We start from the raw sequence: 121,896 nt of genomic DNA, 5'->3' as shown, positions 1-121,896 counted from the left end.
GGGAGCCTACTTGCCCTGCCTCAGACGCTCCCGGCACGTTCCCCGGCCTGGAATTCTTTTCCCTCAGACATCTGCAATGCCTGGCTCCTTCTCTTCAAGTCTTTGCTCAAACACAACCGTCTCAGGGAGACCTACTTACCCAGATCGTCCCATCTGAAATTCTACCATCACCACCAAACTCCCCACACCTAGAGTTGCAAGATGAAACACAGGATGGCTAATTAAATCTGAATTTCAGATAAACCAATGATCCTGTGTCCCATGCAATACTTGAGACGCACTCATGCTAAAAAAAAAAATTATCCACTGTTTATCTGAAATTCAAATTCAATTTTGTGTTGTCTATTTTAATTTGCTAAATCTGGCAACCTTATCCACGCCCTTTACCCTACTTTATTTTCTTTCCATAACCATTATTACCTCTTAACTACTATATACTCCTTTTCCCTGATAGGATGAAAGCTCTCTAAGAGCAGAAATATTTGTCTGTTGTGGTCAGAGTGCTGTTGGTTCCTAGAACAATGCCTGACATATAACAGGCATTCAATAAATACAGGCAGACCTCACAGATGCTGCTTTTTCTACAGACTGAAGGTCTGCGGCATCCCTGCATCGAGGAAGGTCTAAAGGCACCGTTTTTCCAACAGCAACTGCTCACCCACTTCAGGGCTCTGCGTCACGTTTTGGTAATTCTCTTAGTATTTCAAACTTTTTCATTATTACTATATTTGTTACAGTGATCAGGAACCTCTGATGTTACTTACTATTGCAAGACTACAACTTGCTGAAGGCTCACATGATGGCAGTACTTTTAAATTAAGGTATATACATTTTTTTTAGACATAATGCTGTTGCACACCTAACAGACTGCAGTACAGTGTAAACATAACTTTTGTACGCACCGGGAAACCAAAAACTTCATGTGACTCACTTTATTGCAGTGGTCTGGAACTGAACCCACAATGTCTGAGGTAGGCCTGTATTTAATGAATGAGTACCTAGTTTCAACAAATATTACCATTTTGTCATATTTTCCTTCTCTACCCTTCTATTCGGAATGATGTTTCTGGGGGGATGGGGGGAGAGGAACCTTCACCTATATGGTAAATTAACCGCATCTGAATCAAAGACTAGCAGATGTCATTCCTTTCATGTAAGTAGGTCCTCTCTCCTAAACTACACGGTATGCCATGTACTATTTAGAAATGTTTGGGTGTAACTACACATTTTGTAAAGAACAAGTACTTAAAATACTTATCTGCATTTTTGGTGCCTAGAACAGATCCAAGTTAGGCATTTAACAGATATTTGGTAAATTAACAAATAAATCTGCCACCATTTTATCCAAAGACCAAAAATTCCTCCAAAACACATATGAAACGTTTGGCCTTTTAAGTACCAATCATAAAACAAACATCATCTTGTTAAATGAACTGGTAGCAAAAAAAAAAAAAAAAAAAAAAAAAGGACCATCTTCTCTCTGTAATTCTTTATTAAAAATACTGCTGTACACGTAGAGACTGAAAACAGGATTAAAGATGAATAACCCATATTGGGATCATGACATTAGAACTTAACATACTGGTGCTTTTCAGGGAAGTTGTTGACATCCAAATTACAGAACCAAGGCCAAAAGCAAAATACAAAGGTACCCTCAAAAATATTTACAATGAAGTAAATACATTAACAGATTTTAAAATAGGTAACAAAAAACTGAAATGACCAACGTTACATGATTTCAAGGGTTGTCCGTTCTGTGCTTGTATCTGTCATAACAGGAAGGTGTGCAAGTTTATATCCTTAATTTGAGTACTTTCAGATATTAAAATCTTCCTATGAATTAAAAAGACTAACTTTCAGACAACCTGTTAAATGGAATTACACTATGGAAAAGAGGGCTCCCCCAAAAAACACCTAAGCAGAACTAAGAGTTCTATTGAAAACCATTCCCAATAAAAACTAAATGAAAAATAAATATAAAACAAAGCTTAAAAAAAATAACGTATTACCTGACACCAACTGTTTTCTGGCTGACAATATTTACTCATGAAAACATATCAGCTGTCTACCTTTTTATTCAAACCAAGTCCTGAGGTTACTAGGGGCTGAAGCAAGCTAGCATTTATGATGCAAACACTCTTGGGGTTGTGATTTGAACCGGCCTCGCAGAGGGAAGTTTGCTGGTCTACGCAGAATGAGAAAATCAAGCCCTATTTTACCCCTGCCCTTCCTTAGCTTTTGCAAAACACTGGTCCACAAATTAAATTTTCAAAAAGTTCCCAGACCCTGAAACTAAAATAGATGATCCCCTTTCATTTTCAAAGAAAACAATATTGGAAAAAATCTCCAGCCCGCTTATAAATTAAGCATTTCATATTTCTTCTAGAATACAAGTAGTTCTTTTTTGTACAAAAGAATTACAATATGATTTGTCAAAAAACATATAAAAAGACAGCTGCTCTTTGTCAAATACATGAGCTAATAATGATAAAAGACTTTTGCATGTTAATGTCTCCAAGTTCCTGTTCCTTTTACATAAAAAAAGAACATTATGGTGGCAAATGTTAATTATCCTTTGAATATTGAGCATTATGTTCTTTTAAAATCCATCCTGATCAAATGCAATAACTGATTTTCTTTTTAACTCAACAACTGATGCTACCAGACGTGGACTCAAACACACTTGTTAAAACATGTAAAGCGTGTCTCTAGTCTTCAAAGATTTTGGGTGAAGAGGTGCTTTTTCTTGATGCAAATCTCAAGGCAGAGAAAATCATTTTAAAGCTTATAAAAAGTGGACAGAGAAATATTAAAAACTTCTCTGAAAACTACAAATATGTATAGTTATTAAAATTGAAGACTGTAACATCAGTTGCAAGTGCTTGGAAGTCTTTCCTGACCTTTTGAGTTTCCACATTTTCTTCATAGTTGCATGATGAGCACCCAGTGCTAGCAAAACATTCAGTGCTGGGAAAGGAGATAGAGTCTTCATTACTGTTTTTTATGAAAGAAAATTCCTATGTATTTGGCAGTCTTCAGTATCAAAGTATAGGTATTTCATTAACTAGAAATTCCATGAATACCCAAGTTTGGCGACAACTGCACGTCCAAATGTTAAGAAAGTTAAGAGGAGGAAAATTCCAGACTTTTGAGACTGACTTATTCAGGAATATCCCACATAGTTATTATCAAAAGCACTATTACTTTGGGCTAAGCAGTGACTGCAAAGGCACAGCAGATTGTTTTCCCTCCAGATTCAGGCTGTAAAACTTCAGAAAGCTCCTGATGCCAGACCACCGCTGTGTTTAGTTCGTCTTCTGAACAGTGTCTCTGTATCTGTATCCAGTGTAAAGTACCATAATAAAGCTGTGGTTCAAAGAACAGAACTTTATACAAAAAAGCAAACTGGAAAAAACCTAAAGCAATATACTCCTGAACTTCAGGCCTTTAACACAATTTCTTAATTTTTTTCTGTTAAAAAAATGGCATAAATGTAAATGTATCTGATTAGCAGGGAAACGCCTTTTAAAAAAAAGGCTCTGGTTGAATTTGGAGCAAAGAGCTCTGTGTGCTCCTTCAGTTCCTGTTTGTCTAACCCTCATTCAGAAAGGACTTAAATCAACTAATAGGGGAATTCACACCCAACAAGTCACTGAAATTTTTGTGTGTTCTTAAAAACAAAACAAAAAACACACAAAAAAAATCTCAAGCTGAACTAACAGTGGGTGGCATACAGAGCTTGCATACAATACTCTTACAAGAATTATGCACTATACGGTACTTCCATGAAATCATTTACCTGGTCCCCTATGTTATTCAGGGCAACCCATCCCCAAAAGAGCAAATTCTGCAACCCTCAGTGACAAAAATGCTGCCCAGCATTGTTTCCCAAAAACCTCCTTGCAAATCGTTTCCCTTAATAAGTATACAATGTGGCAAAAGTTCAAAGATCAGAAAAAAGTCTTTAAAAAATTAAAATTAGTGCATATACAAGTGGAAAAAACAAAAGCTGGAACATCATTCCCCTAACGGTGCTCCTTAATCTAAAATAAACTCTTCACAGGTGTGGCCCACCGGCAGCCACAGCTCAAGGATAAGTGAAACATTCTTCCTTTCAAGTAACAGTGCACCTGACCCAAGTGCAAGCAGCTCTGCTCATCTTCTGCTTGTTTCCCAAACGCGAAATGAGATGATGAGAACAGTTCAGCTGTAGTGCAATTTGCTATTGGTTAATAAGCTCCTCGGCCATATCCTGCCTGTTGTTTTTTTAAGCAAATACTACAACTGACCATTGGCAGCTGCAATCAGTTCTTGAAAAGTATTTTCAAAGCACCGCTTTAAGTCGCCGTAAGTCACCACAAGCACGCTCTTCTCATCCCTGGAAGTGAGGCTTATCTTTTCTGGCACACCAGCATCTAACTGAAACAGAAACACAGCATATGAAGTTCAAGCCTATTTTAGGGCAACACTTGCAACAGTGATATATGAAATATTTTTTAAAACGTTGTCACATTCCCCTCTAGATATTCATAAATATTTTACATCACTAATCACTATGCACACACTTTTCAACTCAGATGCGTTTTTAAAAAACATTGTCCCAGGGGCTTCCCTGGTGGCACAGTGGATGAGAATCCGCCTGCCAGTGCAGGGGACACGGGTTCGAGCCCTGGTCCGGGACGATCCCACGTGCCGCAGAGCAACTAAGTCCGTGCACCACAACTACTGAGCCTGCGTGCCTAGGGCCCGCGAGCCACAGCTACCGAAGCCCGTGCGCCTGGAGCCTGTGCTCCGCAACAAGAGAAGCCACCGCAATGAGAAGCCCCCGCTCAACACAGAACATTGCCCTAGGGGCTTCCCCGGTGGTCCAGTGGTTAAGACTCTGCACTCCCACTGCAGGGGGCGTGGGTTCGACCCCTGGGTGGGGTATTAAGATCCCACATGCAGCGTGGCGTGGCCAAAAAATAAAACACATGCAAAAGTCATTTTTTAAAAAATTAAAGAAACATTGCCCTATGTTGCTGCCTATCTTATTTTAAAACTTTATTATTTTTATTGGAGTATAGTTGCTTTACAATGTTGTGTTAGTTTCTGCTGTACAACAAAGTGAATCAGCTTTATGTATACATATATCCCCACATCCCCTCCCTCTTGGACCTCCCTCCCACCCCCAATCCCACCCCTCTAGGTCGTCTCAGCACCGAGCTGAGCTCCCTGTGCTATGCAGCAGGCTCTCATTAGCTATCTAGTTTACGCATGGTAGTGTGAATATGTCAATCCTAATCTCCCAATTCATCTATCTGTCACGTTTAACATTTGTGTATATTATATTCCATCCAGTTGATACTCCATAATTCAATTACTCCCCCAATATCTTCCAACTCCTTGGTATCGTGAACTACAGTGCAATGAACATATTTGGCTAATTTTTTTCTTCTGTAGAATTACTTCTCTAGGAGAAACACTTAAAAGTATAAATACTGAATCAACAAGTATGGGTAATTTTATAGCTTAATACATACAGCCAAATTGCTTCCCAATGGACACAGACCACCACGGATTTATGAGTTGTACCAGTTTACCAGTAACTCCATATCAAGTGAGTGCCTTGCTATTTTAATTTACATTTTTCATTAATGTTACCAAATGTTTTCATACATTTACTTTTGTTATTTCCACCTGTGTGAATGCCGGTATATAATCTTTATCAAATCCTTATCTATCAGGATTTGGCAATAATATTTTAATGAGGTCTTTATAAAACATAAGTATGAATCCTGAGTCCATCTAATAACTTTTCGTTAGGATTTTCACTTTACTTTTGTTAGTTTTCAATGTACATATTTCCTTCTTTTTTCAATAATTCATTAAAATACGTTTAAAACTAATTCTGAAGGCACAACCTTTCAAATCATTTTACCATCTAATTTCTGTCATCATTTCCACCAAAATAATCTATGTAAAAATTTAATTTTTTTTTTTTTTTCTTTTTGCAGTACGCGGGCCTCTCACCGCTGCGGCCTCTCCCGTTGCGGAGCACAGGCTCCGGACGTGCAGGCCCAGCGGCCATGGCTCACGGGCCCAGCCGCTCCGCAGCACGTGGGATCTTCCCGGACCAGGGCACGAACCCGCGTCCCCTGCATCGGCAGGCGGACTCCAAACCATTGCGCCACCAGGGAAGCCCAAAAATTTAATTTTTATATCATCAACATGGCCATCCATCTCTCTTAATTTATTATACGCTTTCCAAGCTTAAAAAATTGTCACATATTCAGATTTGGGATAAATTTTATTTACTCCTATTTTATGAAATGAAACAGAATTTTCAGTTATCCTAATATTCATTAAATAATCTTCATTTAAGGTGTCCGTCCATGGCTTATTTCCACAGGATCCACCTGTCAGTGTTTATTCTAGTTCTACATATTTTTAATTACTGGTGCTTTGATACTATGGATACTGTTTTCTAAAATCTGGTAGAATTATTCTCCGCTCGTTGCTCTTACGAAAAATGTTTTCCCCTTAAGGGAAAAGGGCAAATGAATATACAAATTGTACCAGGTTAGCTCAATGATAACATAGTCTTGTTCTGTCTTATTGACAATACTCTCTAAATTAGAGAGTTTTAAGGAGATTCAAACACGGCGAAGTAGTGCTTAAAAATAAAACACCACCGTGTTTTACCTGTACGCCAACAGCTCTAAATCATGTGCCACCGTAGGTATTTTCTCCTCTAGTCCTTGTAATTTAGGGACAGTTTAGACCAGGGGTCAGCAAATGTTTTCTATAAAGGGCCAGATAGTAAGTGTTCTAAATTTCAGGGCCATATATCAACACAAGCCTCTGTCTCATACTCTTCTTAGCTGGTTTTGTTTTTACGATCCTTTAAAAATGTAAAAACTATTCTTAGCTTGTAGGCTGTACAAAAAGAGGCACAAGGATTTGGCTCACAGGCCAGTCTGCCAACCCCGGATTTAGATATAACCCTACACACAAAGGCTAGGCTATGCTTCTGGGGACCCATTCTCTCTGTAATTCCAAGTAATTCGTAAGGAAAAGGCACTCCTCCCTCCCTCCATAAATCGCACCTCTCCTGGCCCTTTCAAAAACACAGAGCTCACCTCTCAAAATTACGATACATCTCTACCTGCTTACTTCATCTAATCACTGCTAATTCTCCATTTATCACAGCTGGGTCTAGCGATATGCCCAGTACTGCGTTTTCACTATTATTAACACTTGATTAACACCCACAGCTGAGAGCACATGAACTAAGGACACGCGGGACTCACAATGACTGAGAAGAAAGGAATTCAACTTTTAAAAAATATTCAAACACAAACTACTGCTTTGTTTGTTATAACAAACTACACTTGGTAAATAAAAGAGAGTGGGGCGGGGCGCGGGGGGCAGCCCTCCTGTGACATTATCACACCAGGAGCCACAACGAAGAAGTCCTAAATTATTCATGTAGGCGTTAAAAAAATCCTCCCTGGGCTGCCCTGGTGGCGCAGTGGCTGAGAATCTGTCTGCCAATGCAGGGGACACGGGTTCGAGCCCTGGTCTGGGAGGATCCCACATGCCGCGGAGCGGCTGGGCCCGTGAGCCATGGCCGCTGAGCCTGCGCGTCTGGAGCCCGTGCTCCGCAACAAGAGGCCGTGATAGTGAGAGGCCCGCGCACCGCGATGAAGAGTGGCCCCCGCTTGCCGCAACTGGAGAAGGCCCGCGCACAGAAACGAAGACCCAACACAGCCAAAATAAATAAATTAATAAACTCCTACCCCCAACATCTAAAAAAAAAACCCTCCCATTCTACAAATTGTTATTAAGTAGGTACACCTAATAATTATTAATAAAATGTCTTGTATACCATAGCAGACTACATCTTAATTTCTTAAGTCTCTTAGTATTTGTAGGAGATGCAGCTCTATAAATTGTAGATAACAGCACTGTGATCTTAGAAGCCCAGATACAAATTACCTTGTTAAGACAAGAAATGATATGACTGAGGTCAATCCAAGGAGCGCCCGCTTCTGTCACCTGATGAAAAAGATGATCCCTAAAGAGTTTCAACAGATAACGGTCTCCAGTCTCCGACCAGGTAGGATCCTTCTGAAACCTGGGGGAAGGTAATATTTCACCTCAGTAACTCATGCTGTATACCACAGGGCTATATGTTTATACTTCAGACTCAGAACTAGTTGAATTTTATTGTTTTCTACAATAAATCAGAAAGTAGGGTTTGTGGGTAGTTTTTTTTAATCAAATTTTATGTCCAGATTGCCCATCGATTTTTAAAAACTAATCTCACTGAACATGAAAGTATATGAATACCACTTGCCACTTCTCAAGGCAATCACCCCCCTTACACACTCCTATTTTATAATCACTTCCTTCTTTAGGGCCCTACCATTAGATAAAATGGGGAAGAAAGCAAATGTCTTCAGATATCTTTAGAAATAGGTTGAAAGAGATTATCCTTTTCCTCCTCCACCCTTAGGTCATACGGTAGAGAGAGGTGGTCAGACAGGTGTTCTGCTTTACTGGGAGCATAAAACAGGGAAATGCTTATGGAGCAAAAAGGGGGTAGATTCTGGTTTCCTACCATCATGTGATGATGTGAAAGTGAGCTGCTAAGAACTGGAAAACTGACCAGATGATCACTGCTAAGTTTTCAGTGACCCATGGAACTTACAGGCTAGTGGGGAAAACAGACATTCAAATAGTAATTGCTTATTTAGAGAATGCTATTAAGAAGAAGGGATATGGTATAGAACAGAAACATGAATTCACCTGGGAAAGCAAGGAAGGCTTTCTAGGGAAGGAGTGGATGCTCTTCCCAAAGGAAGAGTGCCCCTTAGTCAGAGGTATGAGGTTTTGCAAAGGACAGAGCAAGGAGCACTTAAGAAACTTAGGAAAGGTCAGTGTAGCTGGATGGGGTTGGGGGAGAAAAGAGAAGAGAAGAGAGGGAGCAGAACTGGAGGGGTACAGAGTAAGGACAAGGAGGGGTGAAAAGCCAGGCAAAGACAGCACTAGAGGCGAGGAGGACAGTAAAAGGAAAGAAACACATTTGAAGCAAGGATAAAAAGGGAGAGGTCAGACCATGCAGCCTTAGATCACATTTAAAAATTAGATCTGCATTCTGAGAACAAGGAGGGGTAAGCCCACCACAGTCATGTATCTGGGTTCATACAACAAACGGAAGGTGGAAGATTCTTTTCTGCAGAAGCTGACCTACCCAAGGGAAATACTGACATTTGGAAGTCTACCAACAACAAACAAAAACCATACGTAACAACATCACGCTGCTTTATCACACAGTCTATTATATAATCCCTGCCTCCACAAGGAACTTCCCCCAGCTTTTAAGGATGTCATTTTCAATATGAATGAACAGCCAAGGATCAGAAATCCTTTGCAGAATAAAACAAAACAAAGCAAACTGTTCTTTTTTCTATGAGATATTGCAGGGAACAGAATAAAAGTTAAATAAATTTAAAAAACCCACTCACTAAAAATCTATAATTGACAGTCTCAGAGAAAAGGAATTAAATGCTATAAGACAGAAACATTTAGAAAGCAGAAAGCAGAAAGTTGTTGAAAATTTAAAAAATGATAGCAGAAATTCAAAAATTCAAAGGATTAGGAAAAAACCCTTTAATTTTAGGCAAAATTAAGTTGAGATTATTGCCTAGAAAGTAAAACAAAAAGATACAATATAGAAAATAGAAGAGAATATTAGAAAATCAATTGCAAAGGCCTAAGAGCTAAGCAATGGGAGTTCCAGAAAGAGAGAAGCAAAGTTTTCAAAGAAACAATAAGACAACTTCCGAGAACTCAAAGACATAAATTCCCAAGATTAAAATGCCCACCTGTTGATTCACCAGAATGAATCAAAAACCCACACACACCACAGCACATCGTTGTGAATTTCTGCACATCAGTGATTTAAAAAAAAAAAAAAATCCTAAAAGCATGGAGAGTGGAGAAGGATTTGGAAAGAAAATGGCTTTGAGTCTGTCTGGAAAAGACAATGGAGCGACGCTTCAAATTCTGAAAGAAAACTATCATTACTATTACTTAACTACGTACTAGAGGTACTAGCTAACACAATCACTCAAGAGAAATCAAAAGTATAGAAATTAGAAGGGAGGAAATATACTGTCATTATGTGAAGACACAATTATATGCCTGGGAAACCCAAAAGAATTTACTGAAAAACTACCCAAACACTAATGTACCAAGGTTCAAAATTTATAGGAATCAATCATTTTCACATACAACGATAACAAGGAGTCTACGAAGACAGAATGGGGGGAAATTCCCATTTATAATAGCAACAAGAAAAAATACCTAAGAACAAACTTAGTGTGCTATAACTATATGAAGAACAATGTAAACACTGAAGAACACTAAAGCAGACATCGGCAATACAACGACATGTCATTATCTTGGTTAAGATAACTCCACATCTAAAAACACAAATGCTCCTTAGGTTTACTAATAAACTTAATAAATATACCATCAGGTTTAAAAAAATTTTTTTAACTAAACAAGCTGATTCTAGAATTTATACAGATAATTTAAGTTTTAGGAAAACAACAAAAAACAATAAAATGGAGATAAGAAAGAGCTAACACTACTAGATTTTAAAATGTCAATCATGATGGTGTGAAAGAGGTGCTGCCTTAATAAACCAGTGGAAAAAGCTAGACTAGTCCATAAACAGCTTCTGGACCACTGGGTAGTCGTCTGGGGGTGGGGGGAGTTGGATTCGTACCTTACATCCTATATAAATTCTGAATATATAAAAAACTTTAACAGGAAAAAATTGAAACCTTAAGTGTTCTAGAAGGAACTACAAGATTATCCCTTCACAATCTTAGAGTAGAAATGCCTTCTAACTTTCTTACTATGACTCAAAATCCAAAAGTACAAAAGAAGTTTGATCAGTTAGACTACCATAAAAATGCCTACATGTGAAAAGATTAAGCAGTCAAAAGAAAAATGACAAACTTCAAAGAAAATGATCACAAAGGGTAAATCTCTCTGGCTCCTGTACATCAAGATGACAGACAATCCAACTGAAAACAAAAATGCGCAAAGGATCTGGAGAGACAGAAAAGGAAATATAAATGAATCAAAAAGATAGGCAACATGCTCATTATGAGTAAATACCAAAAACACCTGCACTGAGATTTAATTTCTCATCTATCAGGTTGTCAAAAATTGAAATTTTTTTTTTTTTTTCGCGGTACGCGCGCCTCTCACTGTTGTGGCCTCTCCCGTTGCGGAGCACAGGCTCTGGATGCGCAGGCCCAGCGGCCATAGATCACGGGCCCAGCCACTCCGTGGCATGTGGGATCTTCCCGGATCGGGGCACGAACCCATGTCCCCTGCATCAGCAGGCGGACTCTCAACCACTGCGCCACCAGGGAAGCCCCAAAAATCGAAATTTTGAAAGAAGTGTTGTTGGTGAAAGACTCTCATGCACTGTGCCTGGTAAACCCGTCTAAGGGCCATCATTACAGTCACAAATTACAACGGGTGCTGACCTAACGATCACAGTCGAACTCGTATTTGTGCACACACTAAATTAAGTATGTGTAGGTCAGTTCCTGCAGAATTGCTTATACTAGCAAGAGGCTGAAAACAACTCAAATGCCCATCAATAAGGAACTGGAGAAATAAATTACAGTGTACCTACAGGACGGACTATTACATGGCCATAAATTATGAGGAAGCACAGCACAGTGGTTAACAGCATGGACTCTGGGACCACCATTCTGTCTGGATTCGAATCCTGACTCATATGTGACCTTGAACAAGGTTTTTAACCTCTCCATGCCTCAGCTTCTGGGTTAAAAGGGAATACTAACAGTACCCAGCACCACAAGGCTGTTAGGAGGATTAAGTTAGGTCATATTTGTTAACTATTGACAATAGTGTTGAGCATACACTAAACACATCTAAAGAGAAAGATTTCCAAAATATATTGTTATGAGAGAAGAGCAACAAACAGAACACTAAACATGGTTTACAATTTGTAGATATTTAGAAGTGGGGGGACAGGGGTGATAAGAATATACAGTTGTAACTCGGGAAATATGTGCAAGAGACTAATAAAAGACTGGTGGGAGGAACTGGGGAGACTGGGGGTGTCAGGTATGAAAGAGAGATTTTTTATTTTTCACTGCAAACCCTTTTCTACTTTTTAATAAATTGGTTCATATAAAATCTATTCAAAAGATTTAATTAATAAAAAGAATTTTCTGAGGACAATCTGGAATTATATGCCCAATCATACTATCAATAAAGTATAAAAGTAGAATAAAGATATTTTCAGACTTTCAAAGACTCAAAAAACTCACCTTTCTCAGGAAGCTACTGAAGGCTGTGCTTCATTAAATCAAAAGAATAAACCAAGGAAAAAAGCAAGAAACAGGGCAAGCAACACAAAGGGAGAGACAATGAGAACAGCACAGGGAAGCTCAGGTTCTAAAGTGAGAGTGTGAGCAGGCCTGAAGCCAAGGAGCCCAGAGAGTAAAGGGCAGAGGCTCCAGGTGCAATTTCTCTAAGGGGAGGGAAAAAAGGGAACTGACAGGTTACCTATTTTTGACCATATGGAAAGGTATTTTAGAACTCTGGCAGAGAGTCTGGAATGAACTAGTGGTAAATATTTTTTCACTTGTTTAGTTTTCTATATAAGACAATAATTAACATCAGGAAAACAAAAATCTAAAAACAAAATACAAAAGAAAGGAAATACGGTCATGATTTACTATGCAAGGCAGCTACGAACAATATTTACCTTGTTCTAACAATGCCAACACTGAATAAAGATTTATCTCAAAATTCATGGGTTAAGCGGTACAATGTGTGTGTACTTAGTTAAGGGAAGGGGGTGTGAGAGAGAAAGCCTCATCTTCCACAGGACAAAGTCATTAGCTGAGTTACAAATTGAAGAAAAATTTAAACACTGAAGGAAAAATCAAGGAACAGCACTCTAAGCATTATACTTCTTTAAATAAAAGAGATAAATGCCAGAAAGCAGCAGCTAAAAGTCTTTTTTAAATGGTTCAACATATAGTCATGTTCTCTTCATTCAGAAAAATCATCAGGGAAAATGCTAATTGAATCTTTTAACTTTGAAGAAAGCTAAGGGAACTTAAATTTTGTGGTCAAAACATTCTCCCAAGCAATGATATTTACCTGTCACCTATCTCTATTAACAGAGGTAACAATCCTGAAATGCAACTTATACTACAGTCTCAACAGCTGCACTACTGTTCTACCTGTCTTGGACAGGTGTAACGCACAAACACCAAACTTGCTTCTTTCTTGAACGTATGGTTAACTTACAAACAAGGCAGAACTAAACAGCAAATAATGTAAGATGGTGATGCTATTCCAATGTCACTGATACGACAGCTATAAATAATGCACTTTAGCAGAAGAACGGCTAGAAACATCTGAAGTATCTAATCTGACCAAGGTAACCTGAACTGAACAGGCTTCAGAAAGGAGACAGGGAAGAGGCAGTACTGACAGGCAGAAAATGCACCCTCGTACGCAAACCACAACAGAGATTTCTAACACAGTGTATTTTCTGTTCGCATGTGTGTGTGTGTGAAATCCCTAAGGACAACCACAACGTACGCTGTGGTTAAAAAACCACACCCTAATGGCTAACAATAGGCTTACGGTCACTTTACATGAGAATTTTTCTTTTTCCAGATAAAACCAGTAAGAATAAGGTATACTCATTCTTGTTACGCCAAATAGTGCCCTTGATTGAAAACACATTGTAAAATACTGTAAATCCTTACTCCGGCCTCTCATTGATTGTTCCCAATTTTGCTAGAAGCCTAAACAGTCTTCCATTTTGAACCTCCTATAAAACATTTTAAAAAGAGAGAGAATATTAATGTTCCAGCTAACTGAATATAAAAGCAAAAGTTTACAAAACTGGTATCCTGTACCAATATTACCTTTAAACAATAAATCTTAATATCCCCACCTTCTGGTTATACTTTTGAATACAACATGTCCATTTCATTCAATAGTAATACTCAAGAAGATTATGCAGCTGTCCATTTTTTTCTTTCTTTTTTAAAAATTTTATTGGATTGTAATTGATTTACAATGTTGTGATAGTTTCAGGTGCACAGCAAAGTGATTCAGTTATACATACACATATATTCACTCTTTTTCAGATTCTTTTCTCATACAGGTTATCACAGAATATGGAGCAGAGTTCCCTGGCTATACAGTAGGTCCCTGTTGGTTATCTATCTTATATATATATATAGTAGTGTGTGTATGGTAATCACAAGCTTGTGATTTATTCCTTGCCCCCTACAGCTGTCCATTTTTAAGAATTATTAAAGTAATTCACATTGAAAAAAAAAATCAAGATTGTGTCTCATGACTGTAGCAAAGCCGCAAACAAAAGAGAACAAAGCAAATGCCCAGAGGACCTAAGAAATCAAAATACGGAACACTAAGTTTGGACAAAAATATCTGCAAACAATCTTAGCCAGCTGTGTACTATATTCAGCACAGTAATTACTCTGTTTTATATCTATTGATACACACAGATGCAGGTGTGTACACACTCCTTTAACTACACACTTTACCTTTGCAAGGTCTTCCTCTATGACATCATTTCTCATTTGAGCAGCATCCAATTGAGTATAAAATCGAGCACCAATCATGGGCATGATGTCATTTACACTTCGCATCCTGTTTTGGTCAGTCAACAAATATCTAACCAAAATAGAGAAGGATCACTTGAATGCCAACCACGCAATTCACAAAACAACACAACCCCCAAGCACACGGGCACTGCTGCCGCCAGCATGTTAGTGTGCACAACTTCGGAAAAAATTTTTTCATGCAAGTCGAGTTCATTTTTAAAGCTTAGTAGTTATATTTCTTTTCTCTGGAAAACTTTAAGAGCCAATGGAAAAAACTGTAAAAATGTCTCTTTCTCTAAATGTTTTACTATTATGAAAATGAGAAAGGAAAGCTGGGTAGAGTTAGACTTACCATATTTCCATTCTCAAACCCTCTTTACAATAGTGGGAGATGAAAAGATTGTTACAAATATTTTTGGAGGGGTGAAATGGGGGTGATTGTAGATGGGGAAATTTTTCCATTGCTCTTCAAAAATAGGTTTTGAAACTAAAACTAGGTCTTCCATTTTGATACGTTAAATAAGCCTCAGCTTTTTAGGAAGCTGTCTCCTGCTCTGTGACCTCATTTACCACCTGTCATGGTATATTTATTTCTGAGAAATCTTCATGCACTAACACACATCAGAAAAGACTGAATCAATTTCTTCTATCATTGTAACTAAGGCAGAAAAATATTACACGTTTCAAAAGGCCACCTGTCAGAATACAATGATTATCAATCATCTCTTACTATTTATTCTGATAGGTAAGCCATGTCCTCCTAACCATTCTCATCAAAGCAGCCTCCTAATCTTTCACTCTCTGCTTATAATTCGACCTCATTTTCTCCATAGGACTTATCACTATCTGCAAACATCTTACTTGTTTATATGTTTATTAAGTCTTCCCCATTATAATGGGTGGAAGCTCCAGAAGACGGGGAATTTTGTTCATCTTATTCAGAAGCGTCTTCAGCATCTGACATATAGTAGGCATTCTTTTGTTGAATAAAGGAACAGTTATAAACTCATGTGGATAATCTATGTCTTGGCTATTCATCTGTAATTACTGACATATTTGTATCTAACTATGTATAGTATATGTATACTAACTATGTATAAGCTATGTGACTTTTGGCAAGTTACTTTACATCTTCAAGCCTCAGTTTTGACATCTCTAAAACGGAGCTAATAATGGTACCTAATTTATAGGGTTATTGGGAGAATTAGGTGAATTAATTCATATCAATCAGTTCAAAAGTGCATGATACACAGTTTACTACTCTGTATATTTTAGTTATTGGTTAGTATGGAAGTATGACCTTTTTGTTTATTCATTTTTTATTAAGGAACATTTCGTAACATTTGTAGAAGGAAAGAGAATTATATGATGAATCCTCATGAACCCATTACCCAGTTTCAATAATTATTAACTTATGGCCAATTTAGTATATTTATATCCTTTACTCTCACTTTTTTAAAAAAGGAAAATTATAACTTGAGATTATTTAAGACATCCTAGGTATTGTAAGCTACAGCTAGAAATCACTGCTGTGAAAATATATGAAACAAATATTTTTATTTAAAAGAGAAATCAACTTATTTGATTATTAAAAGGAACCAGGTAACCACTGGCTTCCAGTGCTCTGTCACCAGCAGGACACTTATGCCAGCGTAACAAAGCACAGGTGGGCAGCCCCATCCTCCATCCCTCAATTCCATACCACAGGGCTAGTCCAAAAAGAAACTGGATCATCCAGGGTTACACAGAAAGATCAGAAGGAACAGCTGGAAGCTAAAAGAGACTGAAAAGGATCAATAAGCTCTAATTGCTTCTAGAACATCATAGAAAAAAATTTCAAAAGAGACTTCCTAGCATCTGTTCTCTTGAATAACTTATAATAAGGGTTATGGTTGTCCATCCCCTGGAATCCCCGATGTTAGACCCATCTTAGACTGTTGTGACTGCAGTCCACAGTGGGCTTCTCTTAAGCCAAGATCATTTCAGACCTATGCTCAAGGATTCCCTGGAGTATGAAGACACAGGAGGAGAAAGAAGCATAGGGACCCTCACACATGTGCCTTCTGGAACAGGTGTCTGGGCCACACAGCACAGGACCGGGCTGCAGGTGAGGTTACTTATGACAGCTTTTACAAAGACACTGATCTCTCTGGAGAGCAGCACTAATAGGACTTTCTGAGATGATGCGTATGTTCTACGTCCACGCTGTCCAGTATATTAGCCAGAAGCTACATACGGCTTCTGAGCTCTTGAAATGTGGCCGGTGCAACTGAGGACCTGAATTTTAAATTTTATTTAATTTTAATTCATTTAAACTTAAAAGATCATATGTAGCTCATAGATACCAATGCAGCTTTACAGGGTCTAGCCTTTCGCCAAATGTTTACAACATCAATAACTAATTTAAACACACTGGTTTATGAATTTACACTTGATCTTAGCCAAAAGGCCGAGAAGTGATGGTTTATGAATTTACTCCAAGAAATACATACTTAGCAATAAAAACAAAGAAATTAAAAGTTGTTTAATTATGTTTTGCCTGATTTTAAATAGTGGAAACTAAAATAAAATCACTGTTAAAAGGCCCTCATGAAAAATCTGTCTTATCTCATATGATTATTATATTAAAACTTACAAAATCAGATTCTTCAGATCAGAGGAGTAGTTGATTGTCACCAGTTCCATGGCTTTCTGTAAATTCTCTCGCTGAATTCCTGCCAAAGAGTTGCAAGCCAAAGCCAACACAACTTTTCCTAATGATATCAGATCTGCTTGCTGACATGAAAGAATAAATATAACTTTTAATTTTTCTTTTATAGGTACAAATTTAATACACTGACACTACTGCCTGCATGGAAAAAGCATCTTTACAAAGAAGCTGAAGAACTCAGCACAAGGTTCCCAGGTATTGGAGCTTATCAGTCACCTGGGAGCTTATTAACAAGACCATTTCTGAGCTGCTCCACCCCAGATTCTCATTCAGGAGGTATGGGAACAGGCCCAACATTTTTAAAGCGCCCAGGTAATTCTAATGAAGGTAGTTCTGGGGGATACTTTAAGAAACATTACCTGAAGCAATTCACATGCCAACTGCAGAACTGCTGCTTTAAATTTTTTTTCTAAATTTTTATATTTAAATAGAGCTGATATCCTTACTATTACAAGAAATCTGAGGTTGGTTACCATATAGTTAGTTGCTTTACAGTGATCATTCACGATAGGCACTTTTCTCATTTTCCATGATGCACAAAATATAGTGAGAGTTCATTTGAAGAAAAGTAATTCCCTTATTCCAAACACAGCAGCAGCATTACCTGATTTCAGAGTAGGTTCCCTAGACACTGACAATGTTGCAAACCCCCATGACATTCCATCTGCCGTTGTTTCCAAACAGACCGTTTTATACTATAAAAGATCTCTGAGCTCTGTAACCACCTGATTTCCTACCCTTTTTTTTTTTTTTTTAAAGATTTCCCACTCTGAGGCTTTCCTTCAAAAAGAATTTTTAAAAGACAGCTGGCTGAATTGAGGTAAGCTCTCTACCGCCTATTAAAACTCCAGGAAACAGAACGGTCAACCCCAGGTGGCCCTGCTTGGCAGGTGAACTATTAATGATCACATGCCTAGGAGACAATGGAGTAGTTCAGAGTTCAATGAAATCATCTGAAGTCATTTTTACAGAAAACTTACATAAATCTTCACAATCTGAGATCTCATCTGAATTATTGGATACATGTTTATTTATGAATATTGATTTAGTATAGGAGTTTTCAAACCTAGTTTTACATTAAAATTCACCTGAGAAGCTCAAAAAACAAACAAAAAATCACCCAGTGGCTATTCCTTCATCCTCTTCTGGTGTTATTAGTCTGGGGCAAGATATACGTATTGGTATTTTTCAAACCTTCATAAGAGATTCAGATATGCAGCCAGGGTTGAGAATCACTGGTTTCGTGGAAGTTTATAAATGGTGTATTTGCAAAATCAGGTGAGTATTTCAAGGCAATCACTAATGAAACTTTAGGACTATACAGCTATCCTTAACAACATTCTACCCAAATAGTAAAGAATAAAAGGAAAACAAACTCCATTATTAAGATAACATTAAACAGTTCAAATTTAAAACTTCATCCAAATCTAGCACATATGAATCTGACGCTGAGCCTGAGATCCTATAATCAGCGGAACAACTGATTAGACAAACAACTTTGAATCTATCAGGAAAAGAGATGCCAAGGATTCACGCCAGAGAAACTCTGAAACTTCATTAGTGGCAGAGTTAGGGGCCCAGGCTGGCAGGGGGGAGGGTGACAAGGAGAGGGGCGCAAATACTGTGGCGTTTCTGTTCTCCGGATGGCTCTGCCGTGACTGAATTCAGGAAGGGTTCCTCACGGTCATTCTCAAGATCAAGGAAAACATTCACAGTTATATTAATGAAATCCTAAAAATGCTGATCGAGAGAAATCAGTACACGTAAAAGCTAACTGTAAATTTCTACAAGTGTTTCAGTCCAATGTCATCAGCAAAGTTAAGCTTGTTATTGTTTAAGTATTTCAGCAGCATGTAGCAACACACAGCTTCCCAACCCTCAAACAGTAAAATCTTCAGTTTAGCTCCACCCTGAATTGATGCTATAACTAAACCTCCCACCTAGAACATTCCGTTATTCCCTGTTATGAGATAGGAAAACCAAAGTGCAGGACAGCTGAAGGACTGTTATGGGTATAAAAAATAAGGCCATCTGATTCTGAGTGTAAACGCCACCTTTCTGAAGCTGACTCACGGTGGGAATACCCACTTTTAGAAATAGAGTATACATGTCTCATAATCCAGACTAAATTAGAACTGATCTTTTTAAATAAGAGAGGTTAATGAAGTCCTGCTTAATTAAGAGAGTTTAACATCGTAAAAACTCAGTAACTCTCCTTTCCTTATTTCCCAGCTAAATAATTTTCCATTTGTTATTTTGCTTCTTACCTCCATCTGGCTTTGCCCCCCATTTGTTGAATTCTGGAGGTTTTCCCCCCAACTCATTTTCAGTTTCTTCCTGATTCTTGACTTCTTGATTTTTCTCTGATTCTATCTATGGCTCTATTTATGTCCATTTTACTGAAAGTCAGTCTCTATTCACGTGTCTGAAACAGACTATGAAAAATAGACTACAAGAAACAATGCACTCCTTTCTCATGTACCCTCTTCTCTGTGAAATCACAATCCCCCGTTTGGGACTACCTTTAATTCTCTCCTTTACCTTACTATATAAGCTACATGGAAAATCTACACATATATACCCACTCCAAAAAAAAAAAAAAAGGAAAGAAAAGAAAACCTGATACAACTTTTACCGCTGAAAAATAAAGGGAGGGTGACAACTGGTTGAAAGTAGCCCAAGTTTATGAATGAAGGCAGTTCCTAACTTACCAAGTTGCCCCAAATCCTTACTTTAAAGTTATTTGTTTTGAAACTCTGGGATTATTTTTTCTTATGAAGAGTTGTTTTTCAAGGTAACTAACTACACAACCCATAATATAACTCCAATAACGGACATTTGCAAATAAAAAATGGAAAACAACACTGACGTGATACTCACAGAAAAACAAAATCAAACTAGTCTTATCTTATACAAGTAATTAAAAAGAAAAAGGAACTATTCAGAATAGAAAAGACTGAAGAGATACCGTGAGACTGCACGTAAAAAACAAAACTGGAAACATGGGGTTTCCAAATACTTGCAATAGAGGTTGATGGCACTGGTTCTAAATAATGTCTGATTTCTCTTTAAAAGTTTAATATTATTTTCCTGGATATATAAAGATCACTAGTATTTTAACAGTCAATAACCAGTCACTTTCAGGAGCACAAAGATTATGAAGAAAAATTTTCAGAGCCAATTAGTTAGGCACTAAGTATAAGACAGAAGATAAGCAGGAAACCAGCTAAGAAACAACCAACCTGGATAAGAAAGAGGGAGCAAATTCCCTTCTGCAGAAGAAAGCTGCTAGGGCTGGGGGCTGGGGGCTGGGGGCTGGGAGGGTGGGTAGCCAGTTTCTTCCATGGAGATCCCACTAGATGGCGCTACCAACCAGAACAGCTTGGCTGCTGCTGGGGGTAGGTGGGCACCAGCAGAGGGGAAGAAGCTGGGTAAAGGCTGCATACAACTGAATGTGATGAGTGGCTCTAAGTCTGGGGACTGCACTGTCCACGGTCCAGTAGCAAAGGAAGAGGTTTATGCATGAATCAACTGTAATACTAAAAACTACCTGGACTCTACTTCTCCTTCTGGCCTTTCCTTTTGTTCTGAAATTCTGTCTCATAAAGTGAACTTAAATCTTTCAAAGATTTCAAGAAAAGAGAATGAAATGAGAAGGACAGTGGGAAGGGAAGGTATTCTCCTCCTTGCTTCTCCATGTAAACAAGAGATTCTGCCTTACATCAAACCTCTGTAAGTTAATACATGTTCAGAAACAACAAAGATTTCTTACATGAAAGAAACTAACATTGTCTTAAAATGACAACTGCATACCCTCCAAAAAATATGAATACAAACTGAATGATACGAAGTATTTACTTTAAATAGCTACATTACTTGCACAGGGTAATTGAAGCAAAAGCAACTACACTTAATGCTCCTTGCAGAGGTAGGTTCTTACTCTGCTACACATTGTGTTAATCAAGAAATAAAAACTAAATAGCTAAGAACAAAATGGGACCTAAGTCCACAATATTATGATGAAGTCAGACTATAACCAAATTCTAATAATGTACAAGAAGTGAGTGATAGGCTTTGGTTAAGCAAAAGAAAAAAAATCATTTAGAAAACAGCAATACAAAAATTTTCCTTTGAAAATAAAAATTTTGGATTGATAGTGGGACAACTATTCTAAAAGTAAAAATAACAGGTGTGATTTTAACACACTAAAAAGTGAAAAAAGGTAAAATGTCATTTAATATATTTCATTCAGCTCACTAATTAATGTTTTAGTCTATGCTGAGGACAAATTTCCTTGTCAAATAAATGCATTTTCATTCAAACAGCTGGAGTCTCTGACACTGTCATTAATTCTGTACATGCCAACGTATAAGGGCTCTATACTAAACACAGCACAGGGATTAAGAAAATACACATTCAAAGTTTGCATAGAGACCACCCCCAGCATAAACTGAAATCTAGACTTAAAACCCTGAAAAACTTTAAAATAAACAAAATTTATCTTAAAAAAAAAATCAAGCCTTAAGTTATTAAGTATCCATGTTAATTCTCACTCACCTGGTATTGAGCCATTAATGCCAATGGATTATTATTCTGACTGTTATCAAATGTTAAAACATCAAAAACTCCAACACAATTTACTCGCAACCTTTAAAGACCAGAAAATTTAAAGAAAATAATTAAAATGAGATTTAAAAAAAATTATATACTACTGGAAATTGAACATTTCTTATGATATTAGGAGGGATCTCAGAATCCTATCCAGTCTTACCTCCTGTCCTACCCCCCATAACCTCTATCAATCACCATTTTAGAGATGACATCACAGACATCAAGTGATAGGCCTATGGTTATAAAAGTCAGAAATGGATAAAGCCAGGACTATAACACATCTTTTGACTACCAGGCCAGTGGTCTTTTCACCAAACCGAGCTGCTTCTTTATTAGTTATTCATGAAAAGAGAACTAGTTAGCTTCTTAACATGTACTAGGCACATTCAAAGCATTTCATATGTAGTAATTCATTTGATCCTCCCAATAATCTTATGAGGCAGGTACCTTACAAATATGGAAAATGGAGATAATAATAGTACCTGTCTCACAGACTGTTGAACACATAGATGTTAATTAAGTAACTAACAGAGCCAGGATATGAACCCAGGTAACCTGGTACTAGACCTTAAGCTCTTTATGCTATGCTACCCAAGACAACTCTCAAAATTTCAGCAACTCAAATAAAACTCTAGTGAAGTCAAGGTCTGTGTTACTTAACCCTTTATCACTGGTTCTCAAAGCATGAAACCCAATCAGCAGCAACAGCATCAGTCACCCAGGCACTTGTTAGAAATGCAAATTCTAAGGCCCCGCCCCAGACTTCCTGAATGAGAACACTGGGGGTGGAGCCCAACAGCCTGTGCTAAGCCCTCCAGAATATTGGGACTCGTGACAAAATGTGAGAACCACAGTTGTACACAGAAAAGTTGTACTGACACTGTTTGCTATCCCCCCAACCTTAACCATACATACCTCCCAAACCCTCACACGATCTTGGTTAATACCCAGGCATCTTATTAAGAATTCAACATTTTAAGAAAACTTACAAATGAACTCAAAGTCACGGCAGTTCTTCTGGATGGAATATATGAAAAGGTAGAATTAAAACAAATCATCATGCTATGCTTACTAAGCTGTCATAGGTTAGATGCTCAATAAAGAAGCCAAAACTCAAAATGCTAGTACCTTGTTTTGCCAGTTATCAGAATCTTTGTTGGGTCCATAACTCGACATGCCAAACCTGCTGTATGAATGGTACGCAATGCAGAGCTCAGCTGGACAATATATGCCCAAATAAGAGATTCTGGCAGTAATCCAGCATGCTGTCTGGGCAATGGTCCATCGTGTTGACCTATAAAAGCAAATAAAAAATGGCATCTTCATTTAAATAATTAACTAAAAGACTAAAACATGCAAAGCAAGAAGAATTTAAGAAACAAACCCAAATTTTCTTATTTATGATATTATACCTTTATATTGTTAGCAGCAGCAGAGCTCTCTCACTGAGCTTCTCTTTTCTGTGACCATTATAATTATTGCACAAAAATTATTTAAAGTAAGAATTTATACTTAATTGTGAGCCAAATAAATGAGCTCAGATTAAAAACAGGAACTGCAGAGATTATTTTTCTTAAAGTGTGGCTAACCCTTGCCTATACTACCATTCAGGTGTGTGGCAACTACACACCTGTGGCTTGAGGGAAACAAAAGTCTCTACCATCATTTATGTTGAGTGTTTTCTTATTCTCCTCATACTGCTCAGCCTCCCCTATTATAGCCAAGTCAGTTAGATGAAATGACATCCAATTCACAGAAAACATAAATGTAAAACACTGAAGGTCATTTATGTGTAATGAAGAAACACAAAAATGATCTGGTCTACCACGAAAAGTAATCCTTTTGATTCTATCAACTCTTGTTAAGTGCTTCTTGATACTACTTTCTGGGTCACTGTTAATCAGCAGAAAAGAAGCCGTATAAATTTAATCTTGATTTTGTAATTATTTCAGGGAATATGACTTTATAAATCCAAGTGTTCATATGGTTGTAAACAAACCTTTTCTGAATCAGTTATAAAAGCAACACAGTTAAATAGTTAATTGTGGAGATAATAAATAGCAAATAAGGAAGAGCAAACACAAAATTCAGAAACTGCTATCCCTCAATTTAGACAGAACTAAAGATAATACCATCTGGAAAACAGTGACAGATGACTCAAAAAGTAGCTCTAGTGATAAATGTCAAGACAACATCAAAGACAACCACGAAGAGTTTAAATAAAACTATTTAATAAGTGTGGTAATAAGGAAAAGAAGTATTTATAGCAAATGTTTATAGCTACGTATTCACAGCAAATATTTAGTGCATACTGTGTGCCAGAGGCTGTCTAGTTACTTTACCCACATTATGGCATTTTAACCCTCTTATCACAGGCCCTACACGGTGCGCTATTATTACTGCCACTTTCTTGTTAGAATATTTATTACAATATGCGATTTTTTAGTTTGTTTTAAATTAACAAATTAAATAGTATAAGAAAGCATTATACTTCCATTTATGTCTCTATAAGTTTACACAAACACTGGCTCTTTTTTCCTTCTTTTTTTAATATTCATATTGGGAAAACAGAGGATTGCCTTGTATTATATAAATTGTTGTAAATTAAAGTATATATGGTACATTTAGGTAAGTTACTACCATTCAAACAATACTAGAAAAAGAACTGATTCCTAGGAAAATGTAAACATAATATATCAAACAGTCAGCCAACACCAAAAAACAGAATTAAGATTTAAAAAAAAAAAAAAAACTGGAAAGGAGTGCTATAAATCAGTGGTTCTCAACAGGGGTCCGTGTTGCCCCCTCAGGGACATTTGGAGGTACCTAGAGATATTTTTGGTGTCACAACTGGAGGAGGGGCTGCTCCTGGCATCTAGTGGGTAGATGGCGGGGATGCAGCTGAACACCCAGCGATGCCCAGAACGGCCCCGCACAAATAATTATCCAGCCCCAAATGTCAGCAGTGCTGAGGCTGAGAAACCCAGCTGTAAATTAAAGCCAACAGTCACTTCACAGGTGTTATTACTAAAATAAACTTGAACAACTACAGCTATATTCATCTGTAGGAAAAGTTACACCACATCCCCTTCAACAAAATTATGTATGTGCTACAGATGACATGGCAAAAGGAAACAAATGACCACACTATGTGACCAGATTTTTAATGTGAAACAGCCATGTAACCACAGCTTTCTTCTTTCAACTGTCAGAAAGCACAGTTACAAGTAAACAGAATACATTTTTTATCCATAATGCCAGTTCTTAAAGGAGTCATGATCCTAAAGATACTGGAATGTGGACTCCTTACTTCCTCTCAGGACATATTCAGGAAAATCTTTAACAAATTAAAAACCACTGCCAAGAATGTAATGTTTCTTTCCTGCCCCCATACAAGAAAATGATACATACATTTTTCTTGACCCCAAAACATAAACTAATTAATAGACACAACAAAATGGATTTATTTTTACTCTGAAACAACTTACCCTTTAATAATCATTTGTTAGGATGTAATTAAAATATTTTGGTTCTTTGCAATATTTGAACTAAAAAACAATTCTTTAAGTAAATATTAGAAAGGGGCAAAAAAAGAAAATATTCCCCATTTAAGTAAAAGTTACCTGAAAATTTATTTTGAAGACTAGCTCCTTAAGGAACACAGAATCCCACCTTCAAGCAAAAGCATTTGTTTAGGGAAATAATTACATATTGATAAATGACACACCGGCACACTGGAGTATGCAAAACAAAACAAAACACAACAAAAAACCAAGACTAGAAAGAAATATACCAAGAGACGTGCTTTGGGTGGTGAAGTTACAGGGATTACTTTTCAATTTACTGAATTTTCCAAACCATCTTTATTCAGAAAGCATTATATTATAATTTTTTTTTTTTTTTTTTTTTTTTGTGGTACGCGGGCCTCTCACTGTTGTGGCCTCTCCCGTTGCGGAGCACAGGCTCCGGACGCGCAGGCTCAGTGGCCATGGCTCACGGGCCCAGCCGCTCCATGGCATGTGGGATCTTCCCGGACCGGGGCACGAACCCGCGTCCCCTGCCTCGGCAGGCGGACTCTGAACCACTGTGCCACCAGGGAAGCCCCAGAAAGCATTATATTTTTTAAAGAAAAAAAATTTTAAGAGGAAAAAAAGCCTTTTATCGTATTCTCAGCTACTTAAATTTCAGGTATTTACACGAGTCTTTCATAACCCACCTTCATCTCAGTCTATACATGTACGTAACATGTTATTTCCTATTGTTACATATTGACTCCATTTCTTTAAGGTATTTCTTTTTTAAATGCAATAGGGTCTTTACGCTGAATGATTACAGGGCTAAATTTACATGTGTTTTAAAATACAAAACTACTCTTCCACAGAGCAAAGGCATCTGTCAAACACAGCTTGCTTGAATCTTTTTCTTACCCCACTTTCTCTTTGTGAAATAGGCATCCGCATTAGGGTCATTGAAGTGTCTGCTCATCATAGTCTCTCCTCCAGCGTGGAAATCATATGCAAACACAAGAGCTTAAAATAAAACACAAACACTCATTACTGCAATCTGGCTTCAAATAATGAAGCCCACTAGCAAAAAGACCATTACAAGTCACTCACAAGGCTCTGCAAAAGCTTTAGTGGTAAACACTTCACGCAAGGTCACGATATTTGAGTGCTGGATTTTCTTCCACATGTCCACCAATACCATGCACTTTGTGTTAACAAGACGAAAACCTGAAAAAAGAAAAAAGTTTCTTTCTGCTAACCTGTAAATGACATCTCCCCCTTATTTCATCAGAAATGTGCAGAGGGCTTCCCTGGTGGCACAGTGGTTAAGAATCCGCCTGCCAGTGCAGGGGACATGGGTTCGAGCCCTGGTCCGGGAAGATCCCACGTGCCACGGAGCAACCAAGCCCGTGCGCCACAACTACTGAGCCTGAGCTCTAGAGCCCGCAAGCCACAACTACTGAAGCCCGCGCCTAGAGCCCGTGCTCCGCAACAAGAGAAGCCACCGCAATGAGAAGACCACACACCGCAACAAAGAGTAGCCCCCGCTCGCCACAACCAGAGAAAGCCTGCACGCGGCAACAAAGACCCAACGCAGCCAAAAATAAATAAATTTTTTAAAAAAGAAATGTGCAGAAAAAGCCATGTTATACATCACTTATGAAATACTAATTTCCAAATGAAATAATATATGTATTATCCTTTAAATTCATGTTAAATAAACTCACTTAGGAATCTATGAATAATCTTAGCCTCACTAATATGCTCCTAAAAGAGGATAATTTATCTTCCTTACCATGTATCCTCCGAAGGCAATAAGGCAGATCATCTTTGCTATTTACAGCTTTGTAGCAGGACGTAATGTATCCAAAATTACTTGATTTCTGTATCCGGTTGGGTGGTGGCAGTGGTTCTAGAGGGAACAGGCTATGGTAGCTGTCAACTTCTGTAGGGACTGCTAGAGTAATTCATAAGAAGATGACTTTAACTTGCAGACATTCACAAATCTCTCAGATCTCAAAGTAATGAAGAAGAAACCAACTCTATAAACCAGATATCAAACACACTGTATTCTAGAACAGTGTCAACATTTATAACAATTCTATAGGACACACTCATCTCACTATCAATAAAAACAGGCATTATAAAACAACAAAAGAACAACTAGATTTCATGCACTCAAAAATATTTGTCTTTTATAATAGCACACCACTCTTGTTTCTCAGCTGTTAGAAACAATTCGCATTATCACTTATGAGATATTAACCATTTCTGATTCTGATGTAAAATAAAAATCAAGACAGTTTTTGTCTTTAAGCATCTTATTTTGTAAAAACATATTTAGACAATGGTGTTAAGTATATGAAATTCTTTTTTAAAGAAACTGAAAACAAATAACAATAAACTGGAGTGTATATGTAATATGTCTGTGTATGTATATCAATTTATATGTACAAATATAGCAATCTGTATCAAACTCTCAAACCATTCATTGGAATAGCACAGTTTGAATACCTAGCAAAACACAAAAGAAAAAAACTGAAACAGCTTTACCACTATGCCTGCCATGTTCCCTTGTATTTCCTATTAAGAAATACAAGTGAAACGTCATTAAGAAATGTCCAGAAGACAGGTCCAAAATGACCCCTCTGCCTTTACCAAATATTTACGCTCATTATCTCTTAGTTCTTGAAACAATTCTATGAGATAGGATTCCCTATTTCATAAACAAGGAAAGTGAAAATCACACATCTAGAGAGATAGTTGAGATGCAAACCCAGGATTCTGATTCCGTAGTCTTGTGCTCTTAACCCCTAGATCGAATTTTGGCCGTAGTGAAAAACAAACATCAATTCATTGTTAACTTTCAAACCAAGGTCAAGGCATGTTCTATGGAAGAAAGGCGGTATAAGGGAAATATACACACAAGTGAATATAGCTGTAACTTTTGCCCACTTACTATTTTTTATTTGAACAATCAGTTCAATTTCCACAAAGAAACAAATGATGAATAAATGTTGTTTCCTAGTTTTTTGATAAGGAGCACTTAATAAGGGAATTAATTTCAAATTAGTAAAAATATATTGAGTATCCACTATGTATTAGTGAACACATATTAATGAAATACGGGTTCTTATCAAGAGGCTTAGAGAAAAAGGATTGAGATTTACATAAAACAATACAGTACCAAGCAAAATAGCTTTTAAAAAAGTACAATTCACCATGGCACTGGTTCTTAAACTCTAGCACCCTTCAGAATTACCTAGAGGCTTGTTAAAACACAGTTTGCTGGGTCCCATGCCCAGAGTTTTGAGTCAGCAAGTAGGTCTAAACCAGGGCCCAAGGATTTGCAATTCTAACAAGTTCCCAGGTGATAATGAAAAGTTGCTGTTGGGTCACGTGCTTTGAGAACCACTACACATGGAAATACAAAGCCATGGAAAGGAAAGCCAGTTCCAAGGATATTAGGAAAGATCTTACAGAAGATCTGGCATGTTTACTACAAAATGATGGATGAGACTGCTTCCAGTGAGCTAAAACAAATGGAAAGAGCGGTGAGACAGCTAACAGACCAACAACAAGGACTTGAAATTTACTACACCAAACACCGGTACTCAGAGCATCAGTGTGACAAAGAGACTGTGTGAGGGCCACAATAAGCTAAAAATGTTATGCTCTGAACTCCCTTCTCCCTCTGTCTACTTTTAAGCAAGTCATGAATTCTACACACTGAAGGAAAACAATTGTGCTTCAGTGGAAAACGGTGCACTGTCTAAAGGATAACCCTCTGGCGTCTGATTCTGTGGGAGATATTTTACACCTCTGTTAAGCTGTAAATAACTGATAAATACCGCACTGCAAAATAATTCTCGTCTATAGGCAATGCTGTCTGGTGAAGGCTCGACGGACTTCCCTCCTCCCCTGTGGAAAAGACAGTTTACACATTTGTTTCAATATTCCTCATCTATGATGTGTTTTGTAATACAGGATTGGCTCCCTCACAACTTAAATAAAATCTTTAGTACTTTCTCCTTTTTATATCTGTACATCCTGATTTTAACCTTTTTTCGGAAAATCATCTTTTAACCCTACATTTCCCAGTCTACTCTGAAATAATCATATGTGGCCTAATATTAACCTTGAAAACCAAATGTTTCCCTTAATAGACAGGAAAATTCATTTGTTGTTCTGCTGTTCTTCGTTTCTAGTTCAGTTTAACAAATGCACAAAATTAAGTACCAATAAAGGGAACAGGGGTGTCTCAATCACTGTTTGGCATCAAAAATCAAAGTAAAGAAAACCAACTCGGAAGATCCCAGACAAATGCACTCCTTAATTCAGCCCAATATTTAGTCTGGGGCTCAGTTCAACCAAATAACATTAAAAATAATGATAAAGAAAATTTTAGTGTCTTTCCTCTATTCAACCCAACGTCCCCTCAAAGAACATAGAGAATGACAGACTGGATCTAAGATACTGAATGTCTGAGGCTCACCACGGTAAACCTATGGCAGAGTTGCTCAAGCTCAGCACTAGTGACATACTGGACCAGACAATCCTTTGCTGTCGGGGACTGTCCTGTGCACTGGAGGGTATTTAGCAGCATCCGTGGCCTCAACCCACTAGTAGCCAGTAGCACCCCGCTGCCAACTGTGACAATCTAAAATGTTCCAGACGTTGCCAAATGACCCAATGACCCATGAGGGGTAAAATCATTCCTGGCTGAGAACCACTGATCTACAGGAAATAAATTATGATTTGAGTTGAGAAGTCCTAATTTGATGGAAATATGAAGAATAGAAAGGAAAAGGGAAAGGAAAAAGTCAGTAAGACCAACATTAATAAATGAGTCAAAATGAGTCCAAGGTTAATAGTAAACACGAGACATAAAAAAGATCAGAGTGAGACAAGCGACAGAAAAAACCACTTATTAAACCTTGTTTGAACACGGGTGCACAGAATTGGATTAACCACAATCTTTAGTTTGTGACACTCAAATCACGAGCTCATGTCCATGCATGGCCTGCTTTTATTCAGTTAATTATTCTTAATAATACGGTAAGCATGTGCAAACCTGGCACACAAAACGAAGCCTCAGACCTTGACTTGAACGGTCATCTAAGTACATGGTTCTCTACCAACCTCTGCCTTCCTTCTCTCTCTTCCTTCCGTTTTTATATAGTTTCATTATACCTATATGTATTCCTCAAAATTTTATTATGTATATATGCATATACACATGCATTTATTGATAAAGTAAATACATATATAAATTTCAACTTTATAAAAAGGTATCATGCTCTATGTAGTCTCTCGCAGCTCACTTTTAAACTTAATATTACATTACTGAGATTCTTCCACATTACTGCTTTCTTTATGAAGTGTACTTTCTTCATTTAAACTGCCATGTAATATTCCATTGTCTGACAGTATCAGTTAATTCACCCACTGTCCTTCAAGATGAGCGTTTGGACTGATCAAAGTTTCTGCTATTGTAAGCAGTGATATTATGGATACTTTATACATTTTCTAGTTAAAAATATATAGTTGACCTATATCTAGGAGCAGAACTGCTAGATCACAGGGTACACAGATATTCAGCTTCAGGAATTTTCTGAAGTGATAACACATTCACCAATTTATACAACCAACAGCAATGTACTGGAGAACCTGTGGATCCACATCCTACTACTGCACATGGTCAGACTTTCCAATGATATCTTATCTGTCTTTCCCTGATCATCAGTGATGTTCAACATTTCTTCATAGATTTTTCGTTGTATGAATTTCCACTTTCTTGAAATGCCTATTCCTACCTTTTGGCCATTTTTCTGTTTTGTTGTTTTTTTTTTTTCAGGCTCTTACTAATTTGTGGTTTTTATTTTCTTCGTCAATTGTGTAAATACCTTCTTCAAGTTTTTTCTTTACTATAGATATCTTTGGAGTGTTTTTAATTTTTTTAATTAATTAATTAATTAATTAAATTTTTGGCTGCCTTGGGTCTTTGTTGCTGCGTGCGGGCTTTCTCTAGTTGCGGCGAGCAGGGGCTCCTCTTTGTGTGGTGCGTGGGCTTCTCGTTGCAGTGGCTTCTCTTGTTGTGGAGCACCAGCTCTAGGTGTGCGGGCTTCAGTAGTCGTGGTGCACAGGCCCAGCCGCTCTGCGGCATGTGGGATCTTCCCGGACCAGGGCTCGAACCCGTGTCCCCTGTATTGGCAGGCAGATCCTTAACCACTGCACCACCAGGGAAGTCCCTTTAACCGTAATTCAGTAAAATTTATCAGTACTTTCTTTAAGAGTCAAGAATTTTTGCCTCCAGTATAGGAAATCTTTCTCTACGGAAAGATTAAATTTACTCATTTGTGTTTCATTGTACGAATTTTAAAGTTTTGCTTTTGACATTTAAATTCTTAATCTATTTGGAACTGGTTTTTGCATGTGGTTTGAGATCATGATACAATTGTAACAATACAATCTTTTACCATAAAGAAAACCATTTTTTCCAATGCCTTCCTTTCCCCACTGATTAGCCACCTCTATCACAGAATGTGTCTAGGTTCTCCCTAGTCTGTTCCAGTAATCAATTTGTCTAACCCAGTGCCATTACGACACTGTTTCAGTTACTATAGACTCAAACCAAGCCTCCCCTCCCCAATACACCCAGAACCCTAATCATAATCTTCAAAGTGCTTCAGGTAGTCTTGGACCTTTACTCTTTGATATATTTATCATATACTATGAAAAGCTCTGCTATGCTGTAATATAATAAAAAAATAAAATAAAATCTTGATTAGAAGTGTGGAAATTTCAGCCAATCCCCCAACCTTCCACAGAGGAGAGAGAGGTTGGAGACTGAGTCAATCACGAAGAGCCAGAGATTTAATCAACCACACCAAGACAATGAAACACTCATAAGAATTCCTCAACAGAGGGATTCAGAGGGCTTACAGGTTGGTGAGCATGATGAGGTGCTGGGAGGGTGGCATACCTGGAGAGGGCATGGAAGTTCCCCACACCCCACCCTATCCCCACACTCTGCCCCATATATCTCTTCCATTTGGCTGTTCCTTGAGTTGTACTCTTTATAATAAGCCAGTAACAGTTTACAAAGTGCTTTCCCGAGTTCTGTGAGTCATTCCAGCTAATCGCCGAACCTGAGGGCATGTTGTGGAAACCCCCAAATTTGTAGTTGGCCAGAGAGAAGTTTGAGTAGCCTGGGTACCCCATTTCAGCTGGCATCTGAAGAAGGAGTGGTCTTATGGGACTGAGCCCTTAACAATTAAACTGTTAGGACCCGAATTAGGTGTCAGAAGTATATGAGTAAGAATAGCTCATGTGCTTTGACTGAAATTATACTGAATCTATAGATTAGTTTACGAAAATGGCAACCATTATGTCCTCCTATTCATGAATATCGTACTTCACTCCCTATATTTATCTGATTTAACACCTTAGTGAATCTCTGCCGCTGATATCTTACACATCTTTTGCTCTGCTTATTCCTAGGTACTGATATTCTGAAGCCACTGTAAATAGCATCTTCTAACTTTTTTTTTTTTTTTTACCCTAGCTAGGGCCTCAAAGACAATGCTTAATAATAAGGAAAATTCCAACGTGAACATTTCAAAGGCTATGACAGGTAAGTTTCCTGCCCAGCCTTAAGACATAACAGCCAGCCAGACATATTCCTTTGAACTCTTTAGCGATCAAGAGGATACACAGTGGACTGTGCTGAATTCGCGATTACAACCAGGTGTTCTGAGATTATCGCTACAGCAAATGTATTCCTACTGTATTATTTATAAAGTTTTCCTAAATTACACCACATTTCATTGTGCCTATACTGAATAAGCTAGGCAAAGAGATTTTAATGCTGAGAAACATCATGGTACAGTCAGAAAAACCGAGGTTTAAATTCTGACTCGGTCAGATAATTACTAGCCACTTGTTCTTAGAGGCAAGTTACTTAACCTGCCTGTTAACTTCAGTTTCCTCATACGTAAAACAAAGGTGATAATGTTAGTATCTATACCACAGGAGTTTTGTGAGGAAAAAACTTACACACAGAAAGCCTTAGTACCCTGTCTGGCATGCCGCAGCCTCAATAATAATAACACTCACCTCCCCACCCCTACTTAAGTACCTATACTTCATCGTTTCAAAAGATAATAATATTCTAGTGCACGATGAGGTAAATCACCATGAATTCTAAAACTACCTATTTTTTGGATGAACTAGAATCTTGTCACATGTAGAATTCTTTGAAAAAACACTAGATCAATGGCATCTTGGAATTCTTCTTAAGTAGGTTTCAAATAAATATAGTCATAAAATAGTAATTAGCTAGCTTAAGGCATAAAAACATGTAGGACTAGATAAGGATTACACTCTCCTTTAAAAGGAAGCATCAGTCAACTTGCATTTTACCTGGCATATCTGCTTGATCAATCTGAGCCATTGTTATTAAATGTCTGTTAATCAGCTCCTAAGAAAAGAAAACAAGTATATTTACATCTAAACACAACTTCTGAAATCTGGACTTTCTATTGCAACTGAAGAGCCTGAGTACTAATATTTTTGGCATGTGTACTTTTTAATGTTGGTATCAGGACATAACATTTCCAATAATGTGAAATGTCTAAATTCCAGTCCTGGATAGACCTGCCCATCGCTAAGGTTGGTTTCAAGTAGCAGTGCTATAACCCAGAGCATGCGGCTAGCTCTGTGGCCAAGCTCGTCGATAATTCACTCTACAAACATTATACTGGTGCAACTTACTTCTGTGAAACAAAAACATTTCTGAGAATCGAAGAGTAAAGTAAAATTCTACATACCAAATAATACCTGTTCAACACTGACAAAAAAAACTAAATAATTTTATAAAACCTACTTTACAGAAAATATTGAGCTGCCGTAAAAATGAAGTTCATTTCCAGGCCAAATTACTTATTAGCCAACTACTACAGATATTAGCAAAAAGTTGTCTAGTGGTTAGAAACCATTTAAATTATTTATTTATATACTTCAGAGACCTTCCAGTGCACAGGAGGTGCCGTGCAAAAAGGTGGCCCATTTAAACAGCTACTCCGTGTTCTACATCTGAACACAGTTACTTGCAATTTTCTTTAAAAATGGGTTTCCTTAAATAAATATCAATTAGTCTCATAAACTGTAAATTCTATCTTCTTTATTACAGCATATTTGATTAAGTAATACAATTTGAAAGGAGCTCTGTTCTTTCTCCAGTTCTTTGCTAAAGCACGAAAGACATTAAGTATTTCCACCCCGAACTCTGAAAGCATACCTGTCGGAGTTCATCAGCCATGAAGAAGGAAGGTGCATTTGCTTTTGGTTGCATATAAGCAACATGAGGTGCAGTTGGAGGATAAATATGGTAGTTTGGAAAAACCTGAAAGATAGGAAGGGGGAAAATATCATGATCAATTGATAAGCTTTATCATTATTTCGATAAAGTTTTAATCTTTAAATGACAGTGACAAATGGATACTTTTAATCTTTAAATAATAGTGAATTAAACACCTGAGAAAAGCTATTATTAGTACACCTCCTGAATGATTTCATTTTTTAAATAATCCTTATTGGAATAACAAGTTTTTAAAAATCTAATGAGAAAGGAAACATTTCTTCAGATACAGTAAAATTTCAGCTCCAATGAGAGGCAAAAGGAGCTCTTTGTAAGCATTTTTTTAAGGCAGCTGGAAGAGAGGAAGAAAGTAGATATTCACCGTGCTTGGGCACAGTCAGATCAGGTAGTTACTCTGCCGTGGACGCCCAAAGAACTGTCCTCTTTAAGGGTTTCTAGCGACCAAACTAAACAAAATGTTATCTAGATACTTAACACTTCAAACTAGAACAGAAAAGAGGACCAACATACTCTGGGTCAGCAGTGGAGGTGAACAGAAGGGTATGACAACATACCTTCCAATCAAACTACAACAAAGTTACTCAATTCTGCTTCCAGCTTCTTGTCTTTGCCTCTTCCAATTGGAATCTTCTCACCACCCCGCTTTTTTCCCTTTTTCCTCTGCCTCTCCTTCCCTTCAACTGGTCCACGATACAAAATCAAGTACATCCTAAAATATCTTTCGTTTTATTCTTTCATTTTTAAAGCCAAAACAAACATTTTTTTTTCTCTTTTAAAAATGAATTCATTTGATTTCTGTTGCCCTCATGTGGCTCTTCTGCTCTGGACCTCAACCAGGAAGTGATTTTGCAATACCTGTAAGGTCTCCTTTAACCTATACCTGAAGGGAGAAGAGTGCCTCCTTTTTCTTGCCTTGGTTTCCTTGTATCAGGTAGTATAGTTGGGCATGACTACCTCAGGTTTACCAGGAGCATATTTTTAAGAGTGGTTTGAAGGGTAAAAACATTACAAAAATGTGCCACATATAATCTCCACAAAAACAGCTGAGACAGTTTTGTGACAAAAGAACCTCTTCATAGATTAAACTAACTTTTTTCTACAAATATGATAAAATAAAAAACGTAAATAATGATAAAATATAATAACCCCTCCCCCCAAAAGTAAAACATTGATGGAATTCTTACTTGAAAGAACCAAGGAAAGTCTCTACTCTACCTCAATTATTTGACCTTCAGTTCGGCAAGCTGTTCTGTGATAACTTTTGAAAGATCTCTGACCAAAAACAAAACAAAACAAGAAACTATTAGCTATTTTATTATTTTTTAGAAAGCATTTTACATGATTTACAAGTACTTCTATAAATGTTTTCACATTTACTTCTCATACGATGGTCGTGTGCTTAACCTCATTTACGATCGGGGGACCAGTCTCAGAGGTACTAAGATTCAAGAGTCACAAAACAATGGCAGAACTGGGACTCTTAAAAAGGAAAAATAAAAATCTGTTGTCTTTCCACTCAAACTGCCTTTTAGTAAAATATTAAATGTAATCAAAATAAACCATTAATTTAACTTATGGGGTCAAAATCTGCTTACCAAAATCCAAACATACTTTTCATCTAAGCCTGTCAGTTATGATTTTGTCAAATATCTACAGTTTAGACCAGCATTCATATTTTAATGGAATTTGGCTTTCTTACTCATGAGATCTTCATCTACTACTTATTTTTCTATAGCTAAATAATTTTTGAACATGGACAAAATTATGAAACTAAAAGTGTACAATTTATGGAACATGACGCTTCCCTCTCGGCCCCTCCCCCCCTACTGTCCTTTGGTAGCTCTTTCCTTACCCATAATCAGGGCTCCCTGAACGTCCTCCCTCCTTACCAGTGACCCATGCTGGAGGCCTCCTATCACTGTGTCCTCCACCATCCAGAGTTCTAGCTATTAAATCACTGCCTCGCCTGAGCAAGCATTTATCATCGGTTTGCTCTCAGCAACTACTGATAAGAATCCATCTACTTCTCTAACTACTTTCTCTAACTTCAGAGGTGAAACTACCTGTATCTACAAACAAAAGTCAGCAAACATCAACACCAGCTAGCACAAGTGCTAGGTAACCCCATAAGCAAAACATGCCATAAAGTAATAAACTAGAGCTTAAATATAACTTCTGATTACAAGCAGATTTGGCCAAAACTAGAGATATTATTAATGCAGAAACAGATTACTTTGAACAGGTAAGAAGAGATTGGAATTATCATCTAAGTCAGAAATTAATTACTTTTTCACATCACAGTATAAAGATACAGGACTGGGTAAACCTCCTCGTTAATCTCATTAATAAGAAGAAGCTGTTATAAGAGCCCTCTCTTTTCTCCTTTAAATGCAGACATACCATTCCAGTCAAAGGTGCTGGAGTTGTGTCTGTATAGAAGTAAGTCGTCCCACCGACAGTTTCCTTTTGGATCACCTGACCAGAAGATGGAGTCTGAGAGACAGGATTATTAACAGGTGTAGAGGCACTAGAAGGCACCAAGTAATTGGCTGGATTTGGAGTGTGACTTCTTCTTCTGGGAGCAGGAGAAGTATGTGGAGTGATCTTGGGGGAGTGCAGAGGGGAAGATCCAGCAGACAATGACATTCCTGAAGAAGATGTAAAAACGTTTCTTAGAAAGCAAAAACTGGTTTCAGAGAAAAAAATCTGGAAAATAAAATGCAAACATTCATTTGGAAGAAACATCTTTAGCAAAATTCTTTAAGTTCAAAAATAAAAGACAATTTTGTCTCGTTTTAGAGAAAGCTCTGATTAAAAGCAAATGTAAAGAATTTTTTTTTCAAATATAGTCATTCCCAAATAAATTAGGATATTTACTGTAAGAATACGTCTCCTCCATATCAAGGTTTACATGAGAAACTTCAATAATAAGAATTATTGATAATTTAATAAATTAATCAAAAAGTGAGAAATAACTGAGACTCTATAAAATTATGCCTTTTATAAAAGCCTTTCTTTAATAAAAGGCATAATTCCTTTTTTGTAATGAATCATTTAAAACTATGGCTATTAACAATACAAATATCACATACCCCTAAAATATTTTACTATCAAAAAATAAAATTATTTAATGAGATTTATTAGATTTCTTTTGGCCAAATACTACTAACAGAATGGTTTGAAAAAGCAAAAAAAAAACCTAAGTCTAGTCTTAGTTGAAATACATGGCCGCTTAAATACCATATTTTTTTAAAAATCAAGACGTATACTATTTTGATGCCTTTTGTCTTTAAACAGGCATACGCTATATAGTAGACAACTGAAAATTTCTGCAGATGCATACTCTGCTCTAGTGCGAGTTTTACCTAAACACAACTAGCAAGAAACCATTGTATGCAGAGCATCCTCTATCATGAATCTATGGTGGAGAAAGGGAAAGGACAATTGTCTTCAACCCTCAGGAGATTCCAAGCTATCTGAGAAAACAAGGCCAGGTCACATGTAAAAGACATAAAATGGCTTACAGAAACACTCAAATAGAAACGAATGTACTGTCAACTCCATGCCTCCATACAGATGGAATGCAAATTAAGTAAAACCAGGCACAGTTTAGTCAAAGGCTTAATGGAGGCGATCAGTTCTGAGCAGAGACTGAAAATGGTTTCTCCAGCCACAGTTAGTTACACTTCCTGAAAGAATTAGCTTATCCAGGAGCTACTTTCTGGCTATTTGGGAAACAACTGAAAAACTTCACATTTGAAATAATATGCCGTCTCACGATTCAAGAAAAAAGTTACCAAAATGCTTCTGGTCACAGAAATATGATTAACAGGGATATGAATTTCAATTGCTAAGAATTCATAAAACACGAACACTGTTTTTTGAAAAGATGTAGGTGAATAAAAATAAGGTTGAGAACTGAGATAATACTTATTTTTACTCTGGATAGCCCTCTGTATTTTCTAAAGAGCCCTGACATAATTATTTTGTCTGATTTTCTGAGCAACGAAGGTAGCTCAGGTAACAAGCACCGCAGTACAGATCAGAAATTTACACACAGGGGGGTTGCTATCTGACCAAGGACATATGTGCACAGCCAACAGCAAAGCCAGGCTTCAAACCCAAGTCTCCAAACTTCCAGTTTAATACTCTTCCTGCTATAACACAATGTCTACTGCACTGACATTAAAATAGGCCAGGAATTTCGCAAGTATGTCTTAAATACATCTAAGAGAAACTTTAAAAGTCTAAAACCCTTTAGAAAAATACTTATAAGGAAGCCAAGCTATTATATTAACATATGAGCCTAATTTTTAAAACTCATGATTCTTTTTTTTTTTGTGGTACGCAGGCCTCTCACTGTTGTGGCCTCTCCCGTTGCGGAGCACAGGCTCTGGACGCGCAGGCTCAGCGGTCATGGCTCACGGGCCCAGCCGCTCCACGGCATGGGGGATCTTCCCAGACCGGGGCACAAACCCATGTCCCTTGCATCGGCAGGCGGACTCTCAACCACTGCGCCACCAGGGAAGCCCTACATATGAGCCTAATTTTTAAAAAACTTTTCCAGAGTTCTGTATTTTTTCTAACTCTGTATATTATACATTTAATTGTAGGTCAATCCATACTGCAAAAATTGGGAGGATTATTCAACTATTTTCAAGAGATACATACTCCCCACTCATCTAATATGAAATGCATCTACAGTTTTCCTAAAGCTAGTCTCTAAGCCCTTCCAATATAAAACTGGCCAAGTCACCAAAAATGAGTAAATTTGTTTACTACCTTTAAATTAATAACAGCAGCAAATACAGCTACCAATTCTTAAGCACTTTCCATATGTCAGGCAGTAATAAAAGTGCTTCACATACACGACTATTTAATCCTCACAACAACCCTGTGAGGTAGGTATATCAACAGTCACCTCACAGAGGAAGAAACTAACAAAAATAATTTTTAAAAATTTATTGTAAGGGCAAATACAGGTTACTGAACAAAAGAATCAAGATTGAAACTCAGGTCTATTTGATTCCAAAGCCTGTGCTCTTAGCCAATATCTAATACAGCTGCCCAACCCCTAAGCCATACACCAGAGAACAGAAAGGGGGTCCATTACACTTAGGAGCGTTAGTGTGACAACTTAAACGACGTGTGGGAGCAGGGTAGGGGAAGTGGGGTGCAGCAGGAGAGGAGGGGAAGAGTCTGGCACCAGAGCAGGCGTACAAGTGAAACAAAAGGTAGAATCTCTCCTTAAGGCAAAATACGAGGAAAAAGACTACCAAAAACAATCTAGTAGAATTTACAGGTTGTAAGTTACAAGCTCTCTCTTCAGAATTTTAAATTTTGTGGCTATTCTGAAGTTTCAGCACTGAAATCTGAGTTAATATATCTGAGCTGAGGCTGGCTGGCATGATCTAAACACATACAAAATAAAACATGTAAAACAGTAATAAGGATCACCACCCATAAGGGTAACAGAATATTTAAGTTGTATGGGAAGCTAGAAAGGAAACTGACCTCTAAGTTACTGAAACATCCAGCCACAAAAGGCGTAGCTTTGTGCCACCAAAATATTTTGCAAACATGTTAAAGAATCGAGTAAAATACACACATATCTGCTTGGAGAGAGTTATTCTGTACTTGGTATTGTGAAGACGATAAGCACAACACACTTAATATTAACTGCCTGCATGTAACACTAAATTACAGACAGCACAAAGGAGCAGAACCTTACTACAGAAATCAGTAACTAAAAATCAAAGTGAAGTAGAATGAACAGATTCCATTTCATCTCTCTTGCATGTAAATATTCCTTTATAAGTTCCATCTTCCCTTATATGGGGGGGTGGAGGCAGGGGCGCTACTTGTGGTTATTACAACAGTTTGCTATTAATTAGTACTCAATCACATGAACACGTATGCAAACATAGCAACACACTGAGGATACCATGAGAGACAAACAAGAAGAATGAAAATCTGTATTTTAAAAAAAATCTGAATTAAAAATATTTAATTTGTGTATTTTTTGCATTACTTTTGTAATTAACTCTTAAAATGACATTTTGGTGAGATCATATACAATAATTACACTGTAATTTCTTATTAAGTGAATATGCAAACTGAGATATTTAAGTCATGTGTAAGTTAATCGCTTTAGAACATTCGAACAAATCCTTCTTAAAAGTACCCAATTCAAAGAAAAGTGAGGAACAATACAGAAATGCCCACTGGATAAATTAACCAGAGCAATGAACAAAATAAATGAAATTTTTAAAATTTAAGGTTAACTTATCAAGGTAAAAGTATCAGTGTTTCTGGATGACATAATTCTATACCTGAAAAACCCAAGGAAACAAACAAACAAAAAAGACTCTTGTAAATAATGACAGAATGCATAAAGTAAATGGCTCCAGTATTACAAAATACCAAATGAATCGTTCCTAAATACAAACATCCACCTAAGACAATCGTATTTCTGGGAAATCAGAGACTGAGCTAAATAAAACAAATACCCTCCCTCAACCCCAACCAAAACTATGAGCACATAGAAATGCACGATAAAATACAATACCCACATTTAAAAACATAGCGGAAATCAAAAGAATAGCAACAAAAGCAAAAACTCCAAGAGCAAGAAATTAAGGCAAAATTGTGAACTAGAGATTATACTGTGGGAACTTTGGAAAACCACATCCCAGGCCAGATATAGTGTCTACAAGTTAAGGCTTCCATGTTCACATGAGACATGGCCTTCAGCACATAAAATGTGGAGAATGAAATTCAAATCCCAGTGTAAAGCCAGGAGTCTGGAAAAGCTGTACCATCAGGCAATGGTGGAGGAGAAAACTGCTACCTGTCAGCCCACAGGCAATAGGTAGGCTTGTCTGTGGAACAGAGATGGAGGAAAGGAAGAGGGCTTGGCGCGTGGTGGGGGGGGTTCAAGAGAAATGGAAACCTAATGCCTGCACCATGCACAGGTGCAGGAGAGAAAAATCCCCAGGAGATTCTGTGTGATAGGGATCCCAGTGGGTAATTATAAAACTTAAACTGCACTGGCAATGGACACCTGGGTAAAGCAAACACCAACTATTTCGACAAACAAACAAACATGATCTCTCACCAGAAAATAATCCCATGTGAAAAGAACTCCCAAAATGAGAATCAGATATGCACAATACATTGAGAATTAGCACCCTGAAAACAATGAATCCCAGACAACAGAACCCTATAAAGGAGATTTTAAAAACCCTACAACTAAAATGATTAAGGACATGAAAGAAGTGACAAACATTTGGCCTCTCCCGTTGCGGAGCACAGGCTCCGGACGCGCAGGCTCAGCGGCCATGGCTCACGGGCCCAGCCGCTCCACGGCATGTGGGATCCTCGCGGACCGGGGCACGAACCCGTGTCCCCTGCATCGGCAGGCGGACTCTCAACCACTGCGCCACCACGAAAGTCCCATTTGTCCTTCTTAAACAGAACTATATTCTATAAGAGTAAAAATTATAACCATTAAAATTAAAGGAGAAAAAACTTAACAGGTGAGTTAAATAGCAAGGTAGACACAAAGACAAGAAAAGTAAACCAGAGAAGAATCTAGAAACAAAGCTTGGAAAATATAAAAGACTGGTTAAGATACACAGAAGGTAGAATGAGAAGGCAAATTTCCAGGATAAAGAAAATACTGGAGAAGCAATATTCGAAGAAAAGCTTTGGGATATTCAAGAACTAGGAAATCCTCATTCCAGAAATCCTAAACAAGAGTCCTGAACAGAATAAGTAAAAACAAGTCCCTTTCAATCAATCAGGTGAAACTGTTGCATGCCAAAGATAAAGAGAAAAACCTAAAAAGCTACAAAAGCAAAAAAAGACAAATTATCTTTAAAAAAAAAAAGGACAATTACATTCACAGGAGACTGATCAGCAACACTAGACAATGAAAAAATGTGCTCAAAGTAAGGGAAATAAATGTCATCTTAAAGTTCATGCACAATTTGCAAGTGAGGGGAAAAGTAAAGACATTTTTAAGGTCACTCACATCTCCTTGGCAAAAGAACAATTAAATGATCCACTTCAATACAGAAGAAAACTCCTTCCCCCAAAAAGCACAGAATAAAAGAATGTATGGGTAAATCTGAACAAGCACTGACAGTGAAACAATTAGGCTGAGATAGGTTCAAGTCAAAGTGTAATTAAAATTCTAGGTTACTGTAACACTGAAAGAGGGCAGGAAGGACTTCAACAAGTTCATACTGAGTAAAGCATGCATGGTAAAATTCTAGGGGTGACCATACACAAAACCAAAACATAGTACGTAACATCCAACCTCTACCCTACACCGTACACAAAAATTACCTCAAAAATCTAAATGCAGGAACTAACCTATAAACCTCTAAGAAAACCAGCATATACTTCATGATCTTCAGCTAAACAAGTGCTTCTTAAGTTGACACCTAAAGCACACATAACCAAGGGAAAAAGAAAAAGAAATTAGACTTCACTAAAATTTTAAACTTTTTGTACTTCAGAGGAAACCATCAAGAAAGTGAAAAGCCAACCCACAGAATGGGAGAAAATATTTACAAATCATATATTCAGTAAAGGTCCAGTATATAGAATATATAAAGAACTCTTATAACTCAACAACAAAAATAACCAAATTTTAAAATTGGCAAAGGATTTGCATAGACATTTTTCCAAAGAAGATAAACAAATGGCCAATAAGCAGGTAAAAAGCAGCTCAACATCATTAGGAAAATGCAAATCAAAACCACAGTGATACCACATTATACCTACTATGACAGCTATAATCAAAAATAAGAACAATAACAAGTGTTAGTGAGGAAGTGGAGAAAACGAAATCCTTAACACATTGCTGGTGGGAGTGTAAAATAATGCAATCACTTTGAAAACAGTCTGGCAGTTCCTCAAACTGTTAAACACCAGTAATTCTACTCCTAAGTATGTTACCCAAGATAACTGAAAACATTATCTTCACACAAAAACCAGTACATGAATGTTCAAAGCAGCACTATGCATAATAGTCAGAAAGTGGAAACAACTCAAATGTCTATCAACTGATAAACGGGTGAACAAAATGTGATCTCGCCTATACTATGGAATACTATTCACCTGTATGAAGGAAAAAAATACTGATTCATGCAACAACATGGATGAAGCTTGAAAACACTGTTAAGTGAAAGAAGCCAGAGACAAAAAAGCCACACGTTGTATGATTCTATTTACATAAAACGGCCAGAAGAGGCAAATCCATAAAGACATAACGTAAATTAGTGGTTTCCAAGGACTGAGGAGAGGGGAAAATGGGGAGTGACTACTAATAGGGAAGTATGAAGTTTCTTTTTAGGGTTATGAAAATGCTGTGGAATTAGACTATGATGATGGTTGCACAGTCTTGAGAGTATACTAAACACCACTGAATTGTACACTGTAGAAGAGTGAACTTTATGATATGTGAATTACATCTCAACAAAAATAGTTAATACCTAAATTATTGCTGCAGGTGAGGGGAGAAGGATCAAGAAAACTCCATTAATCCAATGGGCGTATGGGGTGGGGGGTGGGGGGTGGGGGAGAGAGGGAGTGTGTGTGTGTGTGTGTGTGTGTGTGTGTGTGTGTGTGTGTGTGTGTGTGTGTGTGTGTGTGTGTGTGTGTGTGTGTGTGTGTGTGTTGGAGAGGGGGGAGAGACAAACAGATTGCAAAAAACAAAATTCCACTTACATTAACTAGCAATAAAAACCTAAAATATCTAGGCACAAACTTACCCAGGATGTGCAGGACTTACGTGAAGAAAAAGGTAAAACTCTACTGTCAGAAACAAAAGATAACTTGAACAAAAGAAAATAAATACCTGTACCTATTTGTTGTAAAAATGTCAATTCTACCCCAAACTAATCTAAAAGCATAATGCTAGCTCAATAAGAAAACCAACATAATTTTTTTTATTTAGCCAAACCAATTATATTCATTGGAAAAATACGCAGTAAGATAGCCAGGAAAATTACTAAAGTAAAGCAAGTACAGAGGAAGAACAAAAAAAAAAAGAAGAAGAAGAAAGAAGACTGAAAAAGTAAAAGGAAGAAAAAAGTACTGTATAAGGTCACTGGATACTAAAAAAGTGATGAAAGCTATAGTAACAAAAATATTGGATAAAGGCTCCCATGAACAGTGGGTCAACACAACAGAATAAGCATGAAACTTGACCCCAAATATATATGAAAAAATAAGCATAAGATAAAACTTCAGGGGAGGAGATGGACAGTAGTCAGATATGCCAACTTACTAGCCATCCCTAAATGACGAATTGAGTAAAGATAAAAGCAAACAGATGGTTATTTAGATAAAATAAATAAAAGTGACTCACCCTTCCATTCATTACACCCATAAAAAAGACAAATAAATATTCAGATTTAATATTTAAGAGTTTAAAACGAAAAGTATCTCAAAGAACATTTTTTTAAATATAATGTTATGAAGACATACAAAACACAAAGGTCAAAATAGAATTTAACTTCTTCAAAAAATAAATATTTCTACACAGCAAAAAAAAGATATTTGCAACACTTAGTAAAAGGCTAATCATCTTATTATATAGTTCTTAAAATCATTAAGAAAATAGAAAGCAACCAATAGAAAATGGACAAATTATACAAGTAGTCAGTCTGCAGAAAAGAAAATTAAATGCCTCAAACATATAAAAAGATGCTAATATTCACTGATTAAAAGAGATGCAAAGTAAAGCCAGCATATCATTGGCTCAGACTGGCGTAGATTAAAAAGTTTATTTAGACAATTATTAAAAGGGTGGATGGCATATAAATACTGTCATACATTTTTCGTGTCGATTGTTACAATCTCTTTTGGAAGAATATTCGGCAATACCTATCAACTAAAACCTTTTAATTGGCATGATAATGATAAACAATTCAAACTAAAAATGTCATAAAATGAAAAATAAAAGCTATAAACTCCATTAAAGTGTATATTTTTGTCTTGCTCATCTTTGAGGCCCTCAGAAGTCACTGAATAAATGCCTCATGAACAAATGCTAAGGTCGCTTTTAAATCCCTTCTAGGAAAAACAAATGTAATATTTTCTTCTCTCAAAGAATTTTTTAAAAGGTGTCCTCTCAGATACAAATGTATCTAAGATGCCAGAGCAAAGATCCTCCTAAATATGAAAACATTAGGAGCATCCCTTTTAAAATCAGGTACAAGACAAAAATGTCAACTATGATTTTTTCTGTACAATCCCATACTAAAGGCCCTGGCCAATGCAAGAAAACAACAGAAAAAAGATTACAAAGGAAGAGATTATCATCATTATTTGCAAGTAAGTGTTCAAATTTTATATACACACACACATATACATATGTATATATACATATAAAATAATCTACAAATTATTAGAAATAGAATGTCTCAAAGTAACCAACACACAAATGTCAATCACATATTTTCACACTAAGAATAATGAACTAGAAAATTTTTATTTTTGAGACGCCAAATTATAATACCAACAATTACCACAAATGTGTCTCAGAATATCTTACAAAATATATGTAATACTTGAACACAGAAAATTATAAAACTTTGTGGAAAGGCATTAAAGAAGACCTGGAAAAAAGAACCGGACAGAGAGCCCATGTTCATGGACAGAAAGACAATACTGAAATCGTGACGATCCTCTTCGATTCATCTAAAGATTCGATACAACTTCCCTGAAGGCACCAGGCTGCTTCACGGATCCACAAGGCTTGAAGACTGTCCCCTCCGCTGGTACACTCATCAACAACCCTCCTTGTCAACACCGAGCTCTCTAAACCCCACCCTCACAGTAAATTCCAATTCAACTTCTGAAAAATCTTCTTACTCTATAAAAATTCTCCTGATACTCATGTTTAAAAATTATTCCCATCATTTTGTACTTTATCTTTTGCTGCAAGTAGCACACAATGCAAACTGTCTCTTTGCAGGGGAGAACTGCGCCTTAATCCTCTCTGTATTCCCAACTACACACGTAATGGCACGGTGTCAGCACACAATACATTTATCGAAAAGGAAAAAGAAAGAGGTGAAAGTTTCCTCTTCTTGGTACAGCAATAGCTACAAACAGGAAATGAAGAGTGCCAACACCAGAATTAACTGAGTATAACAAGTTGGGAGGAGAAAAGCAAGTGTTCATGCTATCAAGTGGCATAGATGCCAGTTGTCACTATTTAAAAGCAAATGTGAAACAAACAAATGTGAGAGAAAGAGAAGAATCTGAAGAATTTGAGGTGAAGGGCGTTCTTGTAACACAGCAGTCTGATTATTCTAGTACTACTCTTTCCAGATTTATGTAGCCTGGGTAAATCTAGATTACACTAATGTTAACTAAAATTGTTAATGCTGTTGTAACTAAAGTTGTTAACTTTAACAAAGTTCCAATAACCACATTAAATCCTCAGTAATAAACTGTCATGTATGGCTACACTGAAGAGAATGGTTTAGATTAGAAATCACCAAAATATATCTCATACTGAACAGATGAATGAATTAAAGACAAACAGAGGAAGCGTTTTATCTACTTAACAATAGGGCCAATATTTGGGACCTCATCCAAGAGAAAATCATAGTAAGGAATTTATATGATCATATCCAGGAATACAAAAAACGAAGTTACTACTAAAGATATATTTCTTACTTTACTGATTTTTTTTAAACCAAATTCCCTAATCACACCCCCTCCCAAATAAAACAATGCACAGTTTATAGCCCAAAAAACAGACACTAAGTTTATACTCCTAAATTCTAACAGGATCTTAAACATACAATGAATTAATAAATCTTTTTCCTTGATATTGCTTATGATAACTTAAAGGGTGGGTATAAAAGGACAACTCTAAAATTGAGATCAGAGCGCTTTTCTCCCCCTCCCTCCGCCACTCACTCTTTCAGTGAGTCAGAGACAAGCTTTATTTCTTAGTCCATTTCTATCCACTAGCTGTTCTTAGCAGGAGGAGAAAGTGAGTCTAAAGAAAGTGTTTAATTGTAATCATTGACAGTTAAGTCTGTATGTCATGGAGTTCTCTGCAATTTGATGCAACCTGTCAGACAAATCCCCAGGATACTCTAGACAGCTATCCTATATGCAGGACAGACTTCTACTGTGTAGAACTTTCTGAAATAAAATGTTAAAAATTACAGAACAACATCAGAAATGCATTAAATTCTCCGTATGATGTTGATGACTACTGCATAAATAAAACTGCTTTAAAATATAATCCCTACAGTTTCTCAGTAAATTTAGTAACAAAGATCCTTGACTGGTGTGTGGGGGGGTCCCCCAAGACCACTTCCATGTTCAGAAAGTCACTGGAACTCAGCACAGGGTTGCACTCGCGACTAAGATCTACCATAGCAGTGTAGTAAACGTACACATCCAGATCTCAAGGGGCAAAGACGCAGGTGGAGACTAGAGGGATTCATCTGTGGGCTTCCTTATGCCCCCTTCCTCACGAGGGGTCACACGGCCCACTCTTCGTCCAGGAGCACAAAGGCAATATATCTGCTCAGAGAAGCACCAGGGTTTTTACAGAGAAGCACACACCAGAATCCCACACTCCCGGACGGAAAGCATGTGAGCAGCACAAACCACACTGTTTGCACAGAGTCTAGGAACAGTAAACCACCCTCATCAGTTAGGGAAAAACCGGAACACTCCCCACCTCCGAGGTCCCAGACATCAGCCCAGGGCCAACCTTGCAAGCAGGCTCTGTTAATTACACTATGTTAGCTCACTTCCGCACATATACCTTAAGTTGTCTACTACAGTACAGCCACCACTTTTTCATAATTCTGCTCTATAGTGTAGTGAATACTGTTACAGACAAATATAAGGGCAAATGTTTTGTTTCTTACATCTAAACGTACCTCAGGGAAGAGGGAGGAGGGGGAAAAGTAAGCTTTAAGTTAGGGCAATGGATTTATGTTGATTCCACTAAGTTTGTCCATACACATTGAGAAAAATTATATAATTAGAGATGTACCCTCCGTCGCTAGGAAATATAGCAAAGAAAAATTAAATACAGCTCATGTAAAATGGAGCTGAACCTATGTGTTCCATCAACTCCTTTCGTTAGGATCTAAACTATCTAAACACACACCATAAAAGTAAATATATGTGTTATAGCTTAACTAGGATTTCAGCTACTAATATTAATAGAAAAGATTTTATAATATCATTAGTTGGCATATTTTAATTTCTAGTATACTAATATTATAGAAGCCATTCAAAATGTTTACTTATGTAAAAATTAGAGGGGAATTCCCTGGTTGTCTAGTGGTTAGGACTCTGCGCTTTCACTACCGAGGGCCCCGGTTCGATCTCTGGTTGGGGAACTAAGATCCCACAACATGGCCAAAAAAAAAAAAAACATGTGTTGGGACTTCCCTAGTGGCTCAGTGGATAAGACTCTGTGCTCCCAATGCAGGGGACCTAGGTTCAAACCCTGGTCAGGGAACCAGATCCCACATGCATGCCACAACTAAGAGTTCACATGCCACAGCTAAGGAGCCTGTGTGCTGCAACTAAGGAGCTGGCAAGCCACAACTAAAGGAGCCCTGGAGCCACAACTAAGACCTGGTGCAACTAACTAACTAACTAACTAAATAAATAAATAAATAAAATAAAAATAAAATTTGGAAGTATGAAACAAAATTTATTCTTCATAAATAACTGTTGGACTTCTGGAGTAATCCTGAAGAGGATCGTCTGGCTATGGCTTGGTGTATACATCACAAAAACTGCTGCTTTCAATCTCAATAGCTTAAAAACTATGCACAGCCTTTGTCCCAGAAATTCTAGCTCTGTAAAGTACCCTAAAGAAATAATCCTAAATCCTGAAAGACATTTATAGTTAAAATAAATGTATATAGGGACTTCCCTGGTGGCACAGTGTTTAAGACTCTGCCTGCCAACGCAGGGGACACGGTTCGAGCCCTGGTCCAGGAGGATCCCACATGCTACAGAGCAACTAAGCCCATGTGCCACGACTACTGAGCCCACGTGCCACAACTACTGAAGCCCGCGTACCTAGAGCCTGTGTTCTGCAACAAGATAAGCCATCACAATGAGAAGCCCGTGAACTGCAACGAAGAGGAGCCCCTGCTCACTGCAACTAGAGAAAGCCCGTGCACAGCAATGAAGACCCAATGCAACCAAAATAAATAAATATATAAAATAAAATAAATGTATATATACACGGAGCATATACATATGTGCTGCTTTTTAAATGGTAACACTATAATTCAACATTTTAATAGATAAAATAAGTTTTTAAAAACTGAATGCAATTTGAAGGATAGAGAAAACACTATCAATCTGAAGTCTATTAAGGTGGTAAGAATGGTTTTAGGAGAAAATAGCTCCATTATAAGTGATGTTCTGTGATGTACACTAAATTTTTCCCATGACACAATTATTTAATTCAGTTAAGAAATAAAGAAAAGCTGTTTGAATACTTAATAACTTTACGTTTAAAATTTTTCTTTTAAGTTTACGTTCTGAATAACCTTGAGCATGTTTGTTTGCACAAATATCATCTTCACTGCCTTGTAATAAAATACACCAAGTTAAAAACCCTAAATTTAGAAATCCTTAGTCAGTATTTTGCTTAATGAAAATCACCCTATTGAGTCACACTTGAATTCATACAATTACCTACTTAAATTCAAAGATAAATGAGAATCTACTTCATAAACTGCCAACAGTTTGAAGAGAATGTTTTACAATTTCCAATTTTTAAGCCAGAAGTAGACTAAGCTTCTCCCCTTTCTACAAATTAGACAATGGGGCCTGACACAGCTCAGGCACATAAACTCAGTGAAGGTAGAAATGAAGCTAGAATCTAAGTCCCTTGAGTGCTAGTACAACCCAGTGGAGCACTCCATGCTGTTGAATTTAACCCAAATTTAAATCCCTGAAGGCCATATAAAAATAATGCACCTAGAAGAAAAAGTTTAAGGAGAAAATGTGATTAAAGGCATAAGAATTGTCAAATTTCAGAACATATAAAATATTAAAGGAGGGGAGGATGGTACAACCAGTTCACAACATTTCTCTGTTCAAGTTTCTGGATTTCTACAATAAGCCTCAAAACTATACTGCCAATCCTAAAAGTTTAGGTACTGTGAAAAGAAACAAGTCATAGGAAGCTATGTATAACCGCTACAGACAAGGGTGATCCAGAAAATCCTTGAATTTAAAGACAATTAGAATTTAAAGACTTGAATTAGTGTTTCTGAAGATTCCTAGCAACATGAAAGTTTGGGTCATTTTCTTTATTAAAGTTTCTTTTTTTTAAGTTTATATGTCTAATGATATTAATTCCACCGCCGCCCCCACCCCCCCGACCCCAGCAAAGGCTATTACTACACTAATGGAACGCATTTCATAATAGATGGCATCTAAGAATCCAGGGACTAAATGGCAATAATCCGTCAAGATGTTGCCATTAAGTAAAAAAATGTAAATATTTTACTAAATTTTATTTTGGGGACATTTTACCATCACTTTTTTTTTTTTTTTTTTTTTTTTGCGGTACGCGGGCCTCTCACTGTTGTGGCCTCTCCCATTGCGGAGCACAGGCTCCGGACGCGCAGGCTCAGCGGCCATGGCTCACGGGCCCAGCCGCTCCGCGGCATGTGGGATCTTCCCGGACCGGGGCACGAACCCGTGTCCCCTGCATCGGCAGGCGGACTCTCAACCACTGCGCCACCAGGGAAGCCCTACCATCACTTTTAAGTCACAAACACAGGTAAGAAAACTTTAAAAAGTGGACATAAATAAAGATTTAACTGAGACAACCATCATATAGCCATGCTCACATTTTAAATGTGGATCTAATCCTCAAATAGACTGTACAAAATAAAACAAACCACTATCCAAAAAGCAACAGGATTAGGAAGTAAAAGCTAAAATAATATTAGTCTTTACAGTCATTACTTCTTTCCCCATAATAATTCCATCATTCAATCAAATTCAGCTTTGTAGATAATTATCAAAACTGGCTAAAACTGTTATTAATCAAAAGTACCAGGCTTAAGGTAATAATAATCATGCAACTAATGAACCTAAAGCTGAAATGTATAAACTCTCATTTGTCTTAAAAGCCCAATTTTCCAAATCCTGACATGATGAATGATCACTTCCACTTCTAGCCTAAACAATAATCAACTCAAATATTGACTAGGTAAAATTCCCATTATTCCTATATATTTTAAATCATACTAACTTTCAAATGATTAAAATAAAATTAATATATTTATAGCCCTTTAACTCTTAAACCACAAAATTATTTGTTACCACACAGATGTATATACCTTTGGCCAAAGTATTGCCTGTATCATGCCACACCCTGTTTTTAAAAGCCTCCAAAAGGACAATCCACAGTATTCCTGCATAATTTATAATGGCCTAGAATATTAGGATAAGAAAAGTTTCCTTTCTATAGCTTAAATCCCTCATGTCTCATATAAAAAAATCCATTTAATTAAACATTAAAATTATCCTCATTTCCTTGAAAACTGAAACTAAAAAAATAACCTTTTAAGGTAAAAATTGTTAATTATCAAAATCACAATATTAGCCATAAGCCACGATAAAAATTATTCACTAATCTAGTAAAATATACACTAATCAAGTTAAGTTCAATTTAATCCTAAAAGTTGCAAGCCACAAATGCAAACTACCTTTGCAAAGATGAAACAACCCAAATGCCAAAAGGTTTACTGGAGAGAAATGTTTATAACCCCATGTGGAAAAAGGATAGCTTGGATTCATAAGTAGACTGCTAAAATCCTATGCTGACCTCTCAGGAGCATACTAATTCTTGCTGGCAACAAATAGTAAAATTTCTACACTTTAAAGAATTGTTTCATTAAGTGTGGTGATAAAATGAAAACAAAGTCAGTAAGAATATTGATTGATGTCAACTGCCAGAACTGATTCCTTCACAAACCCTGTTTTCACAACAGCAACCCCTTATGATTAGGGGAATTAAAAGTTGCTGAACGCAACAATCCCTTCAGTTAAACAAACAGACCCCTCAGAGCTGTCCAACGCTGCCCAAACTATCCATCCTTTAGTCGGATCAGTCAGTTTCATGAATTGTAGGATTTATCTTCAAGTCCAGTGCTGACTCAGAGGGTAGCTTGTTCCCTAGAGAAAACAACCAACAAAAATCAGAACAGCTACTGCTCATAAGCTCTTTCAACACCCAAGTGGAAAGGACAACTTAATGGGTCCAAAAAATAGTTCAACTTCCTTTCAGCTACAGGAGTAGCCAATAAACTGAAAGCATCTATATGCCATAGGCAGTTCCTGGTTAAAGCTTTCACTCAGTTACAGTAAGAAATGTTAAAACTAAAAAGCTTGCAAGAGAAGCTATCACACACACCATAGGGTTTCTCACCCAAGAAGAAATTTGCAAGGACTATAAACGGAAAGTATTTCAAGGGCCAAAGCTGTTATTTTGTTTTCTTTAATCTGTGAAAAGCTGCCTTTCGTGTGCGTGCGTGCACGCGTGTGTGTGTGCGTGTGTGTGTAGTGGGGGGAATTAAATATTTCCACCCAGAAGCAGTCTACATGTCTAGGGCACTAGCTTTGCTTATGGCCATACATAAAAAACTAGTGAAATGTTACTTAATTCCCTAAACGCAAGGTCCTCATATTCACTGGTCAGAGAGAATATTCTGAATTAAAAGATAAAAAGAGTAACATGTTCTGTTTCAAGATATGCAATAGTGAACTGCCTTCCCTATTATTTCTAAAAACCAAAAAATCAACATGTACAGCCTTAGAGCCTCAAAATATACCACTACAAAACGGGGGGGGGGCTTTGCATTTCATGAGTTAGGGGTTCTGGCTACAAAAATATGGTGTTATGAAAAAAAAGAGGGAAAAACCTCCATAAGAAGAAAGGCAACCAAAGAACTCAAGCTACTTTCAGAAACATTATTTTGTCCTTTCCGGCGCATGAAGCTAACAGCTTTTCACAGAACACACACTCCTCAAGACCACCTCCAGAGGGAGGCGTGAGGGTGGCCAGCACAACTTTCCTTTCTAAAACATTTATTCGTGTGGGGAAAATTCTAATCAAAAAATTTCCCTTGTCACTTCCAAGCTCTAATATGGAAAATTCTTGATTCTCCACCAAGAACCTCAGTGCCTCAGAGCTCAGATTTACGGAGGACAAAACTAGTAGTGACTACACACTGACTTGAAAACTACTCTTTTGAATATAAGCATCTGACAGGTTATGGGGGGTTTTGGTTTGGTTTTAAAGCCTTACTCATTCCTCATTTTCCCAGCCTCTCTCAGAGAAAGGAGAGTTAAATCCCACTGTATGTAATGAATGGTACCTGTCATAAACTATCTGGGGAGAATTCACCAAATGGCCACTCAAATCATTCCCTGTAGTCTGTGGTTCAGGTGAGAAAAACAGCAACCCTCCCAGCTTCCTCAACCTGAGTACCAGTGGATCGCTTCCCATCAAGAAACAGGGCTCTGTGCCGGTGGTTTTCAATCGCATTGAGCAGAACCCTAAGCTTCCAGAAATGCTTCGGGGCTCTGTAAATTCTTGATTTGAATTTCATCTGTTTTTTTCACTTTTAGTAAATCAACAATAAAATCACAAATGCAGGTCCAAATTAGCATGCATTCTTTTTTAACATACTAGAGATCATCACCAACATACTTAGCTTGTGCTGGGTTAGGGTATTCTCATGGAGGCCCAGAATAAAGCCTCTCTCCCGTCACCCCCTATACACATGGATCTTGCATTAGGAAGGCAGTGACTGCGATAATCTTTATTTAAATGCACATGCACTCAGAGAAAACTGAACAAATGGGTGCACAACTTATTCATGTGAATCATGATTTTTATGTTACTATATGACAGAAAATACAGAAAAGGAGACAGGAATATAAGACTAATTACTGTCCTTCACCCACCGATTTCAAATTACTGGGTTCGACATAATACCACATAGACTTGCTATTCTCACTGAATAACTTCATGAGTAAGTTTAATAAACCTGACCCTGTAAATGCCAGTTTTATCTGCTTTATATAATTTTAGATTTGGGGACTACATACAGACTTCACAAGAGTTCTGCTGCTTTAAAAAAAATGTTTGAAAACCACTGTTCTCTAAACTCTAATTAAGCTTTGGTATTCCTGGCTCACAGGTCCTCTAGGGGCAGAAATGGTAATTAAGTCTTATGTTTCTGATGCTTGCTGAGCTTCAGGTGCCCGATATCGACGTGCTCCCAGCCTGCTGTCCAGTCCTGCCTTCTCTCCCCCCATCCTGACAACCCTCAAGAAACAATGTGCCATGGACTTATATACACTACTAAATGTAAAACAGCTAGCTAGTGGGAAGCAGCCGCATAGCACAGGGAGATCAGCTCGGTGCTTTGTGGCCACCTAGAGGGGTGGGATAGGGAGGGTGGGAGGGAGACGCAAGAGGGAGGGGATATGGGGATGTATGTATATGTATAGCTGATTCACTTTGTTATAAAGCAGAAACTAACACACCATTGTAGAGCAATTATACTCCAATAAAGACGTTAAAATAAAAAAAAAGAAAGTGTGCCAAACTCAGGGGCGCTAATAGCAAAGAAAATTGGTAACATTTTAAAAAAGAGACACCAGGTACCTCAAAATACATGACATTTTATCTCAGTGCCATTTTTCATTCATTTTTCCAAGTTCCTGCCCAATCTAACCTTTTTCACTTGCCTAGCAATTTTAATTTGAAAAGAAAATTCCACTCTTCGGATATTTCGGAATGGTGTGGCTCTCCACGTCACGCAAATGGCAAACTTCAAAAATATTTCTTTGAAAAGATAAATGAATAAGAAACTCCACTTAACAGAAGCAGTGACCAAGAGCCTAAGGCAGGTAAACAGAACCATCTATGTGAGCTAATTAATGATAGTAGTTTAAACTGTCATGTGGAATCACTGCACACTGGTACCAACGTATAGTTTGTCTACAAAAAGTGCCAGTTGGCAAAAAACCTCGCCTTATCCTATTCCCTCCAGGCGAACTCTGTGGCCTCCCCTACATCAGCATCTAAGGGTAATGCCTGTTCCAGGAGGACCCTGCTCCAAGCCTATGGCTCGGTACCGCGCCTGACGTTTTCTTCACATCTGTCTTTACCTAACTCAGAATGAATTACTTTATGAAAGTTCACTAACTGAGCGAAAACAATTCTCTATTATGGTAATAAACTGGTTAAAACAAACAGAAAAAAAAATAAACTTCACAGATTCTCAACTGTCTGTGTTAAAAATGTTTAAAGAAATCCTATCTATCCTTTAAAACCCATCTTATGGGTTTTCCATGAAACTTCATCCTGGATAACCTCACTCGAATCAGATAAAATCTCACCTTCCCACAAATTTTCTGGAATTCTGAACTTTTTTTTTTCTCTCAAAGGGTAGATGTCAGAATCTCCTGTGAAATCTTTAAACGTACAGACAATGGCAGTGCTCCAAATGTGGGGTTTCTGACTTCATAAGTCTTACATGGGGACGGGGAAGCTGTATATGCAAAGCACCACGGGCTAATCTGCAACTACATATGAAAGCTTACCGGAACCACTGCAGGAGATCAGGCACTGAGCAAGGTTCCAGGAATTCAAGAAATAAGATCTAGTTCTGATTTCATGAAGTTCATAGTTTACTCATAAAGCCCACGACAGTGCTTAAAATTTTTCAATTTTAGTGTTTACTCTAGGTCTCCATGTGTGATCGCAATAGTGGATAAAATGATAAAAATGCTTCCAGAAGCATTTAACTTTAAGTGAAGGAAATAAATAAAACATACAGACAAAACTTTAAAAACATTAAGAGATAATGAAAACATTATAGAAGCATAGAGATGTAAGACAGTAATAATGACTTCAGAAGTAGAAATGGCTTTGAAAGGGGGAGAAGAAAAAAAAAAAAAAGAGAGGCATTTGACCTAATCAGTGAAAAACAGGCAAGATCTCAAGAAACTGAAGAGCCTTCCAAGTAGAGGAAGGCACAGAGATGGGAAAATTGCTGCCATTTTCAAATACATATTCTCAAATAGGATACGTATTTTATATCAGAGGAGGTCCTCCATGAAAGCTGGTAGTCATTTTCAATTATTTTAATTCTAAAAATATTTAATAAGCTTATATTATATATAAGCTTATATTCCAATAGGCATGAAGAGGACCACTCATTCTAATACAAAGAAAAATGCAAGTTCAAATTGTAGTAAATTCTAAAAAGGAAGTAAACAGGAGAACACCATGAAAAATAATGATGGGAAATTTCCTCTACATTAGTCAAAGGCCCTTCTCTGTGACACTTTAAGTCACTTTGTAAGTGACACCTAAGAGAACGCAAGGAACCATCCATGGAAAGAACAGGTGAAACAGTACATGCAAAGAACATGAGCCAGAAAGGAGCTTGACATATTTGAGGAAGACCAGTATGGTTGGAACTGAACACACAACGGAAAGAGTGAAAAGGTGAGATTCGAGAGGTATGTAAGACACAGATCATATACCGTAGTAAGGGACTTGGAGTTTATTCTAATGACAACTAGAAAGCCATAATGTGATTACTTTTACTTTTAGGAAAATATAAAGAAAAAGTAAAATATGTTTACTGATTTACGGTAACATTTCAATTATTAAAAATTGTATTTGATTAGAAGTACAAAGATTCTCTCTTCATTACATTACACAATAAAAATAAGTTTCAAACACACTCCAAAATGCTTTCTTTACTTATTTTTTTAAATATAAATAACCTTTAATAAAAGCCATGTGGACCAAACCAATACAAATGCAACTCAGATTCCACCTCTGATTTCCCCCTCAATATCTAGAGAATTTCAGCAACTGACTTCTATAAGCATACTTCATTTTAGTTGAATATCTACCTGTGATAAAAGGTATTTGGACTACCTGGATATTAAAAACACTGTAAGCATTAATAAAACTATTAAGTGTCCTAACAAAATTTATTTAATCTCATTGACCAAATGTAGGTAAATACTGTCAGTTCATACTATGAGTTTAACCCAAGTTGTATCAGCCACATACTCGTACACAATATTTGATGGAGACCACAGCCTGCACAACTATTTCACTTTCCATGTCTACACACAGTAATCCTCCATTGGGCCTAACTTCAGCCTTACCTCTATCAAGAGCCTCATTTCCATATGAGTTTTCATTAATTAATTCAACAAATGTTAGAATATTATGTGTAAACTACAGTACCTAAACCTCCCAAAATGTGAATAACTTGTCCAGATTTTTAACTGTCTTAAAAACAACTGAATTACAACTTTAAGAACTATACCCTCTGGCCTGTATGTTAGGTCACTTACTTGGATCACTATAATATTTGAAGAAACAGAACAGTGACCTGCTTGCCCCCAAACTTGACAAAATTATCTGAATTAATAGGATCTTCTCTAGCCTCTGCAATGGTGTCAATCTCTTAAATCATAACACGTACATTATTTAAACAGAGTCAAAACAAAATGGGAGGAGGACAGGTGTTAGCTACCAAAGAAACTCTTCTGGATCAAAAGAACCATTTTTCTTCTCAAGTGACAGTGAATGTTTATGACTAAATGGTATACTTCATTCATTGATAAATTATGTTGTATTGTTTATGAACAATAAACATACTCCAAGACAACCATGTCTGATTATAAAAAGTTATAGTCACAAAAAATAAGATTAAATTAGTTAACAATGTAATTTTAACTTTAAATTCCTTTCCAACAAATAAAAGCTAGTAACAAATTAAGAAGAAAAATTAGTCTGGCTTCAAAAAATGTTGTTATTGAATCAATAAACACTTCTTACTTCTTTAACATTAATAACAACTTAGTTGACCTTTACATAAAAATCTTAAAACATACATATTAAAACGTAACATGCAAATAAAAGATATCTGATTACTAGTTCTAGATCCGTGAGGTTTAAAATTTTAAACAGCCACGGTACGTATGCTATGCATTTTTCAGACATTCTGAAAAATTTATGAGATGTATCAACAATTGATTTACATTATGTGTGTCCCATAAGCATTACTAAGGTAGAAGAAAGCCCTGTGGCCTGGTTTCGCTTAAACGGTATTTGCGATCTTGGCTGAGCTTCAGGAACCCCTGTAACAATTCATTCAATGGTTACTTATCTGGTAACTTCAGTTACCCAGTACACAGACTCGAACCAGAAAAGCGACATCAGCCTCAGCCAAAGAATAATTTAAAGCCCCGTCCATGCACCTTATTCACAGGCGACAGTTCAAGTCCTTGCCTCAAAGTCTTTTCCTTATTTAAAGAAAGCGCAGATTAGGAGAAGAAAAGGGCTGTTAAGAAGAAAGAGGAGAGAAGGCAGCACAGAGCATTAAGCAGAGCAGTAGTTCTCAAAATGGACTCCCCAGAAAATCAGCAGCATCACCTGGAAACACATCAGAAAAGGAAATTCCCTGGCTCACCCAGACAGACCTACAAAATCAGCAGCTCTGGGGATGGGACCCAGGGAGTGCTGGGTTTTAACAGGTACTCCAGGTGATTCTGACAGACTCAAGAACCACTGTCCTGGAGTTAGGAATACTAACAGCACAACAGAGTCATCAATAAAAAGCCAGCAAGAACTCACTAACATGGTTCAAATTGTCTGAGTATGTCCATTCAAGGTACTACATTCAGGCACTTTAATAGACTCAGAGAGCAAGAGAAATTACCTCCAAGGAGTTATAATCTGATTGAGGTGGGAGGACGATGGAAAGGGTGAAGAATCCAAGTAATTACATAACACTGAAGCAAGCTGCTCTTCAAACTCCGTTACCTAAAATGTAGCAACTGCGCTCCGGTTCACTACAATCACCTGAAGCACGTCAAACTGAGCGTGAGTCATCAAAGGAAAGTCAGCTCTGCGTGAAGCAACAGAAACTACAAAGTCTGGCAATCTTTCTTTGAAAAATTGCTGAGAATATGAAGTTTTGACAATGAAAGCCATAAAGCTTCTTATATCCAAAAATTCAAGTGTGATGGAGAGCTTCATTTTCCATGATGCTAGATAAATCAGTTACTGTAGCTGTTTTGGTGATTTCTTTAAAGTAGATACAAAAGATGTAAATAAGATAATGCCCCAAAATGCCTTTATATGAGATAACCAGGGTCAACTTAAAATTCTGCATCCAAAGAAGACTGGAGCATGCAGGCCAGCTGCTTAAAAAGATGAAAGTCTGGATTTTGGTGGACAGTCATGGTTGGAGAAACTTTGCAGACAATTTCCAGGTTTGTCCATAACAACTTCCCACTCAGGCTCCTCCATGCTTTCCCCCTTCCAGCTGACTGGAGAGATGCCTAGAAACCCTTTGACCTGGGTCCTTAAGTACATGGAGAACAGGATCCCAGACAACCTGAAAAATCTGTCCTGGACTGTTACAAAAGCAAGAAATACATTTTTGTCATGTGAAGCCACTACATTTTGGATCTCCATGTTTCAGCCGTTTAGCCTACCACATCACAACAGTGGGCAATAAGATTATGGTCCATAGTAACTATGGCTTAGGGAGCATTTTGGTGACAACAATTATATTAATATCCTATTGATCTGTACTGTTTTCTAAAAGGTACACCCCCCACCAAAAGGGACTATTAGTTACTAATTATTATTTATAGAAATACCATTCTAAAATCTGGATAACCACATCACAAATATGGGAAGATGTTCATGAAATCATAAGAAAACATCTCATTTCAGAATATCAATGTGTAAGAGATTCATGACTAAAAAATCAAAAACTAAATATTATCACCATCAACATTTAGTCCACATCTGAGTTTTTGCTCGTGTACATGGTTGGAGTTTACATGCCTGTGTGCACTGAGGGTTTTAAAGGGATACATCTCTCTGATTCCTCTACTTTTACTAAGACTCTGCCCCATGCCCTACTGTAGGGTAAATGCACATCCAAAAGGCAAAAAGAGTAAGAAAAAAAGATGACTTTCACATATGAATATGACTAGTCAGGCTGAGAAGAATCAGGGCAAGTCAATAAAAGAGGCTGCCACCATTCACTTCATTCCTACAGAATTAGAGGACCATTCCTATCTAGACATGTCACACACAGCATAGTAATTTTGTCCACACAAACACTCTCTCTCTACTAAGTACCTACAATGCACCACTGAGCCAAAAGGTGAAAAAAAATGATCCCTGGAGGTTTCAACCTATTTGACTCAAAGGAAATAAAAAGACTGACTTCTAACTCTCCACATCCAGCTGAGAACCAGGAATGTTCTTGGGCATTCACAAATACATGCTGTCTCTCCCTGCCTCAGTTCATTCAGGACCTCTACAACACTCTACTCACCCCAGACCCTAACCTTACACTGCTGAAACAAAACCCCCCTCATCTGTACCTGTGATACAAAGGATTTTCTATTTACACATACTATGTCAAGGAAGTCCATATACCTTTTAAAGTCCTTTTTAAGTCTAGTATCAACACACAAATCAAACTCTTCTCTCCTTTTTGCTACTTCGCATCACTGTTTTCATTTCTGTCTCCTTTTAGTGTACCTATCTACCTCCTATTGATCAACATGTCACAAAACAATACAATTTTAGATTAGAAAGACTTTTAGAATTCTCTATTATCTTCTCATAGAAATGAATATGCTAAAACACAGGGATCAAACAGCATGCTGAAAGCTACATAGCTACTTTAGTAGAAGAACTGGTACCATGTTCCAAAGGCAATCAAGTCACGATCCAATGAAAGCAGCCCCAAAACAGCAGGAGATGCTGCTACAGTTGTAGATCAGTGAACCTATAGATGAAGGGAACCCCTACCCACTCCCATCCAGCCCTTACTTCTCAGTTAAAGAACAAGTTAGCCAATACATGAGATTGAAACAGGAAGTCCACAATAGAAACGCTCAAACCTAACAGGACACATTAACCAGGGATTCCCCAACCAGCAGGACAATATCCACTGTCAGCTACTTTAAGCCTTACCTGGCAGGTCTCCAAGCCAGCTGCGGCAGCCACATCCCCCTCGCGCCATTAACGTCTTGCCTCAGTGTCCTGAAATTCCCAACCAGGAAGGAAATATAGCCAGCAGGCACTCCCAACCCAGTTACGGCTCTACAGTTCTACTGTTAGTAACCTTCCCTGGGACGTCACCATCTGTACCCATAAACATGCATACGCCGAGCAGCCCCCACCTAGGAGGAGCTCAACATTACAGGGCCTTCTTCACAAAAACCTCAGGGACCCCTGACCTTAACTATAAAGTTTTCTTTTATTTTTTAATGTAGAAAGCAAGCCCCAATTAGAAAACCTGGACATGTTTGAGTGATTCTGCTGAATATACCTGAAAAACAAAGTAGTTACAAAAAATGGAAACATGCAATTTAAAAATAATACAAATATTTTGACTGGTTTTAAAAATGTTTTAACATCTCAAAACACAGAGCAACTCTAGTTCTGATAAAGTTAAACTTTCAACAGGCATATTTCTGTTCCTCATGTGACAATACACCTACACCCTCTGGAACACTTGCAGTATCTAGTTCTTCAAAGATGTTTACAGGATCATTAAAATTCACTGTAATTAAGAGATACCCACCAATTAAAATTTTTTCTCTGAGATAAAAATGAAGCTTAGTTAAATGAGCATTTATTAGGCACCCTCTTTATGCCTAAATTTGTGCTAGATAAGAAGTGACTCCGTCCCTTCTTAAGAAATTTGTAATGTGCTTAGGAAATCTAGACTGACATTTAAAACAGAATACTTTAATGGTAAACTACCGCTATTGCTATTAAGGGCAAAAATAATTCACAGAAACCAGTTCAGATGGAAATATCAAAATAAACTCATGGTAGGATTACTTGACGGTCCCACAAAATTCATTTAATGAAAAATAATTAAAAGGAAAATCTGTTTTAGAGTTACATCATATGAAACAGGGAGATGTTTTAGAATTACCTAAATATTTTGTATAATTTTTATTTTCAATAATTATACTACTTAGTAAAACATAAAATAATCTAAAATGATAGCTTATAGTTTTTATGCCTTGAGTGATTTTAATGTAGAGCCTAAAATGCAAAGAGAAATTTGAAATATGAACTTAGATATTTACCATCTGCAAAACCATAGCTTCAATCCATTAGCAACCTATTTTCCCAATGGTACATACACTCCTTAGCTGGATATCAGAGTAGTAATACAGGTAGGCAGACATATCTGAGGATTTAATTTTACCCACACTAGTGTTACAGCATTATGACCTACGATTTTTGACTTATACAATTTATTAATTTTAACACTATTTTCCCAGTTTGCCCTCTCTCTTGTTTGCGTCAAAAACAGATCAGTTATATGGACACACACATACATACAACTAGTCTAAAAAAACAACTGAAAGGGCTATCATGTAGGAAAGATTTTAATTTATTCTATTCAAGGAAAAGACCTAGGACTAATGGATAAAAGATACACAAGACAGAGTTTAGTTCAACCAAAGATCTAATTTTCTTTTTTATTCAAACTATTAAAATGTACACCGGGCTACCCTGGTTAGCTACGTAACTCCTTCTTACTGTAAGTGAACAAGCAGAAGCTAGAGGGTAATCCCTCGGGAACGCCGCCTCCCAGCTGGCACACGGCTGAGCCGTGGAGACCCCAAAGGTTCCACGAGACCAGTGACCAGTGTCAGATTACCGCATCGGCCGGCTAGTATGCAACTGAAATGAATGAAGCCTCCATTTCTTCATTATGATATAAAACGTCACAGAATCGGAGAACTTTATTCTTTAGCACAGAACTTTAAAAAATTATCACCTTTCAACATTAGAAGTATGAGAATATTTTTAAATAGTACATTATATATATTAAAAGTTAAATATTTTTCAACAAGAATGACGGATGAATATTAATTTTCCCTTTTCTTTTCCCTTCCTCTTTTTCCCCATACCTTGCCCAAGCCAAAAAATAAAGAATGTAAGCCAATTTTATCTATCAATTTGGCACTCGCAGGAATACATAAGAAATGATTAAGTGTTTCAAAAAACTGGATCTGGGCTTCCCTGGTGGCGCAGTGGTTGGGGGTCCGCCTGCCGATGCGGGGGACACGGGTTCGTGCCCCGGTCCGGGAAGATCCCAAATGCCGCGGAGCGGCTGGGCCCGTGAGCCATGACCGCTGAGCCTGCGCGTCCGGAGCCTGTGCTCCGCAACGGGAGAGGCCACAACAGTGAGAGGCCCGCATACTGCAAAAAACAAACAAAAACAAAAAAAAAAACTGAATCTAAAAATATACTTTAAAATTCTTCTAAAATATTATGATTAAATTTTAATGAAGGAATACAATTATTTAATAATGATAGGTTTAGTATAATTATTAGATGCTGCTCATCAAATCAATCATCTGAGATTACCATAATAATTTACAATAAAATATACTCATGGTCCAAAAATCTGCACCATTCTCATCTTGAAGGAATGAATATTTGAAAGTACTAAAAAGTCACTTATGGCTCTCTTTCTCATTTATAAATCAATGATGGCATCTTCAAATTCAAGAACTCCCCTCTACCTCTCCCAAGTGTACACACACAATCAAGCAGAACAAGAGATGCTCAACTCCTGAGTCACAACTGTGCACTAAACCACCAGAGGACATATTAGAACACTACCCAGAAATGTACGCTCCTGTTGCTACCTCTCTCAGAATCACCTTCAACAGACTACGGCCAAGACTGAGGTAATTAAAGTACACCAAGACTTAGCTTACCAAGTTTACTACCACATCAAAATACTCTCAGGAAAAATTCTGATAGAAAACGATTCAGCAATTAGTTCTCATGATAAAATTATTTTTCATGGCACAAAAAATTAAAGTATAAGCTGTCTTTTCACATACCTAGCATAGTCATATTTTCATTTCTAAAGGCTATTCCAAAAATGTTTGCCTAAAACTAGACCTATTAGAAAAATATATCTTTATACATTACTTTAAAGGTATTGTTACTATATCACACTCAGGAAATAAAATTTTGCTAAGGGTGTGTTAAACCAGTGATTCTTAACTTTTGGAAGGCTGTGGCCCTCCAAGAGGATAATAAAATCTGTGACCAGAGAAAAATGTGTATTTAAAATTAAAAATATGTCTATAATTGTAGGGGTTCTAAAAGACAATTAAGCCCCAGTTAAGTGCCATAGCCCAAATACTAACGCTTACAACTACCTTCATAGAAGACACGTAGAAATACAGCTATCGTTCTCCGGTTAAATGTGCGGAAAACAACTAAACCTATAGCTCCTTCATTTCTTAAATTAAAATAAAATGTATATACAAGTCAATGGAAAGTTAACGTGTGCTGCATATATTTAACACTTTCAAATACCTTTTAGACCCAATTAGCTATTTAAATTCAAATAATTTTTGTATAAAGTTTCACTTCTTGCATTACAACCTTTTTAAAATACAAATCATGTTTTTAAAGTGATCAAGTTTTAGAGGAACCTGATTCACTCAGGATCCACTTTGTTCCACACATTACGTTTTTCTTCCTTACGATCTGAGGAAATAAAAATCTTAACATCTACTCAACTTTGCTCAAATATTTTTACATTTTTGGTCGAAGGATATATTTAAATATGTATTTTTTCACATATAATGAAAATGACATTACTCTAGTTTACATCTGAGTGCCAAAATATTTAAGGTTTCATATTTTTTAGGAAAACAATAATTTGACATATTTTCAAGGGTACTAATTTCTGGAACAGAAGTTGAAAAAAAGAGAAAATGAAACTTTATAACTGAAAATTATCACTAGGTTACACCTATAGTAGACAAGGAGGATTAAAGATCAGTTAAATCACTACTAAGGCAGGTAAATAAACTTCTATGACCTTTCTTATTCTACAGTCTTAAAGTGAAAATACCAAGAACCTCTCCTAGGCCTTGAAAAAAATATTTATGGGTAAGAAGTAATGGAAGACACTGAAGGGATAAAATGTTTTTCTGAAAGTACAGACTTAATTTTGTTTTCCTTTGCTCATCTCCACAGAGTGTTAAGCCATTAACTAAAAGGAGAAAATATGGAGAAATAATAAATGCAAAACCATTAATCACTCCAGTATTTTTGGAAAATATTTTAGCCTCGTTGATTGCCATTTGAATAAAGAACAATTTTTAAATAGTTGGTATAAAGAATTCAGGAATACATTTAATATAATATACTGACCTATTTCCAATGGTTCCAGACAGTAATTACTTTCATTAATAGGAAGCAGAATGACCACTTTAATGTTAGGGCTATGTAGAAGAAGAGTAAATAGTTTTAAATTAATTCATTTCATCCTAAATTTAGGTTGTGAAATCCAATGGGGACCAATGAAACACCTACCTACACACAAGTTAATAACAACTGGAAACCTTAAACAAATACCACAGCATTAACAGATTTTGTAATTAAATGTTTTCAGTATCTAAAATTCCCTTTGACATTTTTAACTCCTCCAGTATTTAAAAAGCCCATCTTTTAGCCTGAACTAGTCTGATCAAAGATGTGAACAAAATATTTACTTATGAGACACGGGAAAATGTGCTGTTAGGCCAAAATCAACTGGTGCTTAATTAAGAAAGCCAAAGGGTTCTGACTGGCGTACGGGTTTTGTTACTGTGGGTGCTTTATAAACACTGCTCTGAAGTCTGGACAATCCCTAAGAAAGTTCAGATGTACAGCTGACATGTAGATTATGCTCATGTAAACAATGTGCACACACCTCAATGGGAGAAAATCATAGCAGCACATTACTTACAAGTAAAACTTTAGGGCTACCAGGGATATTCAATTCTGACACTGCTCTCTAGGGAAGAATGGAAAATGTTTACAAATTTAACTGAACCTGAAAAGAGCCAAAGTAGAAAAAAAGGTAAAGGGACAAGTAAGGGGGAAGGAGTTGCAAGGTATATCTCAAGGCCCTCCACACAAAATTATCTTAAAAGTTTCACCAGAAAGGTATGTAATTCTTGATTATGTTTAGTTAATAAAATGATCAACTGCTCACTGGGGTGGGGGAGGATGAGTGGAAGATGAGTGGGAAGGGAGGGAGGGAGAATGAGATGGAGAGAGGGAGAGAGGGAGAGAGGGAGGGAGAGAAGGGGAGGAGGGAGAGGTGAGGGGAAGTAGGCATTGATAAAATCCTTGGCAACGCAAGGTTATTAAGCCTCTGAATACACTTGATACTTTATACACTAAACCGGATGCTCTGTTCCATAAAGTTATCATTATCTTCTCTCATTCTTCTTCCCAAAAAGGTCCTTGATTTCAATATCAATATCAAAACCAATGATTTATCACCATCACTGATTAGATTAAGCCCTGGAGGCAGTACTAGTTCCAGGCTGATCTAGATAGATCTTCTGGCTTCATTTAATGTATATAAATTTCCTTTTGTTTCTGTTTTTTTAAACATTCAGGACCAAGTGATGATTTTCCAGTACAGGTTCCAGAAACATAATCTGGGTGGGTAGCTCAACCATTTCACAGACACAAGACAACCTGCTCAGCACTTACTATGAATTCAATATAATTCTGCATACATTGTCTAATTAAGGTACACAGCAGTAGGAATGGGTGATGTTAATTATCTAAGAAAACTTTCATATTTTGATATGTGTTTATGTTAGAAAGCAGAATACAAAATCTGTATGAATTTTTAGATAAAAGAGGGGAACTTCTAAGAAGATAGGGTTCTCAAAGGGTTACTCTGAACTATGCCTCAGGACCCCTGAGGTATAAGTGCATTTCTTCAAATTCTTCTTCCTGCCATTTTGGGTAAACTTGGAAGAAAGTGTTGAGATGTACTGTCTTCCCTACCTCAATGACCCCTAATATTTCACATTTCTTTCCTACCATTGTTTATAATACTTTACCCAATTTGAATTACTACTACAGATTTATAACCAAACACCTGAAAGGCAATACATCTAAACTTTTCTTTTAAATGATATAAATTATTTTTTAGAAATTTATTTCAAAAGGAGGCCCTTGACGCTCTTACAGAAGTTTTTGAGTGAAAGAGCATTATCATGAACTTAAGGAAATACTATGGCCCAGACAGACTTTTCTTCTCAATAACCATTTTCTCCTTTAAATTTATTTTTGTGCTTTTAAACATCCTTATATTCAATTTTTGTTCATATTTAAATTTTGCTTTAAAATTTTCAACTACACATTTGGACTATGGTACCAAAACCTAGAACGTAAAACTCATAATGTGTTCAAATATGACTCACTGAAGAATACAATTTCAGGTCTGGTAAACTACCAGCAAATGTGCTTAGAGACGTGCTATCTGGAACTCACTGGAAACAGTTACTCAACTTACCTGGGGCTAATCCAGCAGCAGCAGCAGGAGTCCCCATGGATGGGTGAGAGAATACTTGAGAGAAGGCAGACGCATGTGCCTGGGACGCGTTACTGAGCCTGGAGGTTGCTCCTCCTTTGGGAATAAACTCGCTTGCAGTAGGATTTGGTGTCTATTTAAAAATCAAATATAGTAAGTTAACACATTTTAAGCCCAAAAAGACAATGAATCTACTAGGCATTATTCCACAGTGCTCTATTTACTGAGTAAAATATTTTATTGAAAGCCATTTACAGTGTTTTTTAGTTTTCATATTTTGGGGTGGGATAATTAAATTTCTTGAAGAAAAATTTTCATCAAATTTGAGGGTTTTAATCATTTCATTTGCAGAATTTAACTTCAGAACATGAAAATTTGCCTTTATTGTCAAATATACATCATTACCAAACTATCCTAACACATTTTAGAGAACTAGGACATTGAAACTGCCTCAAAACTGAGCCAACAAGTTTCAAATTTAACGTCTTTAAACCACTTCTACCAGGATAAAGATCAAAACTGCCTTTATTCCAAAATTAATCACTTCCTTCTTTATAAGCACTTAAGACATTTCCCCAATAATATAGTACCATGTATTTAAATAACAGTAAAGACAAGAAAAGCACTTAAAAACAAGGCAAACACACGAGAGGACTCAAGATATAAGAAAAACATAATAGAGGCTCCAATGTCTGCTAAGTATTCATGTAACTTGTTATATTAAAAAACATTTTACTATGAGATAAAAAAATTTCCTCCCAGTTGTACAATGCCACCTCTTATCTAGTCAAGTGGCATGTTGCCTTTAAGAATGACTAGCACGTTATAAGACTGCAAATCAATTTCACAAATGGTCTATATTTTGTCCATGTGGAAAAAATGAATATCCTAAATATTTTTCTGAAATTGTGACCTACATGCTTAAGTACAGTGAAGATTCAACACATTGATATTTGAATTCAACTTCCAAAAGGGTCGACTAAAGAGATAATTTAGTATGTTCATACTTCAGCCCACATTTTCTGTATACATATAAGCTAAGTTTAAAATACACTGAATCACGATGCAAAAAATTTAATCACTTGAAGTATTTTAGAACTGATCATTAAAATGGAAAAATACTTCCATAGAAGGCATAAAATAAAAAGATGGACTAATTACTGTACAATCCAAGAACAACTTCCCTACTCAATATGAATGACATTTTAAACTGCTAGGTTAGAGTTCAAAATATTAAATTTGGAAAACAGCAAGTCAAGAGGCTAACCTCATTTTAAACTCTAAAACAAATGATATTTTACTAGTTACGTTCCAGCTAAAATTAAATGCAAAGTAATAAAATACAGAAAAAATGTTAACCTGTGTTTAACTACAATATACTAGATGTACAGAGAACCTCTTTTACTGCCATATCTAAGACATAAAATTCTGAAGAAAAAAAAGAATCAGGCCTGAACCAAAACATATTTTCCAAAGAGAAAAAAAAAAGTCCTCTTCTGTCACTTATGTGTCTATTTTAAAACCTTCCAAATTTAAAACACTGGCATTTTCTTTAAAAGTACGGCCAATTCCTTAATTTCTGGAGTAGAAAATAAGCCAACGCATTTTATTGACGTAGTAATCCCTAGTTATAAAAGAACAAATGGTTACCAAGAGGACCCCTTCAGAGCTAAATCAGTGTGTACTAGTTAATGCTGAATCTGTTGTAGAAGATGAAAGTCATGATAAAATCAATCAGATAACTTGGTAAAAGAGGTCAAAACGCAATCAGATAACTTGGTAAAAGAGTTCAAAACGCCTAGGAGAGATGGATACTTCAGGATTACAAGATTACTAAGAGACAGCAAATTTAGGCAAAGAAATTAATCTAATCTAATCCCGAGAAAAAGTATCACCCAGTTTCCATTTCATTTATACCTTACATTTACCTTGAATAAGAGACTTCTGATTTCAAAGCTGAGTTTCTCTAAATCAAATCTATTTTAAATTAGTCTGAAAGATTATTTTTAAGGGATCCTATAAAGGAGAAAAAGGAGGGGAAAATCTATTCTACCTCCCCCAAATAAATTATGTATAAAATGCCATTATAACAAATAATAAAGGTCCTTCAAATTTATTATGATAGAAGTTATTAAAATTAACTATGAAAATGTATACACTAAACTGCAACTTTTAGGGATTCAACAACCACAGATCCAAAAAACCTACCAGCAATGAATTTGAATTAAGAAGTGAAAAGAAGGGCCTAAACCCCTCCCTCCATTTTTTTTCCTGATTTATGATGGCAAGGCATTTCCCTTGTCTGGGTGGTTAGACAGTTTGTTTTATTTCAGATGAGTTTATCTGAGATGAGAGAGAAGGTTAAAGAATTTAAATGGCAGAAAAAAGAATTACATAGTAGGTATAACACAAAAAACAAAATCTAGGAATAAGTGAGTAGCGCTACTATTAACAGTTAATATAAATTCCTCTAACCAGATTAGAGAACTATTAAAAATACTTAATGAGAAATTATAATAACGAGAATACTTTCTCATGATAAAATTAGTTAAAATAAGAACTATATAATAAAAGTTATATATAACTATATAATAAAAAGATGCATTCTTTAAACCATTTTAATATAACTGGTTTGTAACATATATAAGGGTTTTATAAAGCAACAAAATACCATAGGCACACACCTTTAACATGTTAAAAAGAATACTTTTTTAGAGATAGATAAGGCAAAACTGGTAACTAAAGCCAGTATCACATTAAAATGAAATCTCTGTTCATCAGAAAATAAACGATTGGGACTTCCCTGCTGTAACAGTGGTTAAGAAGTCAGCCCGCGAGTCACAACTACTGAGCCTGCGCTCTAGAGCCCACGAGCCACAACTACTGAAGCCTGCACGCCTAGAGCCCGTGCTCCGCTACAAGAGAAGCCACCGCAACGAGAAGCCCGCGCACCACAAGAGTAGCCCCTGCTCGCCGCAACTAGAGAAAGCCCATGAGCAGCAAAAGAGACCCAACACAGCCAAAAATAAAGTTTTTAAAAAAAGGAAAAGAAAATAAACAATTTATTTTAGCTTTAGGAGGCAAAGGTTATATCTAGAAAGAAGAGTCAAGGACTTGGGTTATATAAATTTGTCTAACTTCAACAACACTAAAGAGAATGGAATAAACGAGAAAAGGAATAGTGAAAAAGAACACCAAAGTTTTATTACTCCCACCCTGTGACTTAGATAATCCCATCATAACTCTCTAAATATGTTCCTATAATATTAAATTTGTGGGTTTTCTAACATACATATAATTATATTTCTATTCATAATTTTTAATTTCTATTCATACTTATTTATTTTTATTTATTTTTGGCTGCGTTGAGTCTTTGAAGCTGCGCGCAGGCTTCCTCTAGTTGCGGCAAGTGGGGGCTACTCTTCGTTGCGGTGCGCGGGCTTCTCATTGCGGTGGCTTCTCTTGTTGCGAAGCACGGGCTCTAGGCGTGCAGGCTTCAGTAGTTGTGGCTCGCAAGCTCTAGAGCGCAGGCTCAGTAGTTGTGGCGCACGGGCTTAGTTGCTCCGCGGCATGTGGGATCTTCCCGAACCAGGGCTCGAACCTGTGTCCCCTGCATTGGCAGGCGGATTCTTAACCACTGTGCCACCAGGGAAGCCCTCTATTCATACTTTAAGTCCTAATTTTCATTCATATCTTAAACAGCTCTAAATGTACATTTGGGAAAAAAATCAATGTTTATGTCAAACAGCAGACATTCACTCTGTGAGAAGTTATCAATAGAGTTTTAGGTTCTCACACACTTAAATTTACACCGCAACTTTCACAACCAAAAGAACCAAGTGCATTTTATTTAGTGAGTTCTTCAAACCAACATCATCCCCCAACATTTGGATATGATTCCTACCTGTCCTCTCCAGACAGAAATATACTAAGTCAAGAGTCCTGGCCTTTAGCTTATAAAGCACTGTTGTAATTATTATCATTATATTTTAAATGACATTATAATTAATGTTTCAATTCAGACATCCCAACCAACCAAAATGATAGAGTGTTTCCTACTTTACCAATGACTGATAAAGGTTTTGTTTTTTTTACAAATGAAGTAATTTTCTGTTGAGGTTTCTAGCTCAAGATTAATACAACTTTATGCTTTTCTACTATCATATTATTTCTTGGAAACTGTTACTTTTAAAGTCTAATTCAGAATTTAATACTCTGCTGGACTCCACTACAATCAAGAGTACCTATTAATAACACAATAAATTAGTCCCATAAATTAAGGGACTAATTTAATAAACAGTGAAACAAAATAAAAAGTTCAGCCATTAATTTTTAATTAGGTAGAATGACAGGAAGAGGTTTATACTGAATAAAAACACAAAATATTATGTAATATTTCACTGCAAATATGCCAAAAGGTCTGTACGAAAAAGAAAGTTGTCTTAAGGTGATGTGACGAATGACTGAGGAATCACTGCTATTCCTGAATATTGGTCAGGCTTTTTAAAATCGCACAGTAACCTCATAAAACCATAAAATACCCTCCTTAGTAAAACTCCTTGTAACGAGCTCAACTTGCTTTACCTCTTAATAGCTTCATAAGCTGCTATCAGTAATCTTTCTACTCTCTGAATGAACGTGAATGACCTGGTAAATTTTTCTAAACAGCTTTATCTAGATATAATTGACATATAAGAAATTGTACATATTTAAATGTAAGCTTTGATAACTCTTGACATAGGTAGACCACCATGAAACCACTACCCAAATCAAGAAAATGACTACATTCATCATGCCCAAAAGCTTCCACAAGCTTGAATGAAATCCCTCCCTCCTGTTCCTCTCTGCTCCACTGCTTTGGACTCCAGGCAACCACCGATAAGCTTTTTGTCACTATAGACTAGTCTGTATTTTCTAGAATTTAATATAAATGAATCTTACATACATATGTAGGTGCTGGGTTTTTTACTAGCTTCTTTCACTTTGCATCATTAAGATTCATCCCTCTTATGTTTACTTTGGGTTTAATTTGTTCTTCTTTTTCTAGTTTCTTAATATAGAAGCTGAGCTCACTGATTTGGGAACTTTTCTCCTTTTCTAATACAGGCATTTAGTGCTACAGATTTCCCTCTGATTACTGATTTAGTGGCATCCCACAACTGCTGGCATGTTTCATTTTCATTCAGTTCAAAATACTTTTAAGTCTCCCTTTCTAATCCCTCTTTGACACATGAGTAAGTCAAAAGTGTGTGTGTTATTCAGTCTCTGAATACTTGAGATTCTCCAAAATCTGTTACTGGTTTCTAATTTAATTCTCTTGTGGTCGGAGAACACATCTGTATGACTTGTACCCTTTTAAATTTATTGAGACTTCTTTCAAGACCCAGAATTGGTCTGTCTTGGTGACCAACTTCTATGTGAACTTGAAAAGAGTATTCATGTGGTTGCTGTGGGGCACAGGGCTCTACGAGTAAACTACCAGAGCTGCTCAGGCCTCCCATCTCCTTAATGATTTTCTTCCTCTCATTGAGAGAGGAGTACTGAAATCCGTATCACCGTCTATTTCTCCTTGCAATTCTACTAGCTTTTGTCTCATATATTTTAACTCTGTTTTTAGGTGCATAAACATTTAAAAGTGGCGTATCTATGCTCCTAATAAACTGTCCCCTTTACCTTTATCACATGACCTTCTGTATTCCTGGTAATATTCTCTGCTCTGAAATCTACTTTTTCTGACATGAATATAGCTATGCCAGCTTTCTTTTGACTAGTGCATGGTATAACTTTTAATCTATTTTTGTGTTTATGTTTAAAGCAGGTTTCTTGTCAGCTTCATATAGTTAGAGTTTGCTCTTTTTCTTTAATCCAATTTGAAAATCTGCCTTTTTATTAGGATGTCTAGAAGACTTATATTTAATGTGATTACTGATAAGTTCAGGTTTGAATCTATCTACATATTGTTACTTGTTTTCCATTTCTTCCACCTGTTCTTTGGTCTCCTTTTCTGTTTTCTGCCTTCTCTGGGATTAAATGATTCTTAAAATTTTCATTTTACCTCCTCTCTTGGCTTGTTAGCTATAACTCTCTCTGTTCTGTTACTGTGGTGATTATCTTAGGTTTTACAGTACGTATATTTAACTTATCACTGACTATCTTAGTCTGCTAGAGCCATAATAAAATACCATGCACTGAGCAGCTTAAACCCGCGGTCCCCAAACTTTTTGGCACCAGGGACCGGTAACGTGGAAGACAATTTTTCCACAGACAGGGGAGGCAGGGGGATGATTCAGGCGGTAATGTGAGCAATGGGCAGCGGCAGATGAAGCTTCGCTCACTTGCCCGCTGCTCACCTCCTGCTGTGAGGCCCGGTACCTGACGGGCCGCAGACCAATACTGTGCCGCAGCCCAGGGGTTGGGGACCCCTGGCTTAAACAATGGAAACGTATTTTCTCACAGTTCTAGAAGGTGAGAACCCAAGATCAAGGGGCCAAGAGGGTTTGTTTCTCCTGAGGCCTCTCTCCTTGGCTTGCAGAAAGCCATCCTCTCACTGTGTCCTCACAGCAACAGGCCTTTTCTCTGTGTGTGTGTGCAACCCTGGTATTTCTTCATCTTCTTCTAAGGACACCAATCATATTGGATTACAGTCCATCCTTACAACCACATTTAGCCTTAATTAAATCTTTAAAAGCCCACTTCTATATACAGTCATATATATATTTTAAAATGAATTTGGGGAAGACACAATTCAGTCCATAACACCAACTATCACTGAATTTTAAACTACTTCAGATATAGTGTAACAAGCTCACAATATTATACTTCCATTTCTCCCCTCCCAGACTTTGTGCTATTATCATCATATATTTTATTTCTACATATGCTATAAACCCAACCACACACTATTACCGTTTTTGCTTTCAACAGTCAATTATCTTTCAAAGAGACTTACAGAATAAGGGGGACAGTTTCTTATATTTACTCATGTAGTTACTGTTTCCAGTGTTCTTCATTTCTTTGTATAGATCCATAAGGTATTTTCTTCCTTCTGTCTGAAGTACTTTCTTTAATACCTATTAAGTACACATATACTGCAGGTGAACCCTTTCAACTCTTGTATGTTTAAAAAGATGTTTATTTTGCTTTTTAAAAAATATATAATTTTGAAGTAATTTAAAATTCACAAGTAGTAGTATCCTTCACCATCTTTCCCCAAAGATATCATCTTACATAACTAGAGTATATTTTCAAAACCATAAAATTAACATTGGTGCGATAAGTTTAACTAAACTGCACATTTTATTCAAAATTTCACAAGTCTTTAAATGCACCCAGTGGATTACATTCTTGCATTTTTCCCAAGAACGGAATTCTAAGTTGACATTTTTTTTCTCTTCCTACATTTTAAAGTTATTGTTGCACTGTCTTCTGGCTTGTACTGTTTCCAACAAGAAATATGCTATCACTCACATCTTCGTTCCTCAAAAATGAGTGTGTTTCCCTCTGGCTGTTTGTCTGGTGTGCCTCGGTGCGGTTTTTACTCCCCCATGTTTCTTTCGTGCTTGTGTTCATTGAGCTCCTGGATCTGTGGGCTTACAGTTTTCATCCAATTTGGAAAATATTTGCCCACTGTTTCTTAAAATATTTTTGTTTGCCCTTCCCCCACCCTGCTTCAGTGACTAAAAATACAAGTGTGTTAGGCTGCTTCAAGTTATCCCACGGCTCACTTTTTCTCTATTTTTTGGATAGTTTCTATCCCTATGTCATCAAGTTCACTAATATTTTCTGATGCAATGTCTAATCTGTCATTAATCCCATCCAATACTTTTCATTTCAGACAAAGTAGTTTTAAATTTTAGAAGTTTGATTTGGATTTTTTAGTAGGTCTTCCTTGTCTACACTAACATGTTTAATCTTCCCCCTAGTTTCCTGAACACATGGAGTATTGTTATAATACCTCTTCTGATGTTCTTACATACTATTTATGTGTTATAATTGATTACATTTGCTTCTCCTTATGGGTCATATTTTCCTACTTCTTTGCATTGCTGGTAATTTTTGATCAAATGCCAAATATTGTCACTTTTATCTTTTTGGGTGCTGGAGATATACATATATATATATATATATTTAAGGATGCCTTGTTTTTTTTCTTTATTTTTAATAAATTTATTTACTTTTTATTTATTTTTGGCTGCGTTAGGTCTTCGCTGCTGCACGCAGGCTTTCTCTAGCTGTAGCGAGCGGGGACTATTCTTTGTTGCAGTGCTCAGGCTTCTCCTTGCGGTGGCTTCTCTTGTGGAGCACAGGCTCTAGGTGTACAGGCTTCAGTAGCTGTGGCGCACAGGCTCTAGAGCGCAGGCTCCGTAGTTGTGGCACACGGGCTTCATTGCTCCGCAGCATGTGGGATCTTCCTGGACCAGGGCTTGAACCCGTATCCCCTGCCTTGGTAGGTGGATTGTTAACCACTGTGCCACCAGGGAAGTCCTAGATATATTTTTATTGCTATAAATATTCTTGAGCTTTGTTCTCCATTGTCATTAAACTGATTAAAAATTAGTCTGATTCTTTCAGGTCTTGCTTTTAAGCTTTATTAGTTAAGACTAGGGCAGCATTTATTCTAAGGCTAATTTGGTCCCACTACTGAGGCAAAAGACTTCCCCATTACCCTACTTAATGCTTCATGAATTATGATGCTTTCCATGTTGGCTTGTGGGAATAGGAACTATTTATTCTTGGCCTTGTGTGAGCTCTGAGAATTATTTCCTGTAATCTTTTCAGGAATCTCTTTTTCCAGTTCAAGTAACTCCTCACTCATAGCCTCTGATCAGCACTCAGCTGAAGATGCAAGGAGAATCTCCGTAAGCGTCCAAAGTTCTATGTATGAGCTCTCTCCTCTCCAGTACTTTTTTTGTGAACTATATCCGGCTTGGCCTCTGTAAACTTCCAGTTTGGTCTCCCTAATTATATAGATCACTAGGCTCCACCCGAGTTCCCGCTCCAGGCACCAGGCTCAGAAACTGCCCACCGAACAGTGAGCTAAGGTAATCACGGGGAGCTCACCTCATTTGTTTCCCATCTATCAGGGATCACTGTCTTTCACTGCCTGATATCTAATGTCTTGAAAATTGTTTCATATATTTTGGTCAGTTTTTTAGCTGTTTCTGGAGGAAGGGTAAGTCTAATCCCTGGTTCTTCCACCTTGGTCAGAAGACAAATTTTGTGGTGATGTTTTCCAAACATAAGGTATTCCTAATTTGAGCTTAAGTTATAAATATATAAAATTTAGCCAACTCCTTGTTTTGGCTAGATCAGACACCCACCAGTAAAGAGATATTTTGCAACTATTAATTCAAACTATTTATGAACACATCAACTACTTCCCTGTAAAGCTGGTTTTTCAAGTTTTGTTGTGCTTTCTATACAATCTCTTTCCTAAACAGATAAATTATGTCACAACTATCTTTCTGATAATGCAGTTATCTCTGAAGCATCAAGTCAGCATCAAGTCATGCAGTCTATTCTACATCCTAAATATTTCTCAAATACTTCTACTCATGTCATTGTCAGTGCCCTAGTCTAGGTTACCATCATCCCAACGGACCAACTTGACTCCAGTCTTGCACAACTCAAATCCATCTTCTACTTTCAGCCAGGATAAAAGAAAGAGAGAGAAGCAGAAAAAGAAAAGGAGGAGGAGAAAAAGGAGGGGAAAATGGGAAGAAAGAAAGAGAAGGAAAGTTTTATTTAGTGACTTAATTGCTGAAATCCAAAGACTGATCAAGTCAAGTCTCCACTGTCCTTGACTGAATTAAATCATTAAAAAAGAGAGAGAGATAAAACGTTGATACTAATCTTGGCCATATCTACTTTTTTCCAGAATGTATGACTCCAATCTCCCATCTTCACTACTATTCTTCTCTCTTTAGAGTGACAAAGGGGCCTAGTTTTGGACTAATTCAAAAGATTCATGCTCAAGGTAGAGGGCTGTATGTATGTCTGTGTGTGTCTGTGTCTTGGCAAGGGCAGAGAGCAGTGAATTATCTGGAAAGGTAGAAGAGAGGATACTGATAATGAAGGAGAAAGGCAGGGATAGGCAAGAATTTTGTCTTGATAAAATTATCTAAAAAGGCATAAAAAGATGAGACTTACAGACATAAAGAGCAGCACTATTCAGAGCGATTTTTACTAGTCTTCAGTGTTCATGAATAACACAGAATAAAGAGGAACAGGGCGAGACAGAAAGGAGAAGTCAAATGGCTAACCAGAACCTCCAAGTTCATATTTCTACATGGTTTTTTGTTTTTGTTGTTGTTTTTTGCCTTAATGGGTTGTTATTTCTCCAGATTTCAAGCATGTCCAAATACGGTCAATTTAAAATTTATCACAATATACTCAACTTCTGGGTTATTCAGAAACTTAATATTTTAAGACCAGTCAAGTTTCATCTTATAAAAGTTAACATATAACACTACTACTAAAAAAACAACAACAAAAAACACTACTACTATTGTGAAATTAGTCTAATATCACAATTTACAAATTTTCTGAAGTAAACTGGGCCTTCTGATAAAACAACCCAATAGAGGAAATATGATTCTCTAAATAAATCAGATTCAAATTGGTGGGGACAGTGAAGGAAAGTTGACTACTACTGCTTACAAGAGATTCACACCATTGTTCTTTTAAATATAAGTTCTCCTACTAATAATCTGACTGTCTTAAGGGCAAAATGGCATGTGTATGTCAGAAACTGCCAGATGAAAGTCAATTAGTAAGAGGCTTTATGTTATGGTAGAGTCAAACAAAAACATTTCTGTGAACTCAGCTTAAAGTCACTCTCTCTATATAAGAGTGTGAAACTATAGGCACATTAATTTCCAAAGACGCTCATTAGTTCATCTTTCATAAAGTTGGTCAGAAATGGGTAACACTATTCTTGAGAACAGTTTGATACTATGTATCAAAATGAAAAACAAGCATATCCTTTGACCTCGTATTCCTACATCTAGGAATTTAGGCTAAGAAGAAAATCACCCAAGTAGAAAAGATTCCATTTAGCACAGATTTTTTAAATGATTTTTTAAAGTGGTGGGGGGAGGGATAACTAAAATATCTATCAATAGGGATCTGGTTATGTGGATTATGGTATATACAATAGTGTGTAGCAATTAAAAAATCATGAGAATTGATATATTTTTATTTACCATGAAAATAGGCCAATACCACTATTGAGAAAAAATAAAGTAAAATTAGGCTACAATACAGCAATTATACTAAATTGCTTTTTGTAAAATGGTGTGCATATGCCTAAGAGAATGGGTTGGGCAGGGAGGGAGGGAGAGGGAGAATGTGTGTACGTGCATGTGCACAGGTGTGTAAAAGGATTCTAACTAAAGATGCTCACTGAAGTGTTAAAAGAAGATTCTATCTCTAGGTGGTGAGGAAATGGGACATTTTTGCTTCCTCCTTTGTACTTCTCTGTAGTATGTGAATTTTTTTCAATAAACATATATAACTTTTACAAAAAAGTTTTAAGAAAGTTTGTTAAGATTTGTAAATTATGAAGCCACTTACACTACTCCCTTTTCTTTGCATATCATCATCACTGAATGGAGTGGTATTAAGAATTCACAGAGAATATGCAATATTCAAATTGAGACGAGTAGGACCAATGTATATAAAAAAAGCAAAATCTGTATCTGGAGGATAGAAGGCATTTAAAAACAAAAACAGAGGGGCTTCCCTGGTGGCACAGTGGTTAAGAACCCACCGGCCAATGCAGGGGACACGGGTTCAAGCCCTGGTCCAGGAAGATCCACATGCTGCAGAGCAACTAAGCCCGTGCGCCACAGCTACTGAGCCTGCGCTCTAGAGCCTGCGAGCCACAACTACTGAGCCCGTGGGCCACAACTACTGAAGCCCGCACGCCCTAGAGCCCTTGCTCTACAATGAGAAGCCACCGCAATGAGAAGTCCACGCACAGCAACAAAGAGTAGCCCCCGCTCGCCGCAACAGAGAAAGCCCATGTGCAGCAACGAAGACCCAACGCAGCCAAAAATAAAATAAATAAAATAAATAAATTTAAAAAAAAGAACAGATGAAATGCTTCCTCTTCCATTAAAAGTTATTTACATGTCAAAGTTCTCCAATAACAGTAATCATTAACCATCACAGAGGTATTCTCAATATTCTACCTAGTTAATTCTTAATATTACTCTTCCTATTTATGTGTCAATTATTGGGTTGGCCAAAAAATTCGTTCGGGTTTTTCCATAAGATGTTAAGGAAAAACCCAAAATGAATTTTTTGGCCAACCCCAGTATCTCAATAAAGTTGGGAAGAAATATTACTCTCCCTAAAAGAAGCAAAAATATCCATTTAGGTCAGTTAACGAGTAATCCAGGAGACAGCAAGACCATCACCACATTCCAGAGAGGCAATAATTACTTTACACAGCTATAACTATCTTGTATACCTATGTACATCTTCTATCCATAACTATATATCAGTAAAATCTATTTGTCACATTGCATAGTAATAGAGACTTACTTGGAGGCATTCTCTCTAACCAAGAATCCTGCCACATTTAATCACAAAATTTAACATATATTAAGATTTTTCAAACATTTTTCCATAATGATATTTTATGTCATGAAACTATTCCAAAGGAAAACTTAAGAAAATGTACAAAACTTAAATTCAGGACTAAATTTGGCCAAATACTCATCTCACCAGATAATCGTTAATCCAGGTTAATTCATTCAACTAGTTGAATAGCTAATAATAAAAGATAATGTGCTGGGCGCTGTGCTAGGCACTGTGGAGAACAAAATATTTGAAACATAGGCACTACGTTCTAGAAGTTCACAGGCTGGCATTTCACAGGTACAGAATGTACCCTGAACCCAATTCCACACTCCCAAGAGCTCAGAACATCATGTATCAAAAAAAAAAAAAATTAACTACCTATAGTGTGCCATTCACTGCTAGCCTGTATGTTATATACACATTAATTACAGCAATGTGAAGTGCTAGGAAAAGTGAACAAATGCTTAGAGCTGTCTAATTAGGTCATAAGACCATATGCTTGAATCGAATCCTAAAAGACAAGTTTGCTGAGTCAAGGCAGAGAGAAGGGCACAGCAAGCAAGGAGAATGTTCAAAGGCAGAGGCAGGAAGAGCATGCTGCTCTTCATCGTGCTGCAAATTGTTCAGCAGGTCTGCAGCAGTAATCTGAGGGGTCAAGAGGCACCCTGGATGCCTTTCTAAGAGACTTGGATTGTATTCTAATGACAAAGAACAGATGACAAAGATGAGAAATCAACCAAGGAGTGGTCTGAATGAAAAGACCAGAAGCAGGAAACCAGGTAAGAGACTACAATAGGAATAGTCCGGGTAAGAAGTGGAGGTGAGCCTAAACTGTACTTTGATAACATTAAAAGTGAAGAGAGGGCTTCCCGGGCGGCACAGTGGTTAAGAGTCCGCCTGCCGATGCAGGGGACACGGGTTCGTGGCCCGGTCCGGGAGGATCCCACATGCCTCAGAGCATCTGGGCCCGTGAGCCATGGCCGCTGGGCCTGCGTGTCCGGAGCCTGTGCTCCGCAACGGGAGAGGCCACAGCAGTGAGAGGCCCGCATACCGCAAAACAAAACAAAACAAAAAAAAAGTGAAGAGAATTTCAAGGTAGCACAATCAACAGATCTTAGTGGCCAAAGAATGTGGCAGATATGGAAGATGGAAGCATGAAGAACTCACAACTGGGTGATATCAATAACCAAGACAGAGAGTGGGCATATAGCTGTGAATAAGTGTGTACAGATGTGTGTGAGTGAAAGAACAGGTTTGAAGGAAAAGATATAGTATTCATTTTAGACACACTGAGTTTTTAAAGTCTTACGCCATATAGATGAAGATGTTCAGAAGCAGGTTGTGTGTGTGTGTGTGTGTGTGTGTGTGTGTGTGTGTGTGTGTATAGGAGTCAAATGTGACTAGGGAGTAGCTGAAGTAATGAAGATAAGTGAGATCACCTAGGGGCACTGTGTGCAGAGACAGGAGAGTCAAGGACAGAGCTTGGGAGAGTTCCTGAGGACACGGCAGGGGACAAGAGGTCCCTGAAAGAGACTAATAAAGAACAGTCTCAGAGCTAGGAGAACAATAGTTTCAAGGAAAGAGGAACGGACGACAATGTCAAACGCAGTAGAGGTCAAGTGAGAATTGTGACTTTTGGTAGTTAGGTAAGCTTACCAAAAAGAGTCTCAATAGAGTGGTGAAAGTGAAAGGTAAAACGCTGGGAATTAAGGGATGAATGAAAGGTGAAGAACTAGCAACAAGCAGGAAGCAGTTCTCAAATTGTATCACACAGTTTCCCAAATGTACTGACCACAGAATATTTCCTCATGTAGCACTCCTTGGTACTGGAAGACCAAGCTAGGAAGAAGACATCAATGTCAAGGGAGAGACTGTCTAAAACTGAAAAGGGATAAATAATGAAATAAATTGCTAGAGGGACTAAAGACAGGTTCTGAAGAATATAGTAAAGGAACACCTGTTTGTTTGCAACCAAAGGAAAAATAGTGGGAAAGGGTGTAAGTGAAAATGTTGTGCATAGTTAGAAAGCCAACATATGAAGCAATTCATTCTCAATGACCTCTTGTTTCCCTCCTCTGAAGAACACAAGTCTCTTACTCAAAAGTGACAGAGGGGATGAACAGGTCTGAGGTGAATGGTAAAGGTTTAGAATAGCAGCTGCAGAGAAGAGGAGAAAAGAAGAGGGTCTGGGATGGGCTGTGGGTGAGAAATCAGAACTTATATAGTAATATTTTAGCTGCCCCACAGTTCTATAACTTTTCAAAGTCCTGAGGAACCCTGAGTAGATGGACTGAAGCATCACTCTTATAAATTCCAATCCACTCCATCTAAAGCCCAAAGGAGCTCATTTCCTGGGGCATAGAGACTAGAAATCTCCTGAAATAACACCAAAATTCAGTAACTAACTAAAGACTGAAGGATATGCAGTGAGTTTCCAAAACCTCCCTGGGATCTTAAAAGCAACAGTAACAAGCAACTAGAATTCACAGCTGAATTTGTGGGCCAAGAGATTTTAATGTGAGCATTCTTACAAATTAAATACTTATAAGAAATGCCATTTAATCAGACCACAAGGGGAAAAACACCATCAAAAGAGATGTTAACAAGTATGAATCTCCTAATACACCCAACAGTCCAACAGTTCTCATTCATTTACATCACTCTGGGGGTAAACTAAAACAACAGTAATACTAATAATTTATGATTCATAACTCCACTATTTCCAAAGGTCTAAGACAAAATGAGACTTACATGTTACATACAGTCTTTTATATATATAAATATATATATTTATATATAAGTAAGACTGTATGTAACATGTCATTACTTTTAGGTACATCTTAACCTGCAATACTCTGAGAAGTTTATAAAACCATGCATTTCCCATCCTTTCATTCAAGTTGACATCTGATTGTTACATGAAGGATGGGAACACATTGTTATCCCTTCAAAAACCGCATTTTTAAAGTAATTTTTTAAACTATTCAAATGAGTCAGCATTAAAATGAGAGCCCCTAAGAGACACTTAATGTCACTGCCTCTTTCCATATATACCACAATGCCATGCACATCTGAGTATAAATAACTGAGAGCACCCTAAATAAACAGAAACAAAAACCAAGTTTAGGAGGGATGAGGTCAAATTGGAGGAATGGACATTTATTTAATATCTACTATACAAATAATAGATTCAAACAGAAAGCTGAATCTTCACAATAATTCTATAAGGTAGGTGATAAAACAGTTCAATCCTGAACGGCATTTGAGCCGTAATCATAGAACAAATGTAAAATCTCAAATTCACATGCAGATTGGTCAGGCAGAGGAATGGGCAATCATCTGGGCAGAGACTAAGGAAAGGTGAAAGTGAACTTGCACTTCAGTGAAATAAAGAACTGCTGATGCAGAGTTTTAGGTGACCTTCCATCTACCACCTGCTCGGTGTTTAGACTGAGACCATGAGAAAAATACAAAACAGAGGAGCTTTGTCACATAATAACACTGTCAAGAAATAAGACTAGTACCAGGCTCAGAAGACTGAAAAATATCAAGAATATTTCTACAATGTTAAATTTTGAAATAAAAAAGAAAAAGAGAAGATCGTCTAACATTTCAAAAGAAATCACCACCCTATGTTCTAAATCAATTGTGATAATTAAACTAAACAATAGTAATATATGATGGCTATAAATCCCAGACAACCAATGATCAATTTTTCAAAATATATAAAATTCTTAAAATAAACTACCACAAATTTCACATATTGCCTAATAAAATAAAATTATACAATGACATTTAGAGACAAGCAGAATACCTTAAGGGTACAAAAATAAACAACACATGCCTAGTCACACGTATTTACAATTCAGTTGGAAAAGACAGGTAAACAACCAATATAAGAGAGAATGAAATAACATTAAGTATTGTGAAAAGAGTAAAAAAAAAAAAAAACTTTTTTTTCTTTGAGGTGTTTGAGCAGGTATTTACAGAAAAGGTAGCATTTGAGCTACTCTCAAAGGAAAGGGGGGACTTCCCCGGTGGCACAGTGGTTAAGAATCCACCTGCCAATGCAGGAGACACGGGTTCGAGCCCTGGTCCAGGAAGATCCCACATGCCGCGGAGCAACTAAGCCCATGCGCCATAACTACTGAACCCGTGCACCACAACTACTGAGCTTGCGCTATACAGCCTGCGAGCCACAACTACTGAAGCCCGCGCACTTAGAGGCTGTGCTCCACAACAAGAGAAGCCACAGCAATGAGAAGCCCGTGCACCGCAGAGAACAGCAGCCCCCACTTGCCACAACTAGAGAAAACCCACATGCTGTAACGAAGACCCAACGCAGCCAAAAAAAATAAATTAAATAAAAATAAATTTAAAAAAAAAAAAGGAAAAGGGAAGAAAGTTTTTTTAGGCTCTATTAACAATGGTACAGAGATAAAAAGGTACAGAGAACTGACAATGTATTTCATATTATATGAGGTATAAAAGATTCCATATGATTAGAATTTAGTACATGTGGACAGTTAAAGAGATAGCCCTAGAAAGGCTGAACAGATCCTGAAGGGATGTGACAAAAATTATTCAGAAGATACACTGAGGGTATATATGTCAGTTATGTTTAAAAACAAAAAGAAAGAAAAAGGAAAGGAAAGGAAAGGATAAAAAGATACCATGGAATTTTAAAGAATGGGGATTAGAGGCAGACAATATAGCAGGAAAATCTCAGGATATAAAATTTAATAGATCTGGAATCCCAGCTCTACCACGTACGAACAATAAGCCTTGTCTAAATTGCAATTTCCCTATTTTTCAAATGGGGATAATATGTCACTATTGTGGTAAAGCCTTAATATGATGGCAAATGTAAATTGTCCAATGTATCATCTTTCAATTAATGGGTAGTCAAACCTCAGTAGTTTCCTTTTCATAACAAATGGTAGAATATGGGAGAAGACAGGGAAGAAATGAAGCTATGTACTCTCAGTGACCGGGAAGATGATAAAGCCATTAACTAAAGAAGGAATATAAAGAGAATATAAAAGAAGCAGTAGATTTGGAGAAGAGAAAAATACACTGAGTTCTAGACTTGCCAAATTTGTAGTGATAGAGGGATATACATCTACATGCAAAGATACCAGAAGGCATGAAAGATTTGGGTCTTGAACTGAGAAGACAGTTCTAAGAGAAATAAAAATTTAAGAATCTTAGGCATACACGGGAAAGCAAAGAACAAGTGAGCCAAGAACAGGAGCTCACAAAGAGCAGGGATGAAACAGAGTCAAGAATGCGTGGTGGGGACTTCCCTGGCGGCGCCGTGGTTAAGAATCCGCCTACCAATGCAGGGGACACGGGTTTGAGCCCTGGTCCGGGAAGATCCCACATGCCGCGGAGCAACTAAGCCCGTGTGCCACAACTACTGAGCCTGTGCTCCAGAGCCCGCAAGCCACAACTACTAAGCCCGTGTGCCACAACTACTGAAGCCCACGTGCCTAGAGCCCGTGCTCTGCAACAAGAGAAGCCACCGCAATGAGAAGCCCGTGCACCTCAACAAAGAGTAGCCCCCGCTCGCCGCAACTAGAGAAAGCAATGAAGACACAACACAGCCAATAATAAATAAATAAATAGGCAAGCAAACAAAGAAACAAGAATGCATGAGGAAAGAGCTTCAAATAAAAAAGTGGCCAGCAGTATTAAGTACTGGATAAAACTGTTGGATTTGGTGATTCAGGAGACCTCTGACAAGCTTTGGGATTTGTTTCCAGCAAAATTTTTGCTAACACCAAACTCCAAGCACTGAAGGAATAAATGGGTTGTAAAGAAATCAGAGAAAAGACTAGAATCTATTTCAAGGGTCCCCAAGTGGGAACTCCACAGAAGTAGTAATGGAGACCAGATGGGAATGATCAACATTTCAAACAGCCATATGAAAAATAAATTTGGCCTCCACCAAGCTACCTCCACAATACAAGAAAAATATTAAATTTCTTTGATTCTCTAATTAGCATATTATATATTTTAGAATGAAAGCATGAATCACTGTTTTACAAATGTCCTGTGTTCAGTAGACAGACTCTTTCATATCACAAGATTCTTGGTAGAAAATTAATAAAAAGATTATTAAGTACTAAAAGGCTGGGAATCATAGGGCTCTTGAAAGAAATCCAGCACTGAAGAGAATAAATGCAATTATGAATGATCCAGGTAGAAACTTTCAGAGAAAGTTTCTGTTGTTGTTTTAAGGTTTTTGTTGGTTGTTTGTTTGGGTTTTTTTGTTTTGTTTTCAGAAGTGGAAAAACTTGTTTTTCCAAAATTTGTTTTCCAAAAAGATGTTAGGTCAAGATTAAGAAATCAGTGTAAACAAATATTTAAAGTTCCAGAAAGAAAGGCAGTTAAATGTCACTGAGAAAAAAAAAAAGATGAATCATGAGGAAAAAAGACTGACCTTACAAATACTGTGGAGTTATGCATAAGCTACAGTCCATGTCTGGAAACCTACATACCCATTCTCATCCTCAAAAAAAGTTGTCCTACAGAAGTTCAGTTAACCATTTAGACAATTACATCAATCATAGCTCTAGTACAACTAGAACTACGTTACACAGAAGTGAAGAGATTCTGAAGCCTGACAAACATGGGTTCAAAGTTCTGTTCCTCTACCGACTACCATTTAACCTTAAGGTTACTTAGCTTCTCTGAAGATGTTTCTTCATTTAACAGTAACAACTGTCCCATAAGAGACCAAAAGAGACAATACATGTAAAGAGCTTAGCACAGTGCGTGGCACAAGGTAACCATTTAAGAAACATAGCTATAATCACTAAAATAAAATATAGATAAATATTTTTCTAACCTTAGGATTGAGAAGACCTAAGCTTTAAAGGAAAGGAAACAAATGAAACAGGAAAGATTAATATATCTGGCTACACAATCCTTTAAAATTTTTATATGTGAAAAATCTTTAAAATATTTGAAGGTAAACATAATACAAAATTAAAAGGCATAGGTACAGAATTGACTTATATAAGTTACTTTTCTCATACAACAAAAAGATAAAAACCCCAATAGAAAAGAAAATTGCACTGACATACTCTTTGCTCTAAATAAACAATACCAGGTACCCAACTTAGGAATCCACAAAGACAGTAATGGACACCGGGTGGGTATTTTTCAATGCTTCAACACATGACTGACAGTGTAAGGCATTCTTGCCCCTCCAACATCACATCAAGCTAATAAGGCATTCCTTACATCCTTAAAAAAGAACTATTTGAATTACCTGAAACACAAAATAATATTAGTATTTGAAATATTAGATTCAGACAGCATCAATTCAATCTTTAGCACACTGAATGCAAATCTATTATTAGCTTTTTAATTAAAAATAAAGCATAATCCTAGCATATATTCTTTAAACGAACCTAATGATTTTTCAAGCTATGCTAAAGAGAAGTACCTTGGAACTGCCCCTGAGATACGGGGGACAACGAGGGGCGGTCAAGTGGCCGTACCTCTGCGTGTTTCCCCTGCAACCTACATGCACTTTCACTTCCACCTGTATCTGTCCTTACGTAACTGGAGCCCAATTTATTTTCAGACTTTCTTTTTAAAACTGGAAAATAATTCTAACAATCCACATCAAACCCCTCTCCTGATCTCAAAAAGAAGAATTCAGTACACATTCTTCATAAAGGATATGTCCATTATGAATTCTTATTCGTAATGGACATATCCCAAACTTTCCACGGAAATTTTAAGTATTTGATTATGTGGACCACCCCCCTCCATTTCCCTGTTTTTCCTTATATTTAGAAAAATACTATGAAATTTTCAGTTGAGACAAATAACATGTTTTGCAGTATTTTGGGAATAACTTTTTTATTTCTGTGCCCAAGGTAACGCAGATACTGCTATGGCATTGACAGTAAACAGATCAAAATACTGTGGAACCCCTTCATAATACAAAGTTGCTGACAGAAATAAAACCAAGTTGTTGACTCTGTTATATTTTTTCTGTGTGTGATATGTGTATGTGGGGTTATAGGCTTTTGGCTAGCAATATATTAAAAAAATACCAATGTACTCAGAAAGTTTGGGATGAAAGATATTCTACTTCCAGCTAAACTGAAATTTTGGTCAACAGAGCTATTTTATACAATTACCAATTTCTTTAAATGAGACTATAATAATTATAATCCAAATTAAAATGGAATATAATTCAAATTATTTTGTAAGTACTTCAGATTCAGAGTCATACAAAAGCTAGCCTTTGAGTTATAAAAATTCATTTTCATTAGCACAGATAATGCAAAGACTGAAATGTATAATAACTCTAAGACAACATACTATTGAAGTTGGTTTTACAGCCAACACTTGACAAGTTTACATACAATTTTTATCTCCTAGTAAAAATGTACAGAAAGACAACATGTGGAGCTTTCTATTGCTCAGACTCCAAATAAATGAGATTTTCTGTAATAAATTTTATATGACTTTTTAATGTAGTACAACTTTGTGTGTTAAAAATAATTAAACTTAACTATAAACAAAATCCAAAAGGGAAAAACTAAATTAAATGGAAGAATAGGAAAATATACTACAAGCAGAGAAAGTTAAAAAAAAAGCCACAAAACAAAATCATTTAGTTAGTGAATGGGCCACTAATCTTACTTTGATTTAAAAAAAAAAAACAAAACAAAAAACCTAAGTGTATCAGCTAAGTCATCCAATCTCATACACACCACCCCACACAGACACAGAAAGCAGCCAAAATATTCACTTTTCAAAAATGTCTAATAAAATTATTTTTACCTGTAAATTGTTTTCTGTGATTCTGTTCCACCAAACCATATTGATGGGTACTCCTGATTTACACCTGTCAGCAAGGCAGCCAATAGGGTTCTTTGCTTTTCGTGCCTTTGATCCCATCGGAACTAGCCTCTCCTCCAGCATCCCCAGGCGATACTTCCTTGGCTAGGAAAAAGAAGGAAAGAAACCAGGCCACTCCTAACATCCCCCATACTAATCTAAGCTAACATAACTAACATACAGAAGATATCAAGAATGGTGGAATAGGAAACAAGTAAAATTTCTAAGACACTCCCTCTAATGTCCTTAGCACCACCCCCCATTCCCCATCCCCAACCCCAGTACGCACACACCTCCAAAATAACCCATAGTCCTAACAACAGTATTACATAAAACAACAACTGTTTTAGTGAAATACATTATAATCTGAGTTTAGTGAACAGAAATTAACTTATCAGCAAAGTAAATGCTTTGCAAATATTTTTCCACTGGAACTTACCTATTCTCACTGCAATATGAAGAAATGGCTTCAAGGGCACAAAATACAGGTAAAAAAATTTCTTCACACTATATATCTTTTTCTCCTCCCCATCTCACTACCTTATTTCCTACTGAGAACCACTCCACTTAGAAGAAGCAGCTAATTTCAAGGAATGGATTTTTTTTTAATTTTTAAAATTCTATGCCCATTAGGGCAGAGTACAAATTGATCTATCTTAAACAGGCATTCTACTCAGTGAAACTTGTACTCAATGAAAAACAACAATCTCAGACAAAAAAATACACAAATTTCATTGGTCTTATAAATCTCAGTAGTTTGAACAGATTGATACTAAGTAGCCTAATAAAAGCACAGATTCATTGGCTAATATTATAATAAAGTTAGTAAACAATCTTAAAAGTGGTTGGCAGGGGTTTTTTCATACATGAAGGTTAATGAACAGTTTCCACCATTTTACTTCTCTTAATTATAGCAAATTTGTACTAAATTGCATCTTAAAGGGAATCTGTATATATTTTTTCCCTTTAAGGAATACTGATACATTCTTGGGAAGGTATCTAATTTAAGATCTAAAATAAGAAAATCTATGTTTACTCATTGTTCTGTCTTAAGACTGCTGAAGCAAATAGTTGAAATTAACCTTCTTCAAAAATTAAACTTGCATAAGAAACGAAACTAGATTACCCATCTATCCAATAATTACAGCAGTGGGTAAAGTTTCATGAAGCTAAAATATTTCCACCTCTATGCAACCTTGAACCAATTCGATTACTCTCTGTGTCTACATCACAAGCAACTTTTGTGAATGAGAATAGAAATATACCCTTTAGAACCAAATTATAGATGAAAACATTTTAAAGCAAGTTATTTTTAATAACATAGCTCACAATTATAAGGGTCTGACATATAGCAAAAATAATATAGCCTTAATTAAGCCTTCACTAATTTAACATTTATATTTTAGAAAACGTCTGGGCTAAACATGATCCTATCAAAAAAGTTCAACACATCAAAGAATATTTATTTAAACAAAATCACAACATGTCAAATAGGTTCTATATATATAAGGACACCTAAATTCTAGTCATACATTTGAAAGCAAGAAAATTATTGCTTTAAATGTTCTTCTGTTATTTAGAGCCTTCACAAATCCAGACTTGTTTTTGAGCCAATCATTACCTTAGTGAAATTTATTCTCATGGTAGTACATTAAGCAACATAGAAAAAAAGGTTTTAAATAAATCCAGTGTATAATTCTCCCACCCCAGCAGCTCTCATTATATGTTTGTTTTTCCAAAAAGGAATTCACTATTCCTCTCCCTCCTCCCCATCACCCCCAAAACCTATAATTAGCCCAAGACCTTTCCTCTTAGGTAGAAGAGATCCCCAAACTTGTGCCGCTACAGATTTAAGTTTCTTCAATAAATAGCCAGAGAGTAAAGTCCAATCCAAAAGGAAAACTTTCTATGTGATACTGAATGAAAAGACCTAAGGTATCAATACCATTTAAATACCATTATAAGCAAGAGAAGACAAATGACATCTGTAAAGAGATGGCAGCAACACAGAGCATGATGGTGAGCCAAAAAGATTACAGACAGAAGTCTCATTGCACAGAATGTAAATTATGGTAAAATCTCATGTCAAAGCTAATTTCCAAATTATCTGAACTATTATTTATTCCTTGAAGGAAAAATGTATTTTCAACTAAACATGAGAGCCTACTTTGTATCAAGAACTGTTCTAAGTACTTGGAATGCAATGATGAATAGAACACACACCTTTCCCTCCGAAAGAGGACATAACCTAGTGGTTAACAAAGTCATGCGAACAGAACACACTCACTGTGATATGAAAAATGCATATATAATCAAGGTACCAATTGAACAGAGGCAAAGAAGGCTTCACAGAGAGGATGAATGCCTGAGCAGTGTTAAAGCAAGTGTCTAGATAGGAAACAAAACAAAACAAAACCAGAGTGAGTGGGAGAGAAAGATGTATTTGTAGGTTAGGAAAAATGCACATGTATAGGCATACAGGCACTCTGTTGTCAGTTAAGGGAAAACTACAAGCTTTCAGTCTATCATTAGTAGAGGGCCAAACTTGAGAGTGAAAGAGGAGGCTTGAAAGCAATAAAAAACCATGAATTGTCTTGTATCCTATGCCAAGGAGTTTGGACTTCACTCCATGGGCAATGGGGAACTCTTGAAAGCTTGTGAATGAGAATTAAACTGGAAATAGGTAGATAAATCAATGGTCTCTGACGATAATCCAGGTTGGGGTTTCCCAAACGCAGCACTACAGACTTTGGATAATTCTTTGCTGTGGAGGGCTGTCGTGGGCCACTGCAGGACGATTAGCAGCATCTGCCCCGGTCGTGACACCAAAACTATCTTTGATGTTCTGCAGGAGTCGGGGGACAAAACTCCCCACCTGAGAATCACAGGCGTAGGTGAAGGATGGGAACTCCAGGAAACTGCAATGCAAATAGAAGGCGAAGGCGTGGCTGGGGAAAGAGCTGCTGGCTTAAAAACAACTATCGGTGATTAAGTGACAGTAGGGTCTACGGGAAATAGAGAAGTCAAATGGAAGGTGAGGAAATAAAGGGCAAACAGCATTTTATGGGAAATGTTTATTTTCCCCAAAGCCTTCTGAGTCCTACAAGATCCAAACCCCTCCTCCAGAGCAAACAAAAGCACAAGCCCTCTTCCTTGCCCCTTAGCTTCCAGCAGTCCCTTCCTAAACCAATCTTGAGAATGTGTTGGTCAAAAAAAAGGTATGTTTCCTGGTTGATCCTCCACTCTTGACAGCCTCCTTGCCAGTCCAGCCTGCTGGTTATTATGAAACGGAAGCATTTTGCAAAGTCATGTCCTGTTGGTAAGTAACCAGTCTGTCTGCTCCACCTCCTAGTAAGTCAACATCGTACATCAAAATTCCCATTCTCTTTTTGTTCCTGTGGTAAAATGTCCAGCATACCATGTAACTATTTTTTTCTCTCTCTCTAATATATATCATTTTCACTTTAAGTCTCAAGATTCACCACAAAACTGATATTTATCATTCTTCACAAAATCTAAATAAACAGCACAAAAAGACCGTAGTTGAAAACAGTTTTACACTTTTTATTGGGCATTTAAAAAATAACAACTTAGGGCTTGAAAAAGTTGGAGAATGTATTCTAGACTAGCACATCTCAACTGTAATGAACATATACTCTTCTAGGGATCTTGTTAAAATAAAGATGCTAATTCAACAGACCTAGAGTGAAGCATGAGATTCAGCATTTCTAAAAACCTCCCAAGACTACTAGTGTGCTGCTGGTCTGGTGATCATCCTTCCAGCAATAAAGTTCTAGAGAATGTCAGGGAAGAGGCCTGGATAAGAAACAACTAGTGGTAAAACAGAAATTGGGGCCACCCCCCAAAATAAAAAAAGGATAGGGGTTCAAATAGTTAACATCCCACTCCTTTAGCTTGCCCTAAATACTCAGAGCCTTCAGAACCATTACTCATAGCCCCCAAAGCCCTGGCTGTTCAAAAATCCTTGCCCTAGTCCACAGAGACCAATCCAATGGTTTAGGACTAAGGGAAATCCACTCTCATTCCTAACAAATACGATAAAGTCTCCAGACTGTGTCAAAAGAAAGAACAATAAAAGCTAATTTTTAGGACTGTTTTACTTCAAAACCTTAAATGCAAACACATTTTTTTTCATTCATTCATTCACTTAACATTTCAGCATAAGGCTTTTTGCCCTCCCTAGATGACCTAGAGGGGTGGGATAGGAAGGACGGGAGGGAGGCTCAAGAGAGAGGGGAGGGCTTCCCTGGTGGCGCAGTGGTTGGGAGTCCACCTGCTGATGCAGGGGACGCAGGTTTGTGCCCCGGTCCGGGGGGATCCCGCATGCCGCGGAGCGGCTGGGCCCGTGGGCTGTGGCCGCTGGGCCTGCGCATCCGGCCGCAGCGGGAGAGGTCACAGCAGTGCGAGGCCCGCGTACCGCAAAAAAGAAAAGAAAAAAGAGGGAGGGGATATGGGGACATACGTCTGCATATGGCTGATTCACTTTGATGTATAACAGAAACTAACACAGTATTGTGAAGCAATTACACTCCAATAAAGATTTTTTTAAAAGAGAGAGAAATACAGTGGTAAGATCTATTCTCTTCCCCTAAAAAGTTCAGTCTAGCAAAAGAAAAATATATAAATACCACTGCTCACATAGAAAATGTTGTTATAGACCAATGTTCAGAGCACAATTTTTTTGGTAAAATTGCAAAACAGCATCATCTCTACAATACTTCACATTACAGGCCTTGTTATTATATATCATAACCTAATCATTAGTTATAAACTAGAGAAATCAATTGTTATCCTAGCACAAAAAGTTTCCAATGCCCTTAATTTTAAGAATGCCCTCTGAACATCGAAAACAGAATAACTGTGCTTTCACTATTTATACTCTGAAACAATGAATGATGATTTAAAGCTACTATGAATGGCACTTTTTTAAACAATTTGTATTTTATTAATCAAACATCTTCACATACTTGGAAAATAGTTGTGCACATATATGAAATACTGATATTATCTCCCTTTAGACAATGTTTAATGAAATGTATTAACTCATTGTCTTTTGCAATTACAACTCAGCAACCTATCTACCTCTTGCCACTTCTAAGGGTCTGAGGTCCACTAACAGAAACCTCTGGCCTAAAATTTACTGTATATTTATTTGAAAATCAACTTTCATTTCTCTTTTACGACCTCTTCTGGCATACACTGGTTTTCCCTCAATTAATTAAACGCCCTAACTGTTTAGTGTATTTGTTATTATGAGAACTAAATACAAGATTACATTTCCATTAACCGTCAGTGGTTAATGTAAAACTCACTCGGAAAAAATAGACCCCAAAGTGATTAAAACCATTTGAATATTTTAAATCAAATAAATTAGCTAATTTCCATATAGACACAGGGAACTACCTCTACTTAATTTATTAGTTAATTAGGTGTGTTAATACACCTGGATTTTAAAGGCTCTCACACCTAATCAATTTAGAATAGTAAATCTAAACCTGTAAGTGATTGTATATTGGGCTCCAATTAATTTTCTCGAGTAAAAGATTCAAAAATCAAAAACAAAAACAAGCCAGCCTCAAAGATTATGTTGTATTTTGTCCTGCCATTCATTATCAGTAATTGTAGGTTTTCATGGAAATATATTAGGTCCCTTAGGTTTTCACTGTTTAAATAAAGCCAATTATAGGATGGGATGGTGAGCAGGTCTACAGAAAGTGGGTCTACAGAAAAACAGACTGTCATTGTTAAAGACTCATGGGCAGGTAAACATCTATAAATGAAAAAGATCTTTTAATCTGTGGAGTCAATACAGAAATCACATATATGTTGAGAGGATGAAAACAGAGGACGCTGCTAGGTAAAAAGTAATCTAAATTATGTCAAATAGAGCAGAACAGGATTTACACACACAGAAATGTTTTTTAAGCTCTACTGAGTCTGATCCTGGGAGAAGAGGCCCACTATATTATCTACATAAATTTAAGAAAGCCTACAAAGTAGTCATTACTTCTGTTCTCAAAACCTCAATGTTACAGTGGAGTTTTATGCCACCAAAAATGAGAACAGCTGTTAAGCAAGGTCACATTCAATTTCTAAAGACTTGGAACACCAAACTACGACTTCTTTTAGTCTTTTGCTTTAGAATAGAACCAGAACACAAGATGTAGAAAAACAAAATACCATGCCAAAGTTATTAAAATCTTTTAAGTGCAAGTGAGTAATGTTGTTTTAAGTCATGAAAGTTATTTCTACAATAAACTATCACCTGTAATGACCATAAAAATTTTATATGAATTTTAGTCCCTTATCAAAAGCAACCATCATGCTAAAATGCCCATTTGCTTATTAGCAAAAGGTTCCCTTTTGATTTATTTATATGTGTACACTTGCTTAAACTGAATCTTGAAATGAAGCAGAATATCTTCAGCAATGCTCTTTACTATGATTGAACTTAAAGTAGGTAGTGGTTAATCAAAGATAAATAATCTTACACACATTCAGAAACAGATAAACGTATGTTTTTAAATTGCAGGATTATAAGCAGCAGAAGACTGCAACAACAACTACCATTTGACAAGCACAATGCACTATGCCAGGTACTTAATAGCCATTAATATATTTAATACTCAAAATTCTGTGAGATAGGCACCATTATAAGCCAACTTTACAGATGAGAAGGGTGGGCTTAGATGAGGTTAAAATAACTTGCCTATAATCTCAAAACTAACATAAGGTCAGGCTCCAGAGCTTGTACTCTTAACTAAATTTATTCCACATTCTATAGTATTCCTTAACATGTTACAATCTTAACATTATTCTAGCTAATTCTAAAATGACCAAATACAAATTCCTACATTAATCACTCTCTCTTTGACTCTAATTGGCATGGATGGGATCAATGAGAAACAGTAGCTACAGAGACTTCATTAAGCCACTCCCTCCTCCCCACTTTCAAAATGCAAGAACAAATCTTGGGAATTAAACAGAGTTAGGAAAAATTATATAGTTTTGATTAAATTTAGCTTCAAACTTAGGCTACCATGTTTGTGGATGAGAATTCTAAATTGATCTTTACTAATTTATTCCTGACCCCTACTTCCTAGGAAAACAGGGATGAACCACCAGTAATACCAAACTCTTAATATCAGCTACTACACTTTGTAAATACAGTGCCCAGAGTAGAGTGTAAAGAAGCCAACCAGAATATCTCAGAATGATCTACTAGTTCCCAGGTCCAAGTGGCAGATGCAGCATGGTTTCACTAAACTACCATTATTAGGTAAGAACCAACTCAAAATCCCCAAAGCTAAAGCTAAATAATGACTATAGTCAACAGTATTACATACTGTATACAAAAGCCATGCTGTTTCAGTTCACGTGTTTAAATACGGTAGCGTGTCAAACACAAAACAACCACACACACCTAAAAAAAAGCCTCCAGGGCTTCCCTGGTGGCACAGTGGTTGGGAGTCCGCCTGCCGATGCAGGGGACGCGGGTTCATGCCCTGGTCGGGGAGGATCCCACGTGCCACGGAGCAGCTAGGCCCGTGAGCCATGGCCGCTGAGCCTGCACGTCCGGAGCCTGTGCTCCGCAACGGGAGAGGCCACAACAGTGAGAGGCCCGCGTACCGCATTAAAAAAAAAAAAAAAAAAAGCCTCCAAAACAAAAAACTCTCGTGAGATCTTTTTAAATCAATCAACAGGACAAAATTCCCTTGTAATCATAAATTTTGAAGACTCTTGACTCAACAAGAGCAAGTTGTCACTGCACACAAAGTACGAATTAAAATAAAGTAGAGAAAATACGTGGCTGAACTCCTAATTTGTTACAACAAAACTTAATCTGTTCTTTCCAAAGCACACCTTTATCTCAACACAATTCTGGAAGTTCACCCTGGAGGACTCTTCATTTAGGAGGAAAATAAAATTAACTTTTTCAAAGTTGAGCCCTTTTCTGTAGGAACTATCATATTGTTAAACAAGTTTCAATCTAATCTAATCCATCGCTTTAAGAAAAGAATAGACTGACGGGTTAAACAGTAAGAAGAACGTCACATTTAAGTCTGACAAAACAGAGAAGAGAGAGAATGTAACTGTTTGCTAAAGGGAAGTTGATTACTATAGATCATTAGCAATAAAAATGATAGTGGATTCAAATTACATAAAAATAATGACAGTCCTTTCAATATAAAATCATCAACTCATCAGACAGGGAATTACCATGTTATTTTAACAAAATGAGCTTAATATTCTATTCTTTTTTAATGTACTTAATAAAAGATAATCAGAGTAATAAGTATGACATTTCAAAGTTGACAGCATAAATTACTTGTGAAATTCAAGACCAAAACACAAAGAAGAAGCTTAAATGTCTAATAAAGAAAGAGTTTACAACAAATTTAAAAAGGATATCCCAACAGTAAAATAAAAGCATAGGACACCAAAGAAACACCAAAGGTCAATAAACGTAAGAGAAGCTCAATAGCAGCAGTAATCAAGTTTTAACAATGAGGGGTTTTGACTATAAAATGACAAAGATATGAAAGATTTTTACATCTCAGTGTTTTCAAGGCTGCAGAAAAACCAGCACCCATGAGTAGAAATATAAATTTGTGCAACATTTCTGAAAAGTTAGCTATCAATTATCAAAAGCTTAATTGTATATTCTTGCCCTAGAAATTTATACTGTTTACAAAAACTTACACTGAGATAATCATATAAATGGGAAAAAAGGCAGGCATAAGGTCAATGTTTTATCTCCTCCTCTGCATGTTACCAGTGGTCTCTCTCTCCGCTACCTCTTCATTTTTTACCTTATAGAAGATCTTACCCTTCTATACTGTCCTAGAAAAATTTTTTTCTCTGAAACATAACTAAATATTATCTATCTTATTCCAAGTAAATTACTTGATCTAACTTCCATTTCCCAATCTGTATAATGGAAAAAAATAATATCTCTCAAAGAATTGTTGGGGTGACTAAATGATAAAATGAAATTATACAACATTTAATTTTATAAAAGTATTACCATATTACCTGAAACAGATACAGAAGATCATTGTCAACATAAATAAAATCAAGTCTGCCACTGCATAGTGAGAAAATCCCAGATGTATTTTCACCAAATTTGAAGGATATGTTTGAAAAGCTAACAGCTATGTGGGGAGGAGGGGCCTGAACACCTCAAAGAAAAGATGGACATTCTCAAAGCAACTACAGGAGAACGGCTTTTCCAATGGACAACTCTAATACAGCCTGATCCAGAGTGAGTAGCAACAGACATTTATTTATTTAATAATAGTTAACAGTTCCCAAACAAGACTAGAAAGGTTTGGCTAGCACCATGTATTACCAATAATAGCTTCCGTTTATTGGGCATTTCTCATTTAGTCCTCATAACACCTCTACATGCCAGGTACTAAGGTATTATTATTCTCATTTTGCAAATGAAGAAACAGAAAGGTTTAACTAAGCTTAAAGACACAAAGACAATCAGTGAAGAAACAGGGATTCAATTCAGACTGCCTGGCACCCAACTCCAAACCCTAAAACCTTGACCATTATTCAGTGCTACTGGGTTATTACTATTCCCAACTCTTTGCTCTTGGAGAGAGATAAAAACTCACCATGAGCTCTAAGCAAGCTATAAACAGGAACCATGACGCTCCCCTGCCTACAGGAACTTGGACTCCAACAATTCTACCATACATATCTCTAAATCCAAAGCCTGTGCACGTTCCCACAGCATGGCAAGCAGAGGTGAATGGAGGTTCAGTCAACTCCAGTAAAAGAAGAATAGCTCTGAGTGTATTAATTTGGAATTCTAAATACAATTTTCCATAAAAACATTCCTGCACATACTCATGGGGAAAAGATATGGATGTGGCTGACTTGGAAATCTAAATACTAAGTAAAACAGTATTTGAGAACACATATAAAATGCTTAAAAATGGTTTTATAGGTGAAGTTTTAGGTTGTGATTCCCATTACGATTTATTTTTCAATATCTTCCCCCTTTTCTCCTCACCTTTTATTTTTTCCCCGAGATCAATATTTGGTTCCACGTTCAATCAATATTTGGTTCCCTGTTTTAAAATGAGCCTAGCCATCAGAAGGACTGCGGAAAGATTTACATCCCAGATTATCTAGGCCATAATCCTATTAATTTCTCCAAATTTACTTTAGCTTTCTCCATAAAAGAACTCTACCATAACACTCACCAGTTTGTTATTCCTATTTGGTTCCCTATGTAAAAGTAAATAGTGTAAAAGTCATCTTTTGAAGACATTAGAACAGAAATGTACACAAAAATTCTTACATGTCAAATTAATCAGAAATCATACTATATATATATAGATCAGTAAGTTTTGTAACACAGATGATACAAAAAGGAAAGGATGCTCTTCAGATTTGAGAACAGTGGGGAGGAGGTTCCAAACTGAGATCAAGCAGAATCATCCCAAACTAGGCCTCCACCAGCTACACTTCCTCACAAATAAGCCATCAGGAGATAAGCCAGCCTCTTTTGATCCCACTTCCCTCATCCTGACAAAGAGCTTTAAAATCAAGAACAGAAGAAATAAACATGATACTTCACAAGTCTTTTGTCCTCTAAACCCGAAGAATTTAACTTGTTATTAAAACCTAAAAGATTTACAGAAGTGAAAATTTGTCATCCCATTATCAGAAATAAAATGCAAATGCCCAGGTAAAGCTGCATATTGACTGAAACATCATACTAAAGTACAATTAAAGGAAGAAATGTAAATGATGAGCACCAGAGTGGTTTTGCCTTAATGTGGGGAGGGGAGAAAGCTAAATAGGAAAATGACTAGACAACTAAAAAAGAGGGCAAAGAAGGACCAAGAAATATATAAAAAGGGAAAAAGCCAAGATTGCCAGACACAAATTTTGAAGGAACATTTGTCTCAATCATCTGTGGCTGCACAGCTTAGCGAGAACAGTTAGCAAGACACCATCATGTTATTTATGAATATCTGTATCTCTACATCTAACTTTGTTAGAAAGGTACTTTGTTCCCACAGGAGTTCTGACCGAAAATTTTACTGCTGTCCAGACCACATTTGTGATTCCCAGTGACTCTCAGGTCTTTTTCTGTCATACCAGTTCTCAGCTTTATCTACCCTGTTGTTAAGGTTTCCTTATGCATTAATGTCTAATATATTCACTCCCATTTTCAACAGAACTCCATCTCCAGTGTTTTGGGGGGCTTACCTCTCCCACTGAGTATACAGCCATAATTCAATTCCTTCCACCACCACCCTTGGCCAACAATAATTGTACACATTTTCAAATAAATGTTACTTTTATAAATAAAAGTAACAAAAGGTTACTTTTCCTATCTATATTTATGTATTTCTAATGTAGAAAATTTTAAAAATCAGTGCTTCTCAAATATCAACTGTGAAAGATCACATTTTTAAAAAATTTCCTATGCATCATAGTCCTATATGTTCATAAAACAAAAATGAATTACTAGAAAAATGATGACACATTTGGATGTTGTGGTATTATCAGATTGTTATAGAAGTTTCTAAACATTTACTTTTAACGTTTTAACTTATCTCCCTACAGACAGGAAACAACTCACCGTCTAGCTCCAGTCACTCGCCACACTATGAGCATCAGTGCCCTAAGGCATATATATTCTCAGCATACAGCTCTTCAGGAAATTTTCCACATGTTTGACAACAATAAACCAACCCAGACAAATGGCTAGGAACCTTTTTCTATACTGTTTTTCACATCACACATTTTACTTCAACAAGTCCTTATAGATACAAGGCCCTCTGCCATAGTTTCTTAGCTTATCTGTGATAGAAGAGAATTTTTAAATTTACTGAAGATCCTAACTCTCTACTTGTAATCAAACAATTCCTTCTGCTTAATATGTTTGCTTCCCCATATTCCTCACCTTCAAAAACCACAACTCAAAACTTCTCCATAAACTCTTCTGGATCTAGAAAATTCTCTGCTACTAGGCAATCATCACACATTTAAATTCACGCTGATTAATACACCGCTGTGTAAATGTTCTCTAGTAGAGTCATGCACTGTCTCCTGAATTAGATTTGAGGAAAGCAAGAAAAACATCAGCCCATTCTTTTTAAGTTTTTCACACAGCCCAGAGTAAGACTGCCCACAGTTAAAATATCTGACTCATCAGATCCAAATAATTCACATACCCCACAGGCAAAAAGCAGCATTTGCAGCTCAGGGGTTGGCCCAACTGAGATTTTCAGAAAATAATTTATCTAATTAGCCATGAAATAGGAGTAAGTATGGCCTAACTGCCTGTTTTCCAATCTCATTCTGAAATAAAATGTCACTGAGTTATCATGATAGCCTGCTTAGATCACCTGGAATTATGATTGAATATTTACATAAATTTGAGGTACTTCCACTAAAATTACATCATTTAACAGACGTTATAAATTACTAGAACAAAAGAATAATAGACGGAGGGTGGGGGGGATGAACTGGGAGATTGGGATTGACATGTATACACTGATGTGTATAAAACTGATGACTAATAAGGACCTGCTGTATAAAAAAATTAAATTTAAAAAAAAGAATAGACAAAGTCTCCATATGCCTTTAATTCACAGCATGCAATACTCTCATACCAAGAGTTTTTTTTTTTTACCAAGAGTATTTCTAATACAAAGGAATTTTAAACCTTCTCAACTCAACCATTAACAAACAATTTAAAAATATATGCAACCTGTACCCACAAAGATTCCTAATCATGTAGCCCACTACTGGAAAAAAGTCTCTATGTCCCTACATATTATTTTAAATATAAATGGCAAGAAAATATGGTCCTTCAAAGATATACTATATGAATACTGAGTTTCTAAGTAGAGGCTGACACGTAGGTCCTTTCAGTTTAGCCAAACATTGAGTTTTAGAGAGGAAAGTCACCACAGCAATTATCCAGGCCATGCTCATCATTTCACAGATGTGAAGATTACAGCCTAGAAGGCTGTCCCAAGGTCACAAAGCTAGAGATCCAGGACCTCAAAAACTGCAGCATAGTGCTCACTTCACTAATCTGCTTCCATTTGGATACATTCTAATCTCTCTCCAAATACAGATGTCACATTTATAGTAATACTTCCTTCTATTATTTTCCTTCACTAAAATAAATTTTAGAAGGATGGGTATTATAATCTTTTTCAAATCTCCAGGGCTCTTTACTATTTTGTCAAAAATTAATGTCAACAACAACAACAAAATTAATGTCAACAGCTCTAAATCACATATTTCAACTTTAAGATGCAATCCACCAAACCCTCATAAGTATTTATTTGCCATTCTAGTCTTACTTTCTACTCATACATCAGAAATGCTACTTATCACAGTTAACAGATTATTATTTTAAAAAATGTGAAAAAGCTACTGGGGGACCCTTAAGACTACTTAAGGGCTTTTTGTTTTCCCCTACACTAAACAGCTCCAAATAACCTGACTTCTAGGTTGTACCTGCTTTCCAGCACTTCACTGCTTCCTTCCATATTGAAGGTTTTGTCTACTGTCACTTCTCACTCACTTCTCACTGCTTGTGTCCAACTCTATTCCACTTCTACCATAGAGATTTAGAAAATACATATTCCCATTTCTGAGACTAGTACGTAAAGCAAAAGTAAATGTGTTCTTGGTGAGAGCCTGTAAGGAAGTCTATAAAACCAAACCCATACCTTTTAGTCTACCAATCTTAGCTGCTTAAAAGCATTTTGTAATTAATTACCTCCTTGTTCTCATCTATTTTCTAAAAGGAGATAATACTAGGTACATGAGGTATTGATATAATTCATACCTGACCCCACAGTTTTATTTTCTTGTCTAGAGAACATCTACCTAGTATTCTTGAAATTCATTCTATACTACCTTCTGATCAGAGACTTCCTTAAAGCACCTTAAGCTTACATCAGTTTTCTAAAATTAATATTTTCTTTTTGATCTTTCTCCTATTACTTAGGAAACTGAATTAGTTATAACTTTATAGTAATTTCCGCCAAGATTTACAACCTCCTAAACATCTTTAGCTGCTACTGATCCTAACCAAAATTAGCACCGTCTCTAGATTACTATTACTATTAACATAATGATTCTCAGTAAGACTCAAAGGCATCAAACTATAATAAACTACTGCAAGGTACTTCAAAATCGATTCATGGTCTATCAACCTCAATTCCAAATAAAACTAAATTAAATTTCTAATATAAAGAGATTTTAAACTGTTTTTAAACAGTTGGGCCAATTATGAAAAGCTGAAGATTTTAAGTTTGCCTTGTAATGAGGAGTTTAAATTAGGGGAGAAATCTTTGGTATTTAGAAAAAGCAGTCAGAAAATAAAGTTAAAAGATGATTAATATACCTACAATGGGTCACATAACATCTAATTTAATGTTGTACTTGCTGTTATCTTAAAAAGAATGCATTAAGATAAAGAAAATGAGCAAAAGTAAGAAGGATTTCATCCCTTCACATAAAATGTCTCTATTTCATGCACAGAGATCAAATAAAATTCTGCATATAAGAGATATACACCAAGGAAAATGGTTAACAAAAAGCAAGAAAAACATTACAGTCCTCCCCCACTTAAGAGAACACTGACCATTATGTAGGTAACATCCCAGTATCACCCCTATGTTCCATTTAGTTTCACGTAAGTTTCCATCTCACCTACCTTTCTTCTCTGAGAGATGTTGAGGGCACCAAAGTCATTAAACAAGGATGAAGCAGGTGAAGTTAGAGGATCTGGAAGGTAAGTTATATAAGTTTCCACACAGACAACTCAGGAAACCTATAAATCTAATAAATGTTTAACTTGAATGCTTATAAAGTAGTAAAAAAAAATCATATACCACAACAATAAACTCAGTGCCTCACACAGTGGGTGTTCAAATATTTTGTAATTGAATGAAACACAAACTGGAGACTACTTCATTCAGCCAATAGTCAGTACACATCTATTCAGAAGCTATACAAATTAGAATGCATCTATTTGCTGAGAACCAAAAGAAAAATAAAATAGAAAAAAAAGGTGATCTTAACCATGTTATTAGGAATGTGTTTATGAAGGAAGTCTTCCTGTAGTTTGTGTTCTTGAGACCAAACTATAAGAAAAATAAAAAAGGAGTAGGGGTGGCAGGGAGAGTAGTCAAACATACTCTGAGCGATAGGACTTGGATGTTAACACTTCGGCAAGACCTTAAAACCATCTACCCTACAGAATATTCCATATTTTTAAGTTTATCACCACATACTTGATATTCTTACTAAAAAGATAAGGTAAATTAAGTTCTTAAAGATGAAAATATTAAATGTTTCAGAACACAAACATGAAATCCAAAGATTTTATAGGTTCAAAGCTCTATTACTCTGCGGCCAGAAGTTACAAACAAAAGTACATCTCTAAATTGTTTCTCACTTAACAAATCAGAAGAGTTTCTGAAAAGGAATATATGGTATACATTGAAATATTTTTGTCTTCATTTCTGAGCTTTAGTTAATTCTATGTTTCTCATTAAATTATCTGTAAAATCCTAAAGAAAATAGAGTAAATGTTGTCATTTAAAGGAACCTTAAATCTCTTCATAATGCAGTACATATAAATTGCTGCTTAATTTCTCTGGTTTCTTCTGTATGGATTTTCACAGTCTAGTCCTTCATTAGAATTAACATTAATTTAATATAACTAATAATGCAAAGAGAAAGAAGTTAATAAAATAATAAGATACAAGATTTTTATGTAATTTATACATTCAAGACTAAAAATAGGTATTATTCATCCTTTACGCTACCTTTGATAGCATTTAAGAGTCAGCATATAAACTCTATGGGAATGCCAAAAATATTATAATGCTACACATTAGTTTCTAATAATTTTATTCAATATTAAAATGTCGCTATATTTTCCTACAGCAAAAGAAGAAATTTCTAAGTAATGAGAGAGATTCGATACACACACATAAAATGTCCATCTCAGAAATAATCAACATGCAAATTCTTATTCTCATCGTTATAAATAACTGTTTACATTTTACCGATATAGAATATTAATATTGTTACATATTTTTAAAAAAACCATTCTTGAACATTTATTTTTAAAAATAGGATGCAGAAAGATACAAAAGAAACATTTATTTTTAAATTAGGATATGAAAAGGAAATTCTGTATCAAAAGGCTTAAAAATGTCCATAATCTTTGAAACAGTAATTCCATGTCTAAGAATGTTTCCAAAAGAAATAACTCAAAATATGAACAGATTCATACACATAAGTCCAATACTGGACTTTAAAAAAACAAAAGTAAGTAAATTATGAAAATAAACAAAGGATTCAATTTATAATGAAAGTATATTTAATGCAATCTCAGGTATTATTATGTATATAAAGTGTTATGTATTATGTGTATATGTATGTATATACATATATCCAAACCTTAATACTAGTTATCTCTGAGTATGAAGATAACAGATCATATTCTTCCTTACATCTATCTGTAATTTTCAAAATTTCTACAATGGACATATTGTTTTTAGAGCCAGAAATACATATATCTGTAAGAGAAAAAGGGACCAAGTCTTACCATGGCCTGCATATGGCTTGGCACTGTCATTTAGAAGGCTTGGGGAGCTGCTACTATTAGTCATTCTCTGAAACATAAAATATATATACATAATATCTTTGAGGAATACAGAATTAAGAATATTCAACCAATTAAGTTAAGACTGACCCTCTTTGCGTCTTCCCCTCCAATCCATCGTTCACATCAGTGACACTCTAATCCTCCTATAAATGCTGCTGCTTGGATTACAATCATCTATGCAGAAACTTCGAAATACTCTCTATAACACATCAAATGAAAAGTTTACTCAATAGCCAGGTATTTAAAACCAAAGTCACAGAACTATTTTGAATTGCACTTCCATAACTTTTTAGCCTGAGCAAGACACATAACTACTGTTTCCTTATCCATAAAATATAAACTCCAGTATCCATCCAAGAGGATGTGAATGACTGTAAGTCAATAAACACTCTCTAGTATTCTCTCCCAACGCATATTATCCTTCATACACCTCACAGATTCTATAAAATTAGGTTCTTCTCTGTTCTCTAAATACGTCCCCGCGCTTTCTTAACACACTCCACAGCCTCTATGGTCTCACGATCCTCAAAGGCTCTCATTCCACACTCAACAAAACACACAGAGGAGTGAAACCAGTCTCTTTCTATCCATCCTCTACATTCTCCAACTCCACCCTTGAAAGCTCACCCTGACTCCAAACCTACAAGAGATGGCTCACCTATATCCCACCTACCTCATCACCTCCTAAAATCCCACCTCCCACTCAACAAAAGTGAAAACAAATGAAAACTCCAGATGTCTCCATCCCCAGAATAAACTTCAGTGTTTAGTGCCATATAAATTCATACCAACAATACCTGCATCAAAGGATACTTTGTTTCTACAGGGCTTCCAAATCCATTAACTCCAATAAAGCTGGTGCTGAAATATGAATCTGTGAGGCTGGTATCAGTTAAAGCACCTCCATCTATTCCAGGAACTGAAAGAGAAGGAAAATTCAAGTACTTAAATTATTTAAAAGCACAAAACATTGATGTAGTTTCTCTGTTCCCAAATAAGTTTTAAAGTCTCAAATCTCTGTCACACTTGTTTTTATTTACCTGTTCATAAGAAAAGGCAGAACCAAATAAAACTGTCTCAACTCTAGAAACTTGTTAAACAATGCTCAAGTTGAAATTTTTTTTTTCCACAGAGATAGCTATTTATTTTATATTAGTTACCTGAGAGCCACCAAGCACAACATGAAGAAACAAAGCACACTTGCATTTCTACTTTTCTCATCAAGTTTTTTTCTTTAACTTTGCAAGAGGACAGGAGAACATAAACCACTGCAATTTCTCCTGTGAATCTTCATATGCTAAACAGAGACAAGTTTCTCAGGACTGTTTCTCATAACACATCTTAAGAAACAGACCAGCAGTCTCATATTAACTCATAATTCAGTAAGCCAATTCTACGGTGGGAGCAATGGGATAGAGCCGAGGGATACAGACAAGCTTTCTGTCGATTTTATGGTAGAATAATACAGAATCATTGTAACTACTAAGACAACCCATCATATACCAAGAAAGTGATGGACAATGTTTTAGATGCTATTTCCTGGTAAGTATAGTTCATCCTTGAACAACACAGGTTTGAAGTGCATGGGTCCAATTATACACAGACTTTTTCTCAATAAATATATTGGAAAAATTTTTGGAGATTTGTGACAATTTGAAAAACTCAAAGATGGACCTCGTAGCCTATAAATATCAAAAAAAATGAAGAAATCGTACGTCATGAATGCATAAAATATATGTAAATGTGGATACCACTCTATCCTTACATAGGCATAAGGTGAGTGACATTTAATATAAAATTAATGTGTTAGTTTTCTTACTGTTATATAACTTTGCTTTCAAAGAATTACATTACCATACAGTATGCCTCTCTCTCTCTGAACTGGAGAAACTATTACAGGTGACATAACCTATCATCACAGGTTAAGTGTTTTTCTTTAAGTGTAACACTTCCAATACTGTATAATGAATATGACTATGAAAATTTTATAATGATTCATTTATTAGCGTATAGGCCAGGCTATTGTGAAGCAACCATGTCACTTACACTAAGCTACCATAAAGCAATCATACTGCTGCTTCTTCATTATCAGTGCAGGACACCTGTAAATAAATATGAATTTCTTTTTCACATTATCTTTTCATTTTTGATGTCTAGTGTTAGTAAAACATATGACACTTTGTATCATATAAGGCAACAGTGATGTAGGTACAGACAGAAAGTGGTTCACCTTGTAAGCATACAATGTAAACTTACATCGATCAATACAGTACAGAACTGAAAATGTATTTTCTCTTCCTTATGATTTTTTAATAGCCTTTTCTTTTCTCTAGCTTACTTTATTGTAAGACTACAGTATATAATACATATAACATAGAAAATATGTTAATCGACTGTTTATGTTATTGGATAGGGCTTCCCAGTCAACAACAGGCTATTAGTAGTTAAGTTTGGGAGCAGCCTGAGGGACTGGAGTTCCATAGACCATACTTTTTAAAAAAAAAAAAAAAGCCCAGCTGAAACTACTAAGTGGTAGTCCTCTGCCAACTAGGACATCAGAGACAAGATGCTGGCAGTGCTCATCCCAAGGGATGAAATCCAAACTTCCTAGTCTGACATTAAAAAGCCCTCAACAATCTGTTCTCAACCTATCATTCTAGTATTTCCTGAAAGTGCTGGGTTTGAGACTCAATTCTGCCACTTACTAGCCACAATGTCTTAGGCAAAATGGTTATAAAGTAGAGATGATACCATGACTTGTAAAATGAGCCTCATACCATCTACCCTGCAAACTTCCACAAAAAGTTATGAAAAACAATGAAACAGTATCTTAAAAGTTCTTGTAAAAATCCTGATGGTTGCACAGCTCTATAAATTTACTAAAAGTAATTGAATTGTACATTTACAATGGGTGAATTTTATAGCATGTAAATTATATTTCGACAAAGCTCCTTTTTAAAATCGGTGGAGAAAAATGGGATTACTCAATAAATGGACTTAAGACAACTGTGTATCCATCAGGGAGAAAACTGAGTACCTTACACAGATATTTCCAAAAGATCAAAGATTATAATGTCAAAGTATACACCTACTATAAAAAGGTCTTAGAATAATCCTAACATTATTGAATTCTCTCCTCCAGGTCAAAATGATAAACTCACTATATTTTGAAGGTCCACACTTCATCAATTCTAACACACACACACACACACACACACACACACACCCCAACTCTGTGTTCTTCAAGACCCAGGTATAATGGAAAAAAACCCAAAATACTTGGAAGTTAGTCATTCAGTTCTAATCCAACTCTTGCCATTCACTGGCTGAATGACCTTGAGCAAAACCCTCTAAATTTCATTTCTTCATCTGCAAGAGAAGGCAATCCCAGCTCACTCACAGGGTTGTGAAAGGGACTCAAGTGAAGTAACCTGTGCAGAATGCCTAGCACCCTGTCTCATAGGTAATCATAAATGTTATTTTCCTCTTCTCTTATCTCTAGAATGTATACCCCAATTATTCCAAGTTGTGTTTAACACACAACTCTATCTCTTAAGATACTGTTTATATCATTCATGTGACAAAATTTTTTTCCTTTGATCTCTTATTGCTGTCTTCAACTACTTAAACATTTAAATTCTTACCTGTTTCTGAACTATCTACCCATCTAAATTATCTGTAAACTGAGATTTGGGACTACTCCTGATATTTTTCTGGTATGCCCTATTCTACTAGCACATTTACATAAACACTTATTTACAATTAAGCCCTTTTTTAAAGTAGGTATTTTTAAAAGTTGATAAAAGATACAATAGATTTTCACAACCAACTTCTATAAAACACCCCATGCAAATGATATTATTGCCTCCGTTTTTCTGATGAGGCAATGAGACTCAAAGACACTAGATTGACAGCACAGTGGATGCAGGCCCAAGAAACAGGGGCTCCTCGACCACTCAGCAGACACTCGCCTTTTCTGTACTGCACTGTGGAATGAGCACAAACTTTTAGCAAATACAACTGCCCATAAGGTCTGTTTCAGCCAGTTGCCAACTACTGATCTTTGACAGCATATTTAACCTAAGTCTTTTTTTTTCCTCCTCTGTAAAACAGAAATGACAACACCTACTTTCCAGTGTTTTATGAGAATAACAGACCTGGAAGTTTGTACCTCTTGACTATCTTCACTTACCCCCCTTGACCCCTGCATCTGGCAACCACCAATCTGTTCTCCACCGTATCTGTGAGTTTGGGGTTTTTGTTTTTGTTTTTAATTTATTTATTTTTTTATTTTTGGCTGCGTTGGGTCTTTGTTGCTGCACATGGGCTTTCTCTAGTTGCGGTGAGCGGGGGCTACTCTTTGTTGCGGTGCGCGGGCTTCTCATTGCAGTGGCTTCTCTTGTTGCGGAGCACAGGCTCTAGGCGCGCGGGCTTCAGTAGTTGTGGCACATGGGCTCAGTGGTTGTGGCTCGCAGGCTCTAGAGTGCAGGCTCAGTAATTGTGGCACACGGGCTTAGCTGCTCCATGGCATGTGGGATCTTCCTGGACCAGGGCTCTAACCCGTGTCCCCTGCATTGGCAGGCAGATTCTTAACCACTGCACCACCAGGGAAGCCCCAAGTTTGGGGTTTTTTTAAGATTCCATATGTAAGTGAGATCATACTGTACTTGCCTCTACATAGTTTTTTTTTTAATGTAACAAGTTTAAACCAGATTACTGAAGATTCTGTACGCTCCTTAACATATGTGTACATTATATTTTGTGTTAATTTATGTATTAGTATACATAATACATTAAGATATAACAGCTTAGGGCCATGATTTGTAATAGTAAAAGACTCTAAACAATCTAAACAGCCACTAAAAAGAGTAAGGTGTATTTTTATGTGTGGATGTGGAAGAAACTAGAAGATATGCAGTTTGCTGAAAAAATTCAAAGTGCATTAGGCTTCCGTGTGTGCACACGTATATATGTGTGTCGGCATGTGCTACAGATAGGTTAATGTAAACATGAGTCATAGTACAGACAAAGAATATTTCTGAATAGATACATAATAACTTGGAAAGAGTGACTGTCTTTTGGAGAGGGATCAGGGAATTAAGGAAGAAAGGAGACTATTTTTCACTGTGTACCCTTTTGTGCTATTTAAGTTTTTAACCTGTGCATGCAGTACGTTTTTAATTCCAAAAGCAAGATACTGTTCCCAGTTTTCTAAAGCTGGAACTTTTAATAGTAAAAATATAATTAAAAACTAGTTTTAGAAAAATAGGTACAACATCTTTAGTTTTTTAAAGAAAAAGCAAGATACCCATAAAGACATCAAAAAAGGAAGAGGTTTTATCGGAAGAGGACTATTACCCCCATGCCAATTAACTCAGCCAAGATAAATGAGCATGTCCTCCCCTAAACTGAAGTTAAGCTGCTGAGAGGTCAGTGATTTTAAAAGCTGTTGGGAAGGGAACAAGATGAATTCTAAAGATTGAACATAAAATAATTCGTTTTCTAGAACATAAACATTTAGAAAAACACAGAAACATTTTAGAGCTGAAGAAATTTTAGACATCATGTACTCCATACCCCTTTCTCCTATTTACAGATAAGGAAATATATTTCCACATGGACTAAGCTGCTAGCCTAAGATCAAAGTTACTTTGTAAGAGAGTATTAAAATCAAAATCTCAGGACCCCCAGTCCAGAAATAATTCCTATATACTGAAAGGAGACACAAATATTTTATGTATTGATTTGTTAACAATTATATGATAACAGTACATAAAACAAATATTTTATCACATTCCTTTGTATAGTTTCAGCTCATAAACTACCTTATAAACAGAATATAAAGTTAATATGGAAAAACAAATGTAAGAAATACTGCTCTAAAACTTGAGTGTGTGTATGCGTGCCCATGTTACGGACCTGACCTGTTCCCCCCCCAAAATTCACATATTGAAGCCCTAACCCCCAATGTGAGTGTATTTGGAGACAGGCCCCTTAGCAGTAATCAAGGTCACATACACAAGACTATTCATGATGATTAACCCTGGGCAATAAGATGAGATTGGCTTACTTTGACTTTATACACTGCTGTTCCAATGAAAATTTTTACAGAAAAGTTTATGGCTTTTATTAACTTAAAAACTAAATTAACTAAATTAAATTCAACCTTAAAATAGATTTAAAAACTATTTCTAGGTGCTGTAAATGTTCATACCTTTGTACACAAAAGCACATATGCCTATAGAAAAGCAAACAAACAGACAAAAAAAAGCCACTCCAAAATAAAGATAGATATAAATCTGCCAAGTTAAAAAGAAAAGAGAAAAATTCAGCAAGAAAAACTCTCAATATACACAACTTGGCTGAATCTTGAGGGAATTATTCTGAGTCAAAAAAAAAAAAAGCCTAATCCCAGAAGATCACATGCTATATAATTCCATTTATAGAACATTCTTTTTTTTTTTTTTGGCCATGCCACAGCTTGAGGGAATCTTAGTTCCGGGACCAGGGACTGAACTCAGGCCACGGCAGTGAAGCACGGAGTCCTAACCACCACACCACCAGGGAATTCCCTATAGAGTCTTTTTTTTTTTTTTTTTTTTTTTTACTTTTTATACAGCAGGTCCTTATTAGTCATCCATTTTATACACATCAGTGTATACATGTCAATCCCAATCTCCCAGTTCATCCCACCCCCACCCCGCCCTATAGAACATTCTTGAAATGACAAAATTACAGAAATGGAGAGCAAATTAGTGGTTGCCAGGGAGTGGTAGGGAGAGTTACAAAAGGGCCACTTGAGGGTGACAGAGCTGTTCTATGCCTTGACTGTGTTGGCAGGCACAAAACATACACACGATAACACTCCACAGAACTAAATATACACATGTGTGCACACACAAGTACAAATAAGATCAGAAAATCTGAATAAAGTGGATTGTATCAATCAATGTGCTTGTGACACTGTACTACAGCTATAAAAGGTATTGCCACTGGGGGAAACAGTGATGGGACAAAAAGCTCTTTCTGTATTATTTCTTACAACTGCATGTGACTCTACAATTATCTCAAAATAGAAAGTTAATTTAAAAACAGAAAAATCCTATAAAAGGGCGAAAATAGGAAGATATTGTTTTGTTTTGGCAATCACATATCTTCTTTAGAGTCATTTCAAATGCACTTCCATGCAAAGCAGTCTTTTACTCGTTAACTGACTCTTACCTAGACTTAACTTTAGGACAACCCTTGTTGAGTACTCCTCATAAAGCTCTAAGCCCTCCTCATAAAACTTCTCAAGATCTGACTTTATCTTATACACGTGTCTGTACTCCCCACTAGAATGTAGCCTCCATTAGGGCAGACTTTTGTTTCATTCAATGTTGTATTCCTATCACCCAGATCAAAACCTGCCACTTTGCAAGCACAACATTAAAGAAGTGAACTGAATGGCAGTCTTTGTTGTCTACTTTGTGTATTGTCAAATAAAAACGTTCAAATCTATACCAGCTATCCTAATGGCAAATTCCCAGTACTCACTTTTCTGTTAGCTGATTCGGGTTTGTGGGATGAAAAGTATAATCCTGGCTTAAACAAAAACAGTTTCGCCATACATGTTATCATACACTACAAAGTTTGTATATGAACTTCAAGTTACCCCCTGCTTTCTTTCATTTGGACAGACAACCGCAGTTCAATAATCTGTAGCTATTTTACTGGTCTTGAAAATATACTCTCAAAAATTGGGAGATAAGGAAATGTACAGGCTAATTGTAGACTTACTACTAGTAATACTCAATAACAGCAGCAACTGAGCCTGAAACCTCACCATGTGCCAAGCAATGCACTGACAGTGTCACGTGCGACCCTATCACAACTCTTAAGTAGGTATTATTACTACCTCCATTTTTTTAAATGAGAAAAACTGAGGCTTAAAGGTTAAAAAATTGCCCAAGATCACAATGCTAGTAGATAAGAGAGCCAGGCCCATCTTAGATGTGCCTTATGCCAAAGGCTTCATTACTAACTAAATTAGTAGAACTGAAAATAAGTCTACTGTGGTAAAATAAACAAATCTATTGGGTTTCAAATTATAAGTAATGTGCATGAAATACAAATATTGGTATAACAGTTTAGCTGCTAAAAACTGAGCACCTTGAAGATGAAAAGTCTAGCTGGTTGAAAATATTACAATTACATCTTTAAAATATCAAAAATCAATAATTCAGTTGAACTCAAATCAAACCACATTTAAGCCTTCAAAGATCCCAGGTCCAAAAGAAACAAGAAATGTCAAAAACTTAAAGTAAATGCTTTTTTAAAAAAATAAACTGTTATTTCCCAAACAATCCTGAATGCCAGAACATGTTTACTACCACACTGCCACATCAACAGAAGAGCTTGAAATGAGAAAATGTACTACTCTGTATAGATAAAAAGTAAGCAACAAAAGAAAGTATAGTTCCTTTACAAGATTGAAACACCACAAGATTGAAACACCATACAGAGAAGAAAAAGCCTTTCTGCTTCAGTTTTCCAATGCTTGCAAAATAAGGATAAAATTTTCTTCTTGCATGTACCTCTAAAGTTTTAACAGAATGTGAAACACTAATAAAACAATTCTGCAAATGTGAAGTACTAAAGCAAGGGTCAAAAACTCAAATGCCAAGAGGAGCCAGGCATAGAAAAGTCACCCAGTCAGTAATAAGGCAAAATGCAGAGTCTTGCCCCACCAAAGACCTAATTCCAATATACAAAAGAGCTGCCCTTCAAAGGAAGCCAGAAATCTGTATTTCAATGTTAAACCTTCTGATTTTTTAAATGTTGTCAACTAATTCAATTACAATCCACACAGATGCAAATTAAAAACATAAGATTTGCCACCAAAATGCCTAAAAGTATAAGATGGAACACCAAGTGTTGGGGAGAATGTGAAGCAACTGGAACTCTCCTACTCTTGTAGAGGGAATGTAAACGTGGTACAATCCCTTAAGAAAACTGAAGTCATCTACTTAAAGCTGAACATCTGCATGCCCTATTACAAGCCTGCAATTCCACTCCCACGTAATTCAACATAAATTCGTAGACTTGAACCAAAACACATGTTCAAGGGTGTTCAAAACCGTGCTCTTCTTAATAGACAAAAATTGGCAACATTCCATTGCCCACTAACAGTAAAATGAGAAAATAAAATGTGGTATATTCATACAATTTAACACTACACAAGAATGAGACTAAGAGGCTGTTCCTATATAACATGAATGGATCTTATAAATATGCTGAAAGAAATAAGCCCACAAAAAGAGTACATACTACCTGATGCCATTCCTATAAAGCTCAAAAAAGCATGAAAAATGAATCTACAATGTTATAAGGTAGTGCCTGAAACCAGTAGTTACCTCTGGGAAAGGGGAGTGACTGGCAAAGGGCAAGAAGAGCAAAACTTCTGGAAGGTACTGATTATGTTCTATTTCTTGATCTGAGTACTGTTATACGCTATGTGTTCATCTTGTGAAAATTCCAAAACTTATGATTTGTATACTCTTCCCTAGGTATGTAGACCTCAATTGAAAAAAAACTTTTAAAACACACACACACACACACACACACACACAGAGAGAAGATACCCAAGGAGCCCAAAGTATTTCTGCAGGCAGACCGAGCTTATCAGAGCAGATCTGTTTGACCGCTCAGCTAAAGAAATACTCTACATTCTTACATTTAAAGAACAGCAAAGAAAACAATAAAAGCAAAATAAAATTGTGTCAGTTACTCTACATGATCAGGTCAGTAACTAACAAAATATAAATTTCTCCTTATAGCAACACCTCTTAAGAGTGTGTTGTCCAGTTTAACTGCCTCATACACTTAATTAACAAGTGTCTCAAAAGATACAGTATAAGAACACAGTAAAATGTAGACAGTAGACTAAAAATTAAACAATAAAATGTACAAATTCAAAGCAGCCATTAAATCACCGACACAATCCTCTTCCCTGATTCCTGAACAACTTTACTTGCCACTCATTGATAAGAGGCAATTTTATCTTATCCAAAAGGAGTCACAACCTGTACCACTGAGAGTTACCAAGAAGCCTACAGCAGAAAAGAAGAGCCTTAGGCTTCACCCAGTTAAGTTAAAGCAAGCCCTACAGAATCCAACTACATAATGCAGCTACTTAATCAAATAACTGTTAAATGACTAAACATTAATTTGAAAATGCCTTCTTAGCACTAACTGTGTCCTCTCAAGACCCTATATCCCAATTCCTTTCTGTTCCTGAGATATGAAATGATCCCCACCTTTGAGTCCCTGCTAGTGTTTCTCCTCCACCTTCCTGTTTCCACCTGTTTACAGCCTGTCCTATCTTTCATGTCCCAAATCTACTACCTCTGTGTATCGGAAGATCCTAGAAATATCACATATTAAATCAAATACCTGCATTTTTGAAAGTGTCTCCATCTGTAGGTAACAAATACTGTTCAGTTTCATTGCTTACTAATCAAACATAATTCGAATTAATTTGAGCCATAACTCAAGACATACAGCAAGTTTACCTTGAAAATGCAAAGCTGCTGCTCCAAAGTGATAAAATTCCACCAATCAAGTAACCATTTTGACAAAACATTTTAAGTTACAAATTAATCTTCTTAGCATATCACCCTCACCAAATATATCTGCACTAAAGTAAAGCCTATCGCAGCAAAAGAAACAATCTTTAACACACACACGTATCTCTGGGAAGACACTTATAGTCCTCATAGAGCAAGTAACTGCTAAAGCATCAAGACAAGTACATAGTCCGTTTACAGTTTAATAAAAAAAAAAAAAGAAAATACAACAATGTTCTGACATTCAAGTTAAGTAGCCTATCAAATGATTTTCAGATCTGAAATCAGTTTAGACTTCCCAAGAAAGTAGGACTTTCCCATTTGGTTTAGAAATGCTCAACAAACTCAAAAACAAAAAAGGAAAATCTGGCACCTCTACTTTTTCCTTAAGGCCAACATTCTGTAAAACAGATTACACTCACACTTATTAGAACTTCAAGCTCCACTCGCTAACGGCTCAAAAGTTGCAAGGCAACAGATAATGACAGAAAGTAAAAACAATGCAAACAGTCCTAAGATATCCGCATCCAAGTGCTCAGTCGCACACAAAGGTGCGCTGCACATGACACGCTTTCAAGGCTCCACGCTAAGGGTTCGCTTGGTACAAAGCAGTAGAAGACGAGATCCCTAGTGACACCCTGCAAACTTCTGCCAGCTTTCAGGAAAACCATGCTGAAATGCAAGTCCTGTGAAATCCCTACTCGCAACTCCCGACTCAACCTCAGCACACGATAAACGCGGCTGTCCGTTCGCTCTTCATCCTTAGAAAGCATTTCCTGCCTGGAAAACCTTTCTCCCAGAAGCCTTGCACAAACTTTTTCCGCTCGTTCAACCCACCGCACGAAGCCTCAGAGCCCGCCCTCCCATCCCGCCCCCGACCCACACACACCCACCCGGCGACCTCAACCCTCGGCCGACTCCACTCCACACGGGCACGCAGAACACGTGTGCCCGCAAACCCAGCCCCTTTCCACACCCCCCGGAAACGACACCCCCTTTCCCGCACACCGCACGCCACAACCCATCCCCCTTCCTCCCCGCCCCCACTCCACCACCCCAGTCCACCACCCACGTTCCCAAGAAGCCAGCCTCCCCTTGCTCCCGGGCTCGCCGAAAGCTGTGGGGAGGGGAAGCAGGAAGACGGAAGGAGGGCTCGGGCCTGGCCTAGGCCTCTCAGAGCGCCGAGGGAGGCGAAGGGGGGGACCCGCGGGCCGGGCTCGGTCGCAGGGCCTCGTCCGGCCCCGGGCCTTCCCTCCGCCGCCGTCCCGAGGCCGAGGCCGGCCTCCTAGCCCGGACCACACTCACTTGCCAGCCGCGGTCCGTCGAGGACCCCGCTGCCGCCTCCTCCACCGGCCGCGGCTCCTGCCACCGGGCCCCCAAGGTCCGGCTTTTTGGGCCCCGGGGGCGGCCCGGCTCCCCCGCCCGGTACCGCTCCGGGCGGAAAGCCGGCCACGGGCGCGCCCGCCAGAGCCAGGGGGACGCTGTTGCTATGGAGGCCGAGGCCCGGGGCAGCTCCGGCGGCTGGGTCCTCATGCAGGAACTGACACTCCTCCCCGTAGAAGCAAGTCTTATCCTTGGCGTAGTAGCGGCAGTACTTCAGCTTCACTCCCGCCGCCGCCCCGCCGGGGACACCCCCGACCCCAGGCGGGGCCACCACCGCCACTGCCGCCGCCAGCGAGGAGGAGGAAGAGGAGGCGGCGGCCGAGGGGGGCGGGAGGCCGCCGCCACTGTTCATGGCAACGCTGCAGCCTCGTCTTCCGCTGCCGCCCGAGGAGCCGCCGCCGCCACCATAGACCGGGGAGGGAAAGAAGACGCTGCCGGTGCCGGAGAAATGCCTGGGCGGGTGGGTCTGTCCCGCTGCGGGAGCCGGAGCCGCCCGGGGAGAGGGGGGGGGGAGGGGAGGGAGGAGGGGGTAGGAAGGAGGGGAGGGGAGGGGGAGAGTTGGGATTCTCTCTCACTCACTCTCTCGTTCTCTTTTCTTAAAGGGGCCGCGCGGGACGACGGGGTGGGCGCGCGGGCTCGGACGGGGACTTCGAGGACGCGGGCTCGGGGAGGGGGAGCGGCGGCGGCGAACGGGCGGGGAGGGCGGAGGGGCCGGTTTATTTTTAAATTCTGCCTCCACTCGCTCTCTCGCGCTCTGGTTCCTCCGAGTTGTTTATTCCATTTTCCTCTTCCTGAGACGGCCGTCGCCGGTGCGCCTGCGCGTCGAGGCGCAGGGGCTTGTGGGTAGCGGGAGCGCGAGGGCTATCCTGGCCTGGCGTCGGGCCCCCTGGGCATCCGCGAGCCGGCGGCGGTTGGACGGGCGGACCGCGGCGGCGATCCCCGACGCCGAGCCGGCTCGGGAAGTTCTCACGAGGCGAATGCCTTCCCTTTTTCGTATGTCCTCTTGTTTATAAAGCCAGGCGTCATTTTTTAATTGAAACGACGAAATTTACAGAATGTGATTGTCATTTTGAGGGGCCGCACCTGGGGCCGGAGCCCAAGCCCTTGCTCTGCTGGGAGAGTAGCTCTGTCTGTTCGCCACGCTTCCGCACCCTCGCTTTTTCCCCTCCCTCCTCTTTTTCCTACCTGCTGTGGGTGATGAGAACTACGGGGCTGGTTGCCTAAAAACTCCTGGGCCTTTTATTCCAAAAATCGAATCTGAGAAGGTTGATTTGGGCAAACCCCCAGCTGAGTGCAGCACCTGTTTTCTCTATTTATATTACTGAAAGCCTTCAGTAAAATATTATGAACAATGAGATGCCACCTGGGGACACCGCTGCCTAGGCAGCACCAGAAGGTTTCCCTTAAAATCGCGCTGGGTTTCTTTTCTCCAATCGGCCTAGTCTTGACTCGAAATTCATTTTTAAAAGAGTTTTTTTCCCTCACCGATCGCTGATGTTATGCTCCGCTGTATTTATTTAAAAAAAAAAAAGTTTTAAGGAATTTTAAGGAGTTGCTATGAAGGGAAAATAACTTTAACGTTTTAGTTTTTCTCCTCTGCGAAAGGTCTTCTCAAAAGGCAATTGGAAGGGGGGGTGTTCGTTGGCAGAATTTGAGGAACTGTGGCAAACAGAAGAGGTCACAGAAGAACGGATAGAAGCAAGTGTACTACACTGCAGAAAGGGGGAAAGTGGATTCCATAGACCACAAACTGGTAAGCCTGGTGACGTTCCTTTGCTAAATTCGAAGTAGTAATAACATTGTATTGTGTCTTTCTGTTTAAAAATATTTCCACATGTATATTTACTCAACAAATGTTTATTAATGCCCATCACGTGTACCAGGAACTGAGCTCAGAGCTGGGGAAGCAAAAGAAAACAAAATGCAGTCTTGTCTGAGTTCAGATGGCTTGTTTATTCTCTCCTTGGGGAGACACATGGTACACAGGCCATCACAAATGAGTGTCTTAGGTGCTAACCTTGTCACACTAGCTATTAGAGGATATTAAAGATGTTGGCTTCCTGGAGAAAGCTGATAGCTTAATAGCAGGACTTGAGAACATCTGCTTTGAATTCAGACAGATCTGAGTTTGTAACCCAGTGGCGACACTTAAGAGCTGTGTTACTCTAGGTAAGTTGCTTCACTTCTCTGTGTCTTATCTGTAAGCCAGGTAAGAATACTACCTACTTGGTAAAGGAGAAACTAATAATGCATATAAAGTATCCCATGCTTAGTAAGGATTCAGTAGGTTGTAGCTATCACTATTAGTAGTATTGCTGCTACTAGTAGTCAGCATGTAAGAGCGGAGGAAAGAGCCTTCCAGGCAAAGCAGACAGCTTGTGCAAAAGGCCTTGAGGTGAAAAAGAGCTTAGATTGTTAGAATGGTGACAGTGGGGACCATATCACGAAATCCTTGAAAAGCATGTTAAAGGATTAAATTTTTTCTTGAGGGCAATAGAAAGTTATCACAAGGTTTTAAAAAGTCAACTAATAACATGATCAGATGTCCCTTTTGATTCTCATAAGAACCCTATGAGGAAAGTAAAGAAGGTGGGTTATCACCATTTTATAGATGAACAAACTTAAGGCCTAGAGTTACACAGTTACCAGCTTATCCTTGCAAAGCCAGGACCTGAACTCAGGCCTACTAATCACAAAACATGTGCTCTTTCCATTATGCATTTTACCATTTCTAAAATAGCATATGTGTCTCTGGATGACTTGGAAAGGAAAGTGGTGTCTGTGGTGAGACAAGAGATTCATTAAGTTCACGACAAATTAAGCATGTCATTCCAGCAAACCTTTACTGAGAATCTACTGTGTATTATGTACCAAGCAAGTTCTGTGCTAGGCTCTGCTATGAGAAATGTGTAAGATACAGCCTTCGTCCTCAAGAGTTACCAGAATCATGAGAGAAATGCCAAAGATAAAGTAGATCATCCTTCAATACCACATTTGACAAAGTTTTCTATTAAATCCCTGTGAACAAGATGGAGAAACGTAGGCTAAGATCCTGCTATAGTTAGGCGACTTTAGTACTCTTTGATTAGTCAATCAAAATGTTGATAAAGCTGGCCTTGGAGCTCCTTGAACAATATCCAGAGTATTAATAAATTGACGCATGTCAGCATGGTCTTTACTGTCCTGCTTTGAACTCTGTCCTTAACCTATTTTTAATGAAAACAATATTTTCTACTGCCTAGATGAAGAATAGCAGATCTGCAGTGTGTTGTTGCAAAACCAGTGGAGACAGGCAGTGTGATAAGGGACAGATTAGGATTTGTAAATCTCCATCAGTGGAAAA

The 121,896-nt window shown here is 37.2% G+C and overlaps 1 protein-coding gene across 6 annotated transcripts; it reads right to left on the bottom strand.

Moving 5' to 3' along the window:
- Positions 1-1,463: 1,463 nt before the first annotated feature.
- On the bottom strand, positions 1,464-119,307 carry PAN3 (poly(A) specific ribonuclease subunit PAN3). 6 transcript variants are annotated; one of them, XM_060128680.1, is made up of 21 exons: positions 119,133-119,307; positions 107,361-107,482; positions 106,504-106,570; positions 104,599-104,669; positions 89,808-89,969; positions 68,391-68,541; positions 37,309-37,556; positions 36,124-36,180; positions 34,828-34,932; positions 33,951-34,008; positions 27,322-27,483; positions 26,637-26,753; positions 26,448-26,549; positions 23,149-23,314; positions 21,967-22,057; positions 17,335-17,474; positions 14,640-14,769; positions 13,830-13,894; positions 7,981-8,119; positions 4,290-4,419; positions 1,464-2,967 (listed from the first exon to the last, which is right to left on the bottom strand). In XM_060128680.1, exons 2-21 carry the CDS (start codon positions 107,364-107,366, stop codon positions 2,810-2,812), a joined length of 2,325 nt encoding a protein of 774 aa, XP_059984663.1. In that variant the 5' UTR covers positions 107,367-107,482; positions 119,133-119,307; the 3' UTR covers positions 1,464-2,809. The 6 variants fall into 6 exon arrangements, with proteins under 6 accessions (XP_059984663.1, XP_059984658.1, XP_059984659.1 ...); XM_060128675.1 differs by lacking the exon at positions 119,133-119,307 and adding an exon at positions 118,476-119,002; XM_060128676.1 differs by lacking the exons at positions 36,124-36,180; positions 119,133-119,307 and adding an exon at positions 118,476-119,002.
- Positions 119,308-121,896: the final 2,589 nt, after the last annotated feature.

This window comes from Lagenorhynchus albirostris, chromosome 18 (genome assembly GCF_949774975.1).
Source record: "Lagenorhynchus albirostris chromosome 18, mLagAlb1.1, whole genome shotgun sequence".
NCBI lineage: Eukaryota > Metazoa > Chordata > Mammalia > Artiodactyla > Delphinidae > Lagenorhynchus > Lagenorhynchus albirostris.
This window is presented reverse-complemented; position numbering and strand designations above follow the sequence as displayed.

Coding starts and splice junctions, on each gene's coding strand:
- PAN3 (XM_060128675.1), bottom strand. CDS start 118,905: ATGAACAGTGGCGGCGGCCTCCCGCCCCCCTCGGCCGCCGCCTCCTCT. Junction 37,557..68,390: donor TGCTGCTGGATTAGCCCCAG/GTAAGTTGAGTA, acceptor CATCTTCTTCAG/GAATGTCATTGTCTGCTGGA. Junction 2,968..4,289: donor ACTGATTGCAGCTGCCAATG/GTCAGTTGTAGT, acceptor CTCCTTTCCCAG/CACTGAATGTTTTGCTAGCA.